Genomic DNA, 144179 nt, shown 5'->3' with positions numbered 1-144179 from the left:
TACTAAGAAGAAGTGGCGTTCTATGGTGACCACTACTCCTTGTGATATTTATCAAGAGTTCTATAATTTTGTTAAGAATTGAAGATTCTAATAACTTGCCTAGCGACAGTGAGGAGGAAAAGGAGAAAAAGGATCCGAAGAAGAACGTAAAAGTCAAAGGTCAGTCTTCGCAGAGACCCCGGAAGACTCCGAGCTTTAAAAGAAGCGGGGCTAACTCTAGTTCGTCCAGTGGAGGCATGAGTTCTACAAGCCAACGTACAGGTTGTAGGTTTGCCGGAGGCCCACGTTTTCAGAGGCAGCGAGATGCTGGCGGTTCTGATGGTTCAAGAGCTCTGTTTTGTCAGAGATGTAACGGCCGGCACTTTGGCGAGTGTAGACAGGGCAGTCGAGGATGTTTTACTTGTGGACAAGTCAGTTATTGGGCAGCAATTGTCCACAGGGTCAGCAGAGGCCCCAGATGCCTTCCGTACCACCACCAGTTCCTAGTCAGCAGGCTCCAGCGCCGAGCAATTATGGTCAGATAGGTCGTGGGGATACTTACCATTACCAGGGAGATGTTGCCCCTTATTCAACAGCGCCATACCCGTATCCTCAAGATTCGTATTATCCGAGTGGCTACCAAAGCGGATATCAGCAGTACCCTAGAGGGTATACCCCATATCCACCTTATCCAGCCAACGGATCGTAGTGGTAGTCAGGAGTACAGCCCCAGTAGAGAGAGGTTGCTTCTAGCAGCATAGGGTCGTCGAGACAGATTGGTCAGACTGGACAGGGCTGTAGTACACCTGGACGTAGTGGTCAGTCGAGTAGAGGTCAAGGTGGTTGGCAGTAGCCACAGGCCGTATTCAAAACCTCACAGTGCAGGATACCAAGAACAACCCAGATTTGATCATGGGTACGTTAAATATCCTTTGTCACTTTGCTAGAGTGTTGATTGATTATGGTGCTACTCATTCGGTTATTTCTCATACATTTGCTCAATTGACACAACCTAATCCCACACCTCTCGGGTTTGAGTTAGAGTTTTCAATGCCTAGAGAAGAGACGTGTCAGGTGGGCTGGATGTACCTAAGGTGCCCAGTGTTAGTAGAGGATGAGGTTATGCCAGCTAACCTCATTCCGTTAGATATTGTTGAGTTTGATGTCATTTTGGGTACTAATTGGCTACACTTTAATTGAGCCAATATTGATTGTTATGAGAAGAAAGTTACGTTTCATCGCCCGAGGCTACCTATGGTTACGTTTGTTGGCAAGCGTAGCGGCGTGAGACACGGCATTATTTCGGCAATGAGAGCCAATAAGTTGCTACTGAAGGGCTGTCAGGGATATCTGGCACACGTTGTACTGAATGATAATGTTTCTAGCCGTGTGGAAGACATTAGAGTGGTCAGGCATTTTCCCGACGTGTTTCCAGATGATTTACCGGGATTGCCGACGGATCGTGACGTAGAGTTCGTTATCGACTTATTGCCAGGTACACACCCTATATCCTTGACTCCCTATCGAATGGCTCCTGCTGAGTTGAGAGAGTTGAAAATTCAGTTGCATGAGTTATTAGATAAAGGTTTTGTACAATCCAGTACTTCGCCTTAGGGTGCTCTAGTCTTGTTCGTGCAAAAGAATGATGGTACCTTAAGGCTATGTATAGACTACCAACAGCTAAATCGGGTGACGATTAAGAACCATTATTCGTTGCCACGTATCGACGATTTATTTGATCAGCTTCGAGGAGCTTGCGTATTTTCGAAGATCGATTTAAGGTATGACTACTATCAGCTGAAGATTAAGAGTGATGATGTCCCTAAGACGGCTTTTAGAACCCGTTATGGTCATTATGAGTTTTTAGTGATGTCATTCAGGTTAACTAATGCACCTGCTGCTTTTATGGATTTGATGAACTGGGTATTTAAGCAGTACTTGGACAAGTTTTTCATTGTTTTTATTGATGACATTTTGATTTATTCCAAATCCAAAGCAGATTATGTGAGACATCTTACTTTAGTGTTGAAGAAACTGAGGGAGCATCGGTTATACGTTAAATTCAGTAAATGTCAGTTTTGGTTAAATCAAATAGCGTTCTTGGGACATGTTATCTCAACTCAGGGTATTCAGGTGGATTCCCAGAAAATAGCAGCGGTAGAAAATTGGGAGCAACCATGAACCGTCTCTAAAGTACAGAGTTTCCTTGGTCTGGCAGGCTATTATAGATGATTTGTTCAGGATTTTTCCATTATTACATTACCACTTATGAGGTTAACCAGGAAGAACGCTAGATTCGAGTAGGACGATAGTTACGAACAGAGTTTTCAACAACTGAAGTACTGTCTCACTCATGCACATATGCTAGCACTTCCAAATGATAGTGGTAACTTTGAGATCTACAGAGATGCTTTGTTGAATGGTTTAGGTTGCGTACTAATGCAACACGGCAGGGGGTATCACTTATGTTTCAAGACAATTGAAGCCTCATGAGATGAACAATCCTACTCACGATCTTGAATTGGCGGGGATCGTGTTTGCACTGAAGATTTAGAGACACTATCTTTATGGTGAGAGATGTAGGATCTTCACAGTTCACAAGAGTCTCTAGTACCTTTTTACTCAGCGAGATTTGAACCTTCGCCAGTGGAGGTGGATTGAGCTGTTAAGTGATTACGACTGTACGATCAAGTATCACCCGGGACGTGCAAATGTGGTGGCTGTTAAGTGATTACTACTGTTTGATTGGATATTCTGACACAGTATATTTTGGCATGGTGATAGGAGCATATTTAGGCGACTTACTTAGCTTGTTTTCGTGCATCTATGTTGTTAATTCATAGTTGTTTTAGTAGTTTAAGCCATTTTCGTGTGTTTTTAGGTTCATATGGCTAAGGAAACAAAAAGATGCATTTTGGAGCATTTTGGAGCAAAATTGGGCTTGGAATGGATAGCATATGATTGGAGCCAAAGTGTTGGACGAATTTGAAGGCCTTGTATTCATTTTGGACATAAAACAAAGGGCCTAGCCCATTCTCTCTTAAACCAACCCCAAGGCCATGCATTTCCTTCTAATTCCAAAGCCCACAATCACTTCAAAAGCCATGCAAAGAACCATCCATTCCATCAAAAACAATCCATCAATTCACATGCAAAACCACCATTAACACACATGCACCCAAACAAAGCCAACCTAGCTAACCCTACATGCATTCTTTATGCAACTCTTCATCATTCCACCATTCATTCTTTATTCCACAAACAAGTCACATGCATTTCCACCTTCCTACTTCATCATTTCACCACATTCTCCCTCTTTAACTCATTTCATTATTCATTCACTTTGCATTCATTCAATTCCACCCCACATGCACCCTTTATTCTTCATCATTGCAACCATGGCACATTTACACCAACAAAACAACTCCCATGCCGTGGCCTACTTATATTCCCATTTCCTTTCCAACATCTCACATGCATTTCCACCTTCCTACTTCATCATTTCACCACATTCTCCCTCTTTAACTCACATGCATTCATCATAATACACAAACACATTAAACAAATAGCCATATACACCTCCACTCCTCCTATAAATACCCTTGCATTCATTCATTCAAGCATCATCTCATTTCATACACAACACACCACAAACACTTCCATCTTCTCCCTAGCCGTGAGTTTCTCTCCATTTCCCTTCCATTTCTCCTCCATTTCTTCCATTTCCATAATCCCCCAATCCATTCAACACACCAAAAACATCCCTTAGTCCTTGTGCCACAATAAAGAGGAAGATAAGAGGGCCTAAACGTTCATACAATTCACGTTTGAGTTGTTGGAATGTTTACGCGTTTCTTTGATTTCAATGTTTAAATTCAATTCTCTTTGTTTTGTAATATGAGGAATGGAAGAGAAGAGTGCCTAAACGTTCATACAATTCAAGTTTGAGTTGTTGGAATGTTTAGGTGTTTCTTTGATTTCAAAGTTATGAGGAACTAAACCCTTTTTGGCTAGGGGTGATTTCAATACCATGATTAATTATGTAATATGAATTGATGAATTCCGGTTATGAACTCTTGATTCGTGAATGCAATTGGCTTAACTATTTGATGATTAACTTATTTGTGTTTGTTGATTGAGGGTCGACACTTAATTAGCATGCAGGAATATGTGGCTAAAGTTTAAGAAGGTTTCACATAATCGTTACTAACTTATACTTGAAAGTAGTGAAGGTCGCTTGTCACGATCGCGTTAAGTTTAATTCTTAGCATGAGTAACATGATGTCATATTTGCAAATGCTTTGTCAATGCTTATGGTTTTCATTATTCTTAATGATCTTCGATTGTATCTCTATTATGATGAAATGTAGGGAACTTTTGAGAATATTTTGGGTTGTCGAATGATGTCATCCAATCCAATAATATAAGGAAAATCTGAGGGTTAACTAGTGATGTCACGGTTAATTTGGGGCATTGTCGTTCATAATTCAATGAAGGAATAACTGGAAATTGATTCATATGCATAAATATCATGTGTGGAGAAAGAACCTCTAGCTAATTCACCAACCATCTTGTTTCACAACACTTGTTTACAATCTGTCCATTTTTGCATTTTGTCAAACCTCAATCCCCCTTTTGCTTTAATGTTCAATATAGTTAGAAATCAATTTAGTTTGTGTTTTTAAAGCATTTTGATTCTTTTGGTTTGTCTTAGTGTTTTAACGTTTAGTTTCACATTCTTTGAGTCTAGTTTAGTGTTTTATATTGTTTTTACGTTTTTAAGTCAATTTAGAAGGTTTTAGCAAGCCCTCCTAATCCCCGGTCTAGAACGATCCCTCACTTATCCATTCTACTACAATTGTCAAACGAGGGTTTAATTTGAGTGTCAAGTAATTCTCGCATCAAATTTTGGCGCCGTTGTCGGGGATTAGCAACTTTGCTAGTCCCTTGTCTTTATTTTTATTTTTTTTGTTTTTCGTGCATTCTTATTTCAGATTCTTAGTTTGTTTGTTTTCTTGTTTTTCAGGTACTGTGTATGACTCGTAGCTCTCGGCCTATTATAGAGAACATCTCCGACTTTGACGGTGATTTTGAACGCACTTTGAGGAGAACGAGGAGTCAACAGGAGCCACCACAACCTCCACCACAACCTGGGCTTGAGGAAGACGAAGTAGGTGTAGTGATGCTAACTAAGTAAGCACACAAATTAAAACCCTCTTGTGACAATTGTAGTAAAGATGCAAGTAGGGATCGTTCTAGACCGGGGATTAGGAGGGATTACTAAATCACTTGGACACTGACTCAAAAACGTAAAACAAACGTTAAAACACTGAACTCGACTCAAAGAATGCAAACTAAACAATAAAACACTAAAACAAATCAAAAGACTCAAAGAATACAAAACACTTATAAACACAAATTAAGACACTTTCTAACTAAATTAGACACTAAAGTAAAGGGGGATGGGTTTTGGACGAGAATAAATTAAATGCACAAATTGTAATTTAAAGGCAGAATTTAAATATGAATGTGATGAAATATGGAATGAATGCTAGCTAGAAGGTTCTTCTCCACACATGTTACACTTGCATACAAAATGATTTTCAGTTGGTCTTTCGATAAATTATGAAACTCAACACCCCAGGTTAATTAGGTCCGCTTAAATTAACCGTCAAGTTCTCCTTAAGTTAATGAATTGGATGGGTTAGCGCAACGCAATTCAAAACATTCTCCAAAAGTCCTTTACGTGAAAAGCACAATAAAGATACAATCAAAGATCATTAAGCATCATGAAAAATATAAGTGTTGACGAGGCATTCGTTACTATGATGAGCATGAAACTAGTGCCAAGAATTCATTTAACGCGATTGTTTATAAGCAACCTCCACTACTTGTGAAAATAAGTTCATAACTATTAGGTGAAATTCACTTATACTCTAGCATCATATTCATGCATGAAAATTAAGCGTGCACTCTCAATCAACATACATAAATAAGTTATCGAACAAGCAGTTAAACAAATTGAATTCACCATTCATGAAATTCCAACCAAAAATAATCAATTCATATTGCAAGCATAAACATGGTTTCGAATCACCCCCTAGCTAACTAGGGGGATTTAGCCTCTCATGGTCACAAAAAGAGAATTACAAATGAATTTAAACATAAAGCACAAAGGATTGATTACACCTAGAACGCACGATGAATCCACTTGAATTTCTGCGCGTCTAAGCCCTCCTTCTTCTTCTCCTTGCTGCGACAGTGAAAGTCTAGGTTTATTTGGGTGATTTTTCTGACTTTGGGATGGATTTAGGGTGTTAAAGTGGGCGGCAATGGTGGTGGAATGGTGTGGGAAAATTGCGGCTGTAAAGGGGAGTAAAAAAACTGGAATTGGCTGCACAGTTTTTTTGGGAAAATATATGCGGCTGTTTGTTTGATAATGGGAGAATATATGTAAAAAGGTGGCTGCGGGATGGATATGGGAGAATGGCTGATTGTTGTTAGGGTTTGTAGGTTATAGAATGCATGGCAATATGGGAAGGAATAATGGGAAAAGTGGCGGCTGGATTAGAATAATGTGGAAAATGGCTCGGCAAAATGGAGAGAATCCTTGCGGCAATAATAGGAAAAGTGTGGAATATGGCTGCACACTTTTTGAAAATATGCGGCTGTTTTGGAATTAAAGGGGGCCGAATTAGGTTATGGAATCCACGGGTTATGGCAAGGAAATGTGTATGACGGCTTAATAAAAAAAATGGAGAAAAAGGATTGAATGAATAATCGGCTAAGAAGAATAAAATATGAAAAATGGTGGCTGAATATTATATATGGCTTAATGTGTATTAGGGTTGTAAATGGATGCACGGTTTTATGGGAGAATTTAGGGAAGTTGGCTTGCGGCTTAGGGGGGAAGAATTAGGGTGAATATTAGGTGCGGCTAGGTTGTAAAAAATGTGTAGGGTTTCAGAAAACTAACCCTAGCTTATTTAAAATTAAATCAAAGGCTTACGAAAATAGGAAATTAAAACATAAATATAAAGGTGCGGCTAGGAAGGGAAATAGGGCTAGGGCCTTGGTTTTGTGTCCTAAAGTGCATACGAGGCCTATAAAGTGGCTAGAAAATATGGACGTTTAGAATTAGGAAAGGTTACCAAAACGGAAAACTTAGGGTCAACTTTCCTAAAATAGGAAGCCTTGTTTGAGTAGGATTCCTCGTTTTGGTAAGAATTCATCGTTGGAGTTGGAATTCGTCGTTTCTTCACGTCTTCAACTCATTCATTCCTCTTTCGCTCCGAAAGGCTCCAATTTGCATCTTCTTGCACACTTTGGCCTTATAATCTGAAAATACACAAAAGTGGCCTTAAACACTAAAATAGATAAGTAAACACAACCTAAATGCACGAGAACAAGCTAATTAAGTCGCATGAATATGCTCCTATCAAATTCCCCCACACTTAACTTTTGCTAGTCCTCGAGCAAAACAAAACATCTAAAGTAAACGATACGAAACAAAACAAACAAAACATAACCTAAACCTTCCAACGTTTGCCTCAGGGATTTCCAATGAAACATGACATGTCAAAAATCATTACGCACATAACTTTTAGTCTTACTTCCCCTTAAGCACATACTTAATCATAGTCACCGTTCACTAGTTCGCATTTAATCAATTAAAACACATTTTGAATGTAGTAACATGCCTTAGAGAATTCCCTCAATTCCTCACTAGTTATGCACTCAATTTTCACTCAGATTTTCTGACTACACACCCTACACTAGTTATATGTGAGCAGATTGATGTAACATGAAAGACTAGTACTCACATATGTTATAACAAAGAAAGCAATTTCTAGAGTAATTAAACGTGTTTGGATATGATCTCATGAATGGAATGCTACTACTTAGATGCGAGAACCAGTGACACCATATGCTCATACCAAATTCAAACTCCACAATTGAAATGCACAACACTCAAGATAGAAGTCAAGGGTTGTACGGGGCTTGGGGTATTGGCTAACAACGAAAGGTAGGGATAAACAAAAGTTCTTTAAGCAATAGCAAGCAAAGTATTGAAATTAAGTCCTAGAATTCCCTTAGAATGCAGAAATCAACTTTTAGACAAACAGGGGAGATATAAGCAACTCTTAGGGCCTAATTCATTGTGTTTAGGCCCTTACTTCAACAACCAATACTTTTCAACTCTTTTTTTTTTTTTTTTTTTTTTTTTTTTTTTTTTCCTTTTCTTTTCTAACCGTGCCTATGGCACAAAAACTCACATAAATACTCTTTCCCCCACACTTATTTCCTGCAACACATTAATCAAAAGGAATTCATTGCTTACTATGCTTCAAGAACAAGGGTAAGGATGGTCCTAATCTAGGCTAGGTGAGGATAATGCGGGTTAACAAAGAAAGTAGGCTAAACAAGGTTCAACAGGGTTAAATCCTACAAAACAAATGAAAAGGGAAATATGGCAATTTGGCTATGGTGGTGGTCACTACACAACTTCATCTTGAATATGTGGTATGCAAATCAATGACATGCTTTGAATGAAATGGGCATGAGTTCTAGCATTTGGAACTAAGTGATGAAACGCCTTCTAAGTAGTAACCAAGCAATGAATAATGAGATCATACAACGACTTAGAAAACAATGATGCAAAGATTATAACTCTCCAAATAACGTTTAGGCTCAAGTCTCATAGGGATGTAGCGCTTGTTTAAGTTCCTTCCTTCAAGCATGTTACAAAAACTGATTTTTATCATTTGTGATTCAATATGAATTCGTAAACTATAACTACAATCAAGCATAAACCAAAGAGTATATCAAACGTCCAACCATGTTTGTAACTTTCTTTAACCATCATGCAATTAAAAACCAAATCCTCATCATTGTGTTGGAAGGTGACCTACGACACAAACAAACACACAAAAACAACTCTTTTTGGGTTTTTCAACACAATTTTTCAAATTTTTATGGTATTTTCGGATTTTTAAGTCAACACACACTAAAACACTCTAAAATAGCTTAAAAACACTTAAAAACAACAAAGAACAAGTTTAGACATGTTAGGTGGTAATACCCTACGATTTTCATGCACAAATATCTCAAAACAGAATGTTACCCCCCCCACACTTAAACTAAACATTGTCCTCAATGTTTTAAACACAATTAAAAAAAAACATTACACAAAACATAAAGTAAGCAACAAAGGAAAGGGTTTAGGGACGCAAATCTGAGTGTGGAGCGATTCCCATTTGTTGATTGCATGGGTTGCCTCCCACGAAGCGCTTGCTTTAACGTCTTCCAGCCGGACGAGACCTTCTTTTCAAACTTCCCTAGGTCCCACGGCATGGAATTGATCCTTGAATGGAAGGTGATACTTGAAGTGAACTGGCATTGGTTTGAATTCTAGTGTAGGTGCCTGATTCATCAAAATCAGCCAGTTAGTATAAAATGTAATGGAATTTGGAGAAGATGACTTACTTGTTTTGTCCGACAAGAACTCAATGACAAACACCACTCCTTTGAAAGTTTCAGGGATATTGGACTTGGCCAGATTGCATGTGATGGTTATGACTTGTCCAATGTCATCAAATTCAACTTCTTTGGATTTTGTGGTTTCAAATATGTCCTCTTTGATGCCTTCTACATCTTCTCCAACCACTACCTTCTCTTGAATCATTCTTCTTGGTGTACAAAGTCCTTTGAAGAATTCAACACCATCTAAAACTTGTTGTGTTGCACCAAGAATTTGAATAGCATTTTGCCCCTTTGGGAAGGCTTCCTCGATGTCCTTTTTACTCTCTTCTTGGTTGGGAATCAAAAACCTGCTAGGAAAAGGGACATTGGGTGGAATAACTTCAGAATAACATGAAATTGGGACGTCCTTACTTGTGGTGGGTGGTTTAGAGGGCTTAGGGGGCTGCGGCAAGGGTTGTTCTACCCTTGCCGTGTGCATGTCTTCTTCCTCCTCCTCAATTAGCAGCTCCTCATCCACTTCTTGGTCACGAAATTGTCCTACGAATTCCGCTATCTGCCCAATTTTCTTTTCCAAGTGGTTCAACCTTTTGTCTCGATTTTGCATTGCTTTCTTTTGATTTTCTTGCCCCTGAGACAAATTGGTGAGTAACTTAATAAGCGTATCATTATACAAAGACGCACCTGAATTTGTTTGGGCAGGTTGTATATGAGGTTGTGGTGGCTGCATAGGGCTTGAATAGAACTCCTCATATGGCTACCAATATGCTTCTTGTTGAGCCTCCTTAGCTTGATTTTGTGACCCTTGCACCAAAGAATTTAATTCATTAAGAATTTGATTATAATCTATTGACGAACTTGAATTTAATTGAGCATATTGCATATGAAGTTGTGGTGGCTGCATAGGTCTTGAATAGAACTCCTCATATGGCTGCCAATATGCTTCACATTGAACTTGTTGAGCTTCCCACCACATAGAGTTTGAATGATCCCTCCAATCTCTTTGTGGACATTGATTGGCTTGAAATCCTTGCCTATATGAAGCACCACATGTAGGGACACTCTGCATTGTGGTCCTTTCGGCATACGGCGACAATTGAGAAGTAAGATTTGCCAATTGAGCTTGAATGCTAGATAAATCCATATCTTACTTCTCTAGTACCTAAAATCAAAGAAAGAGAACTAAATCAAATATCAAAAATAACAACAAACAAAGAAAACAACACTAAGTTAGAAACTAAAACGAAAACAACTAAACCAAAAAGAAAAGAACCAAGGGATTAGCAAAGTTGCTAATCCCCGGTAACAGCGCCAAAAATTTGATGCTAACTAAGTAAGCACACAAATTAAAACCCTCTTGTGACAATTGTAGTAAAGATGCAAGTAGGGATCGTTCTAGACCGGGGATTAGGAGGGATTACTAAATCACTTGGACACTGACTCAAAAACGTAAAACAAACGTTAAAACACTGAACTCGACTCAAAGAATGCAAACTAAACAATAAAACACTAAAACAAATCAAAAGACTCAAAGAATACAAAACACTTATAAACACAAATTAAGACACTTTCTAACTAAATTAGACACTAAAGTAAAGGGGGATGGGTTTTGGACGAGAATAAATTAAATGCACAAATTGTAATTTAAAGGCAGAATTTAAATATGAATGTGATGAAATATGGAATGAATGCTAGCTAGAAGGTTCTTCTCCACACATGTTACACTTGCATACAAAATGATTTTCAGTTGGTCTTTCGATAAATTATGAAACTCAACACCCCAGGTTAATTAGGTCCGCTTAAATTAACCGTCAAGTTCTCCTTAAGTTAATGAATTGGATGGGTTAGCGCAACGCAATTCAAAACATTCTCCAAAAGTCCTTTACGTGAAAAGCACAATAAAGATACAATCAAAGATCATTAAGCATCATGAAAAATATAAGTGTTGACGAGGCATTCGTTACTATGATGAGCATGAAACTAGTGCCAAGAATTCATTTAACGCGATTGTTTATAAGCAACCTCCACTACTTGTGAAAATAAGTTCATAACTATTAGGTGAAATTCACTTATACTCTAGCATCATATTCATGCATGAAAATTAAGCGTGCACTCTCAATCAACATACATAAATAAGTTATCGAACAAGCAGTTAAACAAATTGAATTCACCATTCATGAAATTCCAACCAAAAATAATCAATTCATATTGCAAGCATAAACATGGTTTCGAATCACCCCCTAGCTAACTAGGGGGATTTAGCCTCTCATGGTCACAAAAAGAGAATTACAAATGAATTTAAACATAAAGCACAAAGGATTGATTACACCTAGAACGCACGATGAATCCACTTGAATTTCTGCGCGTCTAAGCCCTCCTTCTTCTTCTCCTTGCTGCGACAGTGAAAGTCTAGGTTTATTTGGGTGATTTTTCTGACTTTGGGATGGATTTAGGGTGTTAAAGTGGGCGGCAATGGTGGTGGAATGGTGTGGGAAAATTGCGGCTGTGAAGGGGAGTAAAAAAACTGGAATTGGCTGCACAGTTTTTTTGGGAAAATATATGCGGCTGTTTGTTTGATAATGGGAGAATATATGTAAAAAGGTGGCTGCGGGATGGATATGGGAGAATGGCTGATTGTTGTTAGGGTTTGTAGGTTATAGAATGCACGGCAATATGGGAAGGAATAATGGGAAAAGTGGCGGCTGGATTAGAATAATGTGGAAAATGGCTCGGCAAAATGGAGAGAATCCTTGCGGCAATAATAGGAAAAGTGTGGAATATGGCTGCACACTTTTTGAAAATATGCGGCTGTTTTGGAATTAAAGGGGGCCGAATTAGGTTATGGAATCCACGGGTTATGGCAAGGAAATGTGTATGACGGCTTAATAAAAAAAATGGAGAAAAAGGATTGAATGAATAATCGGCTAAGAAGAATAAAATATGAAAAATGGTGGCTGAATATTATATATGGCTTAATGTGTATTAGGGTTGTAAATGGATGCACGGTTTTATGGGAGAATTTAGGGAAGTTGGCTTGCGGCTTAGGGGGGAAGAATTAGGGTGAATATTAGGTGCGGCTAGGTTGTAAAAAATGTGTAGGGTTTCAGAAAACTAACCCTAGCTTATTTAAAATTAAATCAAAGGCTTACGAAAATAGGAAATTAAAACATAAATATAAAGGTGCGGCTAGGAAGGGAAATAGGGCTAGGGCCTTGGTTTTGTGTCCTAAAGTGCATACGAGGCCTATAAAGTGGCTAGAAAATATGGACGTTTAGAATTAGGAAAGGTTACCAAAACGGAAAACTTAGGGTCAACTTTCCTAAAATAGGAAGCCTTGTTTGAGTAGGATTCCTCGTTTTGGTAAGAATTCATCGTTGGAGTTGGAATTCGTCGTTTCTTCACGTCTTCAACTCATTCATTCCTCTTTCGCTCCGAAAGGCTCCAATTTGCATCTTCTTGCACACTTTGGCCTTATAATCTGAAAATACACAAAAGTGGCCTTAAACACTAAAATAGATAAGTAAACACAACCTAAATGCACGAGAACAAGCTAATTAAGTCGCATGAATATGCTCCTATCATGTAGAAGAAAAGCCCACGGATCAGATTTTTGAAGAAGAACAAGCCATGGCAGCAGATAATAGAACCATCAAGGAGCTTTCGACCTCGGGTTTGGATAATGCATTGCCTCTTTGTATCCAATACCCCACAGCTGCAGAGGGGAAGACTGAGGTGTTTGAACTCAAATCCAGTTTGTTACACCATATTCCGAAGTTCCATGGCTTGTCTATGGAAGACCCCAACAAACACTTGAAGGAGTTCGAGGTGGTTTGTTCAAGCATGACCCCCGTCACTGTGGATGGGAGTATATTGATGATGAAGGCTTTTCCATTTTCACTTATGGACAAGGCCAAAGATTGGCTCTACGAACTAGCCTCGGGAACTGTGACTTCGTGGGAGAGTATGAAGCGTGCTTTCTTGGAGAAATTCTTCCCTACTTCGAGAGTGATTCTCCTACGTAAGAAAATTAGTGGTATTCAACAGAATCATGGTGAGACATTCCCGGCTTATTATGAGCGCTTCAAGGGCCTTGTAGCTTCATGTCCTCAACATCAAATGAAGGAGGAACTTCTCCTTCAATATTTCTATGAGGGCCTCCTTCCTATCGAACGTCAAATGCTTGATGCATCAGCGGGAGGAGCATTGGTGGACAAAACACCAAGGGATGCCAAGATTCTCATAGCCAACCGAGCGCTCAACGCTCAACAATATGAAGGAGTGGGCCAAAGGGAAGCCCCACGGCAACAAAGTGTAAATGAGGTGAGTGCTATTTCTGAAATTCAATCACAACTTGCTAATCTTACTTCTCTTGTTTCTCAGGTTGTGATTGGTCCAAAAGCACAAGAACACCAAGTTTGTGGCCTGTGCTCAATTCAAGGGCATCCATCCGACAAGTGCCCTCAACTAATCGAGAATGGTGGTTGGGAATCTGCCAATGCAATTGGTTTCCAAGGACAAAATCAAAACAACCCATACTCGAACACTTACAATGCCGGATGGAGGGACCATCCAAACTTCAAATGGAGGGAGCCACAACAAGCTGCCCAACAAGGAGGATTTAGGCCAAACCCCCCTGGTTTTTATTCCAAGCCGTATGCACCCCAACAACCCCAACAACCTTCGGCATCATCTCATTCAGGTACGTCCTTGGAAAGTAATCAAGCTATGCAATTACTAACCTCTATTTCGCAGGGGTTGCAAAATCAAAACAACCGGATAGAAAATAACGAGAAGGAGATGATGGATATGAAGAAACAAATAGGGCAGATTTCTGAGTTCCTTGGACAGATTAGAGAGCAAGGAAAGCTTCCTAGCTCAACCACAGTCAATCCAAAGAAAGGATTCGAATCAGCCAAGGCCATCACCCTAAGGGGTGGAAAAGAAGTTGGGACCGAGCCAAACAATCCCAAATCTGCCCAGAAAGTAGATGAAGAGACGACACAACCTGTGGAAGTGTCTAGCTCACCCACGAAAAGAGTGAAAAACCCAATGCCGCAGGCCCCCAATCACCCTAACTCGGCCAAATCAGGTAATTTAAGTTCAAATTCATGTTCTTCACGTCCTAATCTGCCCAATGTACCTTTTCCTCGCAGGTTCATGCAAGAAAAAAAGGAAGAAAGCGAGAAGGACATTCTTGAAACGTTCTGGAAGGTGCAAGTGAACATACCGCTTCTCGATGCAATCAAACAGGTTCCAAAGTATGCTAAATTCCTCAAGGACCTATGCAATACAAAGAGAAGAAGGGAAAACAAAGAGGTAGTGAAGGTAAGCGAGAATGTGTCCGCTGTTTTGCAACGTAAACTGCCTACCAAGTGCAAAAACCCCGGTAGTTTCACGATTCCTTGTGTGATTGGACATAATCGTTTTGAACATGCCCTGCTTGATTTAGGTGCATCCATAAATGTTATGCCTTATTCTATTTATGCATCTATGAATTTGGGTGAATTAAAACAAGATGGTGTAATTATACAACTGGCCGATCGTTCTAACGCGTATCCAAAAGGAGTTTTGGAAGATGTGCTTGTGCAGGTGAATCATTTAATTTTTCCGGCTGATTTCTACGTCCTAGACATGGAGGATTCAGCCCATTCTACATCTTTGCCGATTCTCCTTGGTAGGCCATTCATGAAGACGGCCCGAACGAAGATTGATGTATACAAAGGCACCTTGACAATGGAATTCGATGGGGAAGTGATTGATTTTAATATTTCTGAAACTATGAGATATCCCGTTGATGACCATTCTTGTTTTTCCATTGATGTTATCGATTCTTTGGCGCAGGTATACCTTGAAGAATTGAACGAGGACGCCCTGGAAACAACCATCACTAAGGCCATAGAGTGCAAAAATGAAGGATTTAGGCCAATGCAAAGCCACGGCAACAAGGAGGAATTCTTTGCCATGGGTTCTAGTGAAGAAATAATTGAGGTTGTGGCAGCCCTTGAGTCATTGCCACAACAATATGGTAAGGTTCCACTCTCACTTTCAAATTCAGTTTCCACTAAGATGCTACCTTCTGTTGTTCAGGCACCATCACTTGAACTTAAGCTGTTGCCGGACCATTTGAAGTATGTGTTTTTGGGAGAAGGCGAAACATTGCCCGTCATCATTTCATCAAGTCTCACGGCAATGGAGGAGGAGAAGCTTGTGAGGGTGCTGCGAGAACACAAAACGGCCATAGGGTGGACTTTGGCCGACATTAAAGGAATAAGCCCTACCACATGCATGCACCGTATACTTCTTGAGGAGGGGACTAAGCCATCCCGAGAGGCTCAACGCCGTCTCAACCCTCCGATGATGGAAGTGGTGAAGAAGGAAATAATCAAGCTTTTGGATTGCGGAGTGATCTACCCTATCTCCGATAGCCGTTGGATCTCTCCAGTTCAAGTCGTTCCCAAGAAGTCCGGAGTAACTATCAAGAATGATGAGAATGAGCTCGTGCCTACACGCATTCAGACTGGATGGCGAGTATGTATCGATTACCGGAAGCTAAATGCCATGACTAGGAAAGATCACTTTCCTTTGCCATTCATCGACCAGATGCTCGAAAGGTTAGCCGGTCATGCTTTTTACTGTTTTCTTGATGGATACTCTAGATATAACCAAATTGTGATAGCCCCGGATGATCAAGAGAAGACCACATTCACATGTCCCTTTGGAACATTTGCTTATCGTCGCATGCCATTTGGCTTATGCAACGCACCGGCCACTTTCCAAAGGTGTATGGTAAGTATATTTTTCGATTTTGTTGAAAAGATCATTGAGGTTTTCATGGATGATTTCAGTGTGTTTGGGAGTTCATTTGATAATTGCTTGGATAATCTGACCTTAATTTTGAAACGATGTGTTGAAACTAACCTTGTCTTGAATTGGGAGAAATGTCACTTTATGGTGAAACAAGGTATAGTTTTAGGACATATTGTTTCAGAAAAAGGAATTGAAGTAGATAAATCGAAAATAGACCTTATACGTCACTTACCCTCTCCTACTTCGGTTAGAGAGGTACGTTCGTTTCTTGGCCATGCAGGGTTCTATAGGCGTTTTATCAAGGACTTCTCCAAGATGTCCAACCCTCTTTGCCGATTGCTTCAAAAAGATGTGCCATTCAAGTTTGATGAAGAGTGTAATTCGGCATTTAACCAACTCAAGGAGAAGCTAGTCTCGGCCCCCATTATTGTACCTCCAGATTGGAGCCTTCCATTCGAGCTCATGTGCGATGCATCCGACTATGCATTAGGAGCTGTTCTAGGACAAAGAAGAGACAAGCGGCCGCATGTCATATACTATGCCTCTCGGACTCTCAATGATGCCCAATTGAACTACTCCACGACGAAAAAAGAACTTCTAGCTGTGGTTTTTGCTTTAGATAAATTCCGTTCATATTTAATTGGTACTAAAGTAATCGTTTATTCTGATCATGCAGCTTTGAGGTACTTGCTCACGAAAAAGGAAGCAAAGCCGAGGCTTATCCGTTGGATTCTTCTTTTTCAAGAATTTGATATTGAAATCCGGGATAAGAAAGGAAGCGAGAATGTAATGGCTGACCATTTAAGCCGAATGATCCACGAGGAGCATGAACATGCCGTACCTATCCCCGAAACTTTTCCCGATGAGCAGCTGCTATCCATTGAGGTAAGTGAACCATGGTATGCAGATTTAGTGAATTACTTGGTGGTTAAACAATTTCCAAATGAACTAAACAAGCACCAACGTGATAAGCTTAAAAATGATGCACGTTTCTATGTTTGGGATGACCCTTATTTGTGGAAGTATTGCTCAGATCAAATTGTACGTAGATGTGTGCATGATTCTGAATTTCACTCAATTCTAAGCTTTTGTCACACATATGCATGTGGTGGTCATTTTGGCACACAACGCACTGCCCTCAAGGTTCTAGAGTGTGGTTTTTATTGGCCGACTATATTTAGGGATGCTAGAACCTTTTGTATGTCTTGTGATCGTTGCCAACGAATGGGTAACATAGGTACCAAGGACCAAATGCCGCAAACCCCTGTCTTTAATGTTGAAATTTTTGATGTTTGGGGCATTGATTTCATGGGCCCTTTCCCTCCATCTTATGGTTTCACTTATATCTTGCTAGCCGTTGATTATGTTTCTAAATGGGTGGAAGCAAAAGCCACCCGTACTAACGATTCTAAGGTGGTTGCAGATTTCGTGAAAACTAACATTTTTGCTAGGTTTGGAATGCCAAGAGTAATCATAAGTGATGGAGGGTCTCACTTTTGCAATCGGACCATTGAGGCGTTGCTAAGAAAGTACCATGTCAACCATAAGGTCTCCACACCTTACCATCCTCAAACAAATGGCCAAGCCGAGGTGTCTAACCGAGAAATCAAACAAATTTTGGAGAAGACCGTTGGACCAACAAGGAGGGATTGGAGCTTACGTTTAGATGATGCACTGTGGGCATATCGTACGGCGTACAAAACACCCATTGGGATGTCACATTTTCGGCTCGTCTATGGTAAGCCATGTCATTTGCCCGTAGAGTTAGAGCACAAGGCACATTGGGCCGTGAAGACTTTCAACATGGACATAGATGCAGCGGGAGTTCATAGGAAGCTCCAATTGAATGAACTTGAGGAGATTCGGAATGAAGCCTATGAGAATGCCCGGATGTACAAAGCCAAGACCAAAGCATTCCATGATAAAATGATTCGAACCAAGACCTTCACAGTTGGGCAGAAAGTGTTACTTTTCAACTCTCGCCTACGTTTGTTTCCTGGTAAGTTGCGTTCTAAATGGATTGGCCCGTTTGTTGTTACTAACGTTTTACCTTATGGTGCAGTCCACATAAAAAGCTTAAGGAATGGCGTAGAATTCAAGGTGAACGGGCATCGGTTGAAGCCATATTACGAGCATGGTGTGGGGCAAGTGGTGGAAGACATTCCTTTCCATTCCGTGGGCTCAAATGAAGATTGAAGAGAGTACTCGTTCGGCTGCAAGACGTAAAAGAAAGCGCTACTTGGGAGGCAACCCAATACAGTAAATAAAACTTTTGCTTGTTCATTGATTTTTTCGATAAATTACAATTGTATCTAAACATGGCAGAAAGATGGAGCCTTTACAAAGGTTGTGTACATGAGGCCCCACTACGTGGCAACACTCTCGGAGCAAGAGGCATCGGAGCAGGAGGCATCGGAGCAGGAGGCATCGGAGCAAGAGGCATCGGAGCAGGAGGCATAGGAGCGGGAGGCACCGAAGATAGATCATTCAAAGCCCCAAACCTTGGTGGAACGCTGGATGACCCAGGAAAGAGGTGCCTCTGGAAGAAAGCTGCAAACCGTTAACGGTCATCAAGCTCATCAAGCTTCCTCTTCATGCCTGTTGAATAATTGTTGGCAAGCACGTGCAAACTTCGGTTCTCGTACTTAAGCTGTTTGATCTCCTGCTTAAGACTCTCCACCTCCGCCATCAAGGATTCAACCTGACGGGAGCGAGCAAGAAGGCGTTGGCCCATGTTGGACACAGAGCCAGCGCACTGAACACTCAGAGCCAGGGATTCTTGAACGGCCAACTCATCGGACCGTCCTGAAAGCAGCTGACTGTCTTTGGGAGTGAGGAGGTTCCGAGCCACTATCGTAGCCGTTGTGGGATCCGTCATCACAGAGTCCTCATCTGTAAGAGGGTCATGGGAAGATAAGAAAGACGGGCACCATACCTTACCCTGACGAGGCGCGACCGGATCACTGCTTAGACTCAAATCTAAGCAAAGGTTCGATGGGTTGGATGAGCTAGCCATTGTTCACGAAGTTAAAAGAGAAAGGTTGGATGGAGGGAAATCTCGACGAGCCGAAGATGATTTTTGGGAAGTCTTCAAAGTGTGCAGATAGAGGTGATCGATCACCTCTATTAAAGGATAGGCGACACAATCACCAATTCAGCATTGAAGAGACACCGCTCTTCAAAAACCAGATTTTCTGGCGTAAAGATCGCAAGCTCTTTAGACGCAATCCAAGCTTTTCAGAAAGCGTGTGCAAATTTGTCAAAAGCTCCCAGCTTTTCAGAAGACGCGTGGAAGGCGAGAAAAGCTGCACACTTTAGCCGACAAACGTCGGTGACAAAGCCGAAAGCTCCCGGCTTTCCAGAAAGCGAGTGCAACTTTGTCAAAAGCTCCCGGCTTTTCAGAAGACGCGTGCCACTTTGTCAAAAGCTCCCAGCTTTTCAGAAGACGCGTGGAGGATATTGCCGCATCCGCACTGCCATTTGCCATTACAATTCCTATATACATCAACCTTCATGGCAAGGCATACACCCACAAATGCATAATTTTCCTTCTCGGCCGAAAATGTAAGCTGCAACCAACCCTCTCAAACATGCTCAGATTTCTCCTTCTCTTGAGATCACACTTTCAAACATGGATGTATCCCCCAAAGAAGATACCAAATGCCTGCAGTACGAATGAGGAAGAGGAAACGGTGGATCGAAACATGTGGATTCATTCGCTGCCTCTTCGAAAGCAAAGGTATCTCATATCATCAAGGGCGAAAGCAAAGGTATCTCATATCATGCTCTTTCCCTGTCTTTTCCTTTGTCCTTGATATTACTTGCATGGCAAAGTGAAAGAAGCAATCAGCCGGCACTTGGAGTCTATCTGGACTCTATTCCCTGGTTGTTTACCTAGCTTTGCTGAGCTATCCTCTAACCCTCTTCAATACGAATTGGAGAGATTGAACAAAGAAACAGATAAGAGGAGGAAGCTCAGACCTTCGGGGGAGACCAAAGGAAGCCTGCTGCCCAGTTCAAGAGTAGCACAAAGGAAAATCAACGATGGGAGCAGCGCAGTTCAAGAGTAAGCCTGTGGAATCACAAAGATCCAAGCCTCACTGCAATCACCAAGGAGAAGATGGAACGAAAACTCCTTAACCAGATTTGCATCTCTAAACTCTTCTCTTTGTTAGATACATTCTGCCATGTTTAGTATGTTTAATTGCTGTTTATATGTTTGTTTGTGTTTAGTGTGGTTTTTAACATTGAGGACAATGTTTGTTTTAAGTGTGGGGGAGTTACTAAAGTGTTTTGATGCAAATTCGTAGGGTTTTATCCACCATAACTTCAAATGTTGTTTCTTGCTGTTTTTAAGTGTGTTTAGTGTGTTTTGACTTAAAAATTCGAAAATCACATAAAAATTTGAAAAACATGTTTTGAAAAGCCTAAAAAGAGTGTTTTGAGTCGTTTTTGTGTCGTAGGTCACCTTCCAACACAATGATAAGGATTTGGTTTCTAATTGCATGACTGTTAAAAAGAGTTATAAACATGGAGAAAAGTTTGATTTACTCTTGGTATATGCTTGGTTATGGTTATAATGTATGACTTCACATGCAATCATAAAAAATAAAAAAAATAAAAAAAAAATTAGTTATGTAACATGCTTGAAGGAAGGAACTCAAACAAACGCTACAACCCTGAGAGACTTGAGCCTATAACGTTCTTTGGAGAGTATAATCTGTGATTTCTTGTTTTCTAAAGTCGTTGCATGATCTCATTATTCTTTGCTTGGTTACTACTTAGAAGGCGTTTCATCATATAGTTCCAAATGCTAGAACTCATGCCCATTTCATTCAAAGCATGTTATTGATTTGCATAACATATATCAAGATGAAGTTGTGTAGTTGCCACCATAGCCAAATAGCCTCACTTCCCATATTTCGTATATGTTGTAAGTTTTACCCCCGTTGAGCCATGTTAGCCCATGTTCTTTGTTAACCCACTTTATCTTCACCTAACCTAGAATATGACCGTCCTTACCCTTGTTCTTAAAAGATAGTGAGCATGCTTAAATGAATTCCTTTTGAGTTACATTATGCAAGAAAATGAGTGTGGGGGAAGGAATGCTTGTTCTTAAGTATGTTTTGAGTTTCAAAAGAAAAGAAGAAGAAAAAAAAAAAAAAAAAAAGAAATAAAAAAAAGAAATAAAAAAGAGCTTGAAAAAAATGAGTGATTGAAGAAAGGGCTCAAAACACCAATTCTAGCCCAAAATTGTCTAAATTCTCCCTTTTGTTCCAAAGTTGAGTTTTCATTCAAAAGTGAATTCTAAGTTGATTCAATTGCCTTGCTCACTATTTCTTTGAGAACCTTTGTTTTCCATATCCCTTCTTTGTTATCCACACGCCCCAAGCCCCATTACAACCCGTGACTTCAATCTTGAGTGTTATGTGTTTCAATTTGTGGAGTTTGAACTTGGTATGATGATGCGAGTTTTATGCGCACACAAATTAAACCCTCTTTTTATCAATTGTAGTAAGTACGTAAGTAGGGATCGTTCTGGACCGGGGATTAGGAGGGATTGTTAATCTCTTGGAAACTGACTCAAAAACGTAAAAACAAGATAAAACACTAAACTAGACTCAAAGAATGTGAAACTAAACGTTAAAACACTTAGACAAACCAAAAGACTCAAAATGCTTTAAAAACACAAACTAAATTGATTTCTAACTAAATTGAACAATAAAGTAAAGGGGGATTGGATTTGGACGACTTTAAACTAAAAATGGAAACTTGGAAATTTGACGGAAATGAATGGATGGGAAGCTAGCTAAGGGGTTCATCTCCACATTTGTTATACTTGCATACAAAACGATGTCTAATTGCTTTTCAATAAACCATGAATTCTCAACGCCCCGGGTTAATTAGGTCCGCTTAAATTAACCGTCAAGTTTTCCTTAAGTTAATGAATTGGATGATTGCATACGACAATCCAAAGCATTCCTCACAAGTTCCCTACATGAATTGCATAATAGAGATACAAGCAAGAATCATTAAGCAACATGAAAACTATAAGTGTTGACGAGGCATTCGTTACTATGATTGCATGAAACTTATGCCAAGAATATGTTTAACACGATTGTTTATAAGCAACCTCCACTACTTGTGAATATAAGTTCATAACTATTACGTGAAACTCACTTATATTCTAGCATCAAATTCATGCATGAAAATTAAGCGTTCATTCTTAATAAACATACATAAATAGGTTATCAATCAAACAGTTAAACAAATTGAATTCACAACTTATGAAACATAATTAAAAGTAATCAAATCATATTACAAACATAAACATAGTTTCGAATCACCCCCTAGCTAAAGGGGGTTTATTTCCTCATACGTACAAAACAAAGAGAATTGAAATTAAACATTGAAATCAAAGAAACGCCTAAACATTCCAACAACTCAATCTTGAATTGTATGAACGTTTAGGCCCTCTTATCTTCCTCTTTATTGTAGCATAAGGTCTAGGGATAGTTGGTTGGGGGGATGGAAGTGTTGGGAAATTATGGAAACGGATGAGGAGTGGTGGAAATGGAAGATGGTTTTTGGATTCTAAGGGAGACTCACGGCTAAGGGAGAAAGGAATGTGTTTGTGGTGTGTTGTTGTGTTGTGAATGAGATGATTCTTGAATGAATGAATGCAAGGGTATTTATAGGAGGAGTGGAGATGTATATGGCTATTTGTTTAAGGTGTTTGTGGTTGCAATGATGAAGAATTGCATGTGGAAATAAAAGGGAAAATGTGGTGAAATGATGAAGTAGGAAGGTGGAAATGCATGTGAGATGTTGGAAAGGAAATGGGAATATGAGTAGGTCATGGCATGGGAGTTGTTTTGTTGGTGTAAATGTGCCATGGTTGCAATGATGAAGAATAAAGGGTGCATGTGGGGTGGAATTGAATGAATGCAAAGTGAATGAATAATGAAATGAGTTAAAGAGGGAGAATGTGGTGAAATGATGAAGTAGGAAGGTGGAAATGCATGTGACTTGTTTGTGGAATAAAGAATGAATGGTGGAATGATGAAGAGTTGCATAAAGAATGCATGTAGGGTTAGCTAGGTTGGCTTTGTTTGGGTGCATGTGTGTTAATGGTGGTTTTGCATGTGAATTGATGGATTGTTTTTGATGGAATGGATGGTTCTTTGCATGGCTTTTGAAGTGATTGTGGGCTTTGGAATTGGAAGGAAATGCATGGCCTTGGGGTTGGTTTAAGAGAGAATGGGCTAGGCCCTTTGTTTTATGTCCAAAATGAATACAAGGCCTTCAAATTCGTCCAACACTTTGGCTCCAATCATATGCTATCCATTCCAAGCCCCATTTTGCTCCAAAATGCTCCAAAATGCATCTTTTTGCTTCCTTAGCCATATGAACCTAAAAACACACGAAAATGGCTTAAACTACTAAAACAACTATGAATTAACAACATAGATGCACGAAAACAAGCTAAGTAAGTCGCCTAAATATGCTCCTATCATATGAGCATATGGTGTCACTGGTTCTCGCGTCTAAGTAGTGGCATTCCATTCATGAGATCATAATCTAAACATGCTTATTAACTCCAAAAATTGCGTTCTTTGTGATACATATATGTGAGTGTTTGTTTTCATGTTTACATCAATCTTCTCACATATGACTAGATTAGGGTGTGTAGTTAAAAAAAAATCTGAGTGAAAATTGAGTGCATATCTTGTAAGGAATTGAGCAAATTCTCTAAGGCATGTTACTACATTCAAAACATGGTTTTAAATGCTTAATTATGAACTAGTATGTGGTGACTATGATTAAGAATGTACTTAAGGGTAAAGATGGCTAAATTCTGTGGGAATAATGATTTTTAACTTGTCATGTGCATTGGAAATCCCTGAAACGATTGTTGGAAGGTGTAGGTTGTGTTTTACGTGTTTAGTGTCGTTTTGTTTATTTGTTTTTATTCTGTTTTGCTCGAGGACTAGCAAAAGATAAGTGTGGGGGAGTTTGATAGGAGCATATTTAGGCGACTTACTTAGCTTGTTTTCGTGCATCTATGTTGTTAATTCATAGTTGTTTTAGTAGTTTAAGCCATTTTCGTGTGTTTTTAGGTTCATATGGCTAAGGAAGCAAAAAGATGCATTTTGGAGCATTTTGGAGCAAAATTGGGCTTGGAATGGATAGCATATGATTGGAGCCAAAGTGTTGGACGAATTTGAAGGCCTTGTATTCATTTTGGACATAAAACAAAGGGCCTAGCCCATTCTCTCTTAAACCAACCCCAAGGCCATGCATTTCCTTCTAATTCCAAAGCCCACAATCACTTCAAAAGCCATGCAAAGAACCATCCATTCCATCAAAAACAATCCATCAATTCACATGCAAAACCACCATTAACACACATGCACCCAAACAAAGCCAACCTAGCTAAACCTACATGCATTCTTTATGCAACTCTTCATCATTCCACCATTCATTCTTTATTCCACAAACAAGTCACATGCATTTCCACCTTCCTACTTCATCATTTCACCACATTCTCCCTCTTTAACTCATTTCATTATTCATTCACTTTGCATTCATTCAATTCCACCCCACATGCACCCTTTATTCTTCATCATTGCAACCATGGCACATTTACACCAACAAAACAACTCCCATGTCGTGGCCTACTTATATTCCCATTTCCTTTCCAACATCTCACATGCATTTCCACCTTCCTACTTCATCATTTCACCACATTCTCCCTCTTTAACTCACATGCATTCATCATAATACACAAACACATTAAACAAATAGCCATATACACCTCCACTCCTCCTATAAATACCCTTGCATTCATTCATTCAAGCATCATCTCATTTCATACACAACACACCACAAACACTTCCATCTTCTCCCTAGCCGTGAGTTTCTCTCCATTTCCCTTCCATTTCTCCTCCATTTCTTCCATTTCCATAATCCCCCAATCCATTCAACACACCAACAACATCCCTTAGTCCTTGTGCCACAATAAAGAGGAAGATAAGAGGGCCTAAACGTTCATACAATTCACGTTTGAGTTGTTGGAATGTTTACGCGTTTCTTTGATTTCAATGTTTAAATTCAATTCTCTTTGTTTTGTAATATGAGGAATGGAAGAGAAGAGTGCCTAAACGTTCATACAATTCAAGTTTGAGTTGTTGGAATGTTTAGGTGTTTCTTTGATTTCAAAGTTATGAGGAACTAAACCCTTTTTGGCTAGGGGTGATTTCAATACCATGATTATTTATGTAATATGAATTGATGAATTCCGGTTATGAACTCTTGATTCGTGAATGCAATTGGCTTAACTATTTGATGATTAACTTATTTGTGTTTGTTGATTGAGGGTCGACACTTAATTAGCATGCAGGAATATGTGGCTAAAGTTTAAGAAGGTTTCACATAATCGTTACTAACTTATACTTGAAAGTAGTGAAGGTCGCTTGTCACGATCGCGTTAAGTTTAATTCTTAGCATGAGTAACATGATGTCATAGTTGCAAATGCTTTGTCAATGCTTATGGTTTTCATTATTCTTAATGATCTTCGATTGTATCTCTATTATGATGACATGTAGGGAACTTTTGAGAATATTTTGGGTTGTCGAATGATGCCATCCAATCCAATAATATAAGGAAAATCTGAGGGTTAACTAGTGATGTCACGGTTAATTTGGGGCATTGTCGTTCATAATTCAATGAAGGAATAACTGGAAATTGATTCATATGCATAAATATCATGTGTGAAGAAAGAACCTCTAGCTAATTCACCAACCATCTTATTTCATCAATTACATTCTGTCTAGTTATTAACTTGTTTCATTATTTCAATTTTCGTCAAACCTCAATCCCCCTTTTGCTTTAATGTTCAATATAGTTAGAAATCAATTTAGTTTGTGTTTTTAAAGCATTTTGATTCTTTTGGTTTGTCTTAGTGTTTTAACGTTTAGTTTCACATTCTTTGAGTCTAGTTTAGTGTTTTATATTGTTTTTACGTTTTTAAGTCAATTTAGAAGGTTTTAGCAAGCCCTCCTAATCCCCGGTCTAGAACGATCCCTCACTTATCCATTCTACTACAATTGTCAAACGAGGGTTTAATTTGAGTGTCAAGTAATTCTCGCATCACATGGCATATTTGAGCTTTATCATTTTTAGCATGATTTGAGATACGAGTAAGTATAATATTTTCTCGAAAGTATACGGGTTTTACAGAAAGGGGTTATTACTTGATATTGAAATGGTTTGGAAAACTTTGTTTTTGCCCACTCACGTTTTCTGTTTTGCGCCCCTCCAGGTTTTAGGTAGCGAGGACGTGGGTGACGAACATGGCATCGAGGCAGTTCTAACAAAGCACCCTCCATGTAGGATTTTCTAGTTATCACTTGTGTAGTATTTGTTTTTTTTTTGGACTGCACCTAGAATACTTGAACTTTTACTTTGCATTTCTCCTTCTATATTTGTCACTATCACTCACTCATCTTTTTATTGCATTTCTCCTTTATCTCGTCGACTTTATTTTTCTTGTATTTTCACTCTATTACTTCCGCATTGCGCACTTGGCTACGTCACCCTCACGTGACGGCCAGTACGCCACAAATTTTGGTTCGGGGTGTGTCAGCGCGCCCCAAATATTTAGATTATGATAAATATTGAACTTAACCTAATTTTATGAACATTAATTATTTTATTCATATTTAAATTAGGAGCATTAGATTTTCTTTTGCCCGTTAGATTTAATCATATTAGATCTCAACCATTAGATTCAATTAATTTATAGATATAAAACTAAAAAAATTGATCTAGCCCAGTTGTGACATCCTACATCGCTCGGGGGAGTGATCCTTAAATGTATATTCTCATCCCTACCTAGCACGAGGCCTTTTGAGAACTCACTGGCTTCGAGTTCCGTAGGAACTCCGAAGTTAAGCGAGAAGGGGGCTAGAGCAATCCCATGATGGGTGACCCACTCGGAAGTTGCTCGTGAGTTCCCAAAAACAAAACCGTGAGGGAAAGGTAAGCCCAAAGCTGACAATATCGTGCTACGGTAGTGGAATCGGGCCCGGGAAGTGGTCCCGCCCGGGCCGGGATATGACAATTTGGTATCAGAGCCTAAGCCTGGTCGCGTGTGTGCCGACGAGAACGTCGGGCCCCTAAAAAGGGTTGATTGTGAGATCCCACATCGCCCAGGGAAGTGATCTTTATATGAATATTCTCATCCCTACCTAGCACGAGGCCTTTTGGGAGCTCACTAGCTTCGGGTTCCATGAGAACTCCGAAGTTAAGCGAGTAGCACGCGAGAGCATTCCTAGGATGGGTGACCCATCGGGAAGTTCTCGTGTGAGTTCCCAGAAACAAAACCGTGAGAGCGTAGTCGGGACCCAAAGCGAACAATATCGTGCTACGGTGGTGGAGCGAGCCTAGGAAGTGGTCCCTCCCGGACCTAGATGTGACACCAGTAGATCAACATACGGTCCAATTAATCACAATCATTGGATGAACTAAAGAGCCGTTGGGCTCAATTCGATGGCCGACATACCGACGTGCATAGGACGCCCCCTGCCGCATTAAGCACTTGGCGCGTTGAAAGCGTTCAAAACTCAAATCCTAGATGGAATTTGCCCAAAATTTGAGGTTTAACTCAAAACTAAAATTTGGCCCAAAAATTAGAATAAGTTGGGGTGGGTGTAGAAATTAAATTTGAGTTTTGCTCCCAAGAAGTGAGTCCAACTAAGCAGCTATATCTTTATTTAAAAGATTTGTAAAAAGTTGCAAGTACATTTTTGCAGTAATATGGTTAAATGGCCTAGCTTAGCTCTTGAAGAAGATTTAACCTTGGACCGGATAAAAAGGTGAAAAATGGACTAATATAGCATGCAGCAGAGTCCGGTTTGGGCGAGCTTGAAAAAAGAAATCCAATTTCGGCAGTCAAAGTTAAAAGTTAAGAACAGATGGACTGCATTTGCATGTGGGTTCACTTCTCAAGCATACATAGAGATTCTCCTTGTCTCCTCCCTTTGTCAGGCCGCGGGTCTCTTGAAGCAGATTCCCTTGCATCACATGCAAAATGAGAAACGATTTTTGTACTCTTTTTCCTCTTCTCTTTAGGACTCTTTAAATTATGATTGGATAAATTTAGTTCATCTTTAATGAAGTGGGCTAAAGGTTCAAAATCAAAAAACGGTTTGATTTTTTCAAAAGCTCATCTCCAATTTATGGATGTGCTATAACTATGCAGAGCCAGTAAACCATTATTTGGCCAAAGAGGCATCAAACTAGTCAAATGTAGCCTCTTCTTAGCCTTTTTTTGGGCTCAATTCCTCAATTTAGAATAATTGATTCAAATTCAATTACTAGATTTGAAAATACCCAACAGTAGTTTAATTAAATTAACCAATAATTTAAAGTACAAACCTAAAACTAATAAATTATTGAGCTGATTATATTTAACCGATTCAGTTAAAGATGATATATGAGTATGGTCTGACACTCTTCATTCAAAAATAATTTTTCGCAAGCCCTATAATTCTGGACGGGGTTATAATTAACCCCTTTGGTTGGAAATGGCGTTGGTTAACAAAAACAAGATAGGAAATCACCATCCTAAATAAACCATTTCCTTAACTCTTTTTTTAAAGAGTAAAAATGATGTTGGTCTTAGGTTCAATATCGCTAAATGCGAATTTGAACCACATTATTACTAGCTCATTGTGAGATTAAATCCAACCCCACCTCCCCCGTTTGTTCACAAAAAAAAAAATAAAAAAGAAAACATCATGTTGGGCTTTGTTTTGCTCGAAACTTAATTTCTTTTATGTGTTTTGAATTTGATTAATTTGGCGTTGTATTTAACCCCGTTAACAATCTTAATCAACTCTACGTGAGTCTTTACATGTGCCGCGTGTGCACATTAACGGCTAACTTAAAAGTTAAACATATATGACCATATCAAAATGCCACCAAATTGAAAACACGTTGATTAAAATGAGAATCGCAGCAAAGGCTTGGGATCAAAAAGTATTCTACCGTTACAAAAATTTCAACATTCTAAAAACTAGAGATCAAGCTCCTAAGTCCCTACACATATTTGGCAAAATGGAAGCTGAACACAAAGTGCCTTACCCACATGACCATCAAGGAACTTCGATATTCAATATCAGCTCCATACTTCGCAAAAACGAAAGCACAATATGCTTGCCAAAACATCAGGAACGAGGACCTTCTGATATTGAGCATTGACTCAACTTAAGTTAATCCGGATAGCTAGTGTATCTTGAAAGTCGATCTCTGATATATTCGCACATAGTGACACAATGGGAGTCTGAGTTTTGTTGCATATGTGCCTTCATGATGTTATCTGCAAACTTGTCTGAAGGACTAGAACCAATTGGAAACATTGAAATCTCGTAGCTTGCTAAGATGCCTCTCCATGTCCTGTCTGGTCTTATTCCACTCTTCCCTCTCTATCACTGTTGTCGGATCATCTTTTTCACTCTGAAAGGATACAAGAGAAGAGCGAATCAGATAATGAATAACAAATATAAATTTAAAGAAAGCAATTTCGATCAGACTGAGTTGGTTACCCCGTGAACTATTCTGAAGGAGTTTCCATTATCACGTATTACAAGCAGGTCGTGTCTCCTATCTCTGCTTCTTCCCCCCAGAACACTGACCTGTACAAGGCATAACATTCCCCCAAAATAAATAGAAAAACTTCATAAATTAGCAACACTTTGCACTGAATATTGAGCGGTTGGATTGACAAACATATATATAACTATGGCAGTCCTACTTATGTTGTAAAGAGCAATGCTCCCCTTCTAACTGTGGTTCCATTGTCTTCTGGTTCATCTTTGATCATATGTCAGTGAAAATGGGGATGGGGAAGGATATAGTGGAATTCATGGAAATATTCCAGATATAAAAGATTCCGTTGAATTTTTACTCATTCTATGTCTTACCAATGATGCATATATGTGAGAATGACCTATAGAAATCAGATTCTATCATGATATTATTACTGATTCATCATACTACACAAAAGCCAGTGTCATACAGACCTTAAAGAGCAAATTACATAATCCAGATGTTGGTACCAAATATAGTCAAAACTTCAAAGAGACATTCACATAATATTACTTTCTATCTTAATGATACATCCCACTTAGTTTAGCAGAGGTCAAGACACAGAATGTGAGAAATGGGATTCAAAAACTAATACTGTGTAATCGTGTTTCCCAGAAATCCACAACGGGTTAAATTTTGGCCAGTATTCTTTAATAAGTTAACTCCCGTTAAGGAAATACACATAACCAGCACAAGCATTATTGGCTATTGCTGTCAATTTCTTAGCAAACTCACATAGATCTAATAATATACAAGGCAGGAACAGATAGTGATACCATATGCATTATACAGTATAGGGAGAATCTCAAGGACACATTAGGAAAGCGAAACAGAAAAAGTAAAACTCTCACCAAAACTTTAGCTCTGCTAATGGACTTTATTTTGGAGTCAAGTACATAAATCTCCTCAAAATCCAGCACAAAATCAGGGTCCCCCAACCTCCGGTTCCTGTAGTGCTTTGTCAAGTAAACCTGAAACAGAGAAGCAGCCTCATGAATAATGCTATTTCTAAAACGAGACATTCATACATCCAAAAGGACGAAATATACAAACACCATCCATTCGCATAAAGAACTGCCAACGATAAAGAAGAACGGTCCATATGGTTGTAATGCTAATTGCTAACGCTATATCTCGAACCATTTTCACCCAATCAAATTGCAATTGTCTCCATCGCCACAATCCTACCCATTACATAATTGCTCAAAATGAAACCAAATTCATAGCTCAAAATCGATCACACCTTCAACACGTCCCGTTCAGACTTGTACAATGGATCTCTAGGAGCATCAATGGGTGGTTCAGTTACATTGTAGCAGCTAAAGTCACTCTTCGCACATCGAATGTACTACGATATCCAAAACAAGCAATGAATTATCAAACAAATATCGAATTAGCTTTAATAAATCAAAATTCAGTGTAGATTGTGGATTACCTTCTGAGGCATTGGAGCAAGGACCCTGGGAATCGCATAAACATCTGTGTCCGGAGGAGTAACATACATCTACACAAGATTTAAATATATAAATGAAGTTTTCTAATTAAATTTAAATTTCCTAAGTAAAATATGTAAAATTAGATCAAATGCATACCTCTCTGAAATCATAGACGTCATTATCGGGATCGGGAGGTTTCCTGATGAAGAAATCGCAGTCCAGCAAGCTAATCTTGTGAAATTCGTCTTCGTTAATCCGATAATCCACCACCATCTCCGAGTCCCAACCTTGCGTGAACACGAAGCTCTTGCTCTGCACCATGGCGATGTCCTCTTCGCCATTGGCGGCGGCGGCGGCAGCTGCAGCAGCAGCTAGGGTGTCGTACTCGATGTCGAAGTCCTTCTTGTTGTCGACTTCCTCGAGCTCTTCGTCGTCCATGTCGTAGTCGTCGGGGCCTGCGCTGTCGCCGTCGCCGTCGTCGGCGCGGACGAGGAAGGAGCGGGTGGTAGGGGACGGGGATAGGGTAAGGGGGTGTTTGCGGAGGGTATTGGGTTTGAGGGAGCGGAAGGGGAGTGGGTGCAGTGAGTGGAGGAGGAGGAGAGGGGTAGGTGTGGAGAGTAGTGGTGGTGGGGAGAGGAAGAGAGCGGTTGCTCTCATGGCTGTTGGCGTTGTCAGGTTTTGTAGGTTCGGAGGTTTATCAGGTTTTGGATGAGGAAATGAAGCGTGAGAGATAAACAGCGCGCGCTATTATCTTTACTCTTTAGTACTATAAGGGCTAGTTTGGTATTATTGATCTTTGAAAAAAAACTAATTCTGCTGTGTTGTGCTATGAAATAAAGTAGCAGAGTATTTGGTAAATTTTTATATAAAACAGAAGTGAAAAAATGTTGGTTTTTCAAAACTGGGTTTTGCAGCTTTGTGTTTTTGACTTTTTTTTCATCAAAAACTGTGAAAAAAAGCTGAAGCTGACTGTTTACCAAACATGAAAAAGCTGCCAGCTTTTTTTGATAGCCACTTTTTTCAGAATCACCTCAATACTAAACTAAGGCTAAGAGCACTCTTCTAATGCCCCAATTGCAAAAGCAATTAGGTTGAATTATTCCCGACCCACAAAAAATCATCTCCACTGTTTCGAAATTGAGAGTGGAGGAAGACTCGCAAGGATAAGAGACATAAGGCTAATGGGAGAGCCAAAAAAAAATCCTTCGTCTATAATCCTACATAATCTCAAATGTTATCAGTTTCGGTACATAGACCAAATGATAGAAAGCAAGCAAAATTTTCTAAATTCATGGAGAGATATAAAATAACATATAAGTTATCATGCTTGCTTATCCACCATTTCAGTCTCCAATAATTACATATCCAATTGCCCTATCGACGAATAAGCAAGCATACATTTCATGCTTGTTTGAGTAATAGCAATGAGATTCCCCAATATTATGCTAGAATAGCTCGGATTTCCAGAAGAAGATTAGGTTATAAATTATTGGATGAATTCTTTACGGAAGAAGAACAAATTCTTTCTTTAATCTTCCTAAGAGCTTCTTATACAAATTAGGTTATAAATTATTCGACGAATTATGTGGATGCAAATTTCCGCAATCTTCTCCTTTGACAAAAATGCACCCGCAAAATAATATCACCTAAGATTAAAGCCAAAAGCCTCACACGCCCACGATGAATTGTTGGGGGGGGGCTTTGGCCGAAGAATCTCTGATGCCAAAGTTAGAATTCTGAAAACAATGTGTTTAGGAGTTTGTGGGTAGCAAATGGCTTAGCTTTTTAGTGGGATAATAGGGCTATTTATAAGGAAGTGGTCGGCCCTATTTGGAGAATAGTGGTCGGCCATATATGGTGTACTTGGAGAATAATTACAAGATATTATATGAAATAATATCTTGCATTTAACATGATAATTAATCCCAAATTAAATAGGATTTTGTGAGTTACCTTTTGAATAAGGATTTGATGAGGAGTGATTAGAGAGATTTGAATAAATATCATTTTGATCACCTTTGACTCTTCCTTAATTAAGCTGTTATTATCCGTTGCATGAGCGTGGGAATCCTGATGTGTCTCGAGGGTAATTTTGTCCTTTTTACCCAAAAGTCTACGTGTCACCTCCATAATTTTCTTGATTATTTTTGGCTCCATAAATGCCCTCACACCTGCTAGGCTGCTCACAGGAAAGGGGAGCAGATGTAGAGATCTCCAACTTTGATGCAGATTCTCACTTGGACTTATAATTAGATTCTTTTAGAAAAGAGAAATAAATCGTCTCCAAAACCTATTTAAGCCTATCCTAAATAGGGGATTAAATTAACTTCGAAGGGCAATTATTTATCCCTCCAAGAAAGAGAGAAAGCTAAAGGATATTTGTTCCTCTCCCATAGCATTCTTCTTCATTTACTAGTGCAAAGAACCGTCTTCTGTTGATTTCTTTGTCTTCTCCGTGCCGTACCAATGTAAGAAAAACTTAATTTTCTTTGTCTTCTTCTTAGGTGGTGCTGATGCAGGGCAGTTGTTAAGGTGGTGCGGCATGTCAGCTGGCAGGGGCCAGGAGTCGGCTTGGCATAGGCCAAAGAGGTGGTGTGGCAGGGCCACGGCTTGTGCTACTCAGCTTGACTGGAACCAAGGGCTAGCTTGGCATGGGTCGAGGAAGTAGGGTGGCATGGGCCATGGTTTGAGCTACCTTGTTTGTGTTGCTTGCAAAGAATGAGGAAATTACTTAAGTTTGATTTCTTAGTTGTCGTAGATGGAACAATCAAGGATAGAGATGCCAAGATCGGAGATGCTGAAGATGAAGTGTCAGATGAGCAAACTGTTAAATGCGAAGTGGCTACTGCCCCCTAACTATTTACTGCTTAGCTAGTCTTTGAGTATTCAATCTTTTGAGCTGTGTGGGTTGCATCACAATTTGATAAAGCTCTGTGGAACATGAAAATAGTTAACTAATCACATCAAAATGAGTAGTAGTGTGGAAATTCATTGGCAATTTGCTCCCTTCCGTTGAAGAGTAGACCCAGATAGACGTCAGAGAATTAGTTTACCCTTTCGCACTGGAGAGCAATTAGTTTATCCTCTTGCACTGGAGCGTATACCCAGATGAGTATCAAGGAATTAGTTTACCCTCTTGCACTAGAGAGCAATTAGTTTATCCTCTCGCACTGGAAAGCAGACCCAAATGGGTGTTGGGAAATTAGTTTACCCTCTCGCACTGGAAAGTAATTAGTTTATCCTCTCGCACTAGAGAGCAGACCTAGATGGGTGTCGGGGAATTAGTTTACTCTCTCACACTAGAGAGCAATTAGTTTATCTTCTTGCACTGAAGAGCAATTAGTTTATCTTTTCCTTGAATGTTTATCTCCTTGGTTGGTGGTCAGCTAAGAATCTGAATGGATTAAAAACTTCTCTACCATTAAGTCTTTCCTTAGCAGAGGCTACTAGTAAGGGCTCGTATTCTGCTCTGTCGTTAGATGTTTTGAAGTTTGAAGTGTCGTGGGCTTGGTCAATGCAGGTAGGAACACAAGGTGGCACGATTGGGAGCCGTGGTGCAAGATCGGCACGATTGGGGGCCATGGTGACAGATCATGGGCGGGCGGGGGCCATGAATCAGGCAGGCACGACTTTGAGCGTGGAGTTGTGATGAAAATAAGACATGACCCTGGTTCTTAGTGGTTTGGTCAGTGTGTCTTTCTGGTACCTATTTGCCCCTAGCACCAATTAAACTAAGTTGTTGTGTTTAACATAAGTAATCATTGTACCCTCTATTGTATGTAAGATGGTTCCGTTTGCTCGATCTTGTCAATGAAAGGTGACCTATTTATGCTGGTCATGTCATATTGTAGTGCCTTATCAGTGACTTCGTTACGTTGGAAATTGCGTAATCGCTCCGTCAAAAGCTTTTTTATTTCTTCTTGAATTTGCCTTTGTCGGGGTTATGGAGCTCTCGGCTACCCCCAATCGTGACCTGCTGGTCTAGGTTGCTCTTCCATGTGTACGACTTGTTCATGCCACGGCTGTAGTGCATGTGGTACGTTCCTAATAGGCGAGCGAATTACTCGCAAGCTACTGGTTGAACTTGAGACGGATTGAGTGACTGCTTCACTTCATCCATCTTGTTGCCTACTCCAATGTAAGGTAGAAGATGCTCCTTGCGAGCCTAGCCAAAAATGAATATTTCGCCTAAAAGGTTGCTCATGTTAATTATTGAAGTGTGGCCTCAACTATGAATGTATGTTTGTCCATGGGCTTAACTGAGAGTGCACGCTCTTCCGCATACTAAGACCAAGCATTCTGGCAATGTACACTCCCGACTAGGCCTGTAAGATAACTTATACTCTCATCTTAGCGTGTGAAGGAGCCTGCACTCTCGATTAGGCCCACAGAAGAGCATACATTCACGGTTGGGGCCACACTCCGATAATCAACATACGTACCCTTCCAGGCGAAGTGTTCATTTGCGGCTAGGCTCGCAAGGAGCATCATCCACCTCACATTGGAGTAGACAACACGACGGATGGAGAGAAACGGTCACTTAATCCAGCTCAAGTTCAACCAGCAGTTTGCGAGTAATTCACCCTCCTGCTAGGAATGTACCACATGCACTACAGTCGCGACATAGACAAGTCTAACACATGGAAGAGCAACCTAAATCAGCAGGTCATAACTGAAGGAAGATTTGTGAAAAACAAGTTCATTTGAGCAACATCAACAACATGCAATTAACAATTAAAAGGCGGAATCATGTTTATATGCACTCAAAAACAAAACTTAACCCATGAACTTTAAAGCCTAGTAGATAGGTGAACCAAGACTCAACTCAAAACAAAGTGAGTTGAGAAATCAATACCTTTGTAGATTCCTCTTTGCATAAGCAAAGGCTAATCACCCAAAGAGAGGGCCTTCATTCCTTGCATCTTAGATCCATGGATTTGGATGGATGAAAAGGTTTCTCCAAGTTCCCAAAATTGAGAACCTCTAATGATTCATCACCAAGGCATAATGAAGAAGAAATGAGTGACCTTGGAGGAGTTTGATTGCTAGATGATCCCTCCAAGGTGGCCGAAATTTTAGAGAGAAAGGAGAGCTTGTGTTCTCATCCTTTCCCCAAAAATTACCATATATCAATTTTAGGCTATAAAGTCCTTTATATAGTCCCTTCAAATAAGTGACCTAATGGACCAAAAGCCCTATTCTTCTAACATGGCCGGCCTATAGGGTTTATTGGGCTTTCAAGCCCTTTGTTTATTCAAGTTGTCATACAACTTGAGTTAATGGGCTTGACATTCAAATCCCATTGGGCCTTGCGGCCCAAAACTAACCCGAGGTCTTTAACGAACTTATTCGTTTGATTAATTAACATATTAATTAATCCTAGCCTTAGATAAATAATTAAACCATTTAATTATTCTTACTCATCTCCGTTGTTTCTTCAAACTCTACCTTACTCGGTGAACGATCCATTAGGTTCCTTTTAGCGAGGCAGTGGGCGATTAAAAAACTCTTTCTAATCGATTGTGAATTGAAACTTACTTTCAATTCTCCCGTTAGTGATTATACACGTTTAGGGCTTCCACAAACCATGGTTGACGCCTAGCAGCATGTCATGGTTACCCAAGCTAATCAGAAGAGGTGGAGAACCTATTCAGTTTTAGGATTACAAATGCAATACGGTCTTTCTCTAATACAATACTCTTGACCACATTGTTTGGTTTGATAGTTTATTCATGTCTACTATCCAATGTGAATCTTGTACTTATATGATTACCTTGAATGTGATCTGGAACGCATTCCAACATCTCATTCATACTCTGGCCAGAGATTCTAAATCATATCATAGAGTATTCTCCCTCAAACAGTTTGAAGGTTAGAGATCCCTTGTTGCGCATTCACTTGCCTCCATGGCTAAGTGGCTTAACCCCGACGATGCCGTGGACACCCTGATAGAGTGACTTTGACATAATCAAAGATCAAGTACCTAACCACAAGACAACTGTGATGCCTCAGGTCAAAGGACTACTTTGCATTATCCCAACCATGAGTTCTCATGTGACATGAATATGAGAACTCCTCGTTGATCGTGTTCAGTGAACTCATTCTCTATTGAGCACCTACATGCTTGTCTTGGTGTCACTCACACCAATGACTCGAGACTAGTCACTCTCCCTGAGAGAAGACACAGCACGTACTGATCTTAACGGACTGTCAATGCCCAATTGGCAATCCTATGATCAGGAACGTTTAGGATGTGTCTACGAAAGAATGGTCTCATGAATCTAACTTCTTTAGATCGCATTCTCCCAATCACATATTCCTTGGACTTATCGTTTAAGCATATAACATTTATATGAGACGGCTCAAACAATAATGTTTGCCCTTAATATTAAACTAGATTAGTTTAACATGTGAAATGTCCATAAAGTATCATCATATGATTGGTTTTAGGGCACATTTCCAACAATAACTAGGGGCAGCCAAGAGCTCCGCCACCCTGACAAAACAAATTCAGGAAGAAGTAGAAAGGTTCTTGACTGAGCAATTGCACGATTTTCAATGCAACAAGGTCATTGATGAGGCACTACGACAAGACATGACTAACATAAACAAGTCACCTTTCATTGACAAGATTGAGCGAACGACACATTCCACATACACTGGAAGATACAATGATTACTTTTGTTTCAACAAATGTAGCACATTTTCGCACCCTAAAACGAAAGTATACGCTATCTCGGATGCCTAGTCGGGAGCGTACACTGCCAGAACACTTGGTTCATTACTGGTTGTGTAGCTACTTACCGAGACGATGCTGAAGAGGTTTGTTGTCTGCCCTTGTCCTATTTCGGAACACTTCGTCTAGGGCACGCTGTATCTTGGTATATTGCAAAAGCTGGTTTACCAAGGTTGTCTGCTACGCAAGGGCGTTTGTCAACTTTATGACTTGTCAAGACAAGTGTTATTCGTCATTTGGGTTGGAAAAAGCTTGGACGGTATGTGTCTCCTTGAGTAATGGAATTGAATGGACTCTAGGTGCGAGATTTAAGTTGGGATATGTCAAATCTACGGAGAAATGAGGTGAAAATACCCCCGGTTCAATCGTCGGTCCAAAAATCTGAAGCCAAGACTGTTAAACCAGTATTGGACTGATTTAGGCCCCTAGGAGGGCCACTAGAGTGGGATGGACTGTGGAAACGGGTTAGGTCGCGAGAGCAGGTTGGACTGTTAGTGTGGGTTGTGCTGCGAAAGTACGCGTACGCTAGGCCTTCTCTCTTCTCAGTGCGGACCCGGGATTGGCGCTACTCTGTGGCGTAAGGCTGGGTGTGCAAGGCTACTGTTATTGGCGTCTAGGCTTGGGCTGCTGAAGTGACAACAAGCTGGGCTGCCTCCAAGGCTTGCCTTTCTTAGGTCGTGGCCTGATGGTCCCGCTATCATGAAGTTGGCCCACTCCCTACTGCCACCGTGGTGGTGCTCGGTGGTGGCAAAGTTGATCATCTTGCCATTGCGTTGAGCCTCGTGGATTGTCGTGGTAGGGCTACGTCTCGTCCTCCATCATTTGATTTGGATCTTTGAACGTAAGAAGTTTCGTTCAACGTGATTTTCTAATTTTCCGTCATTGTATTTTTCCCTTACCTTTATTCAAAGAATTAAAAAATTCTAGGAATAAGAAAGTATGAAAACTTTACGAACGAACGAGAAATGAAAAACTTTGAATACGAGAGTCTTCTTCGAGCGTGTGAATCAAACTCTCAATGAAAGCACCAATTTGTGGATGCAAATTTCCACCATCTTCTCCTTTAACGAAAATGCACCTGCACGATAATAACACCTAATATTAAGGCAAAAAGCCTCCCGTGCCCACGATGAATGGGGGGCTTTGGCCTAAGAATCTCCGATACCAAATTTAGAATTATGAAAAGAAAGTATTTAGGAGTTTTTGGGTAGCAAATGGTTTAGCTTTTTAGTAGGATAATAAGGATATTTATAAGGGAGTGGCCGGCTCTATTTGGAGAATAGTGGCCGGCCATATATGGTGTAATTGGAGAATAATTGCAAGATATTATTTATCTTGCAATTAACATAGTAATTAATCCCAAATTAAATAGGATTTTGGGAGTTACCCTTTGAATAAGGATTTGATGAGGAGTGATTAGAGAGATTTGAATAAATACCATTTTGATCACCTTTGACTCTTCCTTGATTGAGCTGTTATTGTTTGTTGCATGAGCGTGAGAATCCTGGTGTGCTTCGAGGGTAATTTTGTCATTTTCACCCAAAAGTCCACGTGTCACCTCCATACTTTTCTTAATTATTTTTTGCTCCACAAATTCTTTACGGAAGAAGAATAGATTCTTTCTTTAATCTTCCTAAGAAATTCTTATACTTTGAAGAAGTTTTATAGAGGTTGAATTTGATATTTAGATATTTTTTGCATCAATGATCTAGGCAATCATGAATAATTGGTTATTGATGCGAGAATTATACGCACACAAATTAAACCCTCTTTTTGTCAATTGTAGTAAGTATGTAAGTAGGGATCGTTCTGAACCGGGGATTAGGAGGGATTGTTAATCACTTGGATTTGACTTCAAAAACGTAAAAACAAGTTTAAAACACTATTTGATGCGAAGAATGCAAAACTAAAAATAAGAAAGATTAAGACTAAGACTTAAACAAAATATGGGAGGGGGGATTTAGGTTTGGACGAGATTAAACTAAAATGGATAGATTGCAAAGAAAACAAATTGTAAATACGAATTTGACGGAAATGAATGGATGGGAAGCTAGCTAAGGGGTTCATCTCCACACATGTTATACTTGCATACAAAACGATTTCTAATTTCTTTTCAATAAACCATGAATTCTCAACACCCCGGGTTAATTAGGTCCGCTTAAATTAACCGTCAAGTTTTCCTTAAGTTAATGAATTGGATGATTGCATACGACAACCCAAAGCATTCCCCACAAGTTCCCTACATGAATTGCATAATAGAGATACAAGCAAGAATCATTAAGTTCTTTGAAAACTATAAGTGTTGACGAGGCATTCGTTACTATGATTGCATGAAACTTATGCCAAGAATTTATTTAACGCGATTGTTTATAAGCAACCTCCACTACTTGTGAATATAAGTTCATAACTAATAGGTGAAACTCACTTATATTCTAGCGTCATATTCATGCATGAAAATTAAGCGTGCACTCTCAATAAACATACATAAATAGGTTATCAATCAAATAGTTAAACAAATTGAATTCACAACTTATGAAACGCAATTAGAAGTAATCAAATCATATTGCAAGCATAAACATGTATTTCGAATCCCCCCCTAGCCAAGGGGGGTTTAGTTCCTCATACGTACAAGACAAAGAGAATTGAAATTAAACATTGGAATCGAGGAAAAACAACACCTAAAAATTCCAACAACTCAAACTTGAATTGTATGAACGTTTAGGCACTCTTCTCCTCCTCTTCGTTGTAGCATAAGGTCTAAGGATAGTGTTTTGGAGGGATAGAAGTGTGGAATGGAGTGGGGAGTTATGGAAATGGAAGTGGAGGAGAGAATGATGCAGAAAATGGATGGGGAGCTCACGGCAACAAGGTTGCTTGTTGTGTTGTGGTGTGTTGTGAATGAAATGAGATGTGTGAATTGAATGACAAATGAATGGGAATGCAAGGGTTTTTATAGGAGGAATGGAGGTGTATATGGCTGTTTGTTTATGATGCATGTGGCTAGTTAATGATGGAAAAACAGCTAGGAAAGCATGTGAAAGCTGGAATTGCATTGAAAGCCCACGGCAAGGAGTTTGGATGAGCTGGAAATGCATGTGAATGCTGGAATTGGGAGTGAAAGGCACGGCATTGAGTTGGGAATGAATGATTAAATGTGCATGGCTGGAATGATGAAGAATAAAAGGTGCATGTGGGTTGGAAATGATGAAGGAAATGCATGTGAAGGGTTTGGGAATGCACGGCAAAGGAAGTGTGAGTGAATGATTGAATGTGCATGTGGGTGAATGTGAAGGGAATGCATGTGACTTGGCTGAAATGAAAGGGAATGCACAGCATGGGATGTTATTGGTGTGTGAATGCATATGTTGAATTGTGGTGCAATGATGAATGCATGTGAATAGGTTGGAAAGTGGTGGATTATGCATGGCAAGGTGTGGAGAAAGAATGTGTGGCTGCATGGTTGTAGTTTAGGGTGTTGAATATGGATTTGCATGGCTTTTGAAGTGATTGTGGATTTTGGAATTGGAAGGAAATGCATGGCCTTGGGGTTGGTTTAAGAGAGAATGGGCTAGGCCCTTTGTTTTATGTCCAAAGTGCATACAAGGCCTTCAAATTCGTCCAACACTTTGGCTCCAATCATATGCTATCCATTCCAATCCCAATTTTGCTCCAAAATGCTCCAAAATGCATCTTTTTGCTTCCTTAGCCATATGAACCTAAAAACACACGAAAATGGCTTAAACTACTAAAACAACTATGAATTAACAACATAGATGCACGAAAACAAGCTAAGTAAGTCGCCTAAATATGCTCCTATCAAATTCCCCCACACTTAGCTTTTGCTAGACCTCGAGCAAAACAGAAAAACAAAACAAAACCTAAACCTTCCAACAATAGTCTCAGGGATTTTCAATGCACATGACATGTTAAAAATTCGTTATCTCCACAGATTTTAGTCATCTTCACACTTAAGTACATTCTTAATCATAGTCACCACATACTAGTTCACAATTAAGCATTTAAAACCATGTTTTGAATGTAGTAACATGCCTTAGAGAATTTGCTCAATTCCTCACAAGATATGCACTCAATTTTCACTCAGATTTTCTGACTACACACCCTACACTAAGTATATGTGAGAAGATTGATGTAAATATGAAACTGAACACTCACATATGTATATCTCAAAGAAAGCAATTTCTGGAGTTAATAAACATGTTTGGATATGATCTCATGAATAGAATGCTACCACTTAGATGCGAGAACCAGTGACACCATATGCTCATACCAAATTCAAACTCCACAATTGAAATGCACAACACTCAAGATAGAAGTCAAGGGTTGTAACGGGGCTTGGGGTATTGGCTCACAAGGAAAGGTAGGGATAAACAAAAGTTCTTTAAACAATAGCAAGCAAAGTAATGAAATTAAGGCTTAGAATTCACTTGGCATGCAGAAATCAACTTTTAGACATAAGGGGGAGATTCAACAACTCTTAGGGCCTAATAAATTGTTTTGGGCCCTTACTTCAACAAACACTACTTTTCAACTCTTTTTTTTTTTTTTTTTTTCTTTCTTTTTGGCTGTGCCTATGGCACATCAACTCATATAAACACTCTTTCCCCCACACTTGTTTTCTGCAATGCAATGATCAAAAGGAATTCATCTTGAGTTAAGCTTTTACTATGCTTCAAGAACAAAGGTATGGGTGGTCCTACTCTAGGCTAGGTGAGGATAATTGTGGGTTAACAAAGAAAGTAGGCTCCACAAGGCTCAACGGGGTTAAATCCTACAAAACAAATGAAATAAGGAAATATGGCGATTTGGCTTTGGTGGTGGTCACTACACAACTTCTTCTTGAATATGTGTTATGCAAATCAATAACATGCTTTGAATGAAATGGGCATGAGTTCTAGCATTTGGAACTATATGATGAAACGCCTTCTAAGTAATAACCAAGCAAAGAATAATGAGATAATGCAACGACTTTGGAAAACAATAATGCACAGATTTTTAACTCTCCAAATAACGTTTAGGCTCAAGTCTCACAAGGTTGTAGCGTTTGTTTGAGTTCCTTCCTTCAAGCATGTTACAAAAACCAATTTTTCTTTTATGATTGCATGTGAAGTCATACATTATAACCATAACCAAGCATATACCAAGAGTAAATCAAACTTTTCTGCATGTTTATAACTCTTTTTAACAGTCATGCAATTAAAAACCAAATCCTTATCATTGTGTTGGAAGGTGACCTACGACACAAACACACAAAAACGACTCAAAACACTCTTTTTAGGCTTTTCAAAACATGTTTTTCAAATTTTTATGTGATTTTCGGAGTTATAAAACAAAACACACTAAAACACTCCAAATCAGCTCAAAAACATTTTAAAACAGCAAGGAACAACACTTGAAGTTATGGGTGATAAAATCCCACGAATTTGCATCAAATATACTTAGTTACACCCCCACACTTAAATCAAACATTGTCCTCAATGTTTCAAGCATAGACTCACACAAATAACAAACAAACAAACAAAACAACATCTAACAACCTAACATGGCATAAACAAAATCAACAACAAAGAGAAGAGTTTAGGAACGCAAATCTGGAATTGGAGTGCTTTCTCGGCCTTCCTTTGTTGAATGCATGGGCATGATCTTGGTGATTCCACAGGCTTACTCTTGAACTGGGCTGAAGATTCTTTTGGTTTCCTCCGATCGTTGATTTTCCTTTGTGCTACTCTTGAACTGGGCAGCAGGATTCTTTTGGTCTCCCCCGAAGGTCTGAGCTTACTCCTTTTATCTGTTTCTTTGTTCAATCTCTCCAATTCGTATTGAAGAGGGTTAGAGGATAGCTCAGCATATGCAGTTGTTGCTTGTCTCCACATGCTTCAATGTATCATTTTCACTTGTCTTACTTGCTCCCCTTTGCAGAAGTGGTCCCTTCTCTGGAAGTGTATCAACCGTTGAAGATGACTACTCAAGAGCAACACTAGGTAAGCAACCAAGGAATAGATTCCAGGTAGTTGGTTCCAGATCGGAAGACTGACTCCAAGTGCCGGCTGATTGCTTCTTTCACTTTGCCATGCAAGTAATAACAAAGACAAAGGAAAAGACAGGGAAAGAGCATGATATGAGATACTTTTGCTTTTGACCTTGATGATATGAGATACCTTTGCTTTTGAAGAAGCGGTGAATGAATCAGCACATGTATTTGTTGTGCTTGTCTCTATATGCTTCGATCTACCGTTTCCTCCTGGCTCATCTGTGCTCCAAGCATCTGGTACCTTCTTTGGGGGATACATCCATGGTTGAAAATGTGTTCTCAAGAGAAGAAGAAAACTGAACATGTTTGAGAGGGTTGGTTGCAGCTACATTCTCGGCCGAGAAGGGAAGTCATGCGTTTTTGGGTGTATGCCTTGCCATGAATGTTGATGTATATAGGAATTGTAATGGCAAGTGGCAGTGCGGATGCGGCAATGTCCTCCACGCGTCTTCAGCTTTGTCAGAGAGCTTTTGACAAAATGGCACGCGTTTTCTGAAAAGCCGAGAACTTTCGACAAAGTTGAACACGTTTTCTGAAAAGCCGGGAGCTTTCGGCTTTGTCACCCACGCTTGTCGGCAAAAGTGTGTAGCTGCTTTCTCGGCCTCCACGCGTCTTCTGAAAAGCCGGGAGCTTTTGACAAAGTTACACGCTTTATCTGAAAAGCCGGGATTGCGTCTGAAGAGCTGACGATCTTTACGCCGGAAATTCCGACTTTGAAGAGTGGTGTCTCTTCATTTCTGAATTGGTGATTGTGTCGCCTCTCCTTTAATAGAGGTGATCGATCACCTCTAGCATGCACACTTTGAAGATTGCCCAGAAATCGTCTCCGGCCCGTCGAGATTTTACTCCATCCAACCCTTCTCTTTTAACTTCTTGAAAAATGGCTAGCTCATCTAACCCATCGAACATTTGCTTAGATTTGAGTCTAAGCAGTGATCCGGTTGCGCCGCGTCAGGATAAGGTATGGTGCCCGTCTTTCTTATCTTCTCATGGCCCTCTTACAGGTGAGGACTCTATGATGACGGATGCAACAACAGCTATGATAGTAGCTCGGAACCTCCTCACTCCCAAAGATAGTCAGCTGCTTTCAGGACGGTCCGATGAGTTGGCCGTTCAAGAGTCCCTGGCTCTCAGTGTTCAGTGCACTGGCTCTGTGTCCAACATGGGCCAACGCCTACTTGCTCGCTCCCGTCAGGTTGAATCATTGATGGCGGAGGTGGAAAGTCTTAAGCAAGAGATCAAACAACTTAAGTACGAGAATCGAAGTTTGCACGTGCTTGCCAACAATTTTTCGACAGGCATGAAGAGGAAGCTTGATGAGCTGCAAGAATCTGAAGGTCGGATTCAAAATGACCGTCAAAGGCTTGCGGCTTTCTTCCAGAGGCACCTCTTTCCTGCATCATCTAGCGTTCCACCAAGGATTGGGGCCTTGAATGATCTATCTTCGGTGCCTCCCGCTCCTATGGCTCCCCCTCCGATGCCTCTCGCTCAGATGCCTCCTGCTCCGATGCCTCCCGCTCCTAGAGTGTTACCACGTAGTGGGGCCTCACGTACACAACCCTTGCGAAGGCTCCATCTTTCTGCCATGTTTTTTTTTTTTTTTTTTTTTTTTTTTTTTTTTTTTTTTTTTTTTTAGAAGTGTAATCTCTCGGAAATCAATGAACAAGCTTTGTTTTATTCACTGTATTGGGTTGCCTCCCAAGTAGCGCTTTCTTTTACGTCTTGCAGCTGGACGAGACCTTCTTAGGCTCAATTGGAACCCATTGCATGGAATTGATCGGGTACCTGCACTAAAGAATCAAGAATATCAATAGAGAAACATGAGTGATTATCATTAGGAAATTTCATAGTTTCAGAAATATTGAAATCAATCACTTCCCCATCGAATTCCATCGTTAAAGTGCCTTTAAACACATCTATCTTTGTTCAGGCTGTCTTCATGAAGGGCCTCCCAAGAAGAATCGGCAAAGATGGAGCATGGCTAGTTTCTTCCATTTCAAGAACGTAGAAATCCGCCGGAAATATCAAATTATTTACCTGCACCAAGACATCTTCCAATACGCCCTTTGGATAGGCATTAGATCTATCGGCCAACTGAATAATTACACCATCTTGTTTTAACTCACCAAGATTCATAGATGCATAAATGGAATATGGCATGACATTAATAGAAGCACCTAGATCTAACATGCATTGTTCAAACTTAGTATTACCAATAACACACAGAATTGTAAAACTACCCGGATCTTTGCATTTAGGGGGTAATTTCCTTTGTAACACAGCAGAGACATTTTCACTTACTTGAACCACCTCTTTGTTTGAGATCCTTCTCCTTGTTGTACAAAGTTCTTTTAAAAACTTAGCATACCTCGGAACTTGCTTAATCGCATCAAGGAGCGGGATATTGACTTGAACTTTCCGAAAGGTCTCTAGAATGTCCTTCTCGGCTTCTTCCTTTTTTGATTGCCTAAACCTGCCAGGAAAGGGCACGTTTAGTGGAATAGAACTAGAAAAAGTCGAATTGGGACTTACCTTGGTGGTTTGGGATGGTTTAGGAGGACTAGATGAATTCGGCAAGGTTTGGTCATCGTTGGCCGTGGGCTTTGCTCCCTGTGCTTCTTCTTGCAACAACTTGTCCTCCTCGTCTTGACTTGATTTTGGTGGTTGTGAGGTGGTTCCAACTTCCTTGCCACTTCTTAAGGTGATTGCATTGGCGGTTTCAAAGCCACCATTTGGATTGACAATTGTTGAGCTTGGAAGCTTGCCTTGATCTCGGAATTGTCCCACAAACTCTGCAATCTGCCCTATTTGCTTCTCTAATTGGTCCACCCTTTGGTCTTGGTTTTGCATCGCCTTGTTTTGATTTTCTTGTCCCTGAGACAGACTAGTAAGTAACTTAAGAATTGTGGCATTATCTAAAGACGTACCTTGATGGTTTTGGCTGGATTGTGGTTGGTTTTGGTCTTGGCTGTGGGTTCTGGTGTAAAACCCCGGGGGTTGTTGTCTAAAGCCTCCTTGTTGTTGAGGTTGTTGGGGCTCCCTCCACTTGAAGTTTGGATGGTATCTCCAACCCGGATTGTATGTGTTGGAATATGGATCATTCCTTGGTTGATTGTGGCTTGGAAATCCAATGGCATTTGCACTCTCCCATCCCCCATTCTCAATCAATTGTGGGCACGTGTCTGTAGGGTGTCCTTGCATGGAACATACAACACAAGAAGCTACGGTTTTGACTTTTGGACCTTCCACCACCTGAGAAAGCAACGTAGTAAGGTTAGCCATTTGATTTTGAAGTTCGGTTATGGCACTTACCTCATTGACTTGGTGTTGCTGTGGGGGGTCTCTTTGTCCAACACCTTCGTATTGTTGTGCATTATGTGCTCGGTTGGCAATTAGAACTTTTGCAGCCCCCGGAGTTTTATCCACCAACGCACCTCCCGCTGAGGCATCAAGCATTTGGCGTTCCATGGGAAGGAGTCCTTCGTAGAAGTATTGAATGAGCAGCTCCTCCTTCATTTGATGCTGTGGACAAGAAGCAACAAGTGATTTAAAACGTTCATAATAAGAAGGAAACGATTCACCTTGATTTTGTTGGATACCACTAATCTGTTTCCTCAACAGAATGATTCTTGAAGTTGGGAAAAACTTCTCTAAGAAAGCTTTTTTCATACTATCCCAAGATGTAACCGTTCCGGGTGCTAATTCGAAAAGCCAATCCTTCGCTTTTTCCAAAAGTGAGAATGGAAAAGCCTTCATCATCAGAATGTTCCCGTCGACATTTATGGGTGTCATGCTCGAACAAACAACCTCGAACTCCTTGAGATGCTTATTGGGATCTTCCATGGAAAGCCCATGGTATTTCGGAATGTGGTGCAACAAGCTTGACTTCAACTCGAATTCATCGGTCTTGCCTTGGGCAGCCGCGGGGTATTGAATGCATAATGGTGCGGCATTGGCCAATCCCGAAGCAGAAAGCTCCTTGATTGTTCGGTTGTCTGCTGCCATGTCTTCTTCACCCACTGTTGTCTTGGGTTCTTCTTCAGATTCAGAAACGGACTCGGAGCTTTCACTTGATTCGCTAGGTTCTGAGTTCTTTCTCTTTCGTCTCAATTCTCGCTCGAAATCGGCGTTAAAGCTCGAGATATGTTCACGAATCAGATGAGAACTCCGAGTCATAAACTAGTACCTAAAACAAGAAACAAAACAAGATTAAGAATCTGGAATAAAATAAAAACAAAAGAAAATAAAACAATCCAAGAGATTAGCAAAGTTGCTAATCCCCGGCAACGGCGCCAAAATTTGATGTGAGAATTATACGCACACAAATTAAACCCTCTTTTTGTCAATTGTAGTAAGTATGTAAGTAGGGATCGTTCTGGACCGGGGATTATGAGGGATTGTTAATCACTTGGATTTGACTTCAAAAACGTAAAAACAAGTTTAAAACACTATTTGATGCGAAGAGTGCAAAACTAAAAATAAGAAAGATTAAGACTAAGACTTAAACAAAATATGGGAGGGGGGATTTAGGTTTGGACGAGATTAAACTAAAATGGATAGATTGCAAAGAAAACAAATTGTAAATACGAATTTGACAGAAATGAATGGATGGGAAGCTAGCTAAGGGGTTCATCTCCACACATGTTATACTTGCATACAAAACGATTTCTAATTTCTTTTCAATAAACCATGAATTCTCAACACCCCGGGTTAATTAGGTCCGCTTAAATTAACCGTAAAGTTTTCCTTAAGTTAATGAATTGGATGATTGCATACGACAACCCAAAGCATTCCCCACAAGTTCCCTACATGAATTGCATAATAGAGATACAAGCAAGAATCATTAAGTTCTTTGAAAACTATAAGTGTTGACGAGACATTCGTTACTATGATTGCATGAAACTTATGCCAAGAATTTATTTAACGCGATTGTTTATAAGCAACCTTCACTACTTGTGAATATAAGTTCATAACTAATAGGTGAAACTCACTTATATTCTAGCGTCATATTCATGCATGAAAATTAAGCGTGCACTCTCAATAAACATACATAAATAGGTTATCAATCAAATAGTTAAACAAATTGAATTCACAACTTATGAAACGCAATTAGAAGTAATCAAATCATATTGCAAGCATAAACATGTATTTCGAATCCCCCCCTAGCCAAGGGGGGTTTAGTTCCTCATACGTACAAGACAAAGAGAATTGAAATTAAACATTGGAATCGAGGAAAAGCAACACCTAAAAATTCCAACAACTCAAACTTGAATTGTATGAACGTTTAGGCACTCTTCTCCTCCTCTTCGTTGTAGCATAAGGTCTAAGGATAGTGTTTTGGAGGGATAGAAGTGTGGAATGGAGTGGGGAGTTATGGAAATGGAAGTGGAGGAGAGAATGATGCAGAAAATGGATGGGGAGCTCACGGCAACAAGGTTGCTTATTGTGTTGTGGTGTGTTGTGAATGAAATGAGATGTGTGAATTGAATGACAAATGAATGGGAATGCAAGGGTTTTTATAGGAGGAATGGAGGTGTATATGGCTGTTTGTTTATGATGCATGTGGCTAGTTAATGATGGAAAAACAGCTAGGAAAGCATGTGAAAGCTGGAATTGCATTGAAAGCCCACGGCAAGGAGTTTGGATGAGCTGGAAATGCATGTGAATGCTGGAATTGGGAGTGAAAGGCACGACATTGAGTTGGGAATGCATGATTAAATGTGCATGGCTGGAATGATGAAGAATAAAAGGTGCATGTGGGTTGGAAATGATGAAGGAAATGCATGTGAAGGGTTTGGGAATGCACGGCAAAGGAAGTGTGAGTGAATGATTGAATGTGCATGTGGGTGAATGTGAAGGGAATGCATGTGACTTGGCTGAAATGAAAGGGAATGCACAGCATGTGATGTTGTTGGTGTGTGAATGCATATGTTGAATTGTGGTGCAATGATGAATGCATGTGAATAGGTTGGAAAGTGGTGGATTATGCATGGCAAGGTGTGGAGAAAGAATGTGTGGCTGCATGGTTGTAGTTTAGGGTGTTGAATATGGATTTGCATGGCTTTTGAAGTGATTGTGGATTTTGGAATTGGAAGGAAATGCATGGCCTTGGGGTTGGTTTAAGAGAGAATGGGCTAGGCCCTTTGTTTTATGTCCAAAGTGCATACAAGGCCTTCAAATTCGTCTAACACTTTGGCTCCAATCATATGCTATCCATTCCAATCCCAATTTTGCTCCAAAATGCTCCAAAATGCATCTTTTTGCTTCCTTAGCCATATGAACCTAAAAACACACGAAAATGGCTTAAACTACTAAAACAACTATGAATTAACAACATAGATGCACGAAAACAAGCTAAGTAAGTCGCCTAAATATGCTCCTATCAGTTATGCGATTGTAAAAATGGAAATTATATATAAATAATCAAGAGATAACAAAAAAAAATCATTTATTTCTATTATGAGATGTTCATCTAGTAAAATTAAGGGTAGATCAACCTAGTATTCAACTTTTCTTAGAGTCATGTATGGGGAAGGAACTAAATTTTAGATGTATACATACATTAAAAAAAAATTAAAAATATTAGATCGGGCCACCTGGCATAATCTGGTGCATCTGATTTAAAAAAAAAAAAAAATTGGAAATCAAGGATCATAATTAATCCAAAAGTAAAAAAAATTATATTTTTTTTAAAACACACTAAATTTAAACAAATTAATTATTTTTTTAATTAATTATGCTTATTTGTAATGTTATGCTTGCTTTGTATTTAAAATTAAATTGTCAGAGTTAAATAGAGACTTTTATTTTCAAAGAATAAACTTACTAAGTACACACTTACGAGGCATACAAATAAAAAATATTTGTGAATAGTAATCGCCATTGCCCTTACCTGTCCTTTCTCTTCTTAAACGAGTGGACTTGCACAACTGTTTAGAGTGAACAGTAGAAGCAATTTCATTGCCATTGCATTACCCTTGCCCTAAAGCGGATGGAGATGCTCTAACGTATATGAGTACTATTATCGAGAAAGACTTATATGTTTATATGTAATGACTTTGCTGTCACGTGGCTTTTTTTTTTCTTTCTAATAATATATTGCTATGTAGAAGTTTTTTCTACATGACAATATATTACCGAATTGAGACCTCACGTGACAGTGAATCTGTTCCACGTAAATTGCTTTCTCTATTTTCCCACAGTCTAAGAAAATTGTGATTGCTAACCATTGATCTAATTGTTGTGAAAGAGAATAACTTCTTAGGATTGAATTAGGGATGTGGGGAATGTATGTTACTGGTCGTTACGGGTGATTGACCTAATACTCATTCGTTCTCTCTCTCTCTCTCTCTCTCTCTCGTAGTAGCTCCTTAGCACATGCCTATGCATGTGCTAATTGGCCTTTTATTCATTATGTTTATGTATTAGTATTAATTCTATCAAGTAACTACCCACGCAGTGGGTGCTTTGTTTGTAATCTTCAAAATGATGTAGTTTACCATTTTACCCTTATTAATTAAATTGTTTTGTTTTGAAATTCTTAATTAGGGAGGAGCATTTCTTGCCATTTTGAATGTTTCATCTTTTTTACCTTCTCACTTTATAAATATATATATATATATATATCTCCATTAATTCATGAAATCCTCTTTGTCAACTAAGTGTGAGAAGACTACTTAGTCTTCTATCACACAAAAAAATGATGGGCAATAATGTAATTTTACAGGTTCAAATTTTATTGTTTTTTATTGAAACCTCACCTACAAGTGATATTAAAATACTTCCAATAATAATAAAAAATAACCAAAAACAAAAACCTCCCCCTCCCCCAACCCTTTCCCTCTCTCCTTCTTATTTTCTTAAAAAAAAAATATGTTCATACACACCAAATATGTAAGCAAATGCTAGTATGTATGTATGTGTGTGTGTGTAGATTCACAACTCCCTCCAATTTATTACTTTTCCTACTCCAAAATTCCAAATAAGTAACACATGCATAGATCATTACAACACATCTGGGATTTAACGGATGCGATTTGTCTTTGGATAACCGAACGTTGGCAATCAGAGTTCATAGTATATCCGAGCCGGGTTCGGATCCGGTTTACACCATCACACCCGTCGGATCCTCTTCCCTCCCCCTTTCTTTCCTTTTCTCGCAACAAAAAACAAAAGCTAACCCAGAAAAATTTCCCAAGATCCAGTCGAGAAAATTCAGTTAAAATCCCGACCCCAAAAAGATTTCCTCTCTCTCTCTCACTATCCCGCCCAATTCCCGTCTCTTTCTCTCTCTAGAGTCAATTTTCTCTCTCTAGGGCTTACCTAGTCCCCAATGTTTCTCCCATCTTAATTTCTCCAAATTCTCGATCCCAATTCTGCCCTAGAATTCTCGACTGGCTTTCGCCACCCCAATGGAGGAAGAGAAGGGCGGCAGCGGCGAATCCTCCAGGCCTTCGTCCAAGTTTGTGAAAGCCGGTGACCGGCAAATGTTCACGGTGGATCTCCGGCCCGGCGAGACCACCATAGTCTCGTGGAGGAAGCTCATGAAGGACACGAACAAGGTCAATGGTGGGCCCCCGACCTCGGCACCGGAACCTCCTCCTGTCAACGCTCACCCTGCTCTCGAGTCTCGGATAGCTCCGGTGAGGCGCCCTAATTGAAAAGACTCTGACTTTTGTCAATTGCACATTGTGTTTGCTTTGCTGGGTGATTGGGTTTTGTGTTAATTTTCTGTTTGTTAATTGTGATTTGCTTGTTACATGCAGTTTATGTAACCTGATCGTTTGGCAATTGTGAAAATTGTTTGAGGATTATTGCATGAACGACTTACTCGTTCTAGTTTTGCTTTTAGGAGTTGTAACTTCTGTTCCGTTGTTTTGTGGATGCTTAGTTGCTGCTTTAGTCACTGAGAAACTCGTAGCTTGTTTTTGAAGTCTATGAGATTATGACGAGTCTAATATGGGTTGGGAATGTAGGTTCCGTTGTTGCATTCCAAGAATGCATTTTTACGAAACTAAGATGTTTATTTTCACTGCATCTTAATTCAATGGATTTAAGTTCGTATCATGAATGGCTATCAGATTTTATTGGGACGGTGGAGTGTTGATAGCGATTTGGTTTATAAAAGATATGCACAATCTGCATATGTACCCCTGAACATGCCGTTTCTTGGACAAGGAGTTGCTTTGGACCACATAGTATGATGGTTTCATTTTCTTAATTGTGCTTCACAGTTGTTTCAGGTCCAACAACCATCTGGAGATGAAGCAAAAGATGAAGGGAAAGATGAAGCTGCGCCAAATCGTTTTAGCGCTGTTATTGAGAAGATTGAACGCCTATATATGGTATTGTTATTTGTTTATTCATAAATAATGTCACTTTATGGTTCTTGCTATAAAACAGTTCTTCTTGTGTTACATAAAAATGTGTTGTTACAATTCCATTTAAATATATCTCAGGGTAAAGATAGTAGTGATGATGAAGGTCCAAATGATGTTCCTGATGATGATCAGTATGATACCGAAGACTCTTTTATTGATGATGCTGAGTTGGTAGTTATCTCTATCCAATTAATCTTTTTTTTTTTTCGCTTTTCAATATGTGATGGCCATTGTGTGGATTTAATTGGTGCCATTTTACTTGTTGAACTAACATTATTTTTATATTTATTGCTTTGATAATGTTCCTTCATTATGTGTTGTGCAGGATGAATATTTTGAAGTTGATAATTCAGCCATAAAACATGATGGATTCTTTGTAAACAGGGGAACGCTGGAGCGCATGTGAGTTTCTTTTAATCCTCACCTGATTATGTTTGTGTGTACTTCGATATATATGTAATTTTATTTATCTTAGTTCCGTGGTCTATACATACAAGACCTTAGATATTATTCACCCATTTCGTTGCATAGTTTATGGCCTATTGAAGTCTGGAATACAACAAGCCTTATGTTTAGTAGCTCATAAACGTGATGGTAAAATGATACATAGATACTATTTGAGGGAACTGATCTACCTGTAATTACAGGCTATAGTTATCCTATAGGTACTATTCTGTCCGCTCCCTGGCTGAACAGTGATATCAGCAGTTTCTATTTAAATAAAGTGGACATGGGAAGATATTTTTTGGGTTCACTTACATCAATAGAGGAATTGGGTTTGCCTAAGAAATGAAATTATTTTGAGTTTCATACATGGGTTTTTGACATTGTCGTGTTTTAATTAATTAATTTTTGACATTTTTTTCCTTTTATTAGTAATGTACCTGCTGCATTACCTAACCAACAACCAAAAAAAAGGCGAAGAAAAGAGGCTAAAGGACCTGGGGAAAATGATGACATTCATGTGCCAAATAAACACACAAAAGTTGGTAAGACAGCAGCAGCAAAGATTACACCAACACTTGTGAAGAATTCATCTACTCCTACTCAAACCATTACTGGAACCATTGAACACCGTGCAGATGTGAAATTTCAGAATCAGTTGAATGTTTCTGGACCTTCATCCACAAGGAAGTCTACTGAATCCAAAACAGTAATGGACCCTTCGTTTATGAAAGTGTCAGACGGAGATGCTTTTGTACTGCAAGCGGATGTGAAGGATATAGATAAGCAGAAGGCAGGAGTCCTCTTGTCCAAAGACTCAAGTAACAAATTTAAAGATGCAGGTGGATCATGTGATGGTTCATATCAGAGATACCATGACAAAAGTGCTTATGCACAAACCAAACACCAATCTGGGAGAGCATCAAGTAATGTTGATGAGTTGGAATCATTGGTTCGGGCCAAACATAAAAATGGGATTCGTGAGATTCCGGACCTTAATCTCTCAGATGGAAAGTACTCTCTTCCAACAACTGTGAGTATTATTGTGTACTAATGTTTTTCTTGTTATTGTATTGTTAATTTGGTATACATCATAAAATGTGCTAGAAGATGTCGAGGGGTGTCATATGAGTACACAAGTAGACGTAGAGAAAGACAAAAATCTAAGAGGAGCTAAAAGAAACTGGAGTGGAGTCTAGGCACTTGGATAAGTGTGTCCGTGCAAAGAAGGTTAAGGGTGTTTGTTTAGTGCTTTTGTTGTTGATTACATGTTAGGAACCTCCTTTGGAGTGAATATTCATTAAACCAAGTAACAAGGAGGTTAATTGCTGTTATTGTCTTTTGCAAATCGCAAAAGTCTTAGAAAGGTGGACTTGTGAATCTTTATGCTTTATACTCCATTCATTCTTTAAGAATTGAGTTTGTTTCCAATCAGGCATGGCATGGACTTTCTGGTTTATTAGTTTCTTTAGACAGTGTAGATGTGTTAGGTAAAAAATTGCTTGTACTAGCCTCATGTTTGCCTGCTTGTACTCAAGGCTTCATCATCTTCCATGTACCCCCAGTCCAGTTCTTGTTTGTACTCATATGTATACAAACACTGAACATTATAGTCTTGTTTGTTGAAGGTATTAGAAATTTGAGAATATCCTTAAAGGTCGTCTTTGTTCCTAATGGATCATCATGTGCATATATCTTAATTTGTACTTTTGTTCTCAATGATGGTAGATTTGATTTCAAACATTTAACATTCTGCAGAAATCTTCACATGTGCACAAAAAGGATGGCTCTAGTATGAAGTCCAAAAGTTCAATGCTTGAAAAGGCTATTAGGGAGTTAGAGAAGATGGTAGCTGAATGTAAGTTTTATTATTTTTCTGACATTTTTGTCTTATTATTTGTTCTAAGTGATACATTGGGTTTGTTCCAGTTCTCTCTCTAGTCTTTTTTTTGATGATGATTTGAGGAAACTGCTTCAGTAATCTTTTATTCTGTGTGCGCTTGCAGCTAGGCCACCTGCTGCGGATAATCAAGAGGGAGATAATTCATCCCAAGCAATTAAAAGGAGATTACCTAGAGAACTAAAGATGAAACTTGCTAAAGTTGCTAGACTAGCGGTATTTAAACTAGCTATTTTGACTGTAACTGTTTAACTCTGTGGTGTTGTGCTTTATTTGAATTGTTGTATTCATAATATTCAAGACATACATGCATCTCAACTTGAAACCTGTAATAAATTTAATTATAAATGCTCTTTTTGTTGCAGCAGGCTAGCCATGGGAAAATAACAAAAGAGTTACTTAACCGGCTTATGAGTATTCTTGGTCACTTAATACAGCTCAGAACATTAAAGGTATTACAGTTTGTTTTGAAGAAAACACTGGCTCTCCAATACTTGTTCGTTAATTTTCCCATTGTCAACTATAGGTCATTTCACGTGCAGGACCTGAACTCAAAAGTTATGTTTGCCTATTGTTCTGGAACTTAGTGAGAAAAACGCTGTAGTTTGATAAACATATGAACCATCCATACTTAATTATTACTTTAGTGATGATTCCAGAAGCCAGCATCACTATCATGAATTCTAGGTTATGTTTCCATTATCGTTGAGCATTGGCTCTTTTATCATTTGAGGATTTGGATAATTTATAAGGTCACCATAAATTAGTTTCTGTTACAAAAGGAAATCTAATGACAATAACAGTAAAAATATAAAATAAAATAAAAAAATAAAAAAAAATAATAGCATGGATAATTTTTTAGTAACTGTTTAAGGGTAATTGTTTCTTTTTATATAAGTGATGTTCTTATGCTCGCTATGGATGACTAATCTGAACAAGATATAACATATACACAGTAATGCTGCTCATAATGAGAATGCAGTTGTTTTTATTTCTTTTAGCTGTTAAGTATCTTGGCTTCTTGTTTATGAAGAAAATTGATTTGCTATTTATGCTTGTGCAATGTGTTTTTCCTGCAGAGAAACTTAAAGGTCATGATTAGTATGGGTATTTCAGCAAAAAAGGAGAAAGATGAGAGGTTTCAACATGTAAAGAAGGAAGTTATAGATATGATTAAGATAAAGGCCCCATCCTTGGAATCCAAGGTATGTGTTGCAGGTCCTTGCTGCGGTATGGTGTTTAATACGCTGTGTTCTTTTCCTGGGTAAAAGTATTGGAATAACCATATTGACTATGGTCATTGTTAAAAGATATATTGGTGTCTGGATGGTATGAAGTCATGTATGGAATTTTTTCTTGCTAAAAGTGGTCATCATGTCTTTCACTCAGTGTTTTAAAAAACGAGCCTTGAGGCACGCCTAGGCGGCTGTGGAGGCAGGGCAGTGATGAAAACGCCTCTGCCCAGCGGCAGTAGGCTTAAACTTGCCTAGACATGGTCGAGGCACGCCTGAGGCGTGCAGCTTAGGCATTTTTTTTTAAGGTTAGGGTTTCTCACTTACAGTGAAGAAATTTTTTATTTGATTGTTGATTATTCTTCTATAATGTTTGATTTCGACTCTGTTGTTGATTATATTTTATATGTATAATATATATTAACAATTTTAGGTCCCATGAGGCTATTGCCTCATGCCTCAAGGCTGTTGCCTAGGCGGGGCTATCCATGAAATGCCTTGGCTTAGCCTTCGCCTTTTAAAACATTATGGACATTGGTTCAGTTAGCATTCCCCTTGTTCAGGGGGCCATTTGTTGTGCTAGTTCAGATGACATTCTGTCTTGGTGCTCAATTTTCTTCTCTACATTCGTTGTGTTTACCTGGATTCCCCAGCTTACTTTTATTGGCTCGTTGCTAATTTGTCCTTATTGCTTTTCCTACATTACTTGCTCTCATCCTTTCTTCATTGGTACTTATTGAAAAATGAAAGTGGATTTTCAATAACTCGTGTTTTAAGTACCGCCTTATGTGGAAGGTATTTCATATTTGTTTCGCTGTGAGAAGATGCTGAACAAAGTGTTTTTAATTCGCCTCTCCCCCACCCCCTTCTCATAATGGTATCACATCACAGTAACAAGAATAACCTTTTTTGTATGTCAAATAAGTAATTAGAATAACCTTTGTGCATGGCTCTAATGCAAAACGCAAACTGTGTTTTTCTCAGGCATTGGAACAACAAGCTGGAGCATCAGATGATTTTCAAGAAACTGCTTCTGGAACAAAAGAGCTTTCGAAAAGAAAATTTAGCATGGATGCTGCATTGGAGGACAAGATTTGTGACCTCTATGACCTTTATGTTGACGTACTAACCCAAGCTTTCAATTTCGTATTGGAAATTTTGTTCCTTTATATTGCAGATAACTTCATTTTTTGTTGTCTTATTCCTTGGTATATATTTCTTGGTTCTAGGGGCTGGATGAAGATGCAGGTCCGCAAATAAGAAAGCTGTATGCCGAGGTGCTTCACCTTTTCGGGGTTTATCCCCCTGTTTTGTGATATGTGACATGATGAGAAATACTAGGACTAGGATTTGATGCTTCTTAATGGTGTATTTTGGCGTTTCCACTTAGATCGTATATGCCTTCAATGAGTCCTTCAAAGGAACCTTTAACCAGTGATGGCATGTTTCTCAAAATCTACTTTTATGAAGATTTTGTATTCACTTAAATTCATTTAGTTTTATTGATTGTATTCTATTGTTGTTGCTTGGACTTCAGTTGTTTTGTGGATATTTCCTGACTTATTTAGTCTTATGTGATTCAGCTAGCGGCATTGTGGCCTAATGGTTTCATGGACAATCATGGGATCAAACGCGCAATTTGTAGGTCAAAAGAGAGAAGGAGGGAGCGATACAGCCGAAATAAAGTGCGTAAAGTTGCACTCTCTCAACTTATGGTCCGGATTTTTTATGAGCCAATTTCGGAATTAACATCAGTCTGCTGGGTTTTAGTCTTTATTGTAATGTATCTTGCATATGGGTTTCAATTCCGCATCATCTGATATAACTTTCATGGAAGTAGGTATTTATCTCGGCCATTTGTTTGCCAAATTTTTTTCTTCAGGAGCAGGAGAAAATTAGGAGGAAAAAGATGTTGACACCACGAACAGAAGAGACTATTCGAGTTGAGAGGTCAATTACCCAGCAACTATTAATGCAAGAGAGAATGGCAACTGAACAAAACAGTCAGAGCCCGACAAACAAGCCGACATCTGGTACAACAGCAGCCTTGGGGGTACCTGGTCCAATAAACGGTCCTAGCTTTGACAGACTTAAACAAGAGAAGCTCAAGGGAAGTTCAAGCAGTTCCGCAGACGACACACGGGTTGGAGACGGTGCATTGACGAAGAAGAAGACGAAGAGGAAGCCAGAACAAGAATTGGATGAAAGTCGTATCCGCCCGGAGAAATTACCTTCTCAGTCGGGGGAGGAAAGGCACAAGTCCTTAAAGCCGGCGGCCGGGCCGCCCCATAAATCGAACCTCCAGTCCACAGTTGTTCCAAGTGTGGAGCAGTCTAGCTGACATAATATATAGCAGACTAATTAGAAAATTTACTGCATGGTTGGTGCCCTATGATATGATATGATGGATCTGAGATTTGCCCTTTAAATAGAGTGCAAAAAGCTGTGTTTTTACTTTTAATTTTGCAATCTAGTTTTCTACTGTTCTTTCTTTTTCCAATTTTTGGTCCCATCGTTCGGTAAATATAAATTCAAATCGTTAATTTTCCTTTTAATTAGCTAACCATTTGTAGGATTTGCTTTGCCTACCTTGGATGGAAATGAAAATGATTCTAATTCTCAACTTTTCATGCGTTCGCTAAAAGGGATGTGCTATCCACATCCTAGTTTATTTCTTACACACCTTCTTAATTTGCAGTTGTTGGATCGATTGAATTAAAAAAGATCAAATGACAGAAATTAACAAAGTGTTTGTGAGAAATAAAAAAGGGATGTGTGGATAGCACTCCCCTATTTTGTTTCCAACAGTCTTAGCATTTCAGGCCCAAGACCAAGTTCACACCTAACACGGTCCTTTGGACCCAATCTGAATGGTCGAAGACAAATCAATTATAACAAGTTTAGAGTGAAACCGAATCATAAATGACCCATCTTTAATCCAAAATAAGACCCAAAAATAGTTAATTCTTTTCAACTTAAACTCTCCTTCTCCCCAACAACCGCCCAACATTTGAAACTCACTGGACTCCCCACAGCATGTTAAAAACTTAGGCGAAGTTGGTTCAGATTTTCCCAGTCAGTATGACAGAAAAGATGTGGTGCTTGCTTCCTTCGGGTTGTGTTCAGAGTCCTTGCACAATACTCGACTTCATACTTCATTCCCCAAAGTCATTTTCAAATTTGGTGAGTTTGGAAAATGGAACTCTAGAAATAGTGTTTAAGGTTAATTATGCATGTTCATTGATGAAATTAGTTTAAATTGGTGGACATATGTGGATGTTTTGGGAAATTTGGGTGTGGTGTTGGGTTTTGAAGTGTTGTTGACGGGTTGTGTGTAGGGGTTAAGTCGTTCAGTTTTGTTTTGTTGTTATATTGTTGAGTTGAGATTGATTTGTGTTGATGAAATCTTCATTCCCCAAAGTCAATTTGAAATTGGTGAGTTTGGAAATTTGAAACCTAGAATAAATGCTATTTCCGTTAAATTTGATTAATTAATTTAGTGTTTAAGGTTAATAATGCATGTTCGTTGATGAAATTATTCGAAATTGGTGGATATATGTGAAAATTTTATGAAATTTGGGTGGATGTGGGTTTATGAAGTGTTTTTAACAGGATATGTATAGGCGCTATGTTGTTCACTTTTGTTTTGTTTAAGTTATACTGTTGAGTTAAGATTGATTTTTGTTGATGAAATGTTCTTTAATCTTTTGAATTAACTTGATATTACTTAAGTCATGATGCTTTGTTCAAGGTAGACATATGGTTATGAAAACTTGTTGACATGTTGTTTAAGTGTATACATTGTTGACTTTGGTTGTGTAAGGGTAAATTTTGTTGAATTTGGTTATGTTGAATGCTTGTATTGTTCTATGTACACAAGTTGGCAACTCATGGGGTTCAATTAGCAACAAAAGAAGAGTATTCGTATAGGAGAAGTATTAACAACCTATCCCAAGCCTCTCATGTGCTAGGAGCACTGTTCTAAAAATACGGCGCTAGGCGGCTGACTACCACCCCGATTAATGCTTAGGCATTTGAAAGTTAAGAAAGGGTGCCTAGACCTGCTGAGGCACCCGCCTAGACCGTCTAGGCACCATCCTAGCCTGCACAGACCCACCTAGGTTGCGACTTACTTAGACAAAAAATAGATAACTTTCATTTTGCATTTTATTTTTTTCAATAAATTATAATAGACTTGTTGAATACTTAAATTAACGTACATTATATGTGTTGTTCCCCATGTTTTCATTATGTTCCAATACTTCATAATATATATATGTGATTCTATTTTGTAGTTTATGATGAAATTATATATATTTTAAGTATAAACAAACACTTAGGTCCCACCTAGGTCCCACCTAGCTGCCTAGACCCCAGCCTGGCCCGACTAGCGCTTAGCGTCTTTTAGAACCTTGGCTAGGAGTAACGAGTGAGAAGTTTAATGAGGCACAAACATCCTGCTTTTGCCACTTAGAACATGTTGATGAATTGGCCTTCAATGGCCAATTGGTGCACGAGTTGTCGCTCCAAAGAGTCATTAATGAAGAGGTCAAAGACCCAGAGGAACTAACCTATTTAATGGAGTGTGAATTTACCCGGTTCACAAAAGAATTTTGCATTATTACTGAGCTTCGATGTGACAAACCCTATGATGTAGAGGTTAAGCCATAAGGCATTAACTTGTGAGGGGGTATTTGCTTGAGAGAGTAGCAAGGGTAAGAGAGAGAAGGGCAGAGGGTAAAACCAAGACCACCCTCAAGAAAGTCAGTAAAAGATATATGTGACTTGTGGGGAGATTGAAAGTGCATTTAAAGAATGCAAGAACGAGAATGATGTGTTGAAGTTGGGTTTGGTATACTTTGTTGAGGTTGTGTTGGGGGCAAAGAGTAATTTTGCTGTGAATCTAGACTACCTCCACCTCATGGAGGATATGGATAGGCTTAACAATTTTGCATGAGTGCCATTTTCTTTGAATAACTTCAAGACAACCTCTTTTTCGCTACTTCCAAGATAGGTAGAGAGAGTTGATGGTGAGGGTGAGGGAGATGAGGAGGAGGAAGATGAAGTGAGGGGAAGCAAGATGGGGCAACAATCTGGGTGGGGCTGCAAAGGGTTTACCTATGCTTTTCATGAAATATGTGTTGCTTTTGTTGCTAATATTGGTTTTATTACTGTGATTGAGTACTAATCGAGCAATATGTGTAGGTGTGGGCTTACAAAAAAATTCCCTAACCGGAGAAATCATTATGTTACTGTTAAATAAATATCTGGCAGCTACCCCGTAGCTTGGTCGGTGGAAGATAACAAGGAAGCAATTGAAGTTGTACATGATTGAGAGCTGAGAGGTATCACTGTCTATGAATTTTTTAAATGTATAAATATTTGTGAATATTTTAGTATGAATATGTGTGAGAAATGTAATTTTGATAAGTGGTGTTAATTTGAAAACTGTTAGGATTTGAGAGGTTGTCCCGACGGAAATGAAGAAGAACCAAGCGTACTGGACATGGACAGATGAGGACAATGTTTTGTTGCTAGACAACTTCACTCTGACATGTATGATGTCAATGAGTTGAAAATGTAGATCGAGGAGTTGAAGGTGTTTGTGGTGTGATTGGGCCATGAGAATGACATTTCTGAGATGACAACGTTTAAGAAGTTAGAAGAGTTGACCAAGTTGGTCGAGTATTTAAGGTTGGAATTTAAGGCAAAACCTGTAGAGGAAGAAGAAGAGGTTGTACATGAGAATGAAGATGTAGAAGAGGATGGTGATGTGATAAAAGATAGCACTCAAATTAAACCCTCTTTTTTGACAATTGTAGTATAGATATAAGTAGGGATCGTTCTAGGCCGGGGATTAGGAGGGATTGCTAATCTAATGAAAATTGACTCAAAGATGTAAAAATATGCTTTAAAACACTTAAACAAACTCAAAAGACTCTTAACTAAACTTGTATGACTCAAGACAACTCAAAACAATCAAAAAGACTCAATTTAGACTCTAGGACTCAATTTGGACGAAAATACAATTAGTTTTGACTCAAAAGACTCAAAAACACACTTTTGGACAGATTTGGAACAAGTAAGAAAATGGGATTTGATTTTGGACGAATTTAAAAGAAAAACAAGTGAATTAAAAACTTAAAACAGATTTTGACGAAATTAAGAAAAACCAATGGATGATGAAATAGCCAAGGGATACTTCTCCGCACATGATACATTCAAACATAAATTGATTTCCAATTGCTTTTCCGATAAACCATGAACCTCAACACCCCAGATTAACCGTGACATCACTAATTAACCCTCAGATTTCCCTTAAGTTAGTGGATTGGATGACATCATACGACAACCCAAGGCATTCTTCAAAAGTCCCCTACATGACATCATAATAAAGATACAATCAAAGATCATTACGTTCAATGGAAATCATAAGTATTGACAAAACACTTGTAACTATGACATCATGATACTCATGCTAGGAATTTACTTAACATGATTGTGAAAACAACCTTAACTACTTGTGAATATAAGTTCGTGACGATTATGTGAAACTCCCTTATATTCTAGCACCAAATTCAAGCATGCAAATTAAGTAGGCCTCCCTAATCGACATACAAGAATAAGTTATCCATCAAACGGTTAAGTAAATTACATTCACAATTTATGAAATCACAACTGGAATTTATCAACTCATATTATATACGTAATCATGGTTTCAAAGCATCCCTAGGCTAAAACGAGTATAGCCTCTCATGTTCATAACAAAACAAAGGAAAATAGAATTAATCATTGAAAACAAAAGATAGATTACACCTAAAAACGTTCAAACACTCCAACTTGAATGCACAAACGTCCAAGGCTTCGTCTTTCTTCTTTTCTTCCTTGCTAAGTCACGGCACAAGAGTCTAGGGTGGTTTTGTGGAGGATTTTCTGGGTTTTGAATGGATTTAGGAGAGTAGGGTGGTGTGGCAAAGGCTATGGAGGGTGTATGGAGGCTTGGATGAAGGTATGGAATTAGGAGAATGATGGAAAGCTTGATGGAAGGCTGCGGCAAAGGATAGGTTTCTGAGTGAATGAAGGCAGGTTGTGTGGAAGGGTGATTAGGGATCAATAAGGGTGCGGCATTGGGTATATATATGGAAGAAAGAATCTTAAGGCTTTATTACTTAGTTTAGGAAAGGAATTAACCCCAAATCCCTAAGGAAAAGGAAACACAAAGTCAGAAATTAAAGGGAAAGGGAAGGGAACCTGCGGCATTCAATTGTGATAAGGGGAATGTGATTTATTTCTGAAATTAGGCAAGGATTTTGGAATAGAAAAAGGTATGTGAGTTATGGCTGAGTTTGATATGAAAAAGGAATGTGTTTTAATGCTTGGAATAGGAAACAAGGCCTTCCCTTGCACGACAAGGAAGGGAAACACCAAGGGAATGCACGGCATGGTATTTAGGTTGCAAGGGAACTTTGTTTTGTGTCCTAAAGTACGTAAGGTGCCTTCAAACTTGCTGGAATTCAAGGACATTTAGGATTAGGAAATGTTCAACCAAAATAGGAAACCTTGGCTTAACTTTCCTTCTCCAAGTAGGAAACCTTCTTTGACTAAGATTCCTTATTTGATTAGGAATCCTCTTATGATTAGGAATCCTAACTCATTTAGGTCTTCAATTTCGTCCATTCCTTTTGCTCCAAGCATAAGCCATCCATTCCAAGTCCAATTTTGCTCCAAAATGCTCCAAAATGCACCTTTTTGCTTCCTTAGCCATATGAACCTAAAAACACACGAAAATGGTTTAAACTACTAAAACAACTATGAATTAACAACATAAATGCACGAAAACAAGCTAAGTAAGTCCCCTAAATATGCTCCTATCAGATGGTGATAGAGAATGTGATGTGGAAGAAGGGGAGGAACAAGCAGAGGCTGAGGATGAGAATGAGGAGGATCAAGAAATGAAGGAAAAGGGAGGAACCCAAGGGATCGTAAGGGAAGAGATTATGAAAGTTGTGGGGGCAGAGGCTTTGAAGGTGGTTCGAGGGATTGTTGATTGGGACAATCCCTTAAGTGTATGTGCCAATCTACTTGTTTTTGTTAGAGAACCAGTACCGGACCGCAAAAGAAGATGTCAATGGTTCCAATACCGATGATGAGGTGGTTATATTCACACTTGAGGGCGAGCATTTGGGAACCAAAATAAGGTTAAGTACACAAGGGCAACGACAAAGAAAGGTCATAAAAGGAATAGGAAAGTGGTAGATCATACTGCGGTGATCTTTAACGTGACCAAGTGGCCAAACTCCATGCTGGTGAGCCATTGGAGGATGTTGTGCAGAGAATTGCCTTACTTAAAGTCGTAGACAAAAAGTGCTTGCTTGATGCTATGGAACATTTCTATCACTTCAAGATGGTGAAGGAGAATGAAAAGGAGTAAATTACTTTTAAAAGTTTAGTTTTTATTTATGTATGAAATTTTTTGAGTAATTGAATACAATGATGAACCTTTATGATTTTGTTACATTGTTAGTCTGGTTGCCTTGTTGGATATTAGGACGGATGGAGACACTAATTTTTGGAGGCAGCTCCTTGAGCTGCAAGGCGGGCTGTCCACCAATGTAAGTAACTAAACCATATATTATTTTGGAGTAACTGTATTGAGTTGGGATTGCATTGTTGTGAATGTGTAATTTAAAATTTCCTTATGAAAGGTCTATACGCCTTAGAACTGTCCCTTTTTAGGTTGGACCTTGTGCCTGTAGGCCCACCAGTGTACCAAAAGAGAAAAAAACTGAAAATTGGCTAATGCAAAATTAAATTTTATGTTAACAACATACAAATTAAATTCTTATAATCGAACTAACCAAAACTGAATATTGTAGGCATATATATCAAATATGGACGGCGCAACCATAAAATATGCTCGACATAAGAAACCGAAATTGAAATTTGAAAATAACCATTTTGTTAAATTGCCTGAAAAGGAGACAGAAAAGGCGACTGCAATCCGTACTACCCAACGGCAACGGCGACGTCTGCACTAGGCAATTCCCGCCTTTTTATTTTCCCTTTCCCTTTTTTTTTTTTTTGCTTTCTTTTTCTCTCTCTATCCCCAAATTCAAAACCTCACGGAGGAGCTCTCCAAAACTGAAAAACCTAAATTCACTGATTCCACTCAGCTCTCTCTCTCTCTCTCTCTCCAGAGCTCCGTCTTCGACGTCTCCGGCATCCCCCAAGATGCGGAAAACGGCGGCGTTTCAGGGGGCCAACGTCTTCATGTCGCGGAACCTGGTCCCGCCCGAGATGTTCGACGCTCTTCACGACGCGCTTAAGCACAACGGCGCCAATGTCTTCCTCTGCTGCGACCCTTCCCGCACCGCCCCCAACGACTACCACGTCATCGAGTCCTCCGATCACGTTTGTGTCGTCTCAACTCCCCTCAAATCTCAGCTTTTTTTGTATTCGCGTCGTTCAATTTCTGGTTTCTGATTTTTTTTTTCTCTCGATTTTCAGGTGAAGTTTGAGGATCTTAGAGCCAAGGGTTGCAATTTGCTAGGTATGCTACTCCCGAATTTCGCTGCATTTCACTGTTTGTTGTGCGAATTCGGATTCAGTATTTGCTTTTCGATTATGTGAATTAGGAATCAGGGTTTATAATTTTGTTGTTTTTAATGAAGTGAAATGAGGAATTGGGTCTTGATTGTTTTTAGAGAAGATAATGGTTATTTAATTACAGAATGGTTCATAGTGATATACAAAGCAAGTCTGCACGAAATGTTTCCCTTTTTCTGTTTAATTTTTTTGTAATACAGTTCTGTAGTTAATTAAGTAGACTACAGATAGCTAATGGCCTTACCCAATTGAACCATTAAGTCAAAGCACAATTGGGTATCTGTTAAATTGTAAACCGTGCGAACTTAAGAAGTTTTTGATACGGGATGAATGGTTGTTCTTTTGAAGTTCTAATTCAAGTCCTTTCTTGGGAAGTGGTGATGACTTGGATATGTGTTTCTGATGTTGAGCAGGTCCTCAATGCGTGTTTGCTTGTGCGAGCGAGCATAGGGCTCTTCCTAAACAAGGGTTTACTTGTTGCCTTGCAATGGATGGTTCCAAAGTACTTGCGTCGGGTTTTCAGGGAGATGAAAAGGTATTGTGCCTGCAGCTTGTGGGTGTGATATTTCAAATTGGAGCAAAATTCTAACAGTAGCTTACTAAGTATTACAATGGGAGCAAACATCTGTCATCTATCCCTGAATCACTTATTTGAGTTTTTCTTGATTGTTCTTTCTGAGTTCAGCAGAAAAATCTTTCAATCTTTGTTACTTCCATTTGATAAAGTTTATTATCCAGGTTTTTCAATTGTCTTCTACTGTTACTATTTAGAAACATGCATTCTTATATTCGATTTTCTCTCCACTCCTATCTATTACATTTATTAGCAGCATAACAACCCCCTCTCTTTCATCATTGATATTCCATTGCTTATCATTGTGTTGCAGATTAAGATAGAGAAGTTAGTAACAGCAATGGGGGGAGTTTTGCAAACGCAAACATCTTCGGATGTTAACTTTGTCATTGTGAAGAATGTATTGGCTGGAAAATACAAGGTTAGTAACTTAACCTTTCTGTTTCTTCAAGGTTTCATACAATTTGATTCATTTCTCCATCAGTGTATTGGAATTTGAAATTTCTATACATGTCAGTTAATAACAAAACTTAAAAAACTTATTTACAAACTCTCACGTGCAATTTCATATAATTTGACTATGTTTGTAAATTCTAAATGGAACTCAATGATGGGGTTCTCTTGCAATCGCTTTAAAGAAGAAGGATTTTTATATTTGGGGTCTGACGATAAATCAGACGCTATCTGAGAAGGTATTTTGGGAAAAGGGATTATAGCAGATATTTTATGGTAAGAGATATAGTTACTGAGTTATTATTCTTTATGCAGTGGGCTTTAAATACTTTGAAGAAGCCAATTATCACTGTTAATTGGTTGTATCAGTGCTGGAAAGAGCATCGCACTGTGTCTCAAGATTCATTTAGGGTTCTTCCTTTTTCTGGGCTGACAATTTCTGTAACCAGAATTCCAGCAGGTTCTCAAGTAGCAACCTATTTTCTGTGTAAGAAGTAAGTATATTTTTGTTATTCTTAAATGTGTTGCTAAATGTGCTTTTCTCTTCAGATGAGCGAAAGAAGATTGAAAAGCTTATCATAGAAAATGGTGGAAAATATTCTGCTGAACTAACAAAGAAGTGCACTCATTTAATTTCTGATATATCCTTTTGGGGTTCGAAGATGAAGACAACTGTTTTGCATTGTATGTGTTATTTTATTTCTTCATATCCGCATATATAGAAGTACAAGTCTCAACTTTATGAAGCAAACCTTCAAATATTATGTTTGGTATTTTATCTTCAATATGCTATAAACCCAGATTTAGTTTTATTCGTAGCTGCATTTTTTTTCTGAATCACTACTTCAACCCCACCTTCGACTTCTTAATAGTGTACAACACCTTTTCTAATTTTCTGCAACCTCAAATTATTCAGTATTTCTTAATTACTTGATTGATTTTCATAAAGAGAGGTTTATGAGAAACATATTCTACACAATCCTAAGTTTTCTTTGTAAATTAATTTGATTTTATGAGTAAGTGCATCATTTTTGCATGCATTGCTGCTTTTTCTTTCGCTCCCTTGATGTGAAAACAATTAGGTTGCATGAACACTTTGTTGTGACTGTTGTTTTTCAATCTCTGTTCGGGTTAGTGGTCAGTTATATGCGTGTGTTCTTTTTACTTAAAGTGCATTCACGAATATCTTCCTTCTAATCCTGCATCATCAATCAGCATTGAGTTTTGAGAATGCGTGTTATTCAATTCTATGTGTCGGTTTTCTTGACTATTTGTAAGCTCCAGAAGGTGACAAATACAAGGTTGCACGAAGATGGGGCCACATTCAGATTGTAACTCAAACATGGTTTGATCAATCTATTTCTAAAAGAGGTAAGGCTTCACTACAGCTTATGGCAATCTTTGAATTTATGGGATTTTACTTTATATTCTCTTCCATCTCTTGGGTTTTTATGCTATATGTCAGCCCTTGCAATCATCTCTCTCACTATCTTCCCCTTTTTTTTGGATGAATAGCTTGTCTTAATGAGGAGTCCTATCCTGTTCAAGGTGCTTCTATATCTTCAAATAAAAGTGTAAGGGGTTGCTTTACTTTGCAGAATAGCCAAAGCAATGCTAGTGGGAACTTGCAATTTGTGCCACCATCGGTGGTTGCAGATTCAAACTTGACAGCTGCCCCTTGTTCTGGAACTGTGGATTCTGATTTAGAAGCTACTGTCTCACAAAAGATGACCACTATATTTTCTTATGCTCCTTTTGTTGTGAAAAATGAGGATAGTAAGGCACCTACCTTGGATCCCTTGGAGTCCAAAAGTGAAGTTAACCTTGATGGTTGTGTTGCCGATGATTCTCAGTCTGAAGGTGATGACCTGTACTTGTCAGAATGTAGAATATCTCTTATTGGCTTTGAAGCTTCCGAATTGCGTAGACTGGTTAATATGGTTCGCAGAGGTGGGGGCTCCCGATATATGTCATTCAATGATAAATTGACGCACATAGTAGTTGGAATTCCTTCAGAAATGTAAGTTGTTCTTTTTGGATGGTTAAGACATAATTATTGCTTTGTTGTTTGAATATCTGACTTTCTTTTATAATTTCTCAGCGAAAAGAAAGAGGTAAGGGGTCTTGCAGCTTTAGGTGTCATTCATGTTGTTAGAACTGCCTGGCTTGAAGATTGTGATCATGAGAAAAAAGAGATCCCTGTTCTCCAAAGGCACATCGCCCATGATCTACTTCTTCCTGAAGGTTTTTAATAAGTTAAACATGCATTTTTGTTAATTAGTTCTATATTTGTTCCCAAGCACAAGCAAATTTTTATGTTGTTGGATTGAAATTGTAGCTTTATCTGTCTTTGTATCTTTCAGATATATATGTAATTTTGTTTATCCAGTTCCTGAGCAGACATTGTTATTGACTTTGATCCTCCCTTTTTGACCAGGAGCACTAACAAGTATGACTAGCAAGGTTAAAGGTGGAATCTCGATGGCTCATCTAAGCATGCCTGCTGATCAATTACAAAGGAAAACCAGTGCTGCAACTGGAATGGGAATGTTGGAGAAGAACAGAGAAGAGAAACCAGAAATTAACATGAAAGGTGACGGATCCATGGTAGCAGCTGTTGGACTATCCAAACGATGTAAGCTAACTGTCCTAAATGGCAAAAGTAAGGTTCAATTAAATGATAAAACAAATGGTCTACAGAAGGTGCAACATGATTTCAATGTTCAGAATGACAAGCCATCATCCGTCTTTAAGGGGAGAATATTTTGCTTTTCAAATTCCTTTCCTGAAGATAAGGTAATTTCTTTAAATGCAGATTTTACAATTAGTCCTCATAACTTTAACATTTGATTTGATTTCGTTGTTATGTGTAATATTTTTTATTTTAACTGCCAGAGAGGTCAAATCATTGAATGGGTAATTCAAGGGGGAGGAGAGTTAGTTGATGGCCATATAAAACAGAAAGTGCACTTCACTATTGAATGTCATGGTGCGAGACCTATATCCCTGGATGCTACTGAAAGTACATATGTATCAAGTCACTGGATCAGGTCATGTTTGGAGGTATATTATGTAATTCATAAATGCATTGTCTCGATCAATGTCTACGAGGCCTTTCCTTCTGTTCCATGACCATATGCCGACACATGTTTGGATAACTAATTCTTCCACATGCTGCAACATGACTTGACATTTATGCATGCATATCTGAATACATCGTAAAAAATTATATGCATGCATCTTCAACCTGGTATTGTGTTTTCCACTTGATGGGGAGGAGAGAAGAAAATAGAAACTGTTATTTCTTTTCTTCTCTCTCTTAAGATCAGAATATTGAGTTTTCCTAACTGAGAAAACAAGAATATTGAGTTGTGGGTGCTGTGAGGTAAAGCCTACTTTCTTTGAGGCTGCAAAAATCTTCATCTCACAAGCGTGATGATTTAAGGGAGAGGGAACTTAGATTGGATTTCTGATATGGAATGCCAACATGACTTAAAGTGTTTCACGAAATTTGGACCCATCATTGGTCTTTCTTTACTCTCCACTTTCTGTAAGAAATAAACAAAAGGATCAATTAATGGAGACTGAGAGATGTATCCTTTTTTTTATATTATTTAAATAATTTTCTCATCACCATTATGTTTTCCTCAGTCCTCGTATTATCTTTGGAAACACTTTAAAACTCATTTGTTAAAGCGGATTTTGCTGTTATATATTATGTTATATTTTTACATGATGGGTATGATTTTAAACTAAGACCTCTGTAGATCTCACCCACACCTCACCATATATTCCAAGACCTAGATGCATAAAGTTGAATTAGTTTTACTGTTCTAACATTATTTCTCTTATTGTCGTTTATTATTGCCTTTTATATCTGTATGTTATCATTTGATTAGCTCCTGACTTAGTGAATTCCCATTAAAATAAGTATGTACTCTGCTCATTCCAAATGCTGATGAGATTAAAACAATTTTGAAGGACGGATGCTTGGTGGATGTTACTAGTCACATTCTATATGCTCCACTTCCCTGCCTGATTCCTTTGCCTGGATATGAAAACTTTCGGTTTTGTGTTTCTCAATATAATGAGAAAGATAGAGTTTTACTAAGAAATTTATGTTATACACTTGGAGCTAAATTTGTGGAAAGGTTTACGAGGAAGGTTACCCATTTGCTATGCAAGTTTACCAATGGACCAAAGTATGAGGCTGCTCTTAAATATAGTATACACACAATTACGTCCGACTGGATATATGAATGTGTGAAGCAGGTATGCCTTTGTTATCATTGTTTAACTCCTCACTTAGTGGGAAAAGGCTTTGTTGTTGTTGTTGTTGTTGTTGTTGTTCATGCCTTAACTCCTCACTGTTTGGCAGAATAAAGTCGTTGCTCTTGACCAATTTTGTCCAAAAGAAGTCACTGCTGAAGATCAAGAGGCAGGGCTGTGCACCACGAGTCAGTATCCTACACAAGCTGTTCAAACAATATTTGGCGGCAATTCATCTGAGTGTCCAAGTCAGTTACAAGACCTGAGAAACTCATCGGCTGAATTTATTGGCAATAGAAATGACAGCCTCAGAGAAGAGGCCAAAGAATCAAGCTTTTCCAATAAGAAGGCAAGGGTTTCAAAAGTTGACTCTTCTGGGGTGCATTTAAGTATTCCTGTCTGTACCACTGGAGTCAGCAAGAAAGTTCCGGGTGAAGTTTCTTCAGTTGTTCCTGATGTAGCTTCTGCTATTGAGGACTTACTGGAGCAGACAAGTAAGGTAAATATGTTGGATATCTTATAATCTTTAGGTTGCCTTTCAAGTTTATCGGTTTTGTAAGTTTTATCTGTTTTTCTCTGTAGATTCATGATCAGCAATCGCCAGGGAGGAGTTTGTGTGATAGCAATGTATCCTTTTACCCTTAGATGCTAAATTTCATTGTTTCACTATCAACTTTTGTATGACTACATTGCTTGATTGTCAAACAGATTTTTTCACCGGATTGTTCAACTCTTCGTGAAGAGCGCTCAGATTCTCACTCCGTCATTGGATTATCGAGATCTAACTGGTTAAACAGGTGACATTATATCTTTTTCCTTGTATAACTTATTTCATATATGTCCTTTCACACCAAAGTTCCAATGAATCGTTGCATGTGTTTGACTAATGAAGATAAATGTTTTCTTTACTTTCTTGAACGGATGATGCCCTTGTCCCTCCCTCACTCCCACACTTCCTCTCCCTTAGGATATTATTAGGGATTGTTAACTTTGAGCATGTGTATGATTTACTTTTTTTATTTTTGTCTTGATATTGGTTGAGTGATAGTATGCGGTATCTTTCTTATGCTTTATGAATCAGAAATATGAGTTTGATTTCATGTATGTGGATTTCAATGTATGATTCTATCCCTGATCTATGATTGACCAAATTGTCGTGAGACTTGTCGCATGGTTATGGTGTGACATAGATTCCTTTTGGTGTAAAAACAAGGCAATCATGTCGTGCGAAAATTCCGTTAAAAGAATTCCTTTGCTACTAGGCTTCTGTATAAAGAATTTGCTGATCCTGCTTCAAAAGATGACAGTTCTGCATTATGTTTCTGGTCTCATTTGACTCTGATATTGAACTTATTTTCTTTTTCAGTGCTGGGAAAAAAGATGACATCCACAATCCTTCCGGAGAACAAAAGGCTGGCTTTTACGATGGTTTTAGCGAAACACAGACCGAGTCTCAGGTTCAGCTGATACTCAACTGCATTGCTCTATCTAAATCTGAATGCTTATCTGATGCCTATCAAGTTCTTATTATAGTTTTTTGTTATTAGTATATTAACATTAGGATTTAGGAAACATAATTTTGTCAATTTCGGTGAACCTTATGCACTTGTGACACATTTAGAAAAATGTCTATGGCTCTAGCCAAATTCCTTCCAATTTTACATCCTCATGCTCAAATTTTACAACGCAGGTTGTTGGATACGAGGAAGATTTGTCAGGCCGGCAAATGCTTATAGACAGAGTACGAACCCGAAGCAGCCTGTCTTGAATTGAAATACTAGTGCAGTCCCCCATCTATATTGTCAAACCACTTGCTAACTCGAAGGCTTCTTGCTAAATGCCGTATGATGAAATATATATTCGGACCACTGGTGGTAGCAGACCAATTACTTGTTCGAGTGGTTGTTTCAGGTAAACCTTGTTTGCTGAAAGTTTCAGCAAAGGCGGTAAAGGCAATTATTCGGCAGGCATTTGTGCAAGTTTTGAAGATTGAGGGTTTGATGGCAAACTATCTCTTGTGCGTGCCTGGATGTGTTTACACATAATTTCGAAAATCTTTGTATTACAACAATGCTTGTTTTCCGTCAAGCGGTAATCGAGCTGCTTATTGCCTTCGTATTTCAATGGTTGCAAGGCTGTTGCTCTCTCACTAAGAAGGGCACTGGGACTGAGCAATAAGCATAAGTTGAGGTACAATGAGCAACTGTAAGTCTCAAAACAAACGAAAAAAATGCATTAGTAAAACTCACGAAGCCTGGCTATGGAACAACTCAAGGTAGGATAAAAACCATAGTCTATGGAGAAAAGTAAGAAGTTGCATTAAGTCAAAACTAAACGCTTTCAGGATGCAAATAAAATGCACATAAGGGTATGACCAGGCTAAGATAGGGCCTCGTAAAAACCTTGTTAGGTGGAAAAAAAAATCCAGTGAAAAAAATGTTCATAATCATAGGGAAAAAGAGTACATTAAGTTTAAGTGAGTATACTTCTAGATGCTCCCCTGTGCTTGACAAAACTTCCAAATGAGAATTACAAACATTGCAAATCAGACAATTAATGGATACTAATCCTTGAACAAGCTTCTAGAGGGTAGACTTTGGCAACGACTTTGTGAAGAGGTTGGCGAGGTTGTCCTCAAATCAGATTTGATTGACTTCAATCTTCTAATGTTTTTTGTTGCTAATGTGAAAGAAAAAATTCGAAGCAATATGCTTTCTGTTGTCTCATTTGATGTATCATGTCTTGATATGGTCAATACATGCAACGCCATCTTCATTAATCGTTGTAGGATAATGTCAACGAGAAGCATTCACGCGTTTCCAATATGCTTAGAAACAACTCTCAACCAGAAACATTCACATGTAACTTCATGAAGAAGAGAATTTCAACATGGTATGAAAAAGTTGCAACTAAGGCTTGTTTGGTTGATCGGTGTCTACAATGGTAAAGGCATAACCCGTTTGAGAACGTGCATTGTGCGGGTTAGATACATAACTTGCTTTAGCATAACAAGGCGATAATTAACTCGAGGGCCAATGGGGATAACGGCTCTATGATAGGAGAATATTTATGCAACTTTGTTATCTTATTTCTTTGCATTTACTTAGTTAATTTCCATTTATTTTGGTAATTTAAGTTATTTTCGTATTATTGTAGGTCCGGTTGGTAAATATGATAATAAATAACTAAATGGAGCAATTTGGAGCAGTTTTGGACTTGGATTGGATAACATGCGTGGATAGCATATGGGCTGGACCTTTTTGGTGTTTAAATGGTACTAGACATGTGCTAAAATCTGGAGAAATTAAAGTTGAGGCTTGGAAGACAAGGAATTACATAAAAAAGATGAATCCTAGTTGGAGAGGAACATTATCTTATCCTATCTTATCTTATCTTATCTTATCCAACATTATCTTATCTTATCTCTAGCTGCAAGGAGGAATCCTAATCACATTCCAATATTTTCTACCTGATTCTTAGAGTTCTAAAATAATTCAAAATGCCTAATCCCTTTCCTCGGATTCAGCTGTTTCCCCCTATATATACATACATATATATATATATATATATATATATGAAATTCCTGCACTGATTTAGGGGGTGCCGCGCTTACCATTCATCCATTGAAGTTGTTGGAATTTTCAGAGTTTTTTCTATCTTTGTTTTAAGTTTCAATGTATATTTTAGATTGCTTTTAAGTTAGGATGAATATGTGTAACTAAGTTTGTTTTTAGCTAGAGGTGAATTCGAAGCCATGATCATATGTTTTATATAAATTGATTACATCCAGTTATTGTTTTATAAAACATGAGTGCGATTTACTTATCTGCTTTATAGAAAACTTATTCTTGTATGTTTATTAAGGATGCATACTTAGTTTGCATGTAGGGATTTGATGCTAGAATATAAGGGAATTTCACCTAATCGCTATGAACTTATATTTGTAAGTAATAAAAGTCACTAGTCATAATTGAGTTAAGTAAATTGGTAGGAGTATCATGCTTTTCATAGTTACGAATGTTTTGTCAGTGCTTATGATTTTCACAGAACTTAATAATCTTTGAGATGTATCTCTATCATGCTTTTCATAGTTAGGGAACTTGAGAAGAATAATTTGGCTGCGTCTTGAGTCCAATTTAATGAACTAAGGAAAATCTGAGAGTTAATTAATGTTGTTCACAGTTAATTTGGGACGTTGTCGTTCATGGTTTATATGAAGAATCGATTTGTATGCATATGTTTCACGTGTGGAGAAGAATCCTTTAGCTATCCTTTCATCCATACCTCATTCACAACTTAATTCACTTGCTGCCATTTAATTTTGTTTTAGTTAAATTTGTCCAAAATCCCCCTAGTCATTGTTTTGATGTTAGTTTAACTTAGTTTTTAGTTTTATAAGTTTAATTTGTGTTGATTAGCATCCCTTCTAATCACCAGAATAGAACGATCCCTACTTACTCGTACTACGATTGCATAATTTATAGGGTTTAATTTGTGTGTTAGTTTCTAACACATCACTCCACTCAAGAATCCAAAGGGATATAATAAGCCCAAATCCGTACTACCTTTGAGGTAACAAAGGATATCTTTAGCACCAGTCAAGTGTATGCACGTAGGCACATCGCTATATCTTGCCAAAAGATTAACAACGAATGAGATGTCTTGTCTACTCTAGTGCATTGTGCTAAGTCAACAAAGTGCCAATTGCACTCAAGTATGAAACTTCAGGCTCCAAAACCTCTTCCTCATCATCTTTAGAAAAAAGGGGTCGCATTTTGCATCTAGTGTTCGGACGACCATAGGAGTACTCGAAGGGTTCGCTTTATCCTCGCTAAAGCGTCTTAACACCTTATGGGTGTAGTTCGATTGATGTACCAAAATACCATTTGAACAATGTTCGAACTCCGGGCCTATACAATATCGAGTTTTCCTTAGATCTTTCATCTCAAATTTCGACTTCAGGTGCAAGACAGTTTTCTCAAGCTTTTCAGGAGTGCCAATGAGATTCATGCATCGACATAAATTGAAACAATCGCAAATCCAGAATGTGATATCCTGGTAAACATGCATGGGCATAGTTCATTATTCACATATCCTTGACTAATCAAATACTCAGTTAGACGACTATACCATATATGCCTAAATTGTTTCAATTGGTGGAGCGAATGCCTCAATCTAATTGAGAGGCTATTCCATGGTCTAGAACTATTTGATCCATTCAATATTAGTCATTCGGGAACTAATGATGTAGGTTTACGTATTAAGATCCTTATAAAGATACGTAGTTACCACGTCTATAAGCTTTATATCTAGTTTTTTGGAAGCTACCAAACTAATAAGGTAGCAGCACGTTATGACGTCCTTATGGGGGATTACACCTCTTTGTAATCAATCCTAGGAAGTTTAGAGAAACCTTGCGCCACAAGGTGTGCCTTATATCGTACTATTTTACTTTTGGCATTACGCTTTCTCACAAAAACCCACTTATAGCCAGTGGACTTCATATGTGGAGTTCTAGGAATTACAGGTCCAAACACTTTAAGTTTCACAAGTGAATCAAATTCGACATAGATTGCTTGTTTCCAATTTGACCAATCAGTTCTACGTCAACATTCATCAAAGGAATGCGGTCCAATGTCATTGCTTTAGCATGATTTTAGTAGTTACTGTGCATGCAAATGCATCTTCGACTATCATCTTATTCCAATTCCGAACCTCATCCAAGCTACCATAATGCACCGAAATCTCACAATTTTTCCTTTCCTTTTTCTTTTTTGCTGTATATGGAATACGCCAAGACACTACGTATTACACTGCTTTGACAACTATACAAAAGTGCAAGTCTAAAAAATTCAAAGTATTAGAGTTAGAGGAGTCTTCTATAACCTATTATGTGGTGTTTATGTTAACTGCTTAAGAGGCCCAAAGCGTATTAAGCAAGTGAAGGGTGTGACCTAGAGAAGGGCGACCCATAAATCATCCTAGTAGTGGCTCTGAACTCTGACTCCAGACTACAATTATTTCTATCTTAAACCAACATATTAAGTCAAGTATGTTCTGCGGCGATCTCATGCCTAATGTAGGTTTGAAGGAGGCATCCAGACTAGGAAATCCTGAAGGGAAATTTTATACCAACGGAGCTCTAATTTGAGGAAGTAACTTAGCAAAGCCAGTTATGTGTCATCCGTTAAGAAACTATCAAGTCTGATGCATATAGGGTATGTCAAAAGGATTCCAAAAGTGTTTCTGATCCCAAGTGTTAGGGACCAAGTCCCTAACGAACGTTTTGTTTAATGTTCACTAGGAACAGGCACGCAATTTGGACTAAGAAGGAAAGCCCTTCTTGGTTACATGTTGCGATGAAATATTAGGCTGACATTAAGATCTGGAGGACATTCCAGACAAGATTAATTATTTTCTTATCTTTAATCCAATCCATGCATTAAAGCAAGTTTCGAAGAAGGAGTTTTTCATGGGTTTTAGACCTAGTGTTGGAGAATGGTAGTACTCTAATTATTGCGGAAATCTTTATAAACACTAAGTTTTGGGAATAACATTTTTGTGCAATGTTATCAAGGTGGTCGAAACCCAACCTAAGCCTACAAAGTTATTCGTGTTTAAATCTGTCACTTAGTACTCCGAAACCCAACCTAAGCCTACAAAGTTATTCGTGTTTAAGTCTGTCACTTAGTACTTCGAGTTAAGTTTACTTTGGAAAGATGTGCAAATATTCATTGAATAGTCAAAGTCCCATGAATAGGGCAAAAAAGTACAACATCGGGGGAGATAAGCCCTCACCCTTAGCGAAAATTGTTCTAGCACCAAAAGGAAAATACACTTGGCGAACATAATCAAAGAGGTGACTCAAGGTATATGGAATCGTGACTCGATGCTTCTACAACTCCCTTACTTCACCAAGGATTTAGCAAAAAGATGCCATGAAAATCCAGGAAGGAAGTGGATCCCGGTATGAGGACGCTCAAGAAAAGGAGAATCTAGCAGAAGACTTGGTATATCTTTATCGGATTTTGAAGTCGCCCACCAAATTTTGATCAACCTTAAAGAAAAAATCGCAACCCTCTGGCTATGCACTTTGGAAGTTCAAGGATGGTCTCATTGTTGGTTATTGACATTCGTGGAACATTACGAAGAACCATAGTTTAATCAGAAGTATGAAGAAGAAAATATGAAAAGTAAAGGAGAAGTTTTGGGCTATTTAAAGAGGATTTTTCAGAATCATCTCACTGTTGAATCCTAAATGTCTCGCCTCGAGTTTTGTGTATCTGGCGGTCGGATTCACTCGTAAATATAAAAAACAGCTCCTCATTCCTCGTGTACACACAAATTGATGTCTCCCATCATTGTTGCCTTTATGGAACAATTCCTAAGATAACAACCCTGAATCTGAAACATCTCCACTACCTCTCAACAATAACGAGATTGGATCGACACATGTCAAAAGAATATCAAACGGTAGTTATCCGAATTTACTCGGAAAAACATGGTCATTGGATAACTATCCATCCTCAAGTAGAACACCTTTTCAAATACATAGTTAGGGGCAATAGTGAAACCATGATTTTTCAAGACCAAAGTGAGGTCGGAAGACTCTTTCCTTGGAAGTCCGATCATAGATTCAATAGCTCCAATTGGATTGAGTCGCTTAAACGAACCAACGAACCACCACATTTTGTTATACTCTGGAAAGGTAGGCGAAGTCCACCTACTTCTATGAGATTAACCATTCTTGTCCACAAGATAGAGAAACCTGATCCGATTAGGGATCAGACGAGCTTCCTATATTCTTGGAGATTCCTACAATTTTTTTTAGGATTGGTGTGCGCCGCAAGTAATCACACTTCTAAGAGGAAACAATATCTAATCCTATATATCCTCTTGATTCTCCTGGTTTAATATGAATTCCATATCCTAAAAGGTCTATCTCTTCGCTAGTATAAATACCCTCATCTAGGGCAAACCTCTGGTAATGCTTCCTTAACACATATTCTCTTGCCCACTGCTTGAGTCTTAATATTGGTTATTAACTTGACCATTAGAAAGCCTTTGGCCAGTACCCGACTGGTCCAAGGTTTGGCTTCAGTTATTTGCTTTCTTACAGGTAACCAGACTTGCTCACCTCTTCTATCTGCTATGGTGTGGGAATTTAGTTCCACAACATCAATGTTTTTAGTTTTAGTTTTCTAATTGTTAGATCCCTTTAAAGAGTCATTTACTTTAGCAGATGCATTGAGCTTAAAAGAGTTCTTAGAGGACTTAGAATTCTTACCAGAGTAACTAGAAGATACATTGAACCTTTTCTTCCTTTTGCCAAATTCCACAAAATTCATAACTGGACATATTTGCCTTTTTTCTTGCTTTTTGTCAAGTCTCCTCTTGAAAACAGTATTCAATCAATTCATCAACATCCCAGTTCTTGTCATGTGTATTGTAGGATACTTTCAACTGGCTGTACATGTTATGAAGTGCTTAAAGAATCATGAACATCAACAACTTTTCTCTGATGTCAACGTCCATGAAATTAAAATTTTTAGCAGTATCAGTCATCTTCATAATGTTATCCCTAATACCAATCCACATGGTTCTAAAAAATGCTAGACGCTAATCGGGAGACGGGCTAGGCTCTAGCGCCTAGGCGGACTAGGCAAATTTTTTTTTTTAATAAATTTATTATATTATATAAATAAATGGTTTGTTTTTAAACACCCCATATTATGTTGAATGCAACTCACATTAAATTTAATATTAAATAACTTATTTAACCTACCATACAATGACAATTTCAACCTTAAAATAATTAAAAATTTTCTAAGGGTAAATTACACTTTACCACCTCAAGTTTGGGGTTGATTTCAATTTCTTACAACATCTTTAAAACATTCCAATTTCATACCTCAAGTACTAGAGCTGACGTGGCTGCCGCATTTGTGCCACGTGGCAAAAAAAATAATTTTTTAATTAAAAAAAAACCTGAATCTTCTTAAAAAAAAAAAAAAAAAAAAAATGCAGAACCTACCCCCACCCTTCTTCTCCCTCCCGAGCCTCCCAACCACCTCCCTTTCCTCCACTCTCTTCACCTCCCCTCCCATCCAAAAACCCACCCCATCCCACCCCACCCTCACTTTCCCCAAGCCTTTTCTCCTCTTCCCCTTCCCGGAGCTGCAGCCGCTTCCTCCACTTCCCAAGCATAATTTTAGATGGAGCTTTAAGAATTCCCAATTGGGTTCCGATGACGAAGATGAGTTCTTTTCTCCCAGAGGATCTTCCGTAAGTCCCAAACATGGTAGCTTAAGAATAACAAGCTTCAACAGAGTGTTTAAGGCCGCCAATGGCGTCAACTTCGGAAGCAGAAGCTTCAATTCAAGAATTGCATCATACCCATGTTCGAAATCTGCTTCCCCATCAAGTTTTGGGTCTCGCACGATCTCACCAGTGTTGAATTTGAGCCCTATAAGCTTGAAATCGAAGTTGCTGGACTCAGTAATCAATTTCCCAGCTCCGTCGCGACCTTATTAGATATCAGTATCATCATCCCATCATTATCCTTGTCGTCCTCAATAAAATCTAACCTTTTCGAGCTAAAGAATCACTCTCCAGAGAGAAATAAAAGTTTTGTTCCAATAAGACTTTCTCCTCCGCCTCCTCCGTCGCCACCCCCCAAGTTTTGGGAAGCTCCGATTGGTCGAAATTCGAACATAGGGCCACCGGTTCTTATCACGCCTTCTTGACCTACTGTGCTTCAAACTTTAGGGAAGGTGGGGGTGGGATGGGGTGGGTTTTTGGATGGGAGGGAAGGTGAAAAGAGTTATTGTAGGTTCAGTTGGTTAAGATGACAATAAATGGCCAAAATAAGCAATTTGGAGCAGTTTTGGATTTGGAATGGATAACATGTGTGGAGAACAAGTGGGATGGACGTTTTTGAGGTTTAAAAGGTGTTTAACATGTGTTAAACATGTGCTTAAGATTTGGAGAAATCAACATTGAAGCTTGGAAGACAAGGAAAAACATTATCTTATCCAGTCTTATCTTATCTTATCCTATATTATCCAAACATTATCCTATTTAATCCAACATTATCTAAACTTATCTCCAGCTGCAAAATGAGTCCTTATCCTATTTTAAATCCTTCCCATCTAAATTTAGGAGTCCTAATCCATCTAAACACATCAATCATTTTCCTCATTGGTTTTAGCCGCACCCTTGCCTTATAAATTGTATTGTGCCATAGCATTCAGGGGTGCCGCAGGTTTTAGGAGCATTCAAAGAAGAAATCAAGTGTGTTGTGACCTGTAATAGGAAAATGAGAGCTTGTGTCGTGTAGAGATACACCCAAGTCTTGTGCTGCAAATTGCAATCAAGCCTTGGAGATTTCCAGAGTTATTTCTATCCTTTCATAGTTTCAATGTTTATTTTATATTACTTTTCAAATACAATGAACATGAGTGGCTAAGTTTCGTTTTAGCTAGAGGTGAATTCGAAGCCATGGATATATGTTTTATATGAATTGATTTCCTCCAATTATTGTTTCATAAAGCATGAATGCGATTTACTTATCTATTTTATAAAGAACTTATTCTTGTATGTTTATTAAGGAGGCCTACTTAGTATGCATGCAGGGATTTGATGCTAGAGTATAAGGGAATTTCACCTAATCGTTATGAACTTATATTCACAGTAGTAAAAGTCACTAGTCATGATTGCGTTAAGTAAATTCCTAGCAGGACTATCATGCTTTTTATAGTTATGAATGCCTTGTCAATGCTTATGATTCTCATAGAACTTAATGATCTTTGATATGTATCTCTATCATACTGTTTATCTAGGGAACTTGATAAGAATAATTTGTTTGCGTCGCTGAGTCCAATTCAATGAAATTAGGAAAATCTGAGAGTTAATTAGTGCTGTTCACGATTAATTTGGGCATTGTCATTCATGGTTTATAGGAATAATAACTGGAAATCGATTTGTATGCATATGATTTATGTGTGGAGAGAATCCTCTAGCTAGCCTTTCACCCAATTTTCATTCACAATTTACTTTGTTTGATGCAATTTACTTTAGTTTTTTAAAATTCGTCCAAAAATCCCCATATCATTGTTTTAGTGTGTGTTAGTTAGTTTTTAGGGTTTTTGTGTCAAAATTGTGTTGATAAGCATCCCTTCTAATCCCCGGATAGAACGATCCCTATTTGCTCATACTACAATTGCATTAAAAGGGTTTAGTTTGTATGTTAGTTTCTACCACATCAGTTTTCAATTTTTAGAAGATTCATGATTTTTTTTTCCACGTGGCATACATTTGGCAGCCGCGTGGCATAAATGTGGCAGTCATGTCAGCTCTTAAAGGATCAATGGATGGAAAATGTAACGGATGCATTATATTGAAATAAAATAGTATTTGAGGTATGAAATTGAAATGTTTTAAAGATGTTGTAAGAAATTGAAATCGACCCCAAACTTGAGGTGGTAAAGTGTAATTTACACAATTTCTAAATACACCCCAAATCATTTTAAATTGTTTTATCTTCTTCAACTCTCAGACAAAGTGAATGTTCTTGATGACCCTTAGATGAAGGCGCTAGTTTTTGTTGATAAAGCTTTCTCTTTCTTATTAGGCAAAGAAAACTGTCATGAAGTAGTGATATCAATGCATCTCTAGGAATAGGGAAGGAAGTCATAATCTGTTACAAAACATAAGCAACGCCCATCAATGCTTCGTTGGTTTCTTGTGAGCTGTTTATTAAAGCAATGCAGATAAGGTTCTAAAAAAACGCTAAGCGCTAGTCGGGCGGTGGGCTGGTGCCTAGCGCCTAGGCGGCTAGGCGGGGTCTAGGCGAGCGCCTAAGCGGATTTAGGTAAATTTGTTGTATATCTTGTAAATAAGTGCATATTGACACTTACAAAAAATTATACTTGTATGAAATCCATGGATAAGATAATAAAAGAATGATAAAATGCAAAAAGAGTATCCAACAAGTCCAAAATTTAAAAACACATTAAGCATATATGCCATATAACCATAGTGAGAAGTATTGTAGGATGACACATGTACAACAAGTTCACAATTTTAAACCACTTAGATTTAGATAGGATTTTTTATTAATTTTTTTAATTTCATTAAAAAAAAAAACCTCCTAGCTCCGCCTAGCACCGCCTAGCCCCGCCTAGCCCACCTAGCACCGCCTAGCCCCACCTAGCCCGCCTGGGCAGCCGCCTAGAGCCCATCCGATTTTTACCACCGATTTGCAAGAAAATGTCTTAGCTCACCACTGCCTAGCGCCTAAGCTGTTTTTTAGAACATTGAATGTAGATATAAGAACAAGTTGAAAGTTTTGTACTTTTTGTTTTTGTGGTTGAATTCAAATGCATAAACAAAAACTACAGTAATTGTTTGACACCCAAGAGCGAGACATCCCTTATGGCTCTCTCCATATGTCTCTCTGCGCACACATAATGATCTTAAAACAAGAAGAAGGATACTTCCTTAATCTTTTTTCAATTCCATGTTATTTCTTTACTTAAAGTAATTAGAAGAAGGATAATTCCATGATTTTTCACTTGCACCTAAGATGTAAGATGCGAAGAGTGTGAAGTGTATATAGAAAATGTAGGGTGTAGAAAATATAAAATTGATGCGTTACGAATGTGACACACAAATTAAACCCTATTTGTGACAATTGTAGTAATGATGTAAGTAGGGATCGTTCTAACCGGGGATTAACTAGGGGTGCTAAACACTTTAAACTGACTCAAATAAATAAAACTAACCTTTAAAACACTTAACTCACTTAACAAAAACTCAAAATAAGTCCACAAGACTCCAAATACTTAAAAACACAAAATAAGATGGATTGTAATGACTAAGACTTAACAAAATATGGGGGGATTGTGTTTGGACGAAATTAAATTAAATGGACAGATTGTAAAACAAATTGTGATAGACCAATGGATGATGGAATAGCTAAGGGGTTCTTCTCCACACATGAAATATATGCAACGTAAATCAATTTCCAGTTATCAATTCAATAAGTTATGAACCTCGACACTCCAAGTTAATTAGGTCCGCTTAAATTAACCTTTAGATTTCCCTAGAATCATTGAATTGGATGAATATGCATCGCAAACAAATTATTCCTAACAAGTTCTTTATATGAACAACATGATAAAGATACAAGTTAGAATCATTACGTTCTTTGGAAATCATAAGCATCGACAAGGCATTTGTAACTATGAAAAGCATGAAACTCTTGCCAAGAATCTACTTAACATGATCGTGACTAGCGACCTTCACTACGTGTGAATATAAATTCATAACGATTAGGTGAAACAAACTTATATCCTAGCACCAAATTCAAGCATGCAAATTAAGCGTGCACTCTCAATCAACATACGAGAATAAGTTCTAAATCAAACGGTTAAGCAAATTGTATTCACGACTTATGCAACGATAACTGGAAGTAATCAACTTATTTCACATATATAATCATGGTTTCGAATACACCCTTAGCCAAAACGAATTTAGCCAATCATTCTCAAGGCAAAACAAAGATTACATGAATTAGACATTGAAATATAAGATAGAATACACCTAAAATTGTTCAACAACTCAGAATGAAGAGCCAAACAATTGTGTGAAACTGTCTCCTTTCCCTTGCTTGCGGTAGATTGGATAGTGATGGTTTCTGGGCTGTTTTGATGATGTAGAACAAGTTTTGGGGGGTGTAGAGGCACGGCAAGGGGTGTAGGTTCGGTGTGGATGAGTGTTTGATGGTTGGAAGGTGGTGGAAAGGTATGTGGATGTGTGGAATGGAGTGAGGAATGGTTGGAGTGCTGCTGCCAGGATGGGGGAAATGCTGGAAAAAATGCAATGTTATGCACAGCACAAAGGATAGAAATGGGAGAGAATGGATGAATGACTAAGAGTGCCAGCTAGGGATTTAATGTTTAAAAAGGGAATATGGAAGAGAATGTGCTGCAATGATGAAGGGGGAAAGCTGGAAATGGAAGGGGAATGCACGGCACAAAAGGGAGAATGTGGCTGATTGTTTTTGGAAGAATGATATTGAAATGGGAAAGCATGTGGCTGCCAACTAGGGTGAATGATTGAAATGGGAAAGCATGTGGCTGAATGATTCAAGAGTGAATGGAAGAATGTCGGCTAGGGAAAGAATGTGGCTGATTGTTTATGGGAGAATATGTATGATGGTGGCTGCAATATGAAAAGAATGACTAATTAATGCATGTAGGGTGTGGCTAGGTTGGAATAATGTGATGGTGGCTGAAATAATGAAGGGAATGAATGGAAAAACAGCTAGGGAGTGAATGATTAAAGGGTGAATGGAAGAATGTGGAAGTGTGGCTGAATGATGAAGTGGGAAAGGTGTAATTGGAAGGGGAATGCACGGCAAAAGGGCTGGAATTGGTGGTGATGGAGGGGGAAGGCTACGGCAATGGTGTTAGAGTGGGCTAGGCCCCTTTGTTTTGTGTCCTAAAGTGCATACAAGGCCTTCAATTTCGTCCAACACTTTGGCTCCAAGCATAAGCTATCCATCCTTAGCCCAAAAGTGCTCCAAAAGGCTCCAAAATGCACTTCTTTGCTCCTTTAGCCCTTAGAACCTGAAAACATACGAAAATAACTTAAAAGACTTAAAGAACTAAGAAATAACAACGTAAATGCACAAGAACAAGCCAACTAAGTTGCCTAAATATGCTCCTATCAAAAATATATGTTGACAGTGTGGGGTGTGAGGGTATTATGGGAAAGTATGTGGGGTGTATTAAGATAAATTTTAATTGAGAAAGCAAATGTGGGATGCATTCAACAATATGTGGGGTGTTAATATAATAAGCCTAAACAAATACATGTTTACACTAAAAATAATACATCTTAAAAAAAAAATACAAAACAATAAAAAATATAGACTTGTTTTATTAACACCCCACATTTTGTTGACTACACCTCATATATTTAATACACCCCACATGTGACAACCTGTTCCAAATTTTACGTTTTATTTTATTTTAAAAGCGTGAATTTACGAAATTGCCCTAGAGGCAAGGACTTTGACTTCCGTTGACCATCGACTTGAGAGATGTGGGACTTATTCTTTTAGCATATCCTCGTAGTACTCGTTGGTACGAACGTATAGGCGAAAGTCGTTTGCGAGTCCGGATTATAACGGTATAGTTACGGACGTTCGAAATTGGTTATTCAAGGTTTAGTGTTAATTAAATTAAATCCCCACTTTGTGGGGGTGAAGCCAAAAATCAGAAATGAGAAAAAAAAAAAAAAAAAAAAAAAAAGGAAAGAAAGAAAAAAAGGGGGGAAAAGCTCCCGTGGGTTCCGTCCGTACACCTCTCCGACTACCCATCTTTCAAGGCCGATTCCGGCCAACTCCGGTGGAGTTTTTCGATGCCACCACCACCATCTTAAAGCTCTCATTCCCCTCTACAAAACCCACCAAGAACCACCTTGATTAACCATGGGATGTGACGGTTTGAGGCCACGAAAGTTGACGAAAATCAATAGTGCTCCGGCCACCCTTTTTGATTTTCCGGCAAATCGGCAAAGCGATAGCCAATGCCACCACTTGGGCTTTGTAGCCCACCATCCCAGGAGCAAAACCCAACCAACCTTGACCCTGTTGGACCACCATAGACGACGAATCGACGTTGGGAAGTTTTAGGCACCCGCCGGCTTTGTGGGCAAAATTGACCATCTTTCATCCACTTTTGGACTTCGTGGCAGGTATGAAAGTTGCTCCACTCACTGAGATCTTCATTTCTGTGAAGTTTGAGAATTTTTGGAAATAGTTGGGTTTTCCGGCAAGCCGGGCCGGCCGACCGCCAATGCTATTTTTAGGCTATGTCGGATGTCTTGAATTCAGTTTTGTTATTTGAATGACATAGGTTGATCGTTGGAACCTAAATTCGTTACGATACGTTGCTTGATGAAAATGTGAATCGACGATCCGACCGTTGGATCGTCACCAAACTTGGATACATTATAATATGTAATATTTAAAGATCATAGGAATTTATGGATCGGGAATCCGATGTACGGATCTTCCCGAATTGAATTTGTAAGTTAGTAAAATAAATGTTCACGTTCACTTGATTTTGGGTAAATGGCGGAGATCTAACCGTTGGATCGTAATAAAATTTTAATATGTTATTCTAGAAACATTGTGGATCGTTAGGAGTTGCAAATTGGAAATCTGATATGTGGATCTTCCAAATCGAGCTATACAGGGTTGTAGACCATACCGTCGATCTTTGATCGACGGTTGACTTTTGGTCAATAGGTCTCAAATTATTCTTGAAGGTCCTTGAGGATATGTTTTATGTAAATTATGTAATCTATCGGTAAAAACTTTGAGATGTGATTTGATAATTGGTCACAGGCGACGATAGATCGTGATGTCTCGATGTGCGTGCAAGATAATCATAGCGTGGACTCCAGGTGAGTGGGCCTTTTTCTTTCATAAGCATATAATTGATAGTTCCACAAGCACTTCTATAGTGATATATGCTTGTTACCTACAATTAATCATTTCGAACTACGAATGGCTTGATCCCTGTTTAGGGTACATAGGCAGTCTAACAAGACGTTAGATGCAGCCATATAATAAATGAGATTAAATAATTGAGAGAATAGCCTTGTTTAGTGAATTGAGCAATATGAGGGACATTGATAGGAATTGTGAGATTTAGCTTCATGATTTGGTGATTAAATGTTGATCATAAATCAATGCGTGAAGAATCAAGAAATTGAAGTAAGGAAAGGTAAGTATGATAGTTAATATAACTTGGGTCTAATTGGGCTTATCACAAATGATTACTCTCAAAAGTAAATAGTTTGGGAGTAGGGTGTTATTGATTGTACATGTTACACCGTATTATATATATTTTGGGAATATCATGAAATGTTCAGGTTTAGATTGCATCATGGCATATTCATATGGATATTACTTGGACCTGACTATTGTGAATGCTTTGAAGTGCTATATGTCGCCGCGGCCGCCCAGGTAAGCCTCAGGTGAGTACATGTTGATGTTAGTGAGTATGATTGTGTTGAGATATAATATAGCTCATAAACCTGCACCCCGGTGTTAGTGCTCCCGCCTGTGGCCAGGGCACAGTCCTTCACGTGATGTTCACCTCCCGCACCTTACGCTCACCTTGGATCCAAGGTAGGTGCACAGTCCTGTTGTACAGACCACTTTAGGTGGTTCCGACTCGTAGGTGACTCGTGATTATTCGCACAGTCTTCACGTGATCGTAGGACTTGAGCATATTTACTTACACCCAGTCTTGTCGTACAGACCACTTTAGGTGGTTCCGACTTGTGTGTAGGTATACATATTGAGCTATTGGCTAGCCATGATTGATAAGATATGGATAAGTCGTACATGTCACTATAGGTGACTCCAACTTATATGCTAGCCATGATTGATGAGATATGGATAAGTTGTACATGTCATATTAGATGACTCCGACTGATATATCATTTTGTATTAATTAAGTTCATTTGGCCTACTTATTATTGCATGGTAGAGTTGATGACAAACCGTGGTTCTGGCCATTTCTGAGTATGGTTTGGATTATGTATATGTTGTATTGTCTTATGGAAAACGATACGGGTTTTACATTTAGGGGCATTACTTTTAGAGAGGTAATAACTTTAGGAAGCTTGGTTTTATTGCTTACTCACACTCTCTGTTTGGTGCCCTCCAGGTTTTAGCTGTTGAGTTTGTATCGACAAGAATCTGAGGCGAATCTTAGTATTGATGGATATTTCTGAGGGTATGATTCTTACCCACACTCCTGTACCTTACTTATGCTCTGACATCGTGCGTGAAATGGGTTCGCTGCCGCTCGCAATGCACTCTGGTATTAATAATTTTTAGGTTCAAATTATTCACTTTTTTTTTTTTTTACACTCTATCACATTTTATGGCTTCGTCACCTTCCAGGTGTCGGCCAACACAGCTTGATTCAGGGTCCAAGTGGACTTTCTGTGTCGGGGTGTGTCAGTTTGGTATCAGAGTATAAGTTGGGCAGTATTGTGTTCATCACTCGCGCGATGTGAGCATTCTTGGTTTTGTGTCTAATGCTCGAACTTTACCGCCTCGTCGATTACGGAAAAATATGTTAACTTTTCTTCAGTTTTGGACAATTTTGTGGTCTTGATGACATTTTATAAAATCATTTTGGCGGTTGTCCTTAGAATTAAAACGAAGATTTTCCTTGTGGAGGAAAGGTATAAAAGTGAGGCAAGTTGACGGCCTAAGTAAATGTTTTGATAATCATGTATCGCCAGAGATATTACCAAATAATTCTATCATTGTCCTACCGCCGTTAGTATTGATCCTTTAGAGATTGGAAATCTTAGTTAGTCTTGATTTCTTAGTAACATTTCGCGGAAGATCATCTGAGGGATAATTATTTGTTTGGTCCCTGTTAGCACTAATATCTTCAAGCATTCTTGTGTTCATGTTGGATCTTTAGTAGGAAGATCGACTGTCGATGAAGTCTTTTTGAAAGTGGATCTTAAGCAAGGTCTTTTTCTAGCATTGGGAATTTTCAATCAACGCTATTCCCAAATTATTGCTTTCATAGTTGTACTTATTAAATGGGTGAGAATAGGTTTGCGAATGTAAGTTGTCATATCCTGGGAGTTGTAGAAATCCGAAAAGCAGTCATCAAATCCTCCTAGGATCAATGAACTACTTCGCTTGAGCCGAATAAATTAGGATCGTGGAAGCTTAGGAATAAGCTTTGTAATAGGATGGTAAATTCATGATTGTTGTTTTTACCCTATCACTTATCTAGGTAAACGAAAACCCTTTGACTAACCACCTCTCGATCACTTTCATAGGTAGACATTAGAATCGAAATGCGGGATGATATCTCACTGTTAGATTGTTATGAGTGCTGAGGAAACTGTGAAGACCTTTTAGTTCGTGTCGTAGAGTTGGTTAGTAGTATTGTTCATTTCGAGGACGTATACTTTTGGCGTCATATCCCAAAAATCTTACCGCGGATACCACCACATTGTTAAGTTGGTATGGCAACATGACGGAGTATTGCTTTTATTTTTCACGATTAGAACCGTTTGAAACGAACCATCTTATTCATTGACCTAAAGTCAATAGTCATCACCTTATTTCGAAGGCTAGATGACACTTCTCTATGGAGATTTTGATGATGCATGGTGATTGTTGATTGATGTGACAAGTCAATTCGGATTCAGACTTTCTTAGTATGTTAACGCTTATGTTTCTCGGTGGTAGAACCGCTAAAGATGAACCATCATATTTATGACCTAGAATTAACAATTTCTAATTTCATTGGAAAACTGATTGGGATTCTTATGTAGAAAATTGTGTCCAAATCTTCATTGATCTTAGAACTTTTTATTACATTTACTTTTTGGAACAAGCTAAGTTCTGTCAGAGGCAATAGTAGAATTAAATTAGCATCTATGAGTGCACTATCGTGTATCTACTCTCGCACACTTCAAGCCTGTCATATTCTATTTAGTTGGGAAATATGAGTATCGATATAGAGTTACCTTTAATCTATCAAGAAATGGTTCAAATGATTTTAACCATTTTGTATGAATGGAGTTAGGAAGTATCTTTTTATATACTCAGTTCGAGATATGTTGTATATGTAAAGAATGTGAAATTCATTAATCGTGACGCTAAACCAATGATACGCTTATATGATGTTCCAATTGGTGGTTGTTTACTTAAGTAGAAAACAATATTCTTCTTGCTCTAAAAATTGAAGTATTGGCAATAGTTATTTCCTTAAAATGGGTGTTGAAATTTCAACAACAAGACACTTGTGAAGACCACTAAGATAGAAGTGGGATGTAGTCAACCTCTTCGGGTGATGTGATCTAGAAGTTCTCTTTGTGACGTGATCAAATGTGGAAGTAGGGAAGAGATAAAATCGAGGCTCCCGTTGATGTGTTCTAAATGAATCCTCACTCTAGATGCACCCCGCTTTTGATTAATGTTGTGGGGATATTGAGGATATAGAGTTCAAACTTCCAAGATAACTACAATTTTCTAATTGCGTCCAAAGGACGATGACTTTTTGAGAAAAATACTCCTAGACTTCTATACAAATTCAGCAAACAGAAACCTGACAAGATTATCATCTTCGTGTATTTATATTTCATCGTGTTATATGTTTCACTTCCAAGCCTTTGGAAGTCGTTATGAAGGTTTTGAGTATTAGAAGTTGTTCAATATTGCATTTCTACCCCTAGATTAACGATTAGTTTGAAATGGGTTACTCAGACCTTTGTGGACGAGTTGCATCTTGTTTGTCCCACCAGTAGCATGGTTGCAGTATATCCTTATCTCCATTCTAGTCACTTGTAACCATAGTTACAATTTCGGGTTAACTATGGTATCATTGGAGTTGATGTATGGAGATTTTACGCACATCGCATATTTAATGGACACATACTTTTGTTAGAATTATGGGTAACTACGGTTACATTCCTGTTTAGGAGTATGGTATCCTTCGAAATATAATACAAATATTGTATGTGCAGCATGTAATTTACAGCAGATTATTGCGAACAAATATTTGATTGAGATTGTGATGTAGAAAATTTATGTTATTGACGATGTTGCCTCAGAAGGTAGTGAATGAGTATGATCGAGGCTTGTATGTGTATTTCCCATTGAGGGGCAAGATGGTAATATTGCACCCTCAGGAATTGTTACTTGCTTATCAAGACAATAGTGAATTGTCGGTTTTGTGGGGTGTAGACCGTAATATTAATAACTTATTCGTTGGGTTGTTAAGCAAGTAAACAAGTAGATTATTCTACGTTAATATTTGTATTTACTTATTTAATTCGTTAATTGTTGTTTGGGCTTGACCAAAAAATATTACATGCTTAATTTCGAAGTGCATTACGTTTTGAACATGTTTATGAAAAAAAAAAAAAAAAAAAAAAAAAGAAAGAGAGAGAAGAAGGAAGGAAAGTAGGAATTTGGAGGCATGAAAGAAGAGTCACTACACTCCGATCATAACAGAATGTCATCCTCTTTTATGTAGTCGCTATAACTTGATGTCTCCCTCGTGTATGTATTTACATACATATATCTCTTTAATTTTGAGTATTCTACATTGGACTGATTATTTTAAATTTCGAGGACGAAATTTTCTTAAGGTGGGTAGATTGTGACAACCCGTTCCAAATTTTACATTTTATTTTATTTTAAAAGCATGAATTTACGAAATTTCTCTAGAGGCAAGAACTTTGACTTCCGTTGACCATCGACTTGAGAGATGTGGGACTTATTCTTTTAGCATATCCTCGTAGTACTCGTTCATATAGGCGAAAGCCGTTTGCGAGTCCGGATTATAACGGTATAGTTACGAACGTTCAAAATTGGTTATTCAAGGTTTAGTGTTAATTAAATTAAATCCCCACTTTGTGGGGTGAAGCCAAAAATTAGAAATGAGAAAAAAAAAAAAAAAAAAAAAAGGAAAGAAAGAAAAAAAGGGGGGAAAAGCTCCCGTGGGTTTCGTCCGTACACCTCTCCAACTACCCATCTTTCAAGGCCGATTCCGGCCAACTCCGGTGGAGTTTTTTGATGCCACCACCACCATCTTAAAGCTCTCATTCCCCTCTACAAAACCCACCCAAGAACCACCTTGATTAACCATGGGATGTCACGGTTTGAGGCCACGAAAGTTGACGAAAATCAATAGTGCTCCGGCCACCCTTTTTGATTTTCCGGCAAATCGGCAAAGCGATGGCCGATGCCACCACTTGGGCTTTGTAGCCCATCATCCTAGGAGCAAAACCCAACCAACCTTGACCCCGTTGGACCACCGTAGACGATGAATCGACGTCGGGAAGTTTTAGGCACCCGCCAGCTTTGTGGGCAAAATTGACCATCTTCCGTCCACTTTTGGACTTCATGGAAGGTATGAAAGTTGCTCCACTCACTGAGATCTTCATTTCTGTAAAGTTTGAGAATTTTTGGAAATAGTTGGATTTTTCGGCGAGCCGGGGCGGCCGACCGCCACCCGCGGCGGCGCATGCGGTGGCGCGTGGCCAGTGGGCCGCCAATGCTATTTTTAGGCTATGTCGGATGTCTTGAATTCAGTTTTGTTATTTGAATGACATAGGTTGATCGTTGGAACCTAAATTCGTTACGATACATTGCTTGATGAAAATGTGAATCGACGATCCGACCGTTGGATCGTCACCAAACTTGGATACATTATAATATGTAATATTTAAAGATCATAGGAATTTATGGATCGGGAATCCGATGTACGGATCTTCCTGAATTGAATTTGTAAGTTAGTAAAATAAATGTTCACGTTCACTTGGTTTTGGGTAAATGGCGGAGATCCAACTGTTGGATCGTAATGAAATTTTAATATATTATTCTAGAAACATATTGTGGATCGTTGGGAGTTGCAGATTGGAAATCTGATATGCAGATCTTCCAAATCGAGCTATATAGGGTTGTAGAACCTACCATCGATCTTTGATCGACGGTTGACTTTTGGTCAATGGGTCTCAAATTATTCTTGAAGGTCCTTGAGGATATGTTTTATGTAAATTATGTATTCTATCGGTAAAAACTTTGAGATGTGATTTGATAATTGGTCACAGGCGACGATAGATCGTGATGTCTCGATGTGCGTGCAAGATAATCATAGCGTGGACTCCAGGTGAGTGGGCCTTTTTCTTTCATAGGCATATAATTGATAGTTCCACAAGCACTTCTATAGTGATCTATGCTTGTTACCTACAATTAATCATTTCGAACTACGAATGGCTTGATCCCTGTTTAGGGTACGTAGGCAGTCTAACAAGACGTTAGATGCAGCCATATAATAAATGAGATTAAATAATTGAGACAATAGCCTTGTTTAGTGAATTGAGCAATGTGAGGGACATTGGTAGGAATTGTGAGATTTAGCTTTATGATTTGGTAATTAAATGTTCATCATAAATCAATGCGTGAAGAATCAAGAAATTGAAGTAAGGAAAGGTAAGTATGATAGTTAATGTAACTAGGGTCTAATTGGGCTTATCACAAATGATTACTCTCAAAAGTAAATAGTTTAGGAGTAGGGTGTTATTGATTGTACATGTTATGCTGTATTATATATATTTTGGGAATATCATGAAATGTTCGGGTTTAGATTGCATCACGGCATATTCATATGGATATTACCTGTACCTGACTATTGTGAATGCTTTGAAGTGCTATATGACACCGCAGCCGCCCAGGTAAGCCTCAGGTGAGTACATGTTGATGTTAGTGATGTTAGTGAGTATGATTGTGTTAAGATATAATATAGCTCATAAACCTGCACCCAGGTGTTAGTGCTCCCGCTCGTGGCCAGGGCATAGTCCTTCACGTGATGTTCACCTCCCGCACTTTACGCTCACCTTGGATCCAAGGTAGGTGCACAATCCTGTTGTACAGACCGCTTTAGGTGGTTCCAACTCGTAGGTGACCCGCGATTATTCGCACAGTCTTCACGTGATCGTAGCACTTGAGCGTATTTAGTTACACCCAGTCTTGTCGTACAAACCACTTTAGGTGGTTCCGATTCATGTGCAGGTATACTTATTGAGCTATTGGCTAGCCATGATTGATGAGATATGGATAAGTCGTACAGGTCACTATAGGTGACTCCGACTTATATGCTTAGCCATGATTGATGAGATATGGATAAGTAGTACATGTCACTATAGGTGACTCCGACTTATATGTTAGCCATGATTGATGAGATATGGATAAGTTGTACATGTCATATTAGATGACTCCGACTGATATATCATTTTGTATTAATTAAGTTCATTTGGCCTACTTATTATTGCATGGTAGAGTTGATGACAAACCGTGGTTCTGGCCATTTCTGAGTATGGTTTGGATTATGTATATGTTGTATTGTCTTATGGAAAACGATACGGGTTTTACATTTAGGGGCATTACTTTTAGAGAGGTAATAACTTTAGGAAGCTTAGTTTTATTGCTTACTCACACTCTCTGTTTGGTGCCCTCCAGGTTTTAGCTGTTGAGTTTGTATCGACAAGAATCTGAGGCGAATCTTAGTATTGATGGATATTTCTGAGGGTATGATTCTTACCCACACTCCTGTACCTTACTTATGCTCTGACATCGTGCATGAAATGGGTTCGCTGCCGCTCGCAACGCACTCTGGTATTAATAATTTTTAGGTTCAAATTATTCACATATTTTTTTTTTTTACACTCTATCACATTTTATGGCTTCGTCACCTTCCAGGTGTCGGCCAGCACAGCTCGATTCAGGATCCAAGTGGACTTTCTGGGTCGGGGTGTGTCAGTTAAATGTTACATCCCGGCCTGGGCGGGACCACTTCCCGGGCCTGACTCCACCATCGTAGCACGATATTGTTCGCTTTGGGCTTACCATTCCCTCACGGTTTTGTTTTTGGGAACTCACGAGCAACTTCCCAGTGGGTCACCAATCATGGGATTGCTCTAGCCCCCTTCTCGCTTAACTTCGGAGTTCCTACGGAACCCGAAGCCAGTGAGCTCCCAAAAGGCCTTATGCTAGGTAGGGATGGAAAAATACATATAAGGATCACTCCCCTGAGCGATATGGGATGTCACAATCCACCCCCTATAGGGGCCCGACGTCCTCGTCGGCACACACGCGGCCAGGGTTAGGCTCTGATACCAAATGTCATATTCCGGCCCGGGCGGGACCATTTCCCGAGCCCTACTCCACCACCGTAGCACGATATTGTCCGCTTTGGGCTTACCATTCCCTCACGGTTTTGTTTTTGGGAACTCATGGGCAACTTCCCAGTGGGTCACCCATCATGGGATTGCTCTAGCCCCCTTCTCGCTTAACTTCGGAGTTCCTACGGAACACGAAGCCAGTGAGCTCCCAAATAGCCTCGTGCTAGGTAGGGATGGGAATATACATATAAGGATCACTCCCCTGAGCGATGTGGGATGTCACACCACATTTACATTTTAAATTAAAACATTTCTTAATACACCTCACGTATTTTCCAATACTATCCTCACACCTTATACCTGACACCTAACACCTAACACCTCACATCTCACACACCCCACACCTCACACACCCCACCATCATCAACTAATTAGCCACACATCAGACTCCTTATCTTTTTCAAACAAAAGAATAATCCACATTTTAAAGACAAGAAAGATGAATAAAATTTCCATCTTGCTATTTGATTTATAAACATCCGTCAAATTTTCTTGAACAATCACGTTGGTTCTAAGAAGCCTAATGGACAAATGGTAGGAACTGTTCTTATAAGGTCATGTCAGTTCCAACCAGCCAAAAAATATTGAATTTCTTCATCAAACAGCCACAAGAATATTACATATAATTACATCTTAAAATTTTATAATATTCTTCAATTTTCTTTCTATTTCTTGGATTCCAATTAGAGTAGGGCTTTGCAAAAAGTCAAATTTTTATTCCATTATTTAAATAATTTCTTGAATGTGAAAGCCAACGAATGAACGAGGAGCAAAACTAGATTTTTTGTTCCATTCATCAAAAGATATTTTTTCATCAACGTGTTTGTGTGTTTTAGAGTTTTGTTCTATAATGGGGAGTAAGAGTAGCTATGAGGGCTCGAATAGTCATTTCATATTAGAGTTACAAGTTGTTTAGTATTACATTTTAAAGTAGAGTGTATTTAATAACATGTGGAGTGTTAATAAAAAAAAACCAAAAATATATATTTATTATGACCATAACTTTATTATTGTATAAAGCTTTAGAGTTTCTATTAAGACCATAACCTTAAATTATTATTGGGCCCATGTTTTCTTTAATAAAATTGAAGTTGGGTTTGCTGAAAATCTTTAAAAAATTGCCCAAACTTTTAACTAATAAACTTTACTAACCCTAGCAGAGTTAGCTGCACCCACCCACTTTTCTTTTTAGATGAGACTGCTGTTTCTCTCGTCTCCTCTCTGCACAGACCAGCGATCTTTCTCTTTCTCCCCCTTCATCCTTCTCTGCAGCAGGTCGTTCTATCTCACCCTCCCTCTCTCTCGTCCCCCCTTTCTCTCTCTCTTCCTCTCTCTCTTTCACTCAGATTTCGTGGCTCGTGCAACCGGGGGTGGAAGGCGACGGGAGAACGGCAATTGGGAGAGAAGGCAAGAAAAAAAAAAGGAACGCCTAGCACCGCCTAGGCCCCAGGCGGGCACCTAACACCTCCTCGCTTTTGTCTACCTATTGGCACCTAATCGGAACGGCATGTCACCGACCCGCGCCTAGGCGGCCCCCTAAGCCGATTTTTAGAACACTGCTAATCCAAATGTTGATCGACATCAAGGATTCCTACAACCATTTCACCGGCAGTAACATCCGCGGGGATACGATCTGTCGCTTTTGACATGGTCTTTTGTGAGGGTTGCGGAATCCGATTTAGGGATCGGAGATAATAAGGGAATAAACTGATTGCCAAGTAATTAGAAGATTTTTGTTCTTAAGTGAAAAAATTGGGATGAATGGTTGGAAAAGATGAGCTATAGGGAACCCATTTGAAGATTAAAGCTCGTATTTTCGGAAGACAATCTATGGAGATAGGCGATTGATCATATTTGAGAACAATATTGGTGTATATAGTTGCATGGTTCAGTACTTGGATATGAAGGTTGTGTGGAAAGAAGTTGAAGAGAATTGTTCCATTAGAAGAGTACTAGTGAAGAAGAAGAAAGCCGTGCGCAAAAGGCAAGAACAATTTGTAGTAGACGCTTGGTATTATCAATTGTTTTTATTTATTTAGGAGATCATCATAGTTTGATTTGAAGGTGTCAAGTGAATGATCAGGTGTCAAAATAATGGACATGTCACAAAAATGTCTCACACAAAATAAGTACACAAGATTTGGAAGTGGTTTGAAAGTATTTTTAAAATGATTGAAAACGTTTTTGGTGAAATTGATTTTGGTTCCAAAAGCACATCAAGTACTTTTTGAAAAAAACATCATGTATATGCTTCTTGTAGGAAGTACTTTAAATATTTTTTCACGATCTACTTGAATTTTTATTAAATATTAATTTTAAAAATATTTTCATTAAAAATACTTTTAATTATTTTAAAAGTATTTCCCAACCAACTTTGAACTTATTAAGGAGGAAAAGATAGCCGATGTTTATTATGCGGGCATGATTTGCATTTTCTTGATAACTGAGATGGTAAAACGCGGCTCTCATGCGTTCTACAAGGCTCCAAAAAGAATAGCACTTAATCCAATAAAATTTCCAAATAATCCAATCAATTTCCTCCAATTACATGATTTGATTCAAAATAAAATTATTATCCAACAAGAACCAATCTCCACCAAGAAAATAAATGACCACAAAACAAAAAGATTTTGGATAATTTCTCAATAAGTATATAATAATTTTTCAATTTCTCCACAACACATTTCATTTTCTCGTCATCCAAACAAGTTTTTAACAACTGAAAAAAAAAAGAGTAGAGAGAGAGAGAATGCAAATTGGGCAGTGAAAAATTCACACAAGGTGGCATGCAGCCTCATGTGCCAGCTGGCCATCGTCGTCGTCGACATGAATCGGTGCGCTTCATCGCCTCCCCATCTCTGCGTCTTTACGCCGTGCCAGTTCTCCGGCAGCAGCACCACCGCCGTCAAGTTCTTCAGGTTCGGGTTCGAGTTCCAGAGGAAAGAGCGATTCAGGCGGCGGCTTAAGTTCGTTGTCAGTGCAGAGCTTTCGAAGCCATTCGCTCTCAGCTTCGGCCTGGACTCTCAGGTTAGACTACTCACTCTAGTATTAATTCTCTCCCTTGTTTCTGACATTTGAGTGGCGGTGGAGTTGTTGAATTGGTAACAGAAAGACTGAGATTATGCTAAAACTGCAAATGGGTTTGATTGGGATTTGTTTGATAATCTACTGTCAGAGTTATGTTAGATTTTGTGTATAAAATCAATTTTGTCTAAATTTATATGCTTTCAAATTGTTTCGATCATTAGTGCTCGCACTTTTATTGGTGATTTTTGTTGCTATTTACTAGTTGAAAATCTCTCAACTGGATTTTGGAATTTGGAATCAACACAAACCAATCGAACCGTGTTTATGTCATTCGTAATCCGGCGGCAAGAAATACTTGTTGTCATGGAATAAATTTTGGAGTGTATTCAGTTGGAATTTTGAGGGAATTTAATTCTTTTAATGAATCTACATGATTTTAAGTGATTCTCTGAAATTCAATGTGTATTCAATCAGGATTTTAAAGAAGTTTATAACATTCCAGGTGTATTCAATTAGAATTTGATTTTAAAGAATTTGAAAAAGTTGAGGAATTAGAGGGAATTGGAGAGATTTCATAGTGTGTTTTAAGCATCCACAAATCTCACCTCTTCCCATGAGATTTCGTGGGAATTGAATCAAAATTTTACATGGAATCTCTACAAACCAATTAAACTCCATAAAAATCCATGGATTTATAAATCCATTTAAATCTCTCAAATTCCCAATTGAATACACCCCCCTTCATCCCTTTTAGTTTGTTAGTTTACCCTTTGTTTTTGTATACAGCGTGCATGTCTGTGTTGGTTTCAAAACGTGTGCTTAATTTGCGAACCTTGTGTATATAACCTTATTTTGATGATATTAATCATATAAAGAAGTGTATGATTTATAGTGGAAACTTATTAACTTGATGACCTCTTGTAAGTTTTGTATAGTAGACTAACACTGCTTCTGAATTTGAAGACCTTTCGGCCTCATGATCCTTCGCAATTACCTAGAATTGGTCCTATTCCTGGAGATATTGCAGAAATTGAGGCATACTGTAGAATCTTTAGATGTGCTGAACGGCTTCATAGTGCATTGATGGACACATTATGCAATCCAGTAACGGGTGAATGTAGTGTTTATTATGATTACCCATCAGAGGAAAAACCACTTTTGGAGGATAAAATTGTCTCTGTGATTGGGTGTATGGTATCCCTGTTGAACAAAGGAAGGGAGGATGTGCTTTCTGGTAGATCGTCCATTCGCCTCGCAGATTTAAGTGTAATGGAGGATGAGCTTCCTCCACTTGCCATTTTCAGAAGTGAGGTGAAAAGGTGTTGCGAGAGCTTGCACGTTGCTCTTGAAAACTGGTTGGTTCCTGGGGATGATCGAAGCTTGGATGTATGGAGGAAACTTCAAAGACTGAAGAATGTCTGTTATGATTCTGGTTTTCCCCGCGGGGAGGATTATCCTTGCCATACACTTTTTGCGAATTGGGCTCCTGTTTACTTATCCTCTTGTAAAGAGGACATTAGGTCCATAGATTCGGAGATAGCTTTTTGGAGGGGTGGCCAGGTAACAGAAGAAGGTCTGAAGTGGTTACTAGAGAAAGGATATAAAACTATTGTTGACCTTATGGCAGAGACTGTAAAAGACAAAGCTTATCATTCAGCCATAGATGATGCTATTGCATCCGGGAAAGTTGAATTGGTCAAAATTCCAGTTGAAGTTGGGACTGCACCTTCAATGGAGCAGGTTGAGAAATTTGCATCTTTGGTTTCAGATTGCAGCAAGAAGCCGATCTATCTTCATAGTAAGGAAGGAGTGTTGAGAACTTCTGCCATGGTTTCTAGATGGAGGCAATACTCGTCGCGTTATAATGTGCAGTTTGTCTCCAAGCAGTCAAGTGCTATCAACGATGTGTTACTACGAAATACAAATGGGGCAGGCGAAGTGCTGGAGCCTTCCACTTCTAAGAAAAGGTCTATCCCGGGAAAGAACAAGCCACTGCAAGGGGAACTGGACAAAACTTATGGTTTAAATGGTGTATTTCAGAAGGATGTGTCTTCAGATAGGGATGAAACAAATCAGAGCTCAAATGGGACATATAACAGCCTTATGTCTGTCCAAGGCATGACATCAGTAGAACCAGATAAAAATGGGGAAGGAAATATGATGAACTTTTGCAGGGAAGTTGAACCCCTGAATGCCCAAGTTCCTCCTTGTAATGTTTTCTCTAGAAAAGAAATGTCCAGGTTTCTGGGGAGAAAAAGCATCTCACCTCACTCCTATTTTAATCATCAGTTAAAAAGGTTGGCTACATTACCAATTTCCAGAGGTATCAATATTAAAACATTGCAGAGAGGCGGTACCAATTCAGCACCCGAGCTTGTGGTGGTACAAAATTCATATGGGCCTCCTTACAGAAAGGATCTGTCTCCAGAAGTCCAGACCTCTACTTCTGGAAATGGGAAGTATTTGACTAGTGTTAATTCTGGTTCTGTTCGTCCAGTTGTGAACGGATTTGATGAAGTGAATGAAATTGCAAGTAATGTGTCTACTACTCCGAGTAGTAGTTATGATGAGAGTGTCTTACCTAAAGCAGTAAATGAGGATAGGAAGAGTAATGGTGGAGCCACCTTAGCTTCAGGAGACGATGACCTGGGGTCAATTGAAGGAAATATGTGTGCTTCTGCAACTGGTGTTGTAAGGGTGCAGTCAAGAAAGAAAGCTGAGATGTTTTTAGTTCGAACAGATGGATTCTCTTGTAGCCGAGAAAAGGTGACGGAATCCTCCTTGGCCTTCACTCATCCAAGTACCCAGCAGCAAATGCTTATGTGGAAATCCTCACCAAAGACAGTATTAGTGTTGAAGAAGCTAGGGCAAGAACTCATGCAACAAGCTAAAGAGGTACCATACCATCTGAGAATCTAGTATCTGTAAATATTCTACTCATATTTAAAACCTACTATCTGTTTTTAGATGATACTTTTCATTTTTTACTTGCAATGTGGTCTAATGATAGAACTGGTGTCAGTCAGAGTTTCTAAACTCTGTTATTTAGTTGGAAGTCTTGTCCATATTGTTTTGCTTCCCTCTTTTTTTTCTTTTTTTATTTTTTATTTTTTTTTATATATATAAATTTTCTCTTAAAAAAAAATACAGAGTTTGTATCAACGATTAATGTGTATGAATACAAGAGTGTAAACCGGAAAGATCATGCTCATTACAAAATTTCTACATCCACTACAATGAGAATGAACAACTTAGGCAATGGGGTTAGTTCATTAAGCATTAAAGATTGCTTGCTTTGCTAGTACATGAACTTGAACAAACTAAAGGCTAAATTAAGGGGAACATGTTCTTACTACAGCTCCTCCACACATGTATTTCAAACAATTTGGCATTCAGTAGCATACATATAGTGGGATCCCAGGTGGGCTTTCTCCTCTTATAGTTCAATGTTCCGAACTGACTATCTTTTTCATTCTACATCCACAAATGATCCTTGTAAAAAACCAGTCGAACCCTTTGATTATCATCATGGATTCATGATCATGCAAGTGTTTACCAGAAACATTGTGTTTGTCTATTTCATTAATGTAGTCAGATATCTTAATGATTTCTGATTGGGATTATTATCATAAACAAGGATGATCATTTAGGAAGACTTAAAACTGTTTAGATTGTTAAGCGACAATGCCCCATGGTCCCCACAAAGGGATTCCCAGTTTTGCAAATGTAGGGATCCCTCTGTGAAAGGGCCTTGTGTGCACCATACAGTATATGGATGCATTTTTATTTTCTGCTGGTATATTGGAAGATATCTTATTATGTCAGCAGTTATTTTTAAATGTACAATTATTTAATTTGTGAGTTTGTTCGCTGGATATTCTTATTGCTTTTTCCATGTCTTTGTGTAGGTTGTCTCTTTCTTGTATTACCAAGAGAAAATGAATGTTCTGGTGGAACCGGATGTGCATGATGTGTTTGCTAGAATCCCAGGGTTTGGATTTGTTCAGACCTTCTATAGTCAAGATACCAGGTACCAAACTTGTACCTAAAGTTGGATAGCAGTTTGTATATTTCACGACCTTATTGGAAATTTGCTATACTTGATTGATACATTCAGTGATTTGCATGAGAGGGTTGATTTTGTGGCATGCCTGGGAGGAGATGGGGTTATACTCCATGCTTCAAATCTGTTTAAAGGTGCTGTTCCCCCAATTGTATCATTTAATCTTGGATCTCTTGGATTTTTGACTTCCCATACGGTGAGTTCTTTGATTGTCTTTTGTAGGCTTGTAGTTGATTTATGTTCTCTCATAGATTGTCAGTTGTCTAACCCATCTTATATTTTTGTATCAGTTTGATGACTATATGCAGGACTTAAGGCAAGTGATCCATGGAAATAACACAAGTGATGGTGTTTATATAACTCTTAGAATGCGGCTCAGGTGTGAGATTTTTCGAAAGGGTAAAGCAATGCCTGGGAAAGTATTTGATGTCTTGAATGAAATAGTTGTTGATCGAGGTTCTAATCCATACCTTTCTAAGATTGAATGTTATGAACAAGACCGGCTTATAACCAAGGTGAGATTGTTATTGCATATCTTATAAAATGATTATTGTAATAGGCTCTAATAATGTCCTAAACTTTTCACGAGTAAATGAATTGTACTTTGTTCTCCACAGTCATAGAAGGCTGTTTCTTTTTCTTTTCCTAGCTGTCAAATCTGTGAGAGTAATTACTATATGGATGGCATCTGATGTGATGAAATTCATATAACATGGAGAGTTTCCGTAACAATTATGTTGTCATGCTGTCTATTGAAAAATGCCACATCTTTTAGGTCCAAGGTGATGGGGTCATTATCGCTACACCTACAGGAAGTACTGCATACTCTACAGCTGCAGGAGGTTCCATGGTAAGCAAAGTCCTCTTCAGTGTCGTAGTGACCATCTTTCAATATTTGGTACCTGGCACTTGTGCAAATTGAAGGGCTTGGGTGGTTCAGTTTGCGTTAGGTGTGATATTTCCTAATGAAAGAGAAATTCTCTTCCATATACTTATTTCTGTATATGATTTGTTTAAAAATGCTAGTTCCTACTATAAAGATTATGGAAATTCGTATGGCAGACGTCTATTTTAATGTACTTAGAAGTGGTGCTCAAAGTCTATATTAGTACATATGCGTGCGTGTGTGTATTCCTAATTTATGCTAGACATTTAGTTGCTTTTTGCCTGAACGTAGGATTGATGCGGTGTTTGCTCAGAAAATTGCTAGTTTGTGTTTAAGCACACGTAGGAGGCCTTATTTATTTGGCTAATTCAAACTAGTGTGGGGCAATGCTGACTTTCAATTTGAAGATATTATAATATATACCAATCAAAGTAGAAATTCATGCTGAAACCACAATTTTTATTATTTGTCTCTCGTTGTTGCGGTTGATTTTTAACAAAGTCATTGTGCTTCTAACACTAGATAAGATGAAATGCAGGTGCATCCAAATGTCCCGTGCATGTTGTTTACCCCAATCTGCCCACACTCCCTCTCTTTTAGACCAGTTATACTTCCAGATTCTGCACAGCTTGAATTGAAGGTGAATTTTGTTTTCCCCCACGCTTCCAGCATTATTTGTTGTTATATCTGGAGGACTAGGAGAGGATTTTTATAATTATAGCGAGCTGTTGTATTCATGAGATAACTCATTTACTTGTACAGATTCCAAGCGATGCTCGAAGCAACGCCTGGGTTTCTTTTGACGGAAAGAGAAGGCAGCAACTCTCAAGAGGAGACTCTGTCCGAATATATATGAGCGAACACCCACTTCCAACTGTTAACAAACGTGACCAAACAGGTGATTGGTTTCGAAGCTTGATTCGTTGCCTAAACTGGAACGAAAGACTAGATCAAAAGGCCCTTTAAGCCTCCGAAACGAAAAAAAAGGAAACCTACTCCACTCTTCGTTCTTGGTTAATGATTCTGTATATTATTGTACATATTACAGATTAGAGGAAATCAAACTGAGAGTAAGTATGTTCATTCTCAGTATAAAGCAGTAGAAATTATACTTACTCTTTCATGGATGTTATTGAGTGATCCTCTTTTCATTTTTTAAGTGCTATTAATTTTCCAACACATCTTTTTTTTTTTTTTTCATGAGAGAGACTAGAATTGAAAATCTTACTAGAGAAAGTAGGACCAATTTCTTTTTTTTTTTTCTTTCTAACAAATGATATTATTTGCTGAAGTGGGGTGGAGGAGTGGGTTAAGTCTAAGAATGTACTAGCAATAATGTGGTTCAAATTCGCTTTTGGCAATAATCGAACTAAGACTTCTCACTTACCAGTGAAGAGGAATACACTAAACTATAGTATTAGGTGGCATGACTAATTCCTTATGGTCAATAAGTTTTTATGGCAATTGGTGGCTTGCTTCCTTTTAGGTTTTGTGAATTTTGTCATTAGCCTGTTCCATGTGGATATACCTAGGATTTGCTAAACATATAGGGAACCATCAAAGACATATGTAAAGAACCGTTAAACATAAAAAAATACGTAAAAGGCTTGTAGCTGAAGCGGTTAAGAATAATCTGAGGGCGAATGCTAGATTCTTCCCTCGCAACATTGCTAGTATAAAACTCAAAAAAAAAAAAAAAACAAAAAAAGGAAAAAAAACCAAGGAAAGTAGATTTAATTTCTAGTTAAGTTGATTATATGCATTGCTAAAACACGTAAAGAACTATTAAACATAAAAAACAATACGTAAAAGGCTTATAGCTGAAGTGAGTAACCTAAGGTCCAGGGCTAGATTCTTCCCTCTCAACTTCGTTAGTATAAAACCAAAAAAAAAAAAAAAACGAAAAAAAAGATTTTAATTTCTAGTTAAGTTGAATCTATGCATTGCTAAAATGCATCTAGCTAATTATGACAAGTCTATTAACCAAAAAGTGACCATCAAAGTCCATTGATACATGTAGATTGGTTAGATTAGTTGGTAAGAGCAATGTATCTATCTCCTTACACTCAAAACTTAAATCTCCCTAACAATAGTACGTATATGATATTGTCTTGTCAAAAAAAGAAAAAAAAAAAGTTTCATTGCTACATAAGGAAAGAAGGAGAAGGGCATAACCAACAACAAAATTTAAGATTGCAATCCATAATATTTTACGACTGACCTAGCAAATCTGAAATGGAGCTTTTAAGCATCCTCAGGATTACACACCAATACATCAGAAAAAAGCAACATCAAGCACATAACACGCAGACTGACTTACACCCACTTCAGCTTTCTCCTCCCACACAGAAGTTTTTCAGTTGAGAGAGAGACGAGCGAATATGTAATAATAGTACGTGCGTAACCACCCAAGTGATAAAAAGCGAAGTAAATTTATCCCCATTTAATTTGGATCTTATTTTTTTCACACGGCCCTCACAGACTGGAACCTTGGTTCCTTGGGGAGGAACTTCTGCTCAGCATATACAGAAAGGTAGTCACCAAACACAAACTTGGGATAAGTCTGATCCACTTCTTGGTTCTCCTTTTTGACCAATTCCGGCGCAGGAGCTATGGTGGCCTTCATTGATGGGTTATAAAACGAAGCAATTGACCTTCGATTCCCAGTTGGGGTAGCCAAAACCCTGTGCCAAACACTCTTGTAGCGGCCATTGCTCAGGACCTCAATCTGGTCCCCAGTGTTGATGACAATCGAGTTGCGCAATGGCTGCACGTCTATCCACTGCCCATCTTTCAGGATTTGGAGGCCTCCAACTTTGTCATCTTGGAAGAGCAATATTACACCGCCTGCATCAGTGTGAGCTCGGAGACCAGTCACCAGCTCTGGCTTAGGGCATGGTGGGTAGTGGCTCACCTTGGTGCCGAAAAAGGCATTGTCTTCTTCGCCACCGTTGAAGGCTTTCTTCATGTATCCCTTTGGTAACCCTAAGTTCTCATCCATCACTTCCATAACCCTCTCAGCAAGTTTCTTCAGTTCTCTTCTGTATTCTTCCATGGTTTCCCTATCAATATGAAAAATAATTATCAGATTCCATATAATTGAACACTGCGATATAATATATCACATATTTACAAATTCTACTCCCCTTAAAATGTGACATTGTCATACAATCTAACATGCTATGTTGCCAAACTGTTAATCTGAATAACTGATTAGGAATTTTAGGAGGAATACGAGTCAAATTGATAGCCAGACAACATATTATGTTAGGAATTTGAGAGCATTGCTTGAAGCGTGCTGCTTACTAGTTCTACATATTACTTACTTGAGTCCAGGGGTTTTCGAGGGCCATTCGTTGTCATCCAAGAGGGTGAAGACATCCTCCCAGTCCACATTCTCCAATTTTTTGTTTTCATTTACTGCCTTCATTAGTGTGGAATTCTTAAAGTTCTCCTGTCTTTCCATCCTAAAGAAGTCCCCAGTCACCTTCTTCACCCTCTCGAGAAGCTCCTCCGATATTCCATGGTTCACCAGCTGTGAAAAACACAAACATCCAAAATTAAACACTTTTGTAAACGAAGAGAAAAACAAAGCACAACAAAGTAATGAGAAGCACAAATACATGAGTAGTGAGCTAAAATTACGTTGTTCCCCACCAAACATATAAGCTAAATCAAAGATGGATAATAATTAGTACCTGGAAGAATCCCCATTCCTCACATCCATTAGCAACCTCAGCCAATGTTTTGGCCCTTTCTTCACCATCAAGTTTTGAGAAATCAATAACTGGGATTGCCATTGATCTGATTAAAACAAAAAAAATTACGCTTCACAAATAGAGAGAGAGAGAGAGAGAGAGAGAGAGGATTGGTGGATGTGGTGAGGAAGAAAGGGTGGTGATCAGCCTATTTATAGAAAAATTTCCCGCCATCTGTTGGACGTTAACTTTTTATTCTTTTAATATTTTTCCCCTTTGTTGTTACTTCCAATGTAGCCGTTAGGGTAAAAGGTATGGGACGGTGACCCTTCGCATTTTAAAATTAGATACAAGGTCAATGCTTTGTGAGGTAGCATTGGCAACCCACAACATAAGCATACTCTTCCTGCAGGTGATTCACCTCGTTGAGTTTCCCTTATTCTTTTTAATTACTATATCAATTACATGAACCATATAATCATGTCCAAATTAATTAGCTGCCATTGGATAGATATCTTGATGGCCACTAATAATTTGCTACTACAACAAAATAAAATATGGAAGAAGTGTGACAAGGTATCGTTACAAAAATTATTTTTTTGACTTTAGGGTGTGAAAATCATTGTTATCTTATCTATATCAAGTTATACTTTTTTTTCTTTCTTTTAATGTCAAACGATAAGTTTGTTAGATTAGAGTTGACGAGGTTCGAACTCACGTCGTGGTCGAGGCAACACTGCTCACCAGTGTGGTAGAGGACCACTTGTGTATCAAGTTATACTTTGACTTCTAACTTATTACAGTGTGGAGTTTATTTCTATATTTAACTAGCCCTATTTGAAATCAAACTTTTTTATAACATCTCTAATAACCTAAATGGATTATTTTTTTTCGGTTATCATTTCCCTTAAATGTTTTTCGACAATATTGTGTTTGTCAATTTATTAGGTCACATACAAATATCTAAATAATTTTTTTTTTATTTCAATGAATATTCATAAAGATGATCTATGAATAGCGACCTACAAATGGTTTGGATTATAAGGTAAGATTACTTTATGGAGCGAGTTTGACGTATGTTTGGTTTTTTTAATATACATTTCAAAATCATAAGTAAGATCAAGTTGATTTTTACCGTGATGGGGAATAGATATGAGAAAAAGAATTCTTCAAATGAAATGGTTCTAGTTCATTCATCTGCCAGATAATAGATTCCAATGATCTCATGGCAACATACATAGCATGTCCTTGATCATGTGCATTATTATTCCTTTTCTTTTCTGGTGTTTCTTCCCCATATATTACTAATCCATTAATATTATTATTTTATGCTTATTTTACTTACAGCATAAATCTCTGCCGACGATGGTTCACCATGTTGACAGTGACCAGCAATACCTTGTGGCCCCTATCGGCCTTTCACACACATGGAAATCAAATGCTTTCTGTGACAAGCGGTTACTTGTTTAAACTTATAATACACTGATTTGCAGGCATAGTTTGAGGGTTAAGGAAGGCAAGGGCGAAGACCTTTATAAACAAAGCAATCGTCATCAAACAATAATTAATTTAAATGTTATACATTGTCAACTCCATTACTATATGTTTACGAGATTAATAATTTTATAGTTAACATATGGTAATTTTTTCATTTTTCCTCTTATGTTGGAGAGGATCGAATATTCAAATTCTAAACCTAACCTAATTTTAACAAAACAAGAAAAAATAAAAAGTTTAAGCAAGTACATACTCTTTTAGTGTCAAAAATCTTACTGTATAGTTGATGGATGTGAATGACACCACTGTTTTTTTGCCGATGGATTGAGAATTCGCATCCCGCAACTCAGCGGCGGAGCCACAAGGAGGGCCTAGGCCGATCCTGACATCTATTGAATATATATGTATGGCTTGCAAATATTTAGATTAAAGAGCTTGTAGTTTGATGGTTCCAAGTTGTCATGAGTTCGAGGTTCACTGACGTCGAACAACTTGTTTTTTGTTTTTACTAAAACCCCTTTTGTTTTACCATAGAAAAACAAAAACTAATTCATTTTTAATCCAGTTTATATAAAATAAGTCTACAGACCTTGTAATTAGCCTTCGTTTTTCAAACTGAAGCCCTTTTGTTTTACCATAGAAAAAAAAAAACTAATTCCTTTTTTATTCAGTTTATATAAAATAAGTCTACAGACCTTGTAATTAGCCTTGAATTGAACCCCTTTTGTGTAACCATAGAAAAACTAATTGTTTTACCACAGAAAAACTAATTCATTTTTTATTCAGTTTATATATATAAAGTCTATAAACCTTGTAATTAGCCTTCGTTTTTGAAACTGAACTCCTTTTGTTTAACAATAGAAAAACTAATTCCTCTCATGTAATAGTTTTGAGAATATGAACTTAAATTTTTGTTCGAATCTTCCCCTTTCATTAAAGCTTGTAAACAAGTTATGTTCTTTTGCTATAATCATTTCAAGTTTAACACCTATTGACACACCCCGATCGAGATCAGGGCATGCTGGCCGTCACGTGGAAGTGACGTAACCATGTGCACAATACGGAAGCTAATAAAATAATAATAAAAGTACGAATAAATAAAAACCAACTTTACACAAAGTAAGAACATACATGTGCAAGCGTAAGTGTGAAAAACAAAGTTCAGAGCACGAAGACCTAATGCAGTCTAGGAGAAACAACACTACATAAACACACCCAAAGGTGGTCCTACACTGGTGATAATCTGTCATATATGCCGAGGAAATCCTCTGGGGAGCCACCAAAAGTGCTAGCCAACTAGAACCTGGAGAGGCGCAAAATAGAAAGTGTGAGTGGGCAAAAACAAAGCTTTTCAAAAACCATTTCATAAACAAGGTTCTAACCCCTCGCCGTAAAACCTGTATACTTCCCAGAAAAATAGAATTTACATATATATATATAAGTCATGCTCAGAAATATGCCATGTCAAATGTCTCTAAATAGAATGCAAGTGCTCAGGTAATGTCAAATCAATGCCATGTAATCTGTCAACCAGAGTCACCTAGCGTGACCTGTACGGCTGAATCTAGAGCTCAAATCTCCATCTCACTAACTATACCTGCACATGAGTCGGAACCACCTAGAGTGGTCTGTACGACAGGACTGGGTGTATAATAAGTACGCTCAAGTGCTACGATCACGTGAAGGTTGGGCGACTAATTGCAGGTCACCTACGAGTCGGAACCACCTAAAGTGGTCTGTACGACAGGACTGTGCACCTAACTTGGATCCAAGATGAGCGTGTGGTGCGGGAGGTGAACATCATGTGAAGGACTGTGCCCAACTCTGGGCGGGAGCACTAACACCAAAGGTGTAGGTTATGAGCTCTCTATGCATCTCAAATCTCTACTGAACATAAACATAAACTAGAACCTACCTGACACTTACCTGTGCGTCCGCAGCACCAACATACATACATATATATATATATATGCAACTAATAATGCATACACAAACGGCAAACATAATGCATGACATATAACGTATAAACGTTTCATTTCACTTTCTGGGAAAAATATAAGTATATAGGTATATACGGAAAACCAAAAGCCCACTCACTGGTATGTAGAAGGGTCGTAACCCCCTTGCCTCGAATGACCGCGCTCGTCCTCGGGATAGGTCTCACCTATATGCGAAACAACTATAAAGTCGTTAATTTTAAAACACATAACCAACATCATGAAATAACTTCTCATACAATGCTCAAATGGGGTGTATGAATACACCAACGTGATCTGCTCAACCTCAGGAACACCCCCATATTTTTAGAAAAATTTTCTGACGCCGCACGCGCCCCCACGCGCCGGCCACGCGCAGGCACGTGCCTGGCACACTGACGGCGTCAGTTGGAATATTCCATTAACTCTGACGGATTCCGTTAACACCGTTAGGAATATTCCATCCTGACGGAATATTCCGCCATTTTCTCCGGCCAAACTCCGGCGCTGGCGAAAACCGGGAAAATTTTAAAACCTTGTATCTTCTTCGTTTTTCAACCAAATTTCACAAATTGGTACCAAAATGAAGCTTACAACAAGAGGAACAAATCCATACCACTTTCAAGCACCAAAACCCACGGAATCTCGCCGGGAAAACACCACCAACTCCGGCCCAGCTTGTAACTCACGATCCCGACATCCAAAACCTTCAAACGAACCACCCCGAGCCTCCTAAGGACCTCACCAAGCTTCCTACAAGCTCGAAATTCCCAAAAACACAAGAATTAACGTGTGCATGAACAATGACCAAATCGGGGTATCCCTAGTTCGACGTGAAAATGAAGGTATCCTTACCTGAAATGGGTATGGTTGAACTCCCAAGGACCTCACGAGCACGAATATGTAATTTGTTTCCTCGATCTGTGAAGGTTTCAAAGGTTTTGGTTGTTGTCCGTACATATGGGGATAGAAATGGGAAAGAGAGAGGGAAATGGACAGTGATACGGGACAGGGAAAAGAGTGAGGGGGTGTGGGAGAGTGTGTGTGGTCCAAAACCAGCCAAGCCACACCCAAAAACAACCACACAACGAAACAACCATAATAGGGGCAAAATCGTCATTTCACCCCTAAGGTTCGAAAATCCGGAATGGGCTATCACACCTATCACTCTTGTTTGATAAATTTTCCATTCCAATAAAAACTTAAATATTCTCCAATTAATTATATTGATATGATCGGTTTAATTTCTTTTGTATGTCTTAAAAGGCTCTTCCTGAGATCGATTCCTGACTTTGCCATTGCCGTAACTAACCAGCATCGATCATGGAATTAGCAAAACCTCCACAGATACATACACGCAGGGTGAATTAATTAACATGAATTGTTTTTAGTAGGGCTAGTGATCTGGAATTCAACTATATGTGCTGTATGTTAGAGGTACTAGGGCACATCATACAACCTTCTGATTTGATTCCAGTTGTCCGAATTTAAGGGTACAATTCAGAGGACAGAGATGATCATGGCCGTCTGATCAAGAACTCAGGCTTAGAAAACAAATGAAGGCATTGCTGTACTTGTGGTACTTCAAAACCATTGTCAAATTTGCAAGGATCCAACGGTTGACTGCTTGTAGGCATATGGTTCTGGAGATTCAGATTTAGCCACGTTGCATGTTTTGGCTCATATGTTTATGTTTATGAAAAAATGTGCTAGCTGGAACCAAAGTTTGAATCACGTAGATTAAATTAATTAGGTTAGTTAGGATAATGCTATATATAATATGTGTAATTTGATTGGTTGACAAGCTTAAAACCAAAAAAGCCTAGCTTTATGAATTTCTGCATTTGTAGAGGACTTAGCAATAATTGGTACGCTACCATGACATCCTAGACGAATAACGAAATACTTAATTTAACTTTTTCATATTATATTATATTATTAATTTGATATGCTATGCATGATGTTGTATTAAGGGTGTAAAGTTTTTGTTTTGTGTATGTATGGTTTGAGGAGAACAACTTACATGATACGATTATACTATTATATACTCTTACCAGACAAAAACTTACACATTTTTATTTCATTGATATATCGGGATTGTGTATTGCCATATAAATTGTTCGGTTTGAAAGGCTCGAGTACAAGGTCTTACGCTCTAGCTGGCTTAATCATTACGTCCATAAACAGGACCTGGATAACGTTATGTGGTATGCTAGCTAGCTTAGACTACCAAATCGTTTCCTGTATATGGCATGCTGGCATGTCATGTTGTGGAGTGACCATATCATGTGGTATATATGTGGATTATCATTAGTACCATTTTCCTTGTCCATGGTACGTACGCTGAGGCAAGGTCAACATAATTATCATTAGGTTTGATATAATTTGATATATCAATAATTACTGGAGCCACTGCCAATCAGCGTATTGATCTCTTCTCTCCTCTCTCCTAACGGGGAAAAACCCTAAAAAATGTAGAATATAGGTGTGAACAGCAATGCGTATATGTACGTGTATGGACCATATGGTCTCTCTGTACCTACTAAAAATGATTAGGGTATGTCCAATAAAAAATGCAAATTTGAGATGTTAAAATCATATAATTTTCACTCTTTAATTAGTGGGACGCATCACCAAAAAATGTAAATGTAGGTTTTTATTTACATATTTCGGAGGTGGTTAATTTACGTTCCGTTACCTGACCCAATAACTCACAGAGTTTTTGCTGTTGGTCCCAATATATACCCCAATAAGAACTTCCAATAATTAAGTTCAGTTGTTCACCAAGAGAAAAAAATAATTAAGTTCGGTTTAGGTTTTAGGTTCAATTTAAGTTTATGTCTGCATGTGTAGACATGTAAATTTCGTTGCATACAAATTATGCATCGTAAAACTTCATGTGGCATATGACTAATCATAAATGGACAAGTCATCAATGACATGTGGCACAAATCAAGCAAAGGAAGCTTAAAACTTCCCAAAAACTTGGCAAACAAGAGAGAATCCCTCTTAAATTTGGCAAGGGCTCAAAATACTCTCAAAACTGGAAAAAAAAAAATGCATCTTCATAAAACAAGCAAGAATTGAAGATTGCTCACAAAATAGGCAACAAGGCCTCGTAATTCCGGCCAAGGGAGTAAAGTGGCTGAAATTCTCCCATGGACAAATTAAGACATAAATCAAAGCCAAATCCACCTAAAGGCAAGCTTTGAGAAGCCTATAAATACAAGGTCCTCCCACAAGCATGAGGGTCGGAAAAATCTCTACACAGAAGAACCTTTGCCAAACCTTTGAAGACTAATAAGCTGCCAAAGCTCTCTTCGAAGAACATTCAGCCAAAGCCGAAGCTTTCTCTCGACCAAAGCCGAAACATTCCCCCCTTGAAGAATCAACAAGCCCTTGTGCCGATTCCTTCAAGACTTTGTTGCAAACTTATAAACTTGTAGCAACGTTTGTTTCAAAATCAACTCGCCAAGACCCTTGAAGCAATGAAATCCTGCATCAAACACTACCTTTGTCGCACCCTTGAGGTGAAGATCTGTGAACACGGAAAATTCCTGAAAACAAGAAACAAGATTACGTGTACAAAATAATATTTTTTGTGTTTAATGATTTTGGGGTTACGATCTCTTAAATTTGGTCCTCTGATTCAATCTCCGTAAGATGTAGATTTGTTGATCCAAGGGCCGTCGAGGCTTGATCTTGGATGAACAGTTGTAAGTTTCTTCAAGGGCCTTCGTGGCTTTGATCTTGAAGGTTGATGGAAGTTTCTTCAAGGGCCTTCGGGGCTTGATCTTGAATGTTGATGGATGAGCGGATCTTCAAGGGCTTTTGGGCTTGATCTTGAAGAATGGGTGTATGGGTTTGTTGAGGTTGTTGATCCAAAGGGCCGTTGGGGCTTGATCTTAGGATGAACGGATGATGAATGATGAACACTTTCTTCAAGGGCCGTCGGGGCTTGATCTTGAGTTGGTGGGTGAAGTAAGTGTGTGAGGTTAGTGAAGTAAATGGAGTTGGTAGGGTGAAGTAAATGGAGTTGGTGGGTGAAGTAAATGAAGTTGGTAGGGTGAAGTAAATGGAGTTGATGGGTGAAGTAAGTGGATGTTGTAGGTGAAGTAAATGGAGTTGGTAGGGTGAAGTAAATGGAGTTGGTAGGGTGAAGTAAGTGTGTGAGGTTGGTGAAGTAAATGGAAGTTGTAGGTGAAATGAGTGTGTGATGTAGGTGAAATAAATGTTGTAATTTTAATACCTTGGTTAACATTTATTTCACTGAAATTTCGATGTCTACAAATGCCCCCACTTCAAGGCGCGTCGTAGACATGTGCTTGTCACATGTAGAAGATGCGTTTTGAAGTCCCTTAATGTAGATGTCAACCCAAGGGCCGTCGAGGCTTGATCTTGAATTGGGCTGGAAATTTCTTCAAGGGCCATCGAGGCTTGATCTTGAGTTCGACTGGAAGTCTTCTGGTTTCCTCCAGTCTTTGATTTTCCACAGGCTTAATCTTAAACTGGGCTGGGGGATTCTTTTGGTCTCCCCCGAAGGTCTAAACTTACTCCTTTTATCTGGAGTTGAATTTGATTCAAGGGTGGTGAACACTTGATTTTGAATCGGGCTTGTGATTTCTTCAAGGGCCATCGAGGCTTAATCTTGAACTGGGCTGGAGGATTCTTTTGGTCTTCCCCGAAGGTCTGAACTTACTCCTTTTATCTGGAGTTGAATTTGATTCAAGGGTGGTGAACACTTGATTTTGAATCGGGCTTGTGATTTCTTCAAGGGCCATCGAGGCTTGATCTTGAACTGAGCTGGAGGATTCAGACACATGGCAGGCAAGCACGAGGTGGAGGTGATGACCTGTTTCTTTGTTCAATCTTTCCAATTCATATTTGAAGAGGGTTAGAGGATGACTCAGCATATGCAGTTGTTGCGTTTGCTGACGATCCACAAGATTGATGTTTCATTGTCACTCGTCTTAGCTGTTATCCAAGAAGATGTGGTCCCTTCTCTGGAAGTGTATCAACCGTTGAAGATGACTACTCGAGAGCAACGCTAGGTAAGCAACCAGGGAATAGATTCCAGGTAGTCGGTTCCAGATCGGAAGACTGACTCCAAGTGCCGGCTGATTGCTCTCTTTCTCTTTGCCATGCGAGTAAGAACAAGGACAAAGGAAAAGACAGGGAAAGAGCATGATATGAGATACCTTTGCTTTCGCCCTTGATGATATGAGATACTTTTGCTTTTGAAGAAGCAGCTAATGAATCAGCACATATATTTGTTGCGCTCGTCTCCACATGCCTCGATCTACCGTTTCCTCCTGCCTCATCTGTACTCCAGGCATCTGGTATCTTCTTTGGGGGTACATCAATGGTTGAAGATGAATACTTGAGAGGTTTGGTTGCAGCTACATTCTCGGCCGAGAAGAAGAGTCATGCGTTTTTGGGTGTATGCCTTGCCATGAATGTTGACATATATAGGAATTTTAATGGCAAGTAGTAGTGCGGATGCGGCTTTGTCACCCACGCTTGTCGGCAAAAGTGTGGTAGTTGGGATAATGACCTTCACGCGTTTTCAACTTTGTCAGAGATCTTTGACAAAGTTGCACGCGTTATCTGAAAAGCCAAGATTGTGTCTGAAGAGTGTTGACGAACTTTACGCAGGAAAATCCGGCTTTTAAGATTTGAAGAGTGGTGTCTCTTCAATTTTTTTTTGAATCGGTGGTTGTGTCGATTTCTTCAAGGGCTTTTGGGCTTAATCTTGAAGAACGATTGGATGGGTGGATTTGTTTGTTGATCCAAGGGCCGTCGGGGCTTGATCTTGGATGAACAGTTGTTGAACGGATCTTCAAGGGCCTTCGAGGCTTAATCTTGAAGAACAGTTGTTTGTTGATCCAAGGGCCCTCGGGGCTTGATCTTGGATGAACGGATCTTCAAGGGCTTGTGGGCTTAATCTTGAAGAACGATTGGATGGGTGGATTTGTTGATGATTTTGCCGTACACAGTTTATGCTCTTGCGGGCTAGGAGCGTTTGGTGCCGTTTGCAGTTTCAGCTCGTGCAGGCAAGGAGCGTTTGGTGCCGTTTGCAGTTTCAACTCGTGCAGGCAAGGAGCGTTTGGTGCCATTTGCAGTTTCAGCTCGTGCAGGCAAGGAGCGTTTGGTTGTCACCTTTTAGGCTCGTGCGAACGAGGAGCTTTGGTTGTTGTTGTGGATTTGTCAAGCGATCTGGGAGAGGCGTTCCTCGCAATCTTCATAGGAAGGAGCCTTGACCGAGTAATTGAAGAAGTCTTCTGGGAAGAGGTCGCACATTGTGGTGGGGATGGACGATCTTTGTGTCGAAATTTCATTATCTCCAACACTTTCAGATTGTTCTGGAGGTTGACAAGAGCTATTTTGCCCCCTTTTCGACTGATAAACTTGTGGACAAGATGGTTGCTGCTTGTCCAATTTCTTTGAAGCGATCTTCGAAAGGCATTCCTCACAATCTTCATAGCATGGAGCCTTGATCGAGAAATTGAATAAGTCTTCGAGGAAGAAAAGATCCCGCATGAACGATCTTTGTGTTGAAATTTTCTTATCTTCAACATTTTCACATTGCTTTGGAGGTTGGCGAAAGCTGCTTTCCCTCCTTTCTGATTGGTGCACTTGTGGAGAAGACATATGTTTCTCGTGCAATTTCTTCGGAGTGACATGAGTCCATCCTTCAATTTCACTTGACTTGGAGCATGCCCCCAACAGTCGAGGTGAAGACTTTGAGTCGAAAGAGCCAGAAGTGACATCTTTCTTAGGGATTTCATCTTCAGTGCCGTCCTCTTGGGTTTGTTGGCATGAAGATTTGCCAGTGTGGACGATGATGCGCCTCCTTACCTTCAGTGGTCCTTTTATGTCGACCTCTAGGATTGCTTGGTGAAGGAAGATTTGTGAAAAACAAGTTCATTTGAGCAACATCAACAACATGCAATTAACAATTAAAAGGCGGAATCATGTTTATATGCACTCAAAAACAAAACTTAACCCATGAACTTCAAAGCCTAGTAGATAGGTGAACCAAGACTCAACTCAAAACAAAGTGAGTTGAGAAATCAATACCTTTGTAGATTCCTCTTTGCATAAGCAAAGGCTAATCACCCAAAGAGAGGGCCTTCATTCCTTGCATCTTAGATCCATGGATTTGGATGGATGAAAAGGTTTCTCCAAGTTCCCAAAATTGAGAACCTCTAAGTCTCCACACCAAGGCATATTGTAGAAGAAATGAGTGACCTTGAGGAAGTAAGATTGCTAGATGTTTTCCTCAAGGGTGGCCGGCCTCTTTTAGAGCAAAGAGAGGTTTGTGTTCTCATCTTTACTCCTAAGAAAACCCTAAGGATGAAATGGCTATAAAGATGTCTTTATACCAACTCACAATGGAGTGGCAAACTTGCAATTAAGCCAAGTTCACTACCCTCCTCTAAATGGCCGGCCATATGGGATTTATTGGGCTATTTGGGCCTTTGTGAATCATTATTCATTAAGTTGTCATACAACTTAAGTCAATGGACTTGACGTTCGAAGCCCATTGGGCCTTAAGGTCCAAAACTATCCCGAGGTCTTTTAACGAACTTATTCGTTTAATTAATAATCATATTAATTAATCCTTGCCATAAACAATTAAACCATTTAATTATTCTTACTCATCTCCGTTGAATCTTCAATCTCTACCTTACACGGTGTACGATCCATTAGGTTCCTTTTAGCGAGGCAGTGGGCGATTCAAACTCTTTGAAATCGATTGTGAATTGAAACTTACTTTCAATTCTCCCGTTAGTGATAATACACTTTTAGGGCTTCCACAAACCATGGTTGACGCCTAGCAGCATGTCATGGTTACCCAAGCTAATCAGAAGAGGTGGAGAACCTATTCAGTTTTAGGATTACAAATGCAATACGGTCTTTCTCTAATACAATACTCTTGACCACATTGTTTGGTTTGATAGTTTATTCATGTCTACTATCCAATGTGAGTCTTGTGCTTATATGATTACCTTGAATGTGATTTGGAACACATTCCTAAATCTCATTCATACTTTGGCCAAAGATTCTTAATCATATCATAGAGTATTCTCCCTCAAACAGTTTGAAGGTTAGAGATCCCTTGTTGCGCATTCACTTGCCTCCATGGCTAAGTGGCTTAACCCCAACGATGCCGTGGACACCCTCCTGATGAAGTGACTTTGACATAATCAAAGATTAAGGACCTAACCACAAGACAACTGTGATGCCTCAGGTCAAAAGACTAATTTGCATTATCCCAACCATGAGTTCTCATGTGACATGAATATGAGAACTCTTCGTTGATCGTGTTCAGTGAACTCATTCTCTATTGAGCACCTACGTACTTGTCTTGATGTCACACACACCAATGACTCGAGACTAGTCACTCTCCCTGAGAGAAGACATAGCACGTACTGATCTTAACGGACTGTCAATGCCCAATTGACAATCCTATGATCAGGAACGTTTAGGATGTGTCAACGAAAGAATGGTCTCATGAATCTAACTTCTTTAGATCGCATTCTTCCAATCACATATTCCTTGGACTTATCGTTTAAGCATATAACATTTATATGAGACGGCTCAAACAATAATCTTTGCCCTTTACATTTAAACTACATTAGTTTGAAATGTCCGTAAAGTATCATCATATGATTGGTTTTAGGGCACATTTCCAACACTTGGCGCTTCATCCTTGAAGGAATCAAGCTTCAAACGTCGCCTTTTTCTGCTAGCCCATCGAACTTTTCTTCCTTTGGTGTTGTCTTCCTCTTTCCAAAAGGCTTCTCATTATCTTCAAATCTTTCCGAAGCTGATCGTCGCAGAGGAGAGATAGCTGTGTTGCTTTGTTTCTTAGGCTTTAACAACCTTTCAAAAACAGAGCTTTGGGATGTTGGCGCGTTAAGCCTCTTGAAGACAGAGGTTCGGTCTTGACTACCAATGCGATTAAGCACTGAAATTCTGGAGCTTGAATGGCTCATCCTATCGAAGACCGACGTCCGAGGAGCGGGTTTAGGCTCTTCTTGGTCTTGTTCAATGCTCACGCTGACGTATTGAGCGCTAGTGTTTTTCGCTTTGTTTGAAATCATCACAGGTGCATTTGGTGTGAAGCCAAGTCCAGCTTTGTTGTTGTCAACTCCGTAACCATGCTCCTTCAACTTCTTTTGAGTTTTGGTGAGGTCACGATCTTTGTCGTTGACGGTGTTTGAAACCTTCTTTCCAAGATTTGAAGAGGAAGCAAAGTCATGCCTAGCCTTTGACATGAGTTCGTAGGCATTTGGGTTGAAGCCTTCTTCGGTCCTCTTAGTTGGAAGAGAGCTTGGTTTCACTATGACACCATGTTGCGCCTCCAGACGGTTGATGAGTCTGGCAGTTTGCAAGTTTTTCTCATCTGCAGTCTTTATCAGCCTTGCAATTGTTTCCTTCATCTGAACCAGCTGTTTTTCAATGGAGGTAGTGCCAATGGTCATGACTTGTTCTTTGTTTGAAGCCATGGAGTGTGCTTGAATATCTTGAACGGAGACAGAGATGAAAGGTAGAGATTGTCCCACTGGGCGTGCCAAATTTGTGAACACGGAAAATTCCTGAAAACAAGAAACAAGAATACGTGTACAAAATAATATTTTTTGTGTTTAATGATTTTGGGGTTACGATCTTTTAAATTTGGTCCTCTGATTCAATCTCCGTAAGATGTAGATTTGTTGATCCAAGGGCCTTCGAGGCTTGATCTTGGATGAACAGTTGTAAGTTTCTTCAAGGGCCTTCGTGGCTTTGATCTTGAAGGTTGATGGAAGTTTCTTTAAGGGCCTTCGGGGCTTGATCTTGAATGTTGATGGATGAGCGGATCTTCAAGGGCTTTTGGGCTTGATCTTGAAGAATGGGTGTATGGGTTTGTTGAGGTTGTTGATCCAAAGGGCCGTTGGGGCTTGATCTTAGGATGAACGGATGATGAATGATGAACACTTTCTGCTAGGACAGTCGGGGCTTGATCTTGAGTTGGTGGGTGAAGTAAGTGTGTGAGGTTGGTGAAGTAAATGGAGTTGGTGGGTGAAGTAAATGGAGTTGGTAGGGTGAAGTAAATGGAGTTGGTAGGGTGAAGTAAGTGTGTGAGGTTGGTGAAGTAAATGGAGTTGGTAGGGTGAAGTAAATGGAGTTGGTGGGTGAAGTAAGTGGATGTTGTAGGTGAAGTAAATGGAGTTGGTAGGTGAAGTAAATGGAGTTGGTAGGGTGAAGTAAATGGAGTTGGTAGGGTGAAGTAAGTGTGTGAGGTTGGTGAAGTAAATGGAAGTTGTAGGTGAAATGAGTGTGTGATGTAGGTGAAATAAATGCTGTAATTTTAATACCTTGGTTAACATTTATTTCACTGAAATTTCGATGTCTACAAGATCATCCACGCTTTGTTTTCAAGCTCAAAACTTGAAGCAATCTTTCAATCTTTTGTCTGAGATCAAGTCATCACGACCCTTGGATCAACAACCTATGCATCTATATCAAATTTGAAGACTGAATCAGAGGAAAAATTGTAAAAAGAGATTGTAACCTACAAATCCAAATCAATACAAATCTACTTTGTACACGTGCTCTCGTTTCATTCGTTACAGGATTTTCATGTTTACAGCATGCTTTTGGTTTTCATTATTTATGAAAACACTACAGTATTTCCTAGTGAGTTCAATCAATTGAAAAGATTGATCAATAATCTTTCACAAAAGTTGGTGTATTTTCTTTTGGCATTCAAATGAAAGGTTGTGGTTGCTTTAAGTGGAAAAATCTAACATTATACAGTTAAGGTACTATATGGTTATAACTTGTTGGTTTAGGTCGTAATGCATAATGATGACATTATTGATAATGATCTCGTACAATACCGAGTTCAAATTGTAAGAACCAATCATGAAGTATATATCTAAGTCACAAAATGTTACTACATTTACTTCTTCAATTATCATGACTCCAGTGAATTCAAATCTTACCTTCTCTAACCCATCTCGTTGTAACCCTAATTGCATATAGAGGGAGTTTTTTTTTTTAGTACATCGATATTTTTACATTAAGGGGAGAAAGAATTCGGTTAAACCACACAATAAACAACCAAAACCTAATTTGGTATAGAAGGAGTTGTCTAGTTCAAACTAAAGTAGTGGTTGTAATAAGGGTGTCGTAATTAAGGGTCAAGAGCCAAGCGAGTTTGCTAAAGTTAAAATATTGTGAAATTTTTTGAACAGAACATGGGCACGATGGTCAAAGGACAACTCAACTTGAACCTTTAATTAATTAAGAGTTGTGTAAAAAGGTTATTGGAAAATTAATTAATAATATGGAGGGTAATACATATTTATAAGTAAATCTAATGTTTTTTATTTTTTTGATGTGATTAATATAATCAACACGCTTTCTCATGTGTGGCAATTTTCAAGCCTGGTTGTTGAGTTTCACACATGACACAACCGGCTATAATGCCATAAAAAAAATTAAGATTTTACCATAAAACCAATTGACTGTATACACTAGAGAATAATCTAATTATTTATAAGTACATGCAGGATAAAGAAATTAGGGTTTTACCATAAAACCAGTTAGTTATATATACTAGAGAGTAATCCAATTATTTACAAGCAAGGATCATTTTTTTTCTTTGATGTGAAATTAATATTCTCAAGAGTAAACTTTTCATTATGCAATATTTACTAGAGGTGGCAAATCTGACCCTCAAGACAAATAAAATCGAAAAGAACTAGGCGGGTGAGGCACGATTATAATGGCCAGGCTGACTTTAGTTTGATTTTAGGATGTTTACTAACTTCATAATAACTTTTTTTAAAGGAATTGTTATAAACAGTTTAAAAATCTTATTTTATATTTCAAATTTTTCATAATTAATATGAAAATTAAACTTATGAAGAGTGTAGAATGAAATATTTGGAGTGCTAACATTAGTTCCTTTTTTAAAAATAAAATAAAATAAAAGATATAATAAATTTGAAAAGACTAGAAGATTACAAGACTAAATATGGATAAACAATTTTTGGTGACCAATCTTAAAGATACAAGACTAAATATGGATAAACAATTTTTAGTGACCAATCTTAACATAAGAGCTGATATTATTTAGAGAGAATAACGCACAACCAACGTAAATTTTAGTGATTACTTAACACATATATGACAGACCCCGACCTCAATCGAGGCATGCTGGCCCTCACGTGAGGGTGACGTAACCACATGCGCTGTGCAGAGTGCCTCGATTGAGGATAGGGTGTGTCAATTTGGTATCAGAGCCAATCCCTGACTGGAAGTGTGCTGATGAGGAGAGGATCCTCTATGCCTTATATGTACATGCCCACCTCCATATAGCACGAGGCCTTTTGGGAACTCACTTGCTTCGGGTTCCATCAAAACTTCGAAATTAAGCGAGTTCGGGTGAGAGCATTCCCAAGATGGGTGACCCACTGGGAAGTTCTCGTGTGAGTTCCCAGAAACAAAACTATGAGGGCATGGTTGGGGCCCAAAGCGGACAATATCGTGCTACGGTGGAGACGAGCCCGGGATGTGGTGGGGGCCATGGCCGGGATGTGACATATAGATGTATAATGAGAGCATATTTGAGAACTCAACCTCTCCTAAAACGAGACTAGTTACTTAACACAGACAACTTAATATGAGCTTCTAGACTTGTTACAAGACAAAACAACAAACCTTGTCCTAAAGCCAAGAAAATCACTTGCTACCATGAGGCGCTGCCAAAACAAAAGGTGAACCACCATAAGCATACAACTTACCTCGAACAGGCAAAATGGATGACGATCCACCCCAAACAACCATAACCATACAACTTCACCTTGAAGATAAGAATAATGTAGAATTATCAGAGAAACGGGCCGAATATCCACTACCAACAACATCGATATGGTTTCTAACTTGGTAATTACCACCTGCATAATTTATCAGGTGTGAGGTTTTATCACAAAGGGCTTCGGTATTAATTAAAGTGAGGTTATGATATTTAAACTCTTTTTTTCGTAGAGATACAATCGATGTGGGATATTTCAACAGTATCGGCCAAGAAATTAGTCGAAGCATTGTCAACTAGTAGGAAGGTGAAAGTAAAAATTAAAAAAACTAAACTTTATTTGTTTTTTGAGATAGTCTGAATAAGATTGCTCCTCCACCTATTTTTTAACCAAGAAAAAAAATTAAACTATACTCAACTTTTAGACAATGCGGCATCACCAACAAACACATGCTAATGCAACTAGTTTGAATGCCGAAAGGTAAACAGATTGAAATTGGTGCATTTTAATTCAACTTTTCTGACTCTACTTAATTTGAGGCTTAAACTTCTCTCCAGCAAAAGGGTGAAACCCAAGATCAGCTGAAACAGAATTTCCCGAGCTACTAATTAAAGCCTAGCCAAGCAGGTGGTCCTAACTCGATGATCTCCTGAATTTTAGCATACTTAATCATTAAAACGGTACTAATAACGGTTTGGAGGATCAGCCTATGTCAACGGTTAGTGAAGCAATATACAACAATAGTTCTAACCCTAGACCTAGCTCTAGTTCCAACAATTTCTCCGAAGATTGATGTAAAACTGTGAATTTATATTGTTAAATTGTGAATTTAGACCACTTATAATTGCAAAAATCAGCATATCCATGGTTCAATAAATTATTACTAAATAGAAGGCTATCACATAAATTGGCATAGACATTCATTCATGAATACATGAAAGATTGTTAATCGTTAATGTAAGCATCTTATGACTTTTTCTTTGAAAGTAACTTTCAAATGAGTTGGTGATATCGTTTAACCCATGAAAAAATTTACCACTGTCGACCCTTACGTGCCCTTGGTTTTAGGGTGAGTTGCAATCTCTTTTGGTCTATTCACCTCCATGTTTCTCACATCCTCTAACAATCTACAACTCATGTTTGTGGTCACTCTTTCACTATGTGGTTATGGTAACTCGCTCTGTTGATGAGAGCTTGTTGTGTAGCGATTATAGCTTATTGCTCAACCTTGGATTAGAGCAGTGACTATAATTTAGATATAAAATTGTGGTTTGTGTGTATGGCAAATGACTATAAGGAGGAAACTTAGCATTTATTGGAGGTGACTCATCACTGTTGTTCTTTGTTGATGTCAGTTTTTTGGCATGCAAGATTTAGTCCTTGTGAGTGTTATCTTTCATGTTGGTTGAATGTAAATCCTCTATGGGTGAGAAATTGTATTGTATTTATAATGAGTTTGTAATTGTGGAGTTGTGCTATTTCTTTTGCTCTTATGGATGCTCAAATAATATTCCATGTGGTTTTTGTATGCTGTGCGGTTCGCACCTAACATCCATAGCCTATGTAAATTCTTGATCCTTTTTAATGAAGTTTCATTTCTTAAAATGTGACGGGTCTTCCATGATCCAAGTGACTGACTCAATATATTCCCCCAAAACATTTTCTAACAGAGAGTAGCTTAGAAGTGCCTCGAGAGAATCGAGTCCGCGTAGTTAATATTCATGCACAGTGTTTTAAATAACTAATCAAATTCACTGTGACTTGCCTTTCTTTCCAAGACGTCTCAGTAGTATTCTCTCATCTGTGTCTACTCTCACATGGTGCTGAGTAATGGTGTCTCTCACAAGGGAGCCATTGGGGGTGGCAAAGATGGAAAAAATGAGTCTAGGGTGCCTGAACCCTATACATAGATTTGCCTAATAATGCTCTTTGTCGTTCCCTTCCTTTTAAATCAACCTCTGCGTCTCATCAGTCATCGCAGAGATTAATGCTTTGCTAATTAATTAAGAAAATTATTGTTTAATTGTATAATTAATTGGGTTAGAAAGTCATTGGCGTGGTCGGCAGTCACTCAGTTTCCAGATATTTTAAGCTTAATGATATAATATTTCATTGGGAAAGCAGACTAAGCAGCTGGGTTGATTAACAATAGGGCATATTCTTGTGGATAATATTATAAAACTATGTTAATTATACTTGAGAATTTAAAATGTCACAAATGGAAGGCTTCAAGAGCCTGGTTGTGTGTCAGCCATGACCAACTGAGAAATTCAAGCCCTTTGATTAATTTATCAACGATTAGTTATAACTACCTTACATAACCGTATTATAGGGTTACGTAAACTGTCCTAGGGTTTATTTGTTAACAATTTCAAAGCCTCTACAATTAGTTTTTCTCATTTTTGTTGGTGTTATTATAAACTCTTTTAGGTTTCGTTTAGTATTTAAATTTGGACTTAAATTGAAACTCACGATAATTAAAATGTGTTGAAGAAGTAAATGAAAATAAGTATTAGGTCAATTACATTTTACATCCCCCATGTTTGAGGTGAGTCTCACAATGATCCATGAGATCTTAATTTTCTCACAATGCACCATGAGGTTTTGAAATTGGATCAATTTATATCTTTTGTCTCGTTGAACATCTAATCTTTCTTTAAGTTGATGAGTTTTTTTTCTTTTTGTTTTCTTTTTGTTTTCTTTTTTTTTTAATTTTTTATCAATATGGTGTAAAAGTGGCTTATACGTTACCCTAGATTGGGATCTCATGCTCACCGTGTCATCAATTTAATGAAGAACAAAAGAACCAATTTGATCAAAGACATAAATTGATACAATCTCAATACTGAAGGGAAAATATGAGATTTATGTGGGATTTCTATTGACTAGCATACATATACAATTCAAAATTTATATACGAAAACAACGGAAGCATGTCATCAATTATTATCAAAGCTCTAGTCATGAAAATCCCCTTCAAGATTCATAGGTTTATTTATGATGCATCAAAAACAATTTATTGAAGAACAAAGTTTAGGAGTAGTTTTATACCTCTTGATCTAGATCTTAGACCAAGGATTGACCACCTCCAAGCTCTTTGCTCCTTGAACTCCTTGAGCCTAGCCTCCCTCCTTGCCTCCTCCACTTTTTTGAGAATGAGTGCTCCTAGGTTCTCTTCAAATTTCCAAAATTGAAAACCTCTAAAGATCCTCACCCACTAGTGTAGTGAGAAGGATGAAGGAATAACCAAAGGGGTGATAAAATGATTAGCTAAAACTCCCCCATGGTGGCCGGCCCTTTGTTGTTAGAGAGAGTTTGATATTCTATTCTCTTTTGTGTTTTGAATAATCTAAACACACTCACTCTACTTTCATTATAATGTTCCTTTTATTACATAAAGAAACAAGTCAACAATTGACCTTCTCTCTCCCTCTCTTTGGCCGGCCCTTTGTGTTTGGTTTGGGCCCAAAGCTTTTAATTATTTCAAGTCATCCAATGCTTGAATAAAAGCCCAATGGGTTTTGGCCCAATGGGCCTAATTAAACCCGAACGTTTCTTTAAGCCCAAAACGATCTTTATCGCTTTTATGATTTCTTTAGACTTTCTAAATTAATCAAAACACTTAATTAATCCAATTAATTATTTCCATCATCCATTAGTTACTCACTACAAGAGTCTATTGGTGAACAATCTTTTAGGTTCTAATTAGCAAGGCAGTGAGGTGATTGGCACCAATCCAATTGATTATATTTAATCCATCCACTTAGTGAATTAAAACTTACTTTTAATTCACCTTCTTCTTTGATGACTACATTTAATCATCTAGAAGAACTCACAAGCCATGAGTGACATCTAAACATATATCATGGCTACCCAAGCTAATGTAGAAGTTTATTCAGAGAACCTATTCAGTTGGAATTACAATGTAATTCGATCCTTCTCTAAAACAATACTCTCAATCACATCACTAGGGTATGGATTTATAATGTCAAACCCCTAATGTAATTATTCCTTCTTATACGATTCATTTGAGACGTATAGGAACGCTTTCCTTTATTACGCTCGATACTTCGGCCGAAGATTCCCGAATCATATCTTAGAGTATTCATCCTCTCTTATCGAGGATTAGAGATTCCTTGTTGCACATTCACTTGCCTTCATGGCTAAGTGGCTTAACCCCAACGATGCCTTGGACAGTCGCGTATGGAATGACTTTAACATAATCAAAGATTAAGTACTTAACCACAAGACAACGACGATGCCTCAGGTCAAAGGATTACTTACATTATTCCAACCATTAGAGTTACTTGCTTGACATGTGAGTAGACCTCCATGCAAGTACTCTCGTTCGATTGTGTTCAATGAACTCATTCCCTTAATGAGCACCTACATGCTTGTCTTAGTGTCGCTACACGAATGGGATGAGACTTTCCATTCTTCCAATTGAAGCGGACATAGTATGTACCAGTCTATGGATTGTCAGTATCCCTCCGACAATCCTTATGACCAGGAACCTTTTTGGACATGATGATTATGAGAAGAAGGTCTCTGTAATCTAACATCATTAGGTTACTTCTTCCATCGATCCATTGTCCATGGATTCACTATTTAGGACATATTTTGTTCTTTGAGATAGTCCTAATTAGTATCTTTGCCTTCCGATGTATAAGAGTCATATATACATCAATTCATTGTCCTGAAAGGTTTCTTCCAAAGATTGACTTTCAGGGCATATTTCCAACAATCTCCCACTTGCACTAAAGTCAATCACTAGTGTATCTCATACATGCTAGTTGAGTGAGCTTATGCTCGTAGGTTAACTTGGTTATGTATTAATCACCTTTTAATTTAAAAGGGATTTACTTATCAAATGTTTCTAAAACATTTTGATGATGTCTCTTTCTTGTGTTCGAATACTTTGATGAGACCTTGATTCTATGGCTTGAGCTATCGCCCCATTATGTCGTAGTATCCTACTAACGACCTTATGGTTTGGATTCAATCATTGGTTCTAAAAGAACCCCTTCCTTTCAAAACACCTTTTGAAGCAGTTTCTAAAACAATATATCGACATATATTTTGTTTGTATACTTTATACAAACTTTGCTCCAACCTTGAGACCATTGTAGTACGATACTAACAATACATTCATATGATTAGTACTTCATCCATTATGAAGTTCCATTTGTTAAAATGGGTTATTTTCACTTTGGTTCATAACCTAAGTGAATGCACGCTTCCAAAGTCCCACTTTGATGTTCCTTTCTTAAAGGCAATAATACTCTATCAGTTGCTTTGGTTCTGATCCTGGGATATAGTAATATCTTAAAGTGATAACCCATGGTCTTTCACTTTTGGATATCTACTCACAAGTCCATACATGTGTCCCTTTTGTGATTTTATGACACATATGAAAATGATTTTCTATCATATAGGAAAATGCTTTCTTAAATTAAATTTTATGACTTGAACCATAAGGTGACGAATTTGAACCATGAGGTGACGAATTTGGATTGTCTTGTTGTTAAACTATATGTTGTGACTCATTTTGAAACTATTCCCTTTTGTTTCATCAACTTGTCCATATGCTTTGTTATTAGCTTGTTCTCATAAAAGAGAATGATGGACAACTTCCAACATATAACCATTTTATGCTAGGTTGACGAAACCAACATTCAAAGACTATTCTTTAGAATGTTACACAACATAGATTTTTAACGTTTTGAAGAGCTTGAGTCTTTTAACAATTAAAATTACAAACTCTTAATAATAGTCAAATACTATTATTATTTAGACAACTATAAACCAATCATATTCAAGTTTATATCCATTTTAACACCTCCCACTATTTCTTATGACTTTAATGAGAAATTATTTCATACATTAAAAAATGTATAAACGTGGAATATACGAGTAGAGGACATTGTGTAGTAGCTTTAAAACCTTTCAAGCTCATTTGTTTCAACCTTCATTAAGTTGATGCCTTGTTATTAAGTGTTTAAAATCTTTAAACTTTTTATAGATTTAGACACTTCTTTCTTGGTTTTAATCACTTAACACATTTAACATTTTAAAACAATTTTTAAGAATGCCCAATTAGTTGTTCAAAACTACTAATTGAATCAAGATTGACCTTGATTATTGTGTTTTAAGTGATAACCATAGAAAACGTTTTTCTTATTACTTATATCATTATAATGTGATATAAATCTTGTATCTCAACTAGGATACAACAAGACAATATTCAATTCATAACACTACTTTAAGGAAATAATATATTAGAAGGCATTCATCACATTACATTAATATGATAACACAAACATTCACAATGTTTAACTTAAAAGAAATTAGCTCTAAACATTTAGAGACTTATTTAAGTACCTTCAAACATTTAGGCATTAATAGTGGTCTTCCATCATATGAAGCCACATAATAAGTTCTTAACACAATAAGAAAGTTTAAAGACAATCTTTAAATGCCTAAACAAACTTCCCAAGTAGTAAGCAAAGACATGGTGACCGAACCCTTCTCCACTCTTTTATTTGCTTGTTCCTCTTCTACTTAGCTCCTCCACCTATATACAATTATACAAGTGATTAGCACTTTATATCAAATATAAATATTTAGAAGATCTAACAATTAGAATTGAAGATGAGAACATAAACCATACCTTGTGGCTTGTCCTTAAGAGTTGCAAGGTATAACCTGCAATTCCTCTTCCAATGCCCCTCTTTTCCACAGTGGTGGCAAGTCCCCTTGGGCTCCATTGCCTTTTTCTTTTTCTTCACTCCTCCTTTCGGCGTAGGAGTGGGAGACTTTATCTCCTTCCCCTTTCCTTTGCCATACGGCTTAGGATTGGAAGATGATGGCTTGTTGTAGGCTACTGCAACAGTCCCTACAACGTTCTCTTTCATAGTCTTCTCAGCAGTTACTAACATATTTAGTAACTCAGAGAGAGTATGATCCATCTTATTCATGTTGTAGTTCATTACGAACTGCGAAAATGAATCAGGAAGAGAAGCCAATATAAAGTCCTGGGCCAATTCCCTGTCAAGTGGAGTACCTAGGTTCTCCAGTTGTTCTATGAATCCTATCATCTTTAGTACATGTTGATGCACTGGAGCCCCTTTGACCATCTTGGTCTTCACAAGTTCACAAACAGTGTTAAAGCGACGGTTGCGCGTCCCTTCACCATATAACTCCGTAAGATGGAGTATTATGGAAAATGCACTGTCCATGCCCTCGTGCTGTCTCTGTAGCTCCTCATTCATGGAAGCCAACAGATAGCACTTGGCTTGTGTATCATCCTCAACGTGCTTGTCATACTTAGCACGTTCATCCTCTGTGGCCTCAGGGCCAAGAGGTATGTCAGGAAGAGGCTTGTCAAGTACGTAAATAATCTTCTCCAATGTTAGGAGAATCTTGACATTACGATACCAGGTTGGGAAATTATGCCCCTCTAGGCAATGTTTGTCGAGTATTTTCGCGAACGTGCTTCCAACCATATCTAAATACATAAACAATAAAATAAATTAGTTTGATTGTTGATTAAGTCACACGATTCGGGTCTTTGAACCGAATGACACCACCCACCATTTTTGGCAAATTCCATATCCCTCAAGATGGAATCCGGGAGATTTCAAAGAAAGCTCCTAGCAGGTTATAGGAGGCTCACTATTACCAAGCCCACCTCACGATGATACGATGTCGGCTAGCAAAAATAATAATGAGAGGGTACACTTACCCATTCACAACAACCTCTTGTGATTACCTATCTTATTGGCCTCTAGAGAATAATGCCTCACGATGATACGATGTTGGCACCATTTCTTCTTAGTTAAGTTCTTACCCACCATGCCGGTTTAGATAGGGGTCCAAGTATAACCTCACGATGATACGATGTTGGTTACACTCGTTGCCTATTTTCACCACATCAAATGTCTTTAAATAGATTCCTCCTGAATATAAGCATGCACTTTGCACTCCCCCATGATAGGGTGAAGGCGGTGTACAAGTCATAAACGATTGGAGCCTACCATGGTGGAAGGCCACGAAAAAAGTGTTCAAAGCATTCTTACGCTTTCAACTTAATATTGTATTTGATTGAGGGATTTTAAGGTCTCATCAATTTTATTTATTTAAACATATTCAAATAAATTGTCCTATTACAACTACTAGTCCAAAGTTAATGAAATTAGTAGCATATGATATCCCCACTATTCGTTTTCATAAAACAAATCAATATCAAAACATTTTTCAAAATATTGGAGATATATATAACTACTAATTGAAATCATTATAGTTTAGTAGCGTATGATACTCCCACTATTTGTTTTGAGAAAAACAAATCAATATCAAAAACGAATTTTTTCAAATATTGGAAGTAACTACTACTACTACGGTTTTTGCAATCCTTTGAAATTGGACTTTATAGTTATCTTAGGCTCTTGGATGACCATGGACTTATTGGGTTATTGCAACAACGAGCCAACATTGTTGAATAAGATCTCGGGGAGGTTGTGTCATTTTAATTACGTGCTTTTCAATCCAATTAAAACATTTTCATTGAGCCATTAGAAATGAAAGACAATCATTCATTGCTTATTAGGGCGTTGGACCCATTTAATCTTGAATCTCATGTCAAAACCCTCTTTTAGTTATGTTTCCTTACCAATAGTTAAAGAAACTCTAGTCTAGCACTAGAGGGAATCAACTAAGTAAAAGAGATTAAGAAGTAATAAGAATTACAAACTGATTTGTACAAATTCCTACAAATTACACATACTAAGAGGGAGAGATAGATTAATGTCGAAACGTGACAAGGTCCAATTGAAACAGTAATTAAAACACATTCCCAAGGTTCAAACAATTTGATTTTAGCGCCTTATCTCATAGCTCAATTATCGTTTAAGGCATAAGTCCATAGTCACCCATTTTCTAACTACTTAATCATATTAAATAATCAAATGGAATGCAACATATAAACAATTAGATTTAGTGCATATGGGCATAATTAAATGATGAGTTTAAACATTAACCAAAATTAAAATCAAACATTTCAATTTTTAAATAGTAGGGGTCTAAATGCAAATATGAAAAAGTTAGGGGTCAAACCATAAATACTAAAAGTAATACCAAACTTTTCATGATTACAAAAGGACCCTCAAGTGGGAAAACCACTTGAGTTGGCCGGCCAAATGAAGGGGGAAGTGGGTAGGTCTCACCCACCTTGCATTATTTCAACATAAAGAAGAAAAAGAATATATCTTGTTTGTCACTTATTTTTGCTTTAAGGACTTTAGGGAAAAAGGGTGGTGGAAATATATATCTAGACATGTCTAGGTATTAATTTAAATTTTGGTGTAGGCTATGGATGGTATGTACATCATCCATAACCACAAAACAATGCATGTAAAACCATTTTCACCAAAAAACAAACCATGAACACCAAGAACAAAACCATGAACATATTTTCAAGATTTGTATGTTCTTGGTGATTTTTCAAACCCAAAAAACAAAAGTGACAAGATCACTACTTTCTAGCTTCAAAGTGTGTGTGTGAGGTTCAAAACAAAACACAAACACTAACAAAAAATCCCCATTTAGCCGAACCCCCTTTGAGGAATAAAACCCCAAAATTTTTGTTTCTAAACCCTCTTTTCATTCATGCATCCAAAACATTTTTGCATACATATCTTTCTCAACTATTGATACACCTTTTTCAACATTTGAAAAGACAAAAGATAAACATATTTTGAATGAAAAACAATTTAAACTCAAACTTCATTCATGCATCAAAAACACTTTTTCTTGCATATCCTTTTCAACTTTTGATTTACAATTTTTCAACACTTTGAAAAAACAAAAGATAAACATATTTTGAATGAAGCAATAATATGACATACATAAAATTAAAACCCATATGCATAAAATCTAAAAGGACACATCATACATAAACCTTTGGCTCTTGATACCACTTGAAGGGAAAATATGAGATTTATGTGGGATTTCTATTGACTAGCATGCATATACAATTCAAAATTTATATACGAAAACAACGGAAGCATGTCATCAATTATTATCAAAGCTCTAGTCATGAAAATCCCCTTCAAGATTCATAGGTTTATTTATGATGCATCAAAAATAATTTATTGAAGAACAAAGTTTAGGAGTAGTTTTATACCTCTTGATCTAGATCTTAGACCAAGGATTGACCACCTCCAAGCTCTTTGCTCCTTGAACTCCTTGAGCCTAGCCTCCCTCCTTGCCTCCTCCACTTTTTTGAGAATGAGTGCTCCTAGGTCCTCTTCAAGTTTCCAAAATTGAAAACCTCTAAAGATCCTCACCCACTAGTGTAGTGAGAAGGATGAAGGAATAACCAAAGGGGTGATAAAATGATTAGCTAAAACTCCCCCATGGTGGCCGGCCCTTTGTTGTTAGAGAGAGTTTGATATTCTATTCTCTTTTGTGTTTTGAATAATCTAAACACACTCACTCTACTTTCATTATAATGTTCCTTTTATTACATAAAGAAACAAGTCAACAATTGACCTTCTCTCTCCCTCTCTTTGGCCGGCCCTTTGTGTTTGGTTTGGGCTTTGGGCTTTTAATTATTTCAAGTCATCCAATGCTTGAATAAAAGCCCAATGGGTTTTGGCCCAATGGGCCTAATTAAACCCGAACGTTTCTTTAAGCCCAAAACGATCTTTATCGCTTTTATGATTTCTTTAGACTTTCTAAATTAATCAAAACACTTAATTAATCCAATTAATTATTTCCATCATCCATTAGTTACTCACTACAAGAGTCTATTGGTGAACAATCTTTTAGGTTCTAATTAGCAAGGCAGTGAGGTGATTGGCACCAATCCAATTGATTATATTTAATCCATCCACTTAGTGAATTAAAACTTACTTTTAATTCACCTTCTTCTTTGATGACTACATTTAATCATCTAGAAGAACTCACAAGCCATGAGTGACATCTAAACATATATCATGGCTACCCAAGCTAATGTAGAAGTTTATTCAGAGAACCTATTCAGTTGGAATTACAATGTAATTCGATCCTTCTCTAAAACAATACTCTCAATCACATCACTAGGGTATGGATTTATAATGTCAAACCCCTAATGTAATTATTCCTTCTTATACGATTCATTTGAGACGTATAGGAACGCTTTCCTTTATTACGCTCGATACTTCGGCCGAAGATTCCCGAATCATATCTTAGAGTATTCATCCTCTCTTATCGAGGATTAGAGATTCCTTGTTGCACATTCACTTGCCTTCATGGCTAAGTGGCTTAACCCCAACGATGCCTTGGACAGTCGCGTATGGAATGACTTTAACATAATCAAAGATTAAGTACTTAACCACAAGACAACGACGATGCCTCAGGTCAAAGGATTACTTACATTATTCCAACCATTAGAGTTACTTGCTTGACATGTGAGTAGACCTCCATGCAAGTACTCTCGTTCGATTGTGTTCAGTGAACTCATTCCCTTAATGAGCACCTACATGCTTGTCTTAGTGTCGCTACACGAATGGGATGAGACTTTCCATTCTTCCAATTGAAGCGGACATAGTATATACCAGTCTATGGATTGTCAGTATCCCTCCGACAATCCTTATGACCAGGAACCTTTTTGGACATGATGGTTATGAGAAGAAGGTCTCTGTAATCTAACATCATTAGGTTACTTCTTCCATCGATCCATTGTCCATGGATTCACTATTTAGGACATATTTTGTTCTTTGAGATAGTCCTAATTAGTATCTTTGCCTTCCGATGTATAAGAGTCATATATACATCAATTCATTGTCCTGAAAGGTTTCTTCCAAAGATTGACTTTCAGGGCATATTTCCAACAAATACTTTATGGTGTGTTGACGAAAAAAATACTTTATGGTGTAAAATGAGAAAATTGAAACTTCATTGCATTTTAAAAGTCGTCCCAAACTTGAAGGGTGTAAAATGTAGTTAGCCCTAAATATTATGTCAAACTTGAAGGTAGTAAAAGATGATTAATCATTAAAATTACTTAACCATTCTGGTCATAACTATTATGGTAGAATTAGAAGGGTCGATTTCCTTCAAATATCTAATTGTCTACAATAGAAAAATTATTCAGCTCTACCTTCAATATACCTTGAAAATAGTTGGTATTTCAATTAATTAAATTCTAAACGAGGCCTAGAGTTTGTTTGATGATCATTTCGTAGAGTCCGTTTGATAATCATCTCGTTTTTTTTTTTATTTTTTTTTTATTTTTTATTTTATTTTTATAGTTTCATTTTGTGTTATAGATAGGGGAGTAAAGTACATGGGAAAAAGGATGCATAAATGACACACCCTGACCGGAGTCGAGGCATGCTGTAACCAAAAGTGTAAGTGATGCAAAAATGTGAACAAATTAAGATCAAAACTAGAACTAATTTAAACTAATAGAGTGAGTGCGTAGTAGTGGGTAGAACCCATAGAATACAAATATTCAGAGCATAGATGACAAATAGTGTAGTCGAAACTAGTTAAGTACTTAATACACAATGGGAACAGTTCCTACATTTAAATAGGATATGTCAGAATCACCGGCTAATACTCATACGCCACAGAGTAGGAGCTGGAGGGGTGAAAAACAAAAGGGTGAGTGGGCAAAAACAAAAGTTTATAGAATCCATTTATTTTCTAAACATACTAACCCCTATCTGTAAAACATGTATAGTTTCTAGAAAATCATACTACGTATAGATATGAAATCAATGCAAGTCAACAATAAATTTAGAAGTATACCACATCACAATATGTTAACAGTAATATAAATAAAATCAGGTGTTCAATTAATCTATACTAGCACACAAGTCGGAGTCACCTAATGCGACCTGTATGACTGGCCCTGATGCTCATCAATCTATGTTAGCACACGAGTTGGAGTCGCTTAATGCAACCTGTACGACAGGACTGAGTGTAATCATAATATACGCTCTAGTGCTACAATCACGTGAAGACTGACGCTAATCACGGTCACCTACGAGTCCAAGTTGCCTAATGCAACCTGTATGATAGGACTGGCACCTACTTGGATCTAAGGCGAGCGTATGGTGCGGAGGTGAACATACACGTGAAAGACTAGCCTTGGCCTGGGGCGAGCATTGACACCGGGGTGTAGCAATGATGAGAAAACTATATGAATATAAGCATGCCATAACAATTCAATAATTCTAGTCAACATAATAAATTTACCTGACAATAAACTTACCTGCACATCTTGTAGGATTATTTAGCATTTCACCATAGTACAACATTTCTAATAATGTTATTTAATCATGGCATGATGTGCATAAATCAATTCAAAAGCAGTTGTGGAAACTATAAAGTTTACACACACACGAAAACAAATGCCTACTCACTGATACGTCAATGGATTGTAGTCTCCTAGCCTCACTTGTCCTCGTACGTCCTCAGGATAAGTCTCCGCTATATGCGAAACAACTAATAATAATTAATTAATTAACACATACACTAAAAGCTAGGAAACCCCCCATAGTTTGCTCAAACGGAAGGTTTAAATATACGAAAACACTTTACTCGACGTCATGGACCCATACATGTCAAGCACTCGCCGGCCGGTGGTCGGACGCACCTTCACGCACCAGCTAGCCCATGGCCACACGCCCCCCCACGCGCAAGTCAGTGACTAACAGAGACTGATGGACGTTAGGAATATTCAATCATAATTGACAGGATATTCCGTTAAATAGTAACGGTGTTACCTGACACCGTTAGAATATTCCGTCAACTTTGACATAATATTCTTCATCTTCTCGAGTAAGACTCGCTGTCCGCCACCGTCTGGTGTGCCGAATTCTGGAAAATTTCGCTGGTTTCTGGGAAAAATTTCAAAATCGCATAACTTGCTCAATTCTCAACCATTTTCAATTATCTTTATATGGAAATGAAGCCCATGACGAGGAGAATATTTTGCTTTCAAAAGTCCAAAAATGGACAGGAAATGGCCTGAAAAATCCTCAAAAGGTTTGGCCTAAACTTCGACTCCTCGAACTCGCTTGTTTCGACGTCAACTCGACTCCAAGCTTAGTTTAGGGACCTTAGGGAATTGTGTAGAAGCTTCCCCACATCCTAAAACCTTGTAACTCGTCGGAGCAAAAAACCCACCGAGTCGGACCTTCCGAGTTGATGGGTTAAAACTCGGTTATTTCACCATCGCCTGGTACGGCTGGGTTCGTGAGTTTAAGATGAGTACAATGGTGGAGTTTGTGGCCTCCATTTGTGATTTTTGACGAGGGCCCTTGTTATTACAGAGAGGAGAGAGTTACAGGATAGAGAGAAAATGAGAAGAAGATGAGAGAGAGAATGAGTGTATTCTGATTGGGGGAAAGAACTGAGAAACAGTGTTTCTGATTGGTTGAGTGAGAGTGAGGGTGAATTTGATTGGTGAGGAGGGACTTAGGGAAAAACAAGTGAATGTGAGGGTTTTAGGGGTTGTGATTTGTGAATGTGTGAAGAAAGGGAACACAGATCCCATTTTTAAGGAGAAGATAAAATTCGTACAATTTGAAATCCAACGTAATCTAACTTTCTATCTAAAACAGTGTTTCCAACACTGAATAATTTATAAGCATGTGTACAAATCTACCTACTGTTAATGCGCTTTAAATAAATGTAACTTTTTGTTACAAGTCCGTTTCGAGCTTAACTCGAGCTCATGCGTTCATAACAACGAGTACCATTTAATTACTTTGCCAACGAGAAAAATAATTAAAAGCTGAATAACCACGTTCACATCACTTTGCCAACAAGGGTATAAATGTCAATTTACACACTCGGGGAGAAATTACATGAAATATTAGGGACGGGTCGTCGCAATAAAGAAAGATGATGAAAGGAACATAAAAGAAATGTATATGAAATGACACTACAATTAAAACAAAAAATCGAACAATATTTAAAGTTTGTTTTCACGTTTAAGATATACAAACATTACTTGAATAGTACAGTCTCGCGTTTTAGACCCAAACGTACTAAATAAGTTTACATATTCTAATTTTTCAACCAATTCTTTTTCAATCGACAAATTAGCTAACCCATTCAGTCCGTGAATGAATCATGGCATTGTGATAGGAGCATATTTATGCGACTTTGTTAGCTTGTTTCCTTGCATTTAGCGTGTTTTAAGCCATTTTCATGTGTTTGTAGGTTCAAATGGCAAAAGTGGCAAGAAAAGGGAATTTGGAGCATTTTAGAGCAGTTTTGGGCTTGGAATGGATAACATAAGTATGGAGCAAGGTGGATGGACATTTTTGAAGATTAAAAGAGGCTAGGAATGTGCTCAAGAGTTGAAGAAATTAATTCAAGACTTGGAAGATAAGGAATCAGCTAAGAAGAAGGAAACATTATCCAAACTACCTCATCTTATCCAAACATTATCCAAAATCTTATCTTATCTTATCCTAACCTTATCCTAATCTACCTTAATTCCATCTACAAGGAGGGCATCCAAATGACATTAGGATACCTACAAATCAGGTTTCTAGAAGCCAAAGCCCTATCCCTAAATCTATGCCGCATCCACCCTTTCTAGAAACCATGTTTCTTGCCGTAAGGACCATTCCTTTTCCTCTCTGGAATCTGAAGGAGAATTGTCCTTTTTCCTTGTTGATTTGGAGTCCTAATTCCCCTCCTTCTCAGCCTTGTCGTGCCTTCCCTTCTCCTTATAAATACCTTGTGCCACAGCAATCATAAATGACCCATCTCTCACCACAATTCACACCACATATTCGTCATACACAGAAATCTCTATAGTGTCGCAGCCTTGCAAGGAGAAAGGAGAGGAGACCCTTGGAGCTATGCCTGCCATTCAAGCTTGGATTGCTGGAACGTTCTTAGGTGTATTCTATCTTTTGTTTTCAATGTTTAATTTAAGTTATCTTTGTTTAAGTGCGAACATTCGTTTTAGCTAGAGGTGGATTCAAAGCCATGAACATGTATGTGATATGAATCGATTTCCTCCAGTTATTATTTTGTAAAACATGAATGCGATTTACTTATCTGTTTGATTGATAACTTATTCTTGTATGTTGATTAAGGGTGCACACTTAGTTTGCATGCATGAATTTGATGCTAAAATATAAGGGAATTTCACCTAATCGTTATGAACTTATATTTATAAGTAGTGGAAGTCACTAGTCATGATTGTGTGAAGTAAATCCATGGCAGGAGTATCATGCAGTTCATAGTTACGTATGTCATGTCAATGCTTATGATTTTCATAGAACTTAATGATCTTTGATATGTATCTCTATTATGCAGTTCATATAGGGAACTTGATAAGAATAATTTGATTGCGTCGTTGAGTCCAATTCAATGAATTTAGGAAAATCTGAGAGTTAATTTGTGCAGTTCACGGTTAACTTGGGACATTGTCATTCATGGTTTATTGGAATAATAACTGGAAATCGATTTGTATGCATATGTGTCATGTGTGGAGATGAACCCTTTAGCTAGCCATTCACCCATTAAAACATCCAATTTCGTCCAAAGTTGTTTAGAGTCTTTAAATATGTTTGCTTTTACTTTAAATTCGTCAAAAACCACTTCCCCCTTTATATTTCATGTCTTTTAGTTAGTATATGTTCAAATCGGTTTCTTTTTAGTGTTTTGAGTCAACATAAGTCTAGAATTCGTCCAAATCATCATTTAGTTCCTGTTTTGAGTCAATTTGTTTGTTTTGTCCTGTTTTGAGTTAGTTTGGTCAGTTTTGAGTCATTAGAGTCTAGTTTTGTGTTTCTAAGTTTAGTTTGTGTTGATTAGCATCCCTTCTAATCTCCCGCCTAGAACGATCCCTACTTTCATATACTACAACTATCTAAAAAGGGTTTAATTTATGTGTTCATTTATATCACATCACATTGACAATGATAATCATGGGTTTTTTATACTGATCCAATTTAACAATATTTCAAAAGCAAATCAAACAACAAGGCAAGGCATATTTTACAGAATGTGATGTCTAAAACGGTAAGACCCTAAAATTGAATCCGGGAACCCCTAAAAGATTGAATCTCTAAATTCCAAAAACTTTCAAATCCTACATCCCTAGAGGGAGCGTGGACTCTAAAATCCTAATTCAATTTACAAACAAGTTTACAAATTAAGTTACAGGAAAAAAAAAAAAAAAAAAGAAGCATTGACCTAACATATAAGTGGGGAAGGATATTGCCTCGCTAGGCTTGCCTGTCAGTCACCACCAAGTCGGACCAATTCGACTGAAAGAAAAGTCGCTAGACTCGCTACCCTGTACGTCAAATTCCAATCTTTTCTATTGTTTATTGGTACAAGTTACCTATTAAGGTTAGCAAATGAGTGAATGGTTGGGTTACCGGGATTGCATTTGATGAATGGGGAAAATGCTAGAGTGAAGAGGATAGTAATTTCATTTTACATGGGGGTGAGGAAAAAGAAAAAAATGTGAATTATTTTGGTAGAAAATTATATTATTGCCTATAATTTTTTTTTTGATATTTTTTAATTGTGCGCGTGTGTGTGTGTGTATATATGTATATTTTGTATTTTAAATTTGGGGGCCTAAGCGGGCACCTGCTTTGACTACCCTCAGGCCGGCCTTGTGTCTCATATTTCATTAAGGTTTTGGATGTGACATGTTGTATTGTTAGCTAGATAGAGGAATTTGATTTCACTTAATCGTCAGTTATTTGCAAGAGAAACATTTTTTACGTATGCATTGGCTTATTTTTCCATATACATAGTTTGACATGTTTTAGATTACTAGCTAAACTTTATATTTTCTCAAGAGTCCACTTGTTTGAATTATTTTGTGTCCATGTGTCAAAATTTTATTGGTGGTTATAGCTGACAAGTAACAATTAATGATGAAATGACTAATTTGCCCCCTGAATTTGACGGAATTGATTATGCAATCTAACTACAATGGGTTAATTGACTGATTTTAATTAGTACAGGGGGTTAATTTACCAAAAAATAATTTAGGGAATCAATTTCAACTGGAGTGATAGTTCAGGAGGTCAAACCGCAATTTACCCTATATATATATATATATTTATTTATATATCATTTCTGACTTTTCTTACTTGTAACCAGCCATATCTAGACATATTATTTGGCAAGCAATAAAATTAACACATACGTATTTTGTATTAGGTTTTGAAGGAAATGATAATATTTATCGACTCGAAGAAAGATTACAACGAATCTAGCTAGGAGGTATCCTGTATAAGATGAAGAAAACTTTGCTAAACACATACTAATTCAACGGGTCATAAACAATATTATTTCGTCTTTAATTAGGGTTTGTTTTCTTATCATGGCAGTTAAGACAATGACAGCAAATATTCTTCAACAATATTTTAATTAAATTAAAGTGTATTAGTCATGTCGTATTCAATTATCTGAGATATTGTGAAGTTCATGAATCTTATTAATTGCATCATGCAATATGCATGGTCTTTATTATATATAGAGTGTTGCCCAACGCCAAGCCAACGGTATACTACTAGCACGTTGTGCACTCATGCTTTATATTGAATTATAGCATAACAAAGTTTTACACAATATCTTAGAATTATTCAAACTAAAAAATAGGGATGACAATTTTCCCTGGGTTCGGGTCTTTAAGGGATAATGGGTAGAGTATGAACGATAGGAATCGGGTATATGGACAAGTATAGGGATGTATTTGTTAAGCTATACACAGAGTTCAGTATCAATGGAGAAAAAGGTTAGAGAGAGAGAAACTGAGTAAGAAGAAGGGGAGCTCAAAAATCTTTGCTATTATTCTTTCTATTTCTTTTCTAATGAGTATGTAATTACAATTTACTATATATAGAGAAGCCACATTACCTAGCTATCTCTAACAACCTTACTAACCAACTATCTAATCTACTTACAAGTGTCACAATCTATAACCATCCAATATACTCTAACATGCCTCCTCAAACTCATATTTTCAAGCATGAGGTTGGAACATGTTCTGAACAAAGGGGCACTAAGACCTTTAGTAAAGATGTCTGCAAACCGCTCTCTGAAAGACACAAATTGTACCCCAAGCTGCTTCTTTGCAATCCTTTCTTTGACAAAGTATACATTCATGTCAATGTGCTTTGTCTTCTGGTGCTGAACAAGGTTAAAAGATAGGGCAATTGCAAAAAGATTATCACAGAAAAGCATTGGTGTAGAAGGAACACAAATATGTATAAAAGCTAAAATTTGCTGGATCCAATCCAATTTAGCTGAAGTAGTAGACATACAAATTGTATTATGCCTCTGTAGTAGATCTAGACACAGTTTGCTATTTTTTAGAAGACTAAGAAATTAAATTTAGAGTTAAGAATATCACCAATCTAGTAGT

General features: G+C 38.2%; 5 protein-coding genes across 12 annotated transcripts; 3 read left to right on the top strand and 2 right to left on the bottom strand.

Annotated features, from left to right (window-relative positions):
* Positions 1-29248: 29248 nt before the first annotated feature.
* LOC125475574 (PLASTID TRANSCRIPTIONALLY ACTIVE protein 6, chloroplastic) lies at positions 29249-32073 on the bottom strand. The gene is made up of 6 exons (XM_048580541.1): positions 31513-32073; positions 31356-31424; positions 31164-31268; positions 30772-30891; positions 29878-29967; positions 29249-29788 (listed from the first exon to the last, which is right to left on the bottom strand). The coding sequence occupies exons 1-6, from the start codon at positions 32011-32013 to the stop codon at positions 29672-29674; spliced, it is 1002 nt and encodes a 333-aa protein (XP_048436498.1). The 5' UTR covers positions 32014-32073; the 3' UTR covers positions 29249-29671.
* A 20218-nt stretch (positions 32074-52291) lies between these two features.
* Positions 52292-59597, top strand: LOC125475573 (ubinuclein-1-like). 6 transcript variants are annotated; one of them, XM_048580540.1, is made up of 14 exons: positions 52292-52783; positions 53375-53485; positions 53600-53692; positions 53847-53923; positions 54440-54510; positions 54604-54998; positions 55724-55823; positions 55972-56081; positions 56231-56317; positions 56945-57070; positions 58082-58219; positions 58327-58374; positions 58681-58782; positions 58980-59597. In XM_048580540.1, exons 1-14 carry the CDS (start codon positions 52553-52555, stop codon positions 59436-59438), a joined length of 2148 nt encoding a protein of 715 aa, XP_048436497.1. In that variant the 5' UTR covers positions 52292-52552; the 3' UTR covers positions 59439-59597. The 6 variants fall into 6 exon arrangements, with proteins under 6 accessions (XP_048436497.1, XP_048436496.1, XP_048436495.1 ...); XM_048580539.1 differs by having other exon boundaries at positions 52293-52783; positions 54398-54510; XM_048580538.1 differs by having other exon boundaries at positions 52293-52783; positions 54440-54998.
* A 6651-nt stretch (positions 59598-66248) lies between these two features.
* On the top strand, positions 66249-74123 carry LOC103937373 (DNA topoisomerase 2-binding protein 1). 2 transcript variants are annotated; one of them, XM_048580532.1, is made up of 17 exons: positions 66251-66508; positions 66605-66647; positions 67117-67238; positions 67591-67698; positions 68046-68190; positions 68280-68414; positions 69009-69101; positions 69246-69750; positions 69832-69974; positions 70168-70526; positions 70626-70793; positions 71712-72002; positions 72109-72498; positions 72582-72626; positions 72708-72796; positions 73366-73456; positions 73690-74123. In XM_048580532.1, exons 1-17 carry the CDS (start codon positions 66329-66331, stop codon positions 73765-73767), a joined length of 2985 nt encoding a protein of 994 aa, XP_048436489.1. In that variant the 5' UTR covers positions 66251-66328; the 3' UTR covers positions 73768-74123. The 2 variants fall into 2 exon arrangements, with proteins under 2 accessions (XP_048436491.1, XP_048436489.1); XM_048580534.1 differs by lacking the exon at positions 72582-72626 and having other exon boundaries at positions 66249-66508.
* A 25351-nt stretch (positions 74124-99474) lies between these two features.
* LOC103937370 (NAD kinase 2, chloroplastic) lies at positions 99475-105967 on the top strand. Of its 2 annotated transcripts, none has more exons than XM_048580531.1 (8): positions 99475-99839; positions 100803-102734; positions 103748-103869; positions 103957-104098; positions 104193-104417; positions 104678-104752; positions 105316-105428; positions 105551-105693. In XM_048580531.1, exons 1-7 carry the CDS (start codon positions 99609-99611, stop codon positions 105424-105426), a joined length of 2838 nt encoding a protein of 945 aa, XP_048436488.1. In that variant the 5' UTR covers positions 99475-99608; the 3' UTR covers positions 105427-105428; positions 105551-105693. The 2 variants fall into 2 exon arrangements, with proteins under 2 accessions (XP_048436488.1, XP_009345591.2); XM_009347316.3 differs by having other exon boundaries at positions 99477-99839; positions 105327-105428; positions 105551-105967.
* Positions 105968-106087: 120 nt separating this feature from the next.
* Positions 106088-108450, bottom strand: LOC103933106 (1-aminocyclopropane-1-carboxylate oxidase 5). The gene is made up of 2 exons (XM_009342758.3): positions 108115-108450; positions 106088-107850 (listed from the first exon to the last, which is right to left on the bottom strand). The coding sequence occupies exons 1-2, from the start codon at positions 108411-108413 to the stop codon at positions 107253-107255; spliced, it is 897 nt and encodes a 298-aa protein (XP_009341033.2). The 5' UTR covers positions 108414-108450; the 3' UTR covers positions 106088-107252.
* Between the last annotated feature and the right edge of the window lie 35729 nt (positions 108451-144179).

Source organism: the organism of the source record quoted next, unplaced genomic scaffold (genome assembly GCF_019419815.1).
Source record: "Pyrus x bretschneideri cultivar Hongxiangsu unplaced genomic scaffold, Pyrus_bretschneideri_v1 Contig15, whole genome shotgun sequence".
NCBI classification, from domain to species: Eukaryota; Viridiplantae; Streptophyta; class Magnoliopsida; order Rosales; family Rosaceae; genus Pyrus; species Pyrus x bretschneideri.
This window is presented reverse-complemented; position numbering and strand designations above follow the sequence as displayed.

Bases quoted from the DNA above. Each gene is read 5' to 3' on its own strand.
- LOC103933106 (XM_009342758.3), bottom strand. From the start codon at position 108,413: ATGTATTTGTGCTTCTCATTACTTTGTTGTGCTTTGTTTTTCTCTTCG. The intron at 107,851-108,114 runs GTAAGTAATATG...TCATATTGATAG, and splicing joins TCGAAAACCCCTGGACTCAA to GGAAACCATGGAAGAATACA.
- LOC103937373 (XM_048580532.1), top strand. From the start codon at position 66,329: ATGCGGAAAACGGCGGCGTTTCAGGGGGCCAACGTCTTCATGTCGCGG. The intron at 67,699-68,045 runs GTTAGTAACTTA...TTCTTTATGCAG, and splicing joins TATTGGCTGGAAAATACAAG to TGGGCTTTAAATACTTTGAA. The intron at 72,627-72,707 runs GTATCCTTTTAC...ATTGTCAAACAG, and splicing joins GGAGTTTGTGTGATAGCAAT to ATTTTTTCACCGGATTGTTC.
- LOC125475573 (XM_048580535.1), top strand. From the start codon at position 52,553: ATGGAGGAAGAGAAGGGCGGCAGCGGCGAATCCTCCAGGCCTTCGTCC. The intron at 53,486-53,599 runs GTATTGTTATTT...AATATATCTCAG, and splicing joins AGATTGAACGCCTATATATG to GGTAAAGATAGTAGTGATGA. The intron at 58,375-58,680 runs GTGCTTCACCTT...TATGTGATTCAG, and splicing joins TAAGAAAGCTGTATGCCGAG to CTAGCGGCATTGTGGCCTAA.
- LOC103937370 (XM_009347316.3), top strand. From the start codon at position 99,609: ATGTGCCAGCTGGCCATCGTCGTCGTCGACATGAATCGGTGCGCTTCA. The intron at 99,840-100,802 runs GTTAGACTACTC...CTGAATTTGAAG, and splicing joins GCTTCGGCCTGGACTCTCAG to ACCTTTCGGCCTCATGATCC. The intron at 104,099-104,192 runs GTGAGTTCTTTG...TTTTTGTATCAG, and splicing joins GATTTTTGACTTCCCATACG to TTTGATGACTATATGCAGGA.
- LOC125475574 (XM_048580541.1), bottom strand. From the start codon at position 32,013: ATGAGAGCAACCGCTCTCTTCCTCTCCCCACCACCACTACTCTCCACA. The intron at 31,269-31,355 runs GTAATCCACAAT...TGGATATCGTAG, and splicing joins TTGCTCCAATGCCTCAGAAG to TACATTCGATGTGCGAAGAG. The intron at 30,892-31,163 runs GTGTGATCGATT...TCTCTGTTTCAG, and splicing joins CTGAACGGGACGTGTTGAAG to GTTTACTTGACAAAGCACTA.